This window comes from Rhea pennata, chromosome 16 (genome assembly GCF_028389875.1).
Source record: "Rhea pennata isolate bPtePen1 chromosome 16, bPtePen1.pri, whole genome shotgun sequence".
In the NCBI taxonomy this organism is placed as follows: Eukaryota; Metazoa; Chordata; class Aves; order Rheiformes; family Rheidae; genus Rhea; species Rhea pennata.
Window position 1 is genome coordinate 876,308 of NC_084678.1, and position 108,456 is coordinate 984,763.

General features: G+C 43.3%; 4 protein-coding genes and 1 long non-coding RNA gene across 12 annotated transcripts in view; 4 read left to right on the plus strand and 1 right to left on the minus strand.

Annotated features, from left to right (window-relative positions):
• Positions 1–3,711, minus strand: part of MYL9 (myosin light chain 9) — a 14,230-nt gene extending 10,519 nt beyond the window's left edge. Inside the window, exons 1-2 of one of the 2 annotated variants that reach the window (XM_062589422.1) lie at positions 3,632–3,683; positions 1,419–1,561 (exon numbers count right to left, since the gene is read on the minus strand). In XM_062589422.1, coding sequence (XP_062445406.1) covers positions 1,419–1,458 — 40 coding nt within the window. In that variant the 5' untranslated portion in view covers positions 1,459–1,561; positions 3,632–3,683. Of the gene's footprint in view, positions 1–1,418; positions 1,562–3,631 lie in introns of both variants that reach the window. The other variant, XM_062589423.1, reaches the window with a different exon arrangement.
• A 7,762-nt stretch (positions 3,712–11,473) lies between these two features.
• Positions 11,474–18,554, plus strand: RAB5IF (RAB5 interacting factor). Its single transcript, XM_062589088.1, has 4 exons — positions 11,474–11,654; positions 13,140–13,243; positions 15,927–16,056; positions 16,741–18,554. The coding sequence occupies exons 1-4, from the start codon at positions 11,499–11,501 to the stop codon at positions 16,780–16,782; spliced, it is 432 nt and encodes a 143-aa protein (XP_062445072.1). The 5' UTR covers positions 11,474–11,498; the 3' UTR covers positions 16,783–18,554.
• A 5,720-nt stretch (positions 18,555–24,274) lies between these two features.
• On the plus strand, positions 24,275–49,549 carry GGT7 (gamma-glutamyltransferase 7). Its single transcript, XM_062589379.1, has 15 exons — positions 24,275–24,475; positions 29,274–29,500; positions 30,964–31,115; positions 32,555–32,675; positions 33,396–33,463; positions 34,229–34,302; positions 34,929–35,122; positions 38,533–38,620; positions 39,386–39,513; positions 41,805–41,893; positions 42,613–42,765; positions 43,587–43,704; positions 44,452–44,589; positions 45,890–45,989; positions 47,524–49,549. Exons 1-15 carry the CDS (start codon positions 24,298–24,300, stop codon positions 47,685–47,687), a joined length of 1,992 nt encoding a protein of 663 aa, XP_062445363.1. The 5' UTR covers positions 24,275–24,297; the 3' UTR covers positions 47,688–49,549.
• Positions 24,777–25,655, plus strand: LOC134147857 (uncharacterized). Its single transcript, XR_009960084.1, has 2 exons — positions 24,777–24,919; positions 25,316–25,655. It is a non-coding gene; the product is annotated as an uncharacterized LOC134147857 (long non-coding RNA).
• A 9,017-nt stretch (positions 49,550–58,566) lies between the features above and the next one.
• On the plus strand, positions 58,567–106,417 carry NCOA6 (nuclear receptor coactivator 6). Of its 7 annotated transcripts, XM_062589405.1 has the most exons (17): positions 58,597–58,614; positions 63,438–63,656; positions 66,154–66,256; positions 71,926–72,085; positions 72,178–72,449; positions 74,997–75,152; positions 75,741–75,863; positions 78,065–78,193; positions 79,681–80,496; positions 83,573–83,719; positions 84,642–85,761; positions 91,571–91,692; positions 92,629–95,604; positions 97,603–97,671; positions 99,662–99,698; positions 102,407–102,555; positions 105,827–106,417. In XM_062589405.1, exons 5-17 carry the CDS (start codon positions 72,215–72,217, stop codon positions 105,871–105,873), a joined length of 6,126 nt encoding a protein of 2,041 aa, XP_062445389.1. In that variant the 5' UTR covers positions 58,597–58,614; positions 63,438–63,656; positions 66,154–66,256; positions 71,926–72,085; positions 72,178–72,214; the 3' UTR covers positions 105,874–106,417. The 7 variants fall into 7 exon arrangements, with proteins under 7 accessions (XP_062445390.1, XP_062445391.1, XP_062445389.1 ...); XM_062589406.1 differs by lacking the exon at positions 63,438–63,656 and having other exon boundaries at positions 58,567–58,614; XM_062589408.1 differs by lacking the exon at positions 97,603–97,671.
• Positions 106,418–108,456: the final 2,039 nt, after the last annotated feature.

Consider the following 108,456-nt stretch of genomic DNA (forward strand, 5'->3'; position numbering starts at 1 on the left):
CTCACCTCAGGCTGGGGAGCTCTTGCCTGCTCCATCCAAAGCAAAACTGCAAGGATAGCAAATGGGCAAAGTTGCAGCATGGACACAGCTTTGAGGGCATCTCTGCTACAATTGGGCCAGATGAAGTGATCACAAGCCATGCTCTTGAGTTGCATTCAGTACCTCTGTGGGCAGCAAGGAGCACAGAAGAAAGGAAGTGGCATCAGGATTATCCCTGGTGTGGAGAGGCAGGTGTACTGTCGAACGTATTCTGCAGAACCCTTGGACATGGGCCATGGTATTCATAAGTCATTAATCACCTGGAACATGCCACCAAAGGGAACCCAAAGGACCCAGTTTCTCCAGCATGGCTTCTCCAAGGCTGGGTTTGCAACTACAGTAGTCATTTCTAGAAATGCTGACAGGACTTCAGCTTTGCATTGGGCTCACACATGGTCCCAAGCACATCCCAAGAGCTTGAGAACCCTTCTGCACTGCAGAGAGTGCCTCTCCGCCATGAGACTCCCGAAGCCAAACACATGATGTGTATCTGCTGGATGCTTTTGGCCTAGCTTCATAGGCTGAGGAAAGGGTGATTCACAGTCTGGACTGTCCCAGAGGACATCCCTGCCATCCATGTCAGATAAACTTTGAGAGACTGTGATTAAATCTATGCCCAAAGTCTCTTTCCTAAATTGGCTGCTAGTACCATCAACCCAGAACATAGGTGCATTTCCTGCAGGGTGAACTCTAGGTCTCTGTAACACGGGGCCAGTCACACCCCAGTGCATGATGGCAATGCAAGCAGGGTAGTCCAGTGCAGGCAGCAGTACACAGCCCCTTTCCCAGTGTGGCATGAGGGCCAGCTTGGGTGATGCTTTGAAGTGTCCCGCACTGGCATGGGAAGTCACAGGGTAACGGCACACACAGTGCTTCCCTTCCCCCTGTAAAGCCATGCTGACTGCAAGGCACCTCTCCCAGAACCACGGCTGCCCATGAGGGTCACAGCAGGTATGCTATCCCCAGAGGCAGCAGAAGAGATACATCTTGTTTTCCCAGCAGCTTCTAGCTGTCAAATGTTGGAGGAGTGAGCAGTGAGCAGCCTTTATTCCTTGCCCAATCTGTTCTTAAAATGTCCGTTTTCTCCAGTGTATCTCTGCTCACAAAACCAGCTAACCTTGGCATGTGGCACTGCTCAGCTACATCCTCACTGCAGAGCTGTCTAGGGGAGCCAGTGCCGGGGCTAGCCACGCCACCAGCCAGAGGCACCAAGAGCTGCTGGAGGAACAACCCACACTGCTTGGCACTGCAGGAACAAAGATGGGCTACTGTACCGTCCTGTTCTGGCCTCATTACAGAGTAGAGACAGATGCAAAAAATGGAGATTGGAGACTAAAGAAAAGCAGAACCTGAGCCTTGAGCTGTCTCCATATACGTACCAGGGTCACCAGAACTGAAGTCAGTGAGTGGGTTTCGCATGTGGATAGGAACCGTCAAGCTTTAAGCACAGTGTTTAAGAGCCAGTGACAACATCTCTGCAGTGACTTCACAGGAAGCAGAGGTTTCCTGGGCTGCACCACAGCTGGGGAAGAGCATTGCAGGATATAGCTGGAGCTTGGGAGAGGCTCTCTGCCTCCATATTCATCTCCTCTCCCCTAGCCCAGTAAGCCTAGAAATGGCTCCATTACCTCCTAGGGAGCAGGAGGAACTGCAGAAGGTTTCTGCGGCTCTCCAACAGTGTTAAGGTAATGAAGAGTAATTCTGCTAAGCCAACGTGTCCCAGCTGCCAGAACCACTTGGCAGAACTGAGAACCATACAATGAAGTGGACGATAAACAAACAGTTGGATGAAGGTGCAGGAGTGGTTTGTTACTGATCCAGCCAACCTGCACCTTTGAAGAGCCAGTGAGCAGCTGCAAGATGTCCTAAGCTATTCCACATCCTCAAACATACAGAAACTCATCAGGTTCTGTATAACAGTGCCAGCTTTCCCATCACATCACAGCCAGCCTTACCAGGGCCCTCCAGGTAAGAGAACTCATCCCTTTCCTCCCCTTCTGTCCTCCCACTAGGATACTAGGAGGCCAGTCAGGCCCAGAGCACAGCTGAGTGGGCTCTGATGACAGGCCTGAAGGTTCAAGGAGTCAGCACAGCACATGGATTCTGGGCCAGTTCCTGCCCACTGGGCTTAGAAGAAAAGGATCTTTCCATGCCCACATGGTACACACAAAACATTCTCAAGCAGAACTCCTGGGGCCACCACAAGAAGACAGTACAGCCCAGGAGCAATGCTGCACACAAATACTGTTGGCAAATAAACGACCTGCCACCAACTATCCTTTTGAGGCCCTGAGAAGCATCTCGTGAGAGGATATCAAATAAGCATGTGGAGGAATATCTGCTGGCCTTTGGCCAGCAGCATAATAGAGCCTGGACTGGATTTGTTATTTTCCCGGAAGAATTAAGGGGCTCAGCCCAGAGTGGGAATCTGACCCTAACATGTCTGAGAGGGAGGTAACCATAAACTCCTCCTATCGGCAACACAGAGCCTGCCAGTGGTGAGAGGAAAAAATGTTAGTGATGAAAAAACCAACCATCTTTGGTAAGCAGCAGTGGTTGTTGATATGTAAGGATGTTCCACTCCAAAGAAAGCTGCTCCTGCCTCCTTTTTCTGCTACACATCCATGTTTAAGAGCCTTCCTGACTGTTTTATTGCATTTATAACATTTCATACTAGATGGACGTGCAGCTGAGCACAGGAAGCCAAAGGAACCTCAAGTTTTCATAGCCCAGGCTAAACAAGACACAAAGTTTCTCTGGGTTTAATTCTGAGGGAAAGGAGCTAAATAAAGCATTTCTTCTTTACAGCATTTTTTTTTTTTTTTTGCCTGAAGTTGCTCACTGGTCACTTGGGACATCTCTGGAGCATCACACAGGCATCAGGATCTTGGCTCCGACCATCAGTAGAAAGACATGGAAAAAGCAGATGTTCCAGACAAAAACAGCTCTCACAAAACAAGATGTAGGTGAAGACATGGACGGAAGCACAATCTACTCTTGCAGCATTGCCCTCCTGGTGAAGCCAGGATCCTGGCTTCAGGTCATAGCAGAGAGCCACAGAGAGCTTCACTCAAGATCCATCCCTGCCTCTCCTAGCCAGGAGCTCCCCAACAGGGGCCGCAGGAAAAGGCTCTCCCCATCCTCTCCAAGGGGAGAGCAGAGTTGCGCCTGGCGGCAGAGACCCACCAGGGTTTTCCTTGCCAATGCGCCTCCCTGTCCAAAGGGCTGAGCCCCTGCAGCGGGCCGGAGCCTTGGCTCCACCGCGCCAGCAGGGATGAGGCAGCGCCCGGCTACTCCATCTCGCTCCAGCCGCTTCCCTCCCGCCCCGTCGGGCGCTGCCCGCGGCTCCCGCCCGCCCAGTCCACGGCCCCGTCGGGCGCTGCCCGCGGCTCCCTCCCGCCCGAGCCCGCCGCCCCGTGGGGCGCTGCCCGCGGCTCCCTCCCGCCCGAGCCCGCCGCCCCGTCGGGCGCTGCCCGCGGCTCCCGCCCGCCCGAGCCCGCCGCCCCGTCGGGCGCTGCCCGCGGCTGCCTCCCTGGGCTGCGGGGACCAGGCGGGGCAGGGACCTCGGCGGAGGGCAGAGGCGGCGCCTCACCTGGGCCGGAGCGGGCGAGCGGCGGGGCCGTCGGCGCTGCTGTGGTGCGGCTCGGCCCGCGGCGCGGCCCTAGGCGCGGGCGGGCGGGCGGGGCGGTGCCGGTCCGCCTCGGCCCGCCCCGCCTGGCCCGGCTCGGCCCATACAAGGCAGAAGAATGCGGCGGGGCCGGGGCGGCGGGGCCGGGGCGGTGGACCGCGCTCCCGGCCTTATATAGACGAAACGGCGGCGGGGAGCGCTTGCCCCGGGAGCCCGACGGCCGGCGGTGGAGGCGCGGGGAGCCCCCGCGGGGGCTGCCTGGGGCCCCGGGAGGGCGGGGGGCCAGGGCCGCTGAGCGGCTCGAGGGAAGCACTGGGCAGCTCCTGGAAGTCGGAGACCCGGCTCAGGCCAGCCGCAGCTGGATGCCAGGCTGGGTGTCACACCGGCGTGGGCAAGTAGAAGCGTCCTTGTGCCTCAATCCCTCCCTGAACCCCGGTGACAGAGCGAACACTGTGCTCTGTGAAGGCCTGGTGGAGCCAGGCACACCGGGAGACCTGGCTGGTGCAAGGTGGCTGTGCTGCAGAGTGTGGACAGCCACTGCAGCTGACAAGGGACCCCAAGCGAGCTGTCTGGGTGATGTTTCATCCCACCCAACTTTCAGCCATGGCACTAGCCCTGGCACTGTATGCACCAGTTAGTCCTGCTTGGGCCTAGCTAAGGATCTCTATCACGTGACATACTCGGACTTCAGGAAGGCTTTTGACACCATGTCCCAAAACATCCCATAGGTAAGCTGGATAAGTGTCGGCTAGATGAGCAGACAAGGAGGTGACTGAGAACTGGCTGAATGGCAGAGCTCTGAGGGTTCTGCTCAGTGGCACAAAGTCCAGTTGGAGGCCTGTAGCTAGCAGTATCCCCCAGGGCTGGGTCCCATCCTGTTCAACTTCTTCATCAGTGACATGGATGAAGGGACAGAGTGCCTCCCCGGCAAGTTTGCTGATGATACCAAGCTGGGAGGAGTGGCTGATACACCCGAGGGCTATGCTGCCATTAAGAGAGATCCGGACAGGCTGGTGAGCTGGGCAGAGAAGAACCTCATGAGGTTCAACAAGGGCAAGTGCAGAGTCCAGCACCTAGGGAAAAATAACCCTAGGCACCAGTACAAGCTGGGGGCTGACCTTCTGGAGAGCAGCTCTGGAGAGAAGGACTTGGGAGTGCTGGTGGATGACAAGTTGACCATGAGCCAGCAATGTGCCCTTGTGGCCAAGAAGGCCAATGGTCTCCTGGGGTGCACTAGGAAGAGTGTTGCCAGCAGGTCAAGGGAGGTGATCCTGCCCCTCTACTCAGCCCTGGTGAGGCCTCGTCTCGAGTACTGTGTCCAGTTCTGGGCTCCCCAATACAAGAGAGACATGGAGCTACTGGAGAGAGTCCAGCATATGGCTACAAGGATGACCAGAGGACTGGAGCATCTGCCCTCTGAGGAACAGTCGCGAGAGCTGGGCCTGTTCAGCCTGCAGGAGAGAAGACTGAGGGGGGATCTTATCAATGTGTATAAGTACCTGAAGGGAGGGTGTCAAGGAGATGGGGACAAACTCTTTTCAGTTGTCCCATGTGACAGGCCAAGAGGCAAAGGGCACAAACTGAACCACAGGAAGTTCTGCCTGAACGTGAGGGGGAATTTCTTCACTGAGAGAGTGACAGAGCACTGGAACAGGTTGCCCAGAGAGGTTGTGGAGTCTCCTTCTCTGCAGATACTCAAGGCCCACCTGGATGCAACCCTGTCTAACATGCTCTAGGTGACCCTGCTGAGCAGGGAGGTTGGACTAGACGATCTCCAAAGGTCCCTTCCAACCTTACTGATTCTATGAATCCCTCTCAAGCCTTCTGTGACCATAAAGCAGAGACTTTGATTGTGTGGCAGACCCAGAAACCACACTGGAGCTAAAATGTGCTTAGAAAGCCCAAGTCAGAGTAAACTCATCTAGAACATGTTCTGCCCTTCTCCCTCAATGCAGAAATCTGAACTAAATTCAGAGCTTTTTATTGCACCTGTGGGAAGAGACAATTCACAAGAAGGCCAATGGTATCCTGGGGTGCATTAGAAAGAGTGTTGCTAGGAGGTCAAGGGAGGTGATCCTGCCGCTCTACTCAGCCCTGGTGAGACTGCATCTGGAGTACTGGTTCCAGTTCTGGCTTCCCCAATACAAGAGAGACATAGAGCTAGTGAAGCAAGTGCAGCAAAGGGCCGCTAAGATGATGAAGAGACTGGAGCTTCTTTACTATGAGGAAAGGTTGAGAGAGCTGGACCCGGTTAACCTGGAGAAGACTCAGGGAGGATCTTACCAATGTGTGTAAGTATCCGAAGGGAGGGTGTCAAGAGGAAGGGGACACCTCTTTTCAGTGGTGCCCAGCAACAGGACAAGAGGAAATGGGCACAAACTGAAACACAGAAGTTCCATCTGAACGTGAGGAAAAGCTTCTTTGCTGAGAGGTTGACAGAGCACTGGAACAAATTGCCCAGAGAGGTTGTGATGTCTCCATCCTTGGAGATACTCAAAAGCTGTCTGGACAGAGTCCTGGGCAATATGCTCTAGGTGATCCTAGATCTAGGTGAGTAGGGGGGTTGGACCAGATGATCTCCAGAGGTCCCTTCCAACCTCAACAATTCTGTGATTCTGTGATTTTGTCATTTCAGTCATGTGGGGCACAAACAGGAGCTCCCAGTCCTGCATGCTCTGAAGTTTGGAGGGTGGTGCTCTCCCTGTCATCCTCCAAGAGAGGATTTGCTTTTGACATGTGCTGCTGATGACACTGGGGCTAGAATTCAGCCCAAGGAGGAAGAAGCAAGTGCCTGAAGAACTATCTGGGAGCCTGAGAGGAATTCACATGCCCCCAACTCTAGACCAGGCAACTGGTAGCAGGGCTGTCCACCTGGGCACTGCTGATGGCTTAGTCACTGCCTGTGGACAGGTTGGAGCTCAAGAACAAGGACCATACCTTGTTGTGACCCTGGGCATTTTGCATCACAGCAGGGCTGTGCTGAGGGAACACGGTAGGGCTCATGGCCAGGGAACTACACCAACACAGCTGAAGAGAGGAAATGAACTGAGACGTAAATTAATAGAGAGTTATTATCCTCCTGTGTGTCATTACTTTTATACTGAACAACACACAGTTTAAAAAAGTCCTGTCCTCTCTTTCATGGCTGGAACAAAAGACACAGCCGTGTCCTCTGATTTGACTCTGCCCAGGTCACTGATTGTGTACCCACTGATTCAGAAGGCTAAAGACCTGCTCTACCCACTGCCTACCAAATTCAGGGGACTCTAGAAGGCATCCTAATAACTATGACCATTTGCTATTTTGAAGATAGCTGTCAAGGCTGTTGCATCCTCCAGGGCATGTGAAATCAGTGCTGAGTTTATTCAGCCACAATTGTGGAAGTGCCACTATTGAAAAGCCTTTGTTGGAAGCAAGACAGTATCTGCCCATTCAACAGGTGAACTGGCAATGTCCTCTCCAAAGGATGGGCTGTGGCTGCAGACTGACTGTGCCAAAGAGTGCAAGCTTGGGAGAACATGACGCTCATGCAAGGAGCCTGTAGTATTACTTCTGCCTGCTGCTTCGCTGTGTAGCAACTCTGGGACATGGGAATCAGCATTTATGCCTTGTCCTGCAGAGCTTTTGCTCTGCTTGAGCTCTGTCTAAAGGTTTCCTTCTGAAGTTTCCCAAAGAAAGAAAGAAAGAGTCAGTAGTAAGAGAGCATGACCTGCCACCTCGTGGCTGTTAGCAGGGTTTTATGTACATCTGCTGGAGGAAAGCCCCAAACTCAGCTCTGTCAGTGAATGTTTCCTCAGAGAGGTTTGCAGGAGAAAGGTTCTGTAAGGAATTGTTTGTTGCCTGATCTTTGGGGAGCCGCTGCCCCTTGCTGTGCCTCTGTTTCCCTGCCTTGGAGCAGACATCACACCAAGCCCTGAATGAATGACTCATCAGTCATTCATTCAGATGAAGAGCAGCAAGAGTGTACCTGGGAGATCACAGGAGTTCAGAATCACAGAATGGATAAGGTTGGAAGGGACCTCTGGAGATCATCTGGTCCAACCCCCCTACTCAAGCAGGGTCACCTAGAGCATGTTGCAAACAGTCACATCCAGGTGGGTTTTGAATATCTCCAGAGAAGGAGATTCCACAACCTCTCTGGGTAACCTGTTCAAGTGCTCAGTCACTCTCACACTATGCTCTTCCTCATGTTCAGATAGAAATTCCTGTGTTTCAGTTTGTGCCCATTGCCTCTTATCCTGTTGAGTCTGGCCCCATCCTCTTGACACCCTCCCTTAAGATATCCATATATATTGATGAGATCCCTTCTCAGTCTTCTCTTCTCCAGGCTGAAGAGTCCAAGCTCTCTCAGCCATTCCTCATAGGAGAGATGCTCCAGTCCTCTGATCATCTTTGTAGCCCTACATTGGACTCTCTCCAGTAATTCCATGTGTCTCTGTAGTGGGGAGCCCAGAAATGCATACAATTCTATAAAGTGTTCTTGCACATTTTGCAGCCAGTGCAGCTGCACGTACAGAATGTGCTATTGCTGGGACTTTCTGTGTGATTCCTCAGGTTCTCCGTCCTTCCAGAATTTATACCTGCCCCCCCTCAAGTCCCATTCAGCCCATCCCAGGTTCCCATTTCTCCTCTCTGTATCCAGGGCTCTCTGGATTCTCCTTTTCTTCTACTTCCATGTGCCTGCCAACATGCATCCCTTACTGGGGTCTTCTTTGTAGCTCCATGCCTTCCTTTGTTACCTCTCGTCTGGCTCCTTCTTGTCTTGTTCTTTCAAGCTGTGATTTCACTTGCTTTTCTCTTTGGGCAGTGGATCAGGAAATGGAGATGGGTAAAACAAGGTCACCTTTTAGTATATGAGTTTTTGATCAGTTCTCTGATCCAGTGTGTCTCATAGTCATGCAAACACTTTTGCCCCTGTTAAATGGTGTGGGGCAGGATCACGGACCTGGGAACAGTGAAATTGCTTATGCGCCCTGGATCCTACACAAAGATCTGAAGGAGATTGACCCTGGTAACCCTCTGATATCACGCCCCTGTGTGCTTGGGGAGCTATCAAAAAGTGGAGGGCACAGAGCAGGAAGGGAGTGCTGTGCCTCAAGCATCTGAGGAGCTACAGGGGAATGAGGTCAGAGACAGCTATACATGTGCCTGTGTGAGACCTGGCTCCTCATTGAAGGGAGCTCTGTCATGGTGGGGATGTCAGATGCTAAACTGTCTGTCTGAGATACAGCAATGACTCCCCCTGTTGTTTGTCACCATCCTGCTAATGCACCATGGGTCCATTGACTTGGACCAGCTTCTTGAGCCTGTGGCAAATGCCACAAATACTTAGGAGCGTGGTCCTGATAGCTGGGGTGGCACTGATCTGGGGAAGGCCCACAAGTACCTTGCAAAACCTATATTTAAATGATATTGACAAAGTTGGGCATGATCAAAGGTCTGGGGCAAGGACTCATCTGCCTGTCCCTGTCTATATTAATCACACACAACCCAAGTAGGTTCAGTCTATCCCTGAAGATGCCCAGCTTCTGCTAAAATCAACAGCAAAGTTGCTGTTACTGAAGCACTTAGTGCTGCAAACAGAAAGCAATTAAGGTCCTGAGAGGCTTAGCGAGTTTGTGTATGTGCTTTTGTTAGCTTGTGTCACACAAGGAAATACTGGACAGTGGACCTATTGCTTGTCAATGGGAAATAAAACAGTGAACTTCATCATGCATCAATGTGTGAGCAGGGATGTGCACAGACAAGCAAATAAAGAATGGTTCTGTATAAAATATCTTCGTAAGACTCCGTTTAATTGCAAGGTCAAGGTCTTCCAGCAACATCTTTAGTGACCCTAGCACTACTGAACTGAATTGATCCTCATGCTGACTGCCAGAAGGAGGTATCTAGATTCACATCCATGCATATATAGGATATAGGATGATATGTTGTCACAAACCTTCACTTGGGTGTCCATCTGTGCATGTGTTCCTTTATGCTTCTGAAATAAAATCAACCAGATTAACTAGAACCATTAATTAAAATCAGTGAATGTAACTTCTCCATTATCCCTGGAGCACATTAGGAACTGCCCTTGAACTCTTTGCTGGCTGACAGGAGAGTCACCAAGCCAGGAGGAGAGGCAAGAATATCGGAAACCCATGGTCAAATCTTTAGGACCCCCCACACATCCCAGTTAGTGTTATATTTGCAGATACTTCCAATAGCATACTTTCTGCAGACAAGAGTGTGTTTGGCTGGCCATAATGGCTTACATGTGTCTGGCTGAATAAATATACAGCTATAGCTCTTTGCCCAACTACTTCTTATTTTCAAGGCTATCCCAATTTAGATGCCTCAGGTCTTGCAGTTTGTATCCAAGAAGGAGCTACAGAGAGTGTTGAAAGCATGGATTTTGAGCAGACAACATAGCATGATGGAAATGTGCCATCAAACTGTACAGCATGGGAGGAAAGCTGTCCTCAAGGAATCTGTTTACCTGTTCACGGCTGTCATATCTGCACACCTCTATATAATGAATGCATTTCAGCTTTGCAAGCATCCAAGAGTGACTGGCAAAGGGATATCCCCCCTTTAAAATGAGTGTGCAAGGGCAGACAGAAAGACTGTCTGAGGGCAGCCACTGGCCTCCCTTGCTGTGCAAAAGTAGCACTGCCAGGTGGTCTTCATGGGGTCATCGATTGCCTAAGACAAATGCTGGGCCATGTCTGCGCTGGCAGCAGCATCTGCACACAGCGATGTCCTTCGTGGCTTACCAACGGCATGGGTGTGTTTAACAGCAAGCGGGGCTGCCAGCCAAGGCTCCTGGACTTGCATCTCTCTCTTCGTAAAGCTCCGGAGCAAGAGACTGCCCTGCTATGGAGAACCCTCCGCTGGTGGCCCCAGGCATAGGCTGTCACTGTGCCCAGGCGCTTAGCTCCTGGCAGGCTGGCAGTCGGGGGAATCCTGCCGTGGAGCTGCGCTGCAGGCTGGGCTGGCCTTTGCCCCACTGTGGGCCTTGGAGACCCTCCATGGCCGCTCCGTGCCTCAGCCTCCCCTTGTGCGAGGCAGGAGTGAGGCTGCAGGACAGGGCCATGCACTGCTGGTGCTTGCCCGGGAGAGGGGTAGGACCCCTTCCCCCGTGCAGGGCATTGGTGTAGGGTAAGGCCGTGGGGACCATTGCAGCTGTGCGGGACAATGGTGTGGCGCAGGGCCATGGGGACCATGGGGGGCCATGCAGGACAGCAGCGTGGGGCAGCACCATGGGGACCATGGGGCGCTGTGCAGGATGGTGCTGTGGGGCAGGGCTGTGAGGGGCCATGCAGGCTGACCGTGCGGGGCACGGCCATGGGGGTCATGCAGGATGGTGCTGTGGGGCAGAGCCATGGGGGGCCATGCTGGATGGCAGTGTGGGGCGGAGCGACGGGTGCCGTGAGGGCCGGGCAGGACAGCGGTGTGGGGCAGGGCTGTAGGGGCCATCGGGGGCCACGCAGGATGGCTGAGTGGGGTGGAGCCGTGGGGGTCGTGCAGGACAGCGGTGTGGGGCGGGGTAGCGGGGCCTGTGGGGGCCGTGCAGGACGGCGGCGTGGGGCGGAGCCATAAGGGCCGTGGGGGCCGTGCAGGACGGCGGTGTGGGGCGGGGCCGTGGGGGCCGTGCCCCGAGCCCCAGGGCGCAGCGCGTTTCAGACTGGTCCCTCTCGCGGGCCGTAGCCGGGGGCGGAGGGGCTGTAGTCACGTGAAAGCGAAGCGCCGCCACCACTGGCGGAGCGCGGGCGCCTGCGGATGACGCGCTGGAGCGGGCGCGGCCTGGCCGGTGTCGGCGGCGCGGCGCGGCGCGGCGCGCGGGAGGATGAGCGGCGCGCGGCGCAGGGAGGAGCCGCCGCCGCACGCGCAGCAGCAGCAGCAGCAGCTCCAGCACCAGCACGCGGTGGCCAACGGCGGCGCGGCGCTGCGCGGCTCCGTGTGGAGCAAGGCGCTGCGCAGCGACTCGGCCTGGCAGGACAAGGTGTGCGCGGCGGCGGCGTCTGGGGGCGGGGCGGGAGGGTGGTGTGAGCGGGCGCCGGGGGCCCGGGCTGGTGCGTGCGAGCTGCGGGCGCCCTCCGCCTTCGCGTCCTGCGCTCTTGGCCCGCCTCCTGCGGCGGGCGGCGCTGGGCTGGCCCGCCTCGGGGGCGCCGGGGGAGGCTGCTCGCCCCCTGCTTGGAGCGTGGTTGCTGCTGCTGGGCCGCGACAGGAGGAACTGCAGGCTGCCTGCCCAGTGCCTCGCTTGTCCCGCGGCCCCGTGCCTCTGGCTGGGCTGTCTTCAGGCTACTGGTGAAGTTAAGGTGCGGTTGGGCTGACTCAGAGACTAACCTAAAAGGTGAAGAAAACTGCATTGTAGGAGTAAGGAGCTGCCAGCTGAGCAAAACTGTGGAGGCCCAGGTTAGATCTGGAAGAAAAATGTGGAACAAGAACAGGCTTGTGAGAGTTTGTCTGTTACAATGTCGCGGCTTCTTTACATTCCTGAAACCCCCCAAAACAGGGCAGTTGTTCAGCTGTCTGTGGTGTGCTTTACTGCCTACTTAGCTAGTCCAGCTCGTGTGCAGAAAAAGATTTGATTTCTACAAAAATCTGTATATGTGCTGAACTTGTATGTTTTGACAGTGTTTCTAAACGTTTGCAACAACAGCAAATCTTCTAAGTATGGTCAAGTGTTTGTCTTCCATAGAGTTTCCAGGGGGAATGTGCAAGTCCAAGTATGTATGTGCTAAGATGACTGATTGAACACTTTTCTGCTGCTGTTCACAGAGCTTGCAGGAATACCGCATACTTTAATAATTCATACCTCTTGAACAAAACCTGTCAGGAATTGGATGAAGCATTCAAAGTTATGGTGGGAGAGCCAGGGTAGGGAGCAGCATATGATGGGCTGTGCCATACCTGGGAAATCCTGCCTTTAGGGATGTTTGAGAAAGGATAGGAGCAAAAATGAATTTTACTTAAAGCACGAGTCAGCATGATCCAGCTGCAATACTTGCAGTTGCATCGGCTCCGTGGGAGAACAGGAATGACCACTGTACTGTTGCTATGAAAGAAGATGCAGTTGTAGTAAGCATGAGACAGTTTGCAGTTGGTATGAGCACTGGCTACTGGCAGCACTCACTTTTGCGTAGAAGAGTGCCAAGGGTGGCTATGAAAGTCTTAGAAGTTTAAAGAACGTAGTTTATGTTTTGTTCCACTGAGTTTTTATGGAATTGAGTCTTTATTCATCAAAGGGACTAGATACTTTTTTTTTTCTGCCATTAGCCAGTCAAGGGACAAAGTTGGGTATTTAATTTGAAAGCAGAAATGTCCAAGGTACATGATGTCATAAGCTGCTTTTGTCTACTCTGCATACAATAACTTAAAAAAAATATGTTCAGAGTGTTATTTTTTCATTTATTAATTGTGTGATGCTTTTTAAAAAAGAAAATGCAGTAAACGCCAAAATGTTTTCTGTGCTTTGTCTCCCCAGGATGAGTTTTTAGATGTGATCTACTGGTTCCGGCAGATCATTGCAGTTATTTTGGGAATCATCTGGGGAGTAGTTCCACTGAAGGGATTCGTGGGAATAGCAATGTAAGATTTATTTCCTTTTCTGTTTCATGTGTTTTCCCACATTTATTTTTCTTGTCCATTTTAAAGTCACATTATAAACAGTGGACTGGCCAAATGCAATGTCTTTCTGCTGTGCTTCTCAAATTCAGCATTGCATTCCCAGGCTGTTACTTTTCGTGAACTGTCCTTCATACAAATCAGCCTCTTTCTACCTCATTGAGCTGACTAATGCTTTTATTGTTATTATCTTTATTAAAAGGAAAAGGGATGGAGAAAGGAATAAAAGGTTTGACTGATTGTGAAGTAGGCTGTTCATGACCCCATGAATAGGGTCTATGAGTATGGTGCCTGGGTGGGGCACCCTTCTGGGATGTAGGGACACACACAGGGAAGGGTGACATAGTTCTTATGTTTGGGTCAGGAGCCCTCCTTGGAGAAGGGATTCTGTGAGTAGACAAGAGAGAGCAGCTTGTCTTTGAAAAAGAAAAGCTTTCTTCAAGACACTAAAGAGGGTAAGTAAAAACAGGCAAAGTGGCACTATTGGCAGTGCTTCTGCAGTTCTGCCAGCTTGCTGAAGTTACTGTTCTTTCAAGCCATGATGTTGGGGGGAGGGAAGGCAAGGCCCAGAAGGATGCATATGCATCTACCTCTCAGATCCCCACAGAATCATGGGGTTCACATCACCTCCCACCAAGTGTCTGAAAGCTTCAGTGAGCATTCTGAATGAGGGAATGATAGCTTGTGTGCAGCAGGGGCCAAACCTGTAGGCCTGCAGAGGGACAGCAGAGATGGAGCTCATGGGAAAGCATGGCTCTTCTCTCTGATCTTAGGTGGTGGGAAGATGCTGTGTATGCTCTGGGGAGTCCCAGTTGCAGATGTCTTTGCCTAGTCAAGATCTCCATACTAACAGCTCACAATCTTAGTGTCCTGTGTCATCTGTGCCTTGGTTTGTTTGGATCTCTCAAACTTACAGTCAACATACTGTGCAAATCAAACATTACTTAATGAACTCATTAGATAGGCTAAGCTATAGGAAAGGGACTTCTAATTCATTAATTCACTAACCTGCTAATATATGCAATTATAAGCAAAATAGTTACTTAACCAATGATGAAAGTGTTCATCCTTCCTCCTCTGTCATCATATGAGTGTTCCCTAAGGGTGTTCCTTCCACAGGAAGCATGAGGTTCTCAGCAGACTGGCTGCCAGTGGATCTGGTTGTGTAGGTGAGCTGATATATTTGTACCTTCCAGCTTGGAGGTTTGGTCTATATAGGTCCTATTGCTCATTTCAGTTCCTAGGCCAGAACTTGCTCATTCTAAGACTTTCAGTCTTCTCAGGAACTAGCACAGTTGCTTGCAAAACTGCAAGGTTAGCAGACCCCATTCTTTTCTGTCTTCAAGTATCTAGTGTATGTGTTGCTCTCACTTTAGCCTAGTGGTGCTATTCTCAGCACATGTCAGGCCTTAGCATGAGCTGTGTGGTAGGCTCAGAGCTTGACTAGAAGTTGAGTGAGCAGCCAGACTTAGAGAAAATGAACTTGTCATCTTCTCCCCTCTCCTAAATCCTAACTGTGACAAGAAAGTGGAGGGAGTAGCAATGAATGTCTCTAAGAAAAAAAATTAAGTTTGAGACTTGTGGGAATGGAGATCTAAACACATCACCCTTCACCAGGAACTGAACAGCTATGTGCAAACAGTTAAATCTAAAATGCTCTCAGTAGTAGATGTGGAATAATTGAGAAGCATTGTTCTTACTTAGTCATCCATTAATTCACAAGGCACCTTTGGACACATGAATCAACTCCTATGCTGAATGTTTAATAGGAAATAAAACTGATTTGCTGTGCAGCAGAAAGGCAAAATCTTCTAAAACTGTATGTGGTTTGTTTCTTTGACTGTGCTAAGCATTCAAACTGCTGTTTGTGACTTGCTGCCGATCACTGAGCTTACGTATATGGAAGTCTTTTCCAGCATCGCCCTTCTTGCACAGACTTCTTGCTGGGAAACATACTCTTCATGTTGCAGGCTGTCTTAGTCCTAAGTTGGGGTTGGGAGAAAGGCTAGATCAGCCTGAGAACAGAAAGGAGATCATGTATATCCTTTGTTGGCACAGACTACAGAGCACAGCAACTTGCCTAAGTTGAACCCCGTGCTGTGGCTTTGAGAAGTTCTATGAAGTCTCTGGCTCTCATCTCCGGTCACTGCACTTGTTTATGGGACACTAATACAGGGGGTCTTAACACTGAGCATAATGTCTTCCCTTTTAGCAGCCTCAAAATCAAGTAACATGTGCAAGCAATTTGGATTCTGTGTTGGAGCGGAACAAGTGCTACTGATCTGCAGTAGAATAAAACTTGCAGGGCCCCTTTCCAGGTGATATGAATGATCCTGATACTGCATCAGCCTTGCAATTGTAGATATCTTTCCAGCTTTTGACTACTTGTTGTTAAGCCTTAATAGGAGTAGGCTGTGCCTGAGGAAGGTGAACTTCACCTCAACCTGGTAATGATATGCCAAGCTGACTTGGAGGTGCTCTTTTAAGGAAATTACTGAGGAACCTGGAGAATGTTGCAGAAATACTGTTCCTTTCTGTTTCCACTCTGCTGAGGAGAAAATGTTTCATGGCTATGATGCTGTGTGGGAGATTAGATGCCTGCACTCTCATTGTGGGAGTTACAGTTCCTAATCTCTTTTTTTTCCAGATTCTGCCTGATCAATGCTGGTGTTCTTTACCTCTACTTCAGTAGCTTCCAGCAGATAGATGAGGAGGAGTATGGTGGAACATGGGAGTTGACAAAAGAAGGATTCATGACATCATTTGCACTCTTTTTGGTAATGCCTCTTGTTCTCTTTAAGTTGATTTGTGAATTGGGTTAGTATACTTTCTGCAGTAAAAATTCTGGGAAGAAAAGCAAGTAGTCCAGCACATAGATAAAGAGATATGTTAACATAATCTGATAAATGGGACTGATTAGCAAAGAGAGGCCTTCAGTCTGATGGCTACTGGCTGTGAAGTAATACAGTCTTAATGGCTGGCATCTCCCTGTAGGAAAGGAGGTAGGAACAGGCAGATATACTTTTGCATCCACTGCTTAACATCTGTACCCTCCTGTTCTCTGTCACAGATGCATTGCTCCCCAGCTCTAGTGGAGCTTCATCCAGAGCTGTTTATAACCAAATTGAGTTCATGTTTGAGTGTCCTTACGTTTCCTCCCTTACACACCTTCCCTCCCCCAAGCCTCTGAATACACTCATGACTTGATTTGGTGAGTCCTCTAAAGCAATATAGATACTTTGACAGAATTTTAGTGTAGAGATGTTAGTCACCCTGCAAGCCAAGCAAGTTGAGTGCCACAGGCTGTGGTGCATGGTGATCCTAACATCTCTGTGAGACGGTCTCAAAGCTGGAATTCAGTCTCCAGTCCTCTCTTGAGAGCTAGGTGTGAGGTTTATTTTCAGTGCTTGAAGCCTCTCTAGAGGTACCAGAATAACCTCAGCTTCCTTTCCTCTCCACAGGTTGTTTGGATAATCTTTTATACTGCCATCCACTATGATTGACACAGTCTGCAGCCCTTGCCTGTTAAATCAGTCTTCAGTAAATCAAGAAGGTTTTAATAAATCATAGTCTCTAGTGAACTGTTAGGAAGGTGGGGGGAGTCAAATCAACTCCCTTCTGTACCGATGGTCTGATTAGCCTGGAAGAACCCCTACTGTTCTGCTGGAGAAGCCAGTCCATCTCAGTTTTATATACCTGTTATTCATTGGAACTTTTAAAAAAGCCATTGAAATTTTCAAAAGTGGTTCAAGACTGTTCAGCTTTCAAACTCTTCCTGTGACTGTAGCCAGTAACTGTGTCGAACTTCTGTATGCTGAAGGTTGAATCTGATAATTTAATGTGTGTATGCCTTCTGTTTGAGATCTGTCATTAAATCCTGACTTGTCTTCCATTGTTGTCCTTCAGACAAACAGTTTTTAAAAAAGCAGCTGTAAAGTACTTGGGAGGAAGGCACTGCAGCATTCAGGATATGAGTTCAGTGGCTGTCCTCAATATATTTTTGAAGTGATCAGGTCTGATTTGATTAAACAGACTATGCTGTCACCATTTCTAACAGTTTTTCCTGTTTTACTTGCAAATTGCTTTCTCACCAGAATTTTCAAATGGTCTTTGCTGAAGACGGTTTTTAAGCAACTTTGCTGGAAAGAGTGATTAATTGGTTAATGAACGTTTAACTTGAGAGCAGTATTCAGGAGACTTAAACTTCACTGCGTTCTGCTAGCCTGACTGTTAACTCAGTTGCTGGAGCTTACCCCAGAGTTCAGTAGTCCTAAGGGACAGTCATTCTGGAGATATCCTTCTAAAGATTAAGGATTTAAATTCTAAAGTAATTTTTTGAAGATGTCGAATTCAATGGGATTCAGATGCTCTTTGCTGATAAATGCAGAAGACCAAAATGCAATTGAGGCAGCTAACATCTTAAACACAGAATTAAAAACTTGGAAATCAAGCATACTGAATAAAGTACAAGGCCTCAAACATCAGAGGTTTTCTTTGAGCTGATCACTAAATAGCTTAGTTCTTCCCTAGTGACACTTTGATGTTCCTTTTGGGTATCAGTCAGAAGGCCTCTCCTTTAAAATAGTTTTAAAGACATATCTTTCAGAAATTGTTACTGCGAAACACGCACAATCCCATCTGCTTGTTGTCAGAGGACCTTGTAGTCTAGCTGCCAGGTAGTCCTTGCTTTTCTACAGCTCGTACACTCAAAAGAGTCCCTATCTAAAGTTGCCTTATAGAGAGGATTTGATAGTTTTAATATGCTCTTGCTAAAAGTCTACAATGCTTCCTTGCTGCTGGAAGTCTAACAGTCTCCTTCTTACATGTGAGTGTGCACAGCTGGAGATCTAAATCACTTGAAGTGCTGAGCTGAGGCTTCAGAATCACCCACCTATGCAGGCCTCCATCCTTATCAAGGGAGATTTTCTGTTCTGCATGGAAAAAACACAGCTGGCTATCTTAGGTCCTCAGTTTGCTGATGGAAGAGTGCAATAGCAGACAGCTTCTCCTACATATGAGTTGCCAAATAAATTATCTCAAACTGAAACAATCTATATTTGTTCCTCTGCAGCCCTAAACCTGCTCAACTTTTCAATTTGATCTTTCTCCTCTTCTGTCATCTGAAAGCATTAATTTTCCATGAGAATTACATAGCCTGCTATTTCTAGGTCACCCTTTGCTACTGGCATCAGTTGGCCTCTTTGCTGTTCCCAGTCATCAGTAAAATCATTGTATACTTGAAATACTCTAATAAACATCACCTGGATAACCACTATGCAGTTTCTCTATCTTCTGTTTTTCTGTATCATCTGAAGTTTTGCAAAATGTTGACAGCGTGGGATTCCTTTAAGAGTCGGATTTTTTTTGTAAATGTCTCAGCCAGCAGCTCCTAGGGATTGTCAGGTCTCTTGTCATGCTGCAGGCTTCATTCCTACCCTTTCAGAAGGTGACAGAAGCGTTTTTAGTGGAAATAATAGCTAATGTTTAAATCCGTGGTTTGGTGATTAAGCAAGAATGCCAAGTGTTGTATCTGTGCAAGCTGTTCCTGCTCTTTCGGCACCTGCTCTGCTGAGTGACTGGCAACTGCTGCATTGCAGAGTTCCCAAGCCTGATCCAGAGCAGCACTTCAAGCACCATTGTAAAAGGTGCAAAGGGAAAGAAAGCAGAGCTGGTGAGAGTTGCTTGCCTGCCTTTTTGCTTTGCTCTTGGCTTGTCTGCAGTCCTACCAGTTGAGTTTCTTGTTTTTTGCAGTTCTCTACAGTTCTGAAGACTGGAAGCTAAGGCAGAACCTGTGTGATATCTCTGTTGAGGACTGTGATGTGACAAGGAAGAGACGTTGTCTTCTCTCTAAGGCTCCTAGTAAAAAGTTGGTGACTGCAGCTGCTCAATTACAAGCTTTTAGCCTATTAGGTTTCTGTTTCATGGAGTGTCTCAATGGCTAGAAGCAAGTTCCTCCAGTGCTGTGTCCCCAGGCACCTGCCCCTAAGAAACTGAGACTTACTTTAAGAAGCCCAAGGGTGGTCTTCAGCAGCCTGCAGAGTGGAGCTGAGCATCTTACAGGAATGAACACTTTTTTGCAGAGACTTTAGAGATTGATGGGGGGATTGTCTAGGAGAAAGCATGAAGATGAATTCTAGGAGGAAAGAGAAGAGTAGCAGCTGACGAGTTTAGGGTTTGCAATGAGGGGGAGCGGTCAGTTAGTGCAGGACCTCTATGCTTAGTGATTTTGTTACTGATGTGATGGGCATGCTTGTTCTGCATGTTCTATCTGAATGGCAGGTAACAATCAATGGGTGGTGGGAGTCTGTGCCACTGTGGAGCAGAGACTCAGGGAGAGCAAGGCCTGTCCAGAGCTAGAGAACTGAGCTGTGCAACCAGGTAGTAAAAGTGCTTTGGCTCTTGGCAAAAAGCAGCAGGTCCCTGGCAGGAAGGAGAGTGAGGAAGATATTCCCTACCTAATCTCACTATGAGGAGAGGGAAGGTGTTCTGGCATGGAATTGGCAGAGAAGCTTTATGTGGTCTCCCTTGAACTTCAACCATAAAAGTAAAGGTTTATGCAAGTTATTTTTGTTGTTTAAGGGAAAAATGGAAGTGTAGGTACAAATATGTGCTAAGACTTGGTGAGAGGAAGTTGTATCTTGTGTCTTAGCAATAATAGTTGTCAGACCAGAGCTTTGCCAGCCATGGAGTAGCTCTCCAATTCTGTGGTGGATGAGCATGCAGCATGTTGTAAATTTATCACCTGTATTTTTGGCTCAGCAAGGGAATTCTGCTGGAGTTGCTTATCTTTAGCAGCACTTGGGATGTCCTTAAAGTGGTGCTTGTTGAGGTTGGGAGCACACCACTGAGGCTTTGGAGCCTCTGTCCACTCTGTGGAGGTGTCATCATCCCTGCTTGATTTCCAAGTTTGCAAAGGCTCAATCTCTCAACTTGCTGAGATTCATCTGTAGACAGGTGACAAAGCTAACTGGTTTTGGTACATAAGAAAACACAAGAGCAGTAGAGGCCAGAGATGGATTGGTCTGAGACAAGCAGGATCTAGAAAACTGAAGAAGTGGGAAGTAGAGCCATGCCTTCAAGCCCTGTTAAACCATGTTTGGATCAAACAGCTGGAGATGGTGTTTGCTGAGGTCTTTTGGGATAGCAATGTTCCTGACCGTGCTTTTCGGAGACTTTAATTTCAAGGATGTCTTTTAATGCAATCAAATGAATGGAGTAGGGTGCAGCACGCACAGAGCTCCTGGCTTTGGGGGAGACCCTGTGGTGGGGGAAGGGACCACCTGGAACTTTGGGATGGGTATATTAGAGAGACCTGAAAATAGAGCAGGCTGAAATTGGTTTGCAAAAGCTAAATTATCCTCCCACGAGTATTCAGTTACTGACTGGCAGTGCCCATCATGCCCTCAGGCTGCTGGACTGGATGAACAAAACTTTGCCGCTGCCACAGCAAAGGTAGGTTTACATCTCTATTAAAAAGCACTGAGTTAATTAGCACTGTTTCTCACACAGTTCTAGTTTGGGAAGAGCAGAGAGCATTGACTGGCTCATTGGAGGATGAGAAAATAGGATGTATATGTCTTGTCGCTTCCAAACAGCCCAGCACCCAACATACTCTATTTCCCAAAGCAACAGGTGTCCAGGATACATAAGGCAAAGAATGAATTTTTCAGATCTGGCATCCAAACAAACAAGTGGCATGTGCCAAGCTGAAGGGGAAGTAGTCCTTTTTTGTCACTGGTGGGGAGGGGAAGCAATTTCTTCAAACCCGAAGTATTTTATTCAACCCAGAATGAACCTCTTGCATCTTCCAGTCATTTTACTGGTATTTTTTGGAAGAAGTGTTGGGGAAAAGAATGGAAAATTGAAACATTTTGGCGTTTGTGATTTCAGAAATGTCAGTGCAAAGTAGTTAGCTAGTCCCCCCACAATATGTATTTCAATCAAAAGTCTTCACCAGATGTGAACAGGGAAAGACAATGTTCCAGCTCATTTACTGTGTGTCAAAACCCTGTCTGCCTGCTGTACTACTAGACTGGAAGCAGCAACTTTTGATTTCATTGAAAACCCAACATACAAAGGAGTCAGTGCTACCTAGTGGACAGTGCACTGGTCTCGAGGTTTGTGACTGCCCTTGGACTGTGGATGTTGAGCACGCACACAGGGCCCTGGAGTTGATGAGACTCAAGCTCAGGTTTGACCCAGTCCTCCCTAGTCCTCTGGCCCCAGCCCAGGCTCTGTCTGCACCCACCTGGCTCCATATCGGCCAGCAGCCATGCAGCATGCCAGCCTCAGCCCCTCCTGGCACACATGTTGGCAGTGGTGGAGCCCACAGTGGCTGAGTCTGCTCATGTCAGGGTTGAACCTGGCTCGTGTCACCCTGAAAACACCGCACTGAAACTTGTTCTGCTGCAGGAAGGAGCACTGTTTGGCTATCATCTCCCATGCAGCCCCTAGCAAGAGGTCTGTGTTTGAAGGACAAACCTGCGACAAGAGAGAACACACCAGGCAGTCCTGCAAAAATACCATGGTGCATTTCACACATAGCGTTTTGATTTGTGGGGTGGGTGGGAGAGCAGTTCCCTCACCAGAATAGCTAGGGTCAAGCCAAGGAGCAAGCAGAGAGAGTTGTCTACAAAATATGACCAGCTTTTTTTGCTATGAGGGATGGATCTGTCACTGACACTCTCCTGGCCTCTTCTCCAGTCAGGAGACCACTTCCTTGGGCTGTGTGTGGAGAGACCAGCCCCTCTTGTCCCCAAGCTGTCCCTGAGCACTTAGCTCCACAGGCTGGCTCACTGGGGTGTTCATTCCCCTTACCGCCATGGTCATGGGTCCTTGGTGAAACAACAGTGTGGACCTCACTAATGTGGCAAAAAGTATGTGTGGGTCCCTGGGAAAACTCTTTCAGCCTTTCTGGAGACAGGGCTAAAGAATCTCTGAGCCAGCTGTGCTAGAGGTTTGTGTCCTGGAAAGTAGAAGTGGAAGAGAGCTGGGGCTGAACTCCCTCCACATCCCCCACCTCCCAGCTGATCCCAGCATGTATAGTAGGGGGTGCCCAGGGACTTGGCCTTGCAGAGCTTTACCCTGCTGGAGCCCAAACTAGATTTATTCCTTTTCCCACTCACCCTGCTGTGCCTGATCTCCTTCTCTGTGGACAATTCCCCAATTCTCACCAGCTCCTCTCCCAGGACCCCAGGTGCATAGCTGTCCTCCTCCAACACTCAGGGTATGGGGAAGCCCCCCCAGTCTGCTGTCAGTGCCACCTACCTCCATGAAAGGCTGGGAGGGAGGATAGGAAGCATGTACTCAGGGCAGACCTGTTTGTCCAGAGGAGAATAAGACCGGAATTGCAGGGCTCAGGTGTTCTTGGCATCCCTTTTTGTGTAGGTTCCTCTTGGACCTTTACATCACCGCTTGATGACCAAGGACTACAGTGTAGTGCCCTGCAAGCACAGGCACTGCCCTGAGATAACACCTTTCCTTCTTACAGGTTACAGGATGAAGCAAGTGCCCAAGCAAGCACCTATGTCCTAGAGAGGTTAGCTACTTACCAACAGGAGCTGAGGTTGAGCAGAACCTACTGGCAAGGTGGGAAGGGAAGCAGCTCAGAGCCAGCTATCTGTTGCCTGGATCCTCAGGGCAACTGCCCAGAATAGCACTGGGATGCTGCTGGACTGTCCCAGTAGCCAGGCTCAACTCTTTGCCATAGCACTCCTCTCTGCAGCCCCAGGGCAGTGCCCACGGTGAGGTCCACTAGACTGTTTACCTGCAGAGCTGTCTGGGAGCAGTGCCTTGACCCCTTGGCATGTTCCTGGGGAGCTGATGTGCGAAGAAAGTAGATTAAGCTGTATATTACTCTCTTTCCCCCAACTCTCAAATGCAGAGACTGAATCTCGATTTGGCATTTGCAGCTCTGTGACAAAGGTGCCTTACAGCATGGTGTACCCTTTTTCAAAGTGGGGTCCAGGCCACCCAGGACAGATGTCCCCCTGTATAATTACATTGCTTCAATCTCTCCCCCCTTATACTGGCCAGTAAATCCTCCAGCAGCATGGGGCCATGAGCACTCACAACCAGGCACAGTCCTCTTAGCACTAGTGAGAAAATTGGCTTGCTTTTCTGAGATATGAAGCAGCCTTTTGCCTGCCTGGGAGAGGGTCTAGCCCATGGCTACATCAGTGGCTGGCAAGGCGGGCTGCACTGTCTTCACGGCCATAGCCACAAACCTGCCCTGTCTCTCATCTGAAGGTCATATTCTCCTGGGGTATGTGTGAAAATTACTGCTGAGCCTTCCCTGGGCCTCTAGCATGCCAGCAGCAAGCAATTCTGCCACAGAGTGATTCTGGGTGGTGAGATGTATGAGCCCTTGGGAGGACAGGAGCGGATGGAGCGGAGGAGACTTGGCAGGCCTTGGGTCCGTCCACGTGGCAGCAGGCTCAGGACACAGAGGATCACTGGGCAGAGGGATGCCAAGAGCTTGTGCGCAGCGTGGCACGGCCCATCAGGTGTCATTTGTTTATTTTCCTAGAAAAAAGCCAAATCATTCTTATTTTTTGGGGAGAGCGGCAATGTGTCCACTGCAGCTAAACTTTCCCAGCACCAGAAGGAGATCTGGGGTTGAAACCAGAGAGGTCAGGACAACTGGTGGTTGCTAGCCCGGGCCCTGCCCTGAGAGCTGGGATACACCTTCAAGCTCTTCCATGCAGAAGATCATGCTGCAAAGCAGAAAAGCCCCAGGAGGAGGGTGGCTCTGGGACATCACGTGCAGCCGGAGGAGCAGCTCAGCCCGGATGCTGCTCGGTCCCAGGTCGCAGGCCACTGGGCTGCCCCAGTGGTGCTGTGCCGGCGGGACCCCGTGGCCTGCCCGGGCTCCTTCGGAGGAGCTGGGGTGGCAGGGCTGCCACTGGTGATGGTGCACGGGGTGCCTGGTGCCCGCGGCGGAGGCGGTCCCGGCCATGCCTGGCATGTCGCGCTCGGTCACTTCCGGCTCCTCACATCCGCACGGGGCGCGGAGCAGCATGGCGGTGGCGGAGAAGGAGGCGAGCCAGCAGAGCACCCTGGGCGCTTACTCGCCCGTGGACTACATGAGCATCACCAGCTTCCCCCGGCTGCCCGAGGAGGAGGCGGGCGGCGCGGCCGACACCGGCCTGCGCTCCCGGAAGGAAGAGGATGCATTCCTGGGCGAGCAGGACACGGGTGAGAGGGGGCAGGCGGCCAGCCTCACCCTGCATGCAGCCTGCACCTCTCCCCGGGCCGTTCCTGGGGGCGCCCGGCCCTGGTCCCACTTGCCATCCCAGGCTCCACGTCCTGCTCCATCTCCACCTCCAAGCCCCCTCGCTCCTGCATGCTCCCACTCGCTTGTCCACCAGTCCCTGCCTCCTCCCCTCCCTGGATCCTCCCCCACATCCTCCAGACTCCCTACACCCACCGTGATGCTCCAGAGCCCTCCGGCACTGCCCCTCACATCCCTCTGCCTTCCCCACAGCCACCAAAAGCCCCTGATCCTGGTTTTCCATGAACATCCCAGCGGCAGTTCCTGGCTGGTCTGTCTCCCACTCATACTTCTGCACGGGCTGAAAGGAACCGCTCCGCAACCCATGTCACTCAGGATTTAGGCACTTTGAGGGGGTAACAGATCAGGTAAACCAAGTCCAAACCTACCCCCAAACTCCTTCCCTGCCCTATCACATCACAGTGTCCCCAGGGAATTTGCAGAGAGGGGATAGGTAAGCCACATGCCAGCAGCCATGGCCCATGAGCCAGGAGGTCCAGGCAGGGCTCCTGTGCTTCTCTATGGGAACGCAGCGGCAAGTATGGCCACGCTCAGGCCAGCTGAGCTGGAGGACGAGCCAGCCACCACTGCCTGGGCACTGTGCAGCACCAGGAGTATCCCAGCCCCACTGCCTGCCCAGAGCCTGTGACCACCTGTGACAATGCCACCCCCCCATCCATCTCCACAAAGCATCAGCCTTTCACTTTGTTAAATCTTGGAGGCTCTCATCAAATCACAGCTGTGTCTGTTACTCATTTTTCCAGATCGCTATCACATTGCAGCCTTCATCACTGCACATATGCAACCAGTGCTGCTCATTTGTCTACCTTGGCCACAAGCTCCAGTGGGTCTGAGTGCTCGCGTCCATCGTCTTAGCCTCGGTGCCTTATTCACTAAATGGGAGTTTGCTGGAATCCCACATCCTCATTTTCCCCAGACTCTGCCTCACCCCTCACTTAATTTGCTGGGATGTGGCAAGAATCACAGGCATTAGAGCAGATCTGGAGGTTGGATACTAGCTGCAGATACAAGGAGGTTTTGCAAAAACCTAGTGATCTTTCCTGTCAAATACACAGCTTTAATAAAATCAGGTGTTCCTTTTAATTGCCTGTTTTTAATTAATGCTTCTGTGTAAACAGTTCAGAGTCACATTTTTCTCCTCTCCATTTTGAGTTTCCTCAAGTAATGTAGCCTTTCCCTGTGTTAAAATCCCCCAGGAAGCCATCACGATGGAAAACTGAACCTTGCAATTTTAACAGCCTGTAAGTTATCCCAGTGTAACACCGCTGACTGTAATTCACTGCTACAAGGATTAATTCATCCAAAGGCCTGTTTCTCTTCCCGTGGTGGTGATGGATGCCAGGGACCTGCTTCTGCTACAATCTCTCTGCCGAAGAAGCAGAGTTTGGTTCTGCAGACCAATAGCTTTGCAGTCTGAGACGAGATGCATGCCGCTCACGAAGGCTGTTTTACAGCCCCCAGGCAGATCTTTGGCCAGGTGACCCTCCAAGCCCAAACGCAGTATGTCAACAGGTCCCGCTTGCACCTTGTCCTTCACCTCATCCTATTCTGACTGTTGAGTAAAGTTTCCATCATCCATTTTCATCTTGTTCCATTCCAGCACCCCTTCACGACGAGAGCCAAGAAAGCAAAGGCCCCTCACGATGCATTTTTGCAGGAACAGTTCCTTCAAAAGCATGAGACCTCTCATATCTCATATGCAGCACAAGCAGTTTTATGTTGCTTTGGATGTGCAAGTATCCTGCTGGGGCACGAGGGTTTCCAGGTGTGTGTCCTTGGTCATGTAATTTCCCTGTGTGCTCACGTGTGGGATGGTTTGAAGAGCTTCCTCTCTCCTGTGCTACCACATGTCACCTAGAAATTCACTCTCATACAACATTATGTGTCTATTGCAAAGATATCTATGCTTCTTCATGCCACATGACCTGCCAAACCAAAAGGGATGGGAGTCTAGACCTCTGTTTTCTGCCATTTGGAAGATTTCATTAAAAAGAGGACTCCATTCTAGTGCTCTTGGTTCTGAGGAGAAGCCTTCTGAGGTGCCAAATGGTCCCAGATTGCAGCATCTTCCTGAGCCTACAAGCAGCTCCAATCTCTCTGCTGTCCCTTCACAGCATTTCTAGTGCTGAGGTGACCCTGGTTCCTCAAAGTGCCACTTCCCACACAAAACCAGGTTTCCTTCCTGGCCAAGCATGGAAATCAAATAGCAATTGGTAGCTTTTCTTTCAAGAGAGAAGGGTGAACGGTGATGCCTGGCACAGGCATCCGGATGTTGATGCAGCAGCCTACTCCTTGCCCTTCATGCTCGAGATCATCGGTGCTACTCAGAGAATCACAGCAGTGCTCCTGTTCCCTATGTAGTGTGAGTGGCTGCAAACAGCCTAAGTGACTTGCCCAAGGTCTTGCAGGAAGTCTGCTGCAGAGAACGAATGGCAATGTAAGGCTTCTGTGCTGGCTGGGTGCAGCCATCCAGGGAGCAGTGGCCTATCCTTTCTTCCCCTCTCCCATGGCTACTCTCTGAGTGGTTAAAGATCAGTCCAGGACCTCAAGGACACATTAGATTGCCCCCTGTCACCAGGTGCTATGGGAGCCTGAGGCAGAGCAGACGGATGCCATCCTGGGGAGGTTGGTGAAGGATCCCAGGTCAGTCCTTGCTCTATTTCCCTGCTGCTGGTGGAACTGCAAGGGGAAATGTGCCCACACCAGTGTCAGGGACTGTGCATGACACACTCACCGGAAGCATCCACTGCCAATCTAGTCATGGCCCTCGCTGGAGACACCTCAGCCTACTACCTCCAATGGGCCTGGGACCCCCCCCCCCCCGCCATGGTGCCCATACCCTGCAGGCCCCACTCGCTCAGACCTGGCCATCCTGTGAGAGGCTCCAGGTGTGCTGAGTGCTGCCATGGTCAGAGGTCCAGGCTGTGAGAGTTGAGCCCTTCCCAGTCCCACTCTTGAGTCACTGCAGCATGGATGAGATTGGTTCACCTTAAGGGGATTCCCCAATTGTAGGGGATTTACTTCAACTTGTGGCATCACTGAAATTAAAACTAATTCCCTGCCTGGCCCTAGGAGAACTGCACAAGGTCTGAGTTGGACCCCAAGGTTTTTGATGGCCTGACAAGGACATGGCTGGCAGTCCCCCAGGAGATACTGCCTGCTGCAGGAGATTGAAAGAGGCAAAGGGGATTATTGGGGCTGCAGAGTTTTCCACCTGCTCCTGCTCGCTTGGTGACCACTTACACCAAACCCAGAAAATGCCCCCTGAACAGAGGGACAGGCACTGCAAAGAGCGGGTGTCCCTGCTGCCACAGGCGTGAATGTGAGGCTGTGAGATCTGCAGCTCTTTCCATTATCTCTGCTCAGGGTGTCTTCTGGCTGGAAAGCAAGCTGGCAGTTGGACCTTTTATAGCCAAAGCCCCAGAAGGTCCAGGTTTGGGTCCCAGCCTGACTGCAAGAGAGGTCGATCCCAGGGAGTTCACAGTCCCCTGACCATGCATGCAGGATTAACCTGTAGGCACAAAACTATTCAGCATTTCCTGTCAGTCTCCATGAGGCAGAAGTCCTTTCTGCCTTGTCTTTTCCCTGTAAAGTAATAGCCCCCTACTCAGTGTCCCTCTTCTTCCCACCATGGATGCACAGAGCACTGCAGCCCTTGGGCAATGGGAATGGTCTGTCCTTGAGGAGGGCTAATTGTCTCTCAGGAGCCCAGGAGAAATTAAGTCAGGAGGTCCCAGCCATCCTGAGTCACTCAGTCCTGTTCGGTGCCTGGCAGGGATGGGCTTATCCTCTCCAGCAGCCTTCTGCATCCAGCCTTGGGCCCTACAGCTGGCTCCAGCAGCATCATGTGCTTGACATCACCCGTGTGCAGGCAGTGAATGCTCAGCAGGCACCCTTCCTGCCTTGAAAGTAGCAGCTGAAATGAGCAGAGAGATTTGAGATACATTTCAGAGCAAAACAGAGACTTTTTAGTTACACTGAACTTTGCTTGCTGTCCAGTGGATGTCAAGTATTGGGCGGTCAAGACTTCCTCCCATTGCATTTGCCATCTCAGAGGCTGGGAGTTCAGCAAGCAGCTTGATTTCACATGGACCTTGCCAGCCAGAGGATGTGAGAAATTAAAGCAGAGCCTTTCCTGCTGTAAGATCTGGTGGACCTTCTGAGACCTTCTAGTTTGCAGGTTTGCTCTCTACTCTGCCCCCACTTTGTCATGCTTACATAGAGGTATTTCCTCTGTCTATGTCACGTGTTCTGCTTTGAGTCTGTTTTACTCAGATGCTTCAGCTCAAGCATAGCTCCAAATAAAGCTGCTGGATTTTTTTTTTAATCTTAATCTCCCCTCCTTCACTTCTGCTGTATTTCTGAGACTTGTTAGCAAGTCAATTCTGTGTAAGAAACAATCCAAAGGAGCAGTAATTGTTGCAGGCTGATGAACTGACTGAAATGGAGCAAAATTCAGGTTTCTAAACTCTTCTTCAGGGAAAATTAATCTTGGAATAACTAGCACTAAAGGAAGGGAAGAGTAAAATGACCCAGAGCAGCATCTGAGCCAGAACGTCTATTGAGAGCTCAGATCAATAGGGAAGGTAATAGCTTTGCTGGAAGCAGCACAGTGTAACATTAGTGCTGGGTAAACACTGCAACAAGAACCCAGTGTTGCTCAATAAACTAACACTTGTTTTTTCCCTGCTGCCCACAAAGATCCAGACTCCTTCTTGAAGTCTGCTCGCCTCCAGCGCCTGCCCTCGTCCTCCTCAGAGATGGGCAGCCAGGATGTGTCCCCTCTCCGGGAGACGAGCAAGGACCCTTTCTCCGGAGACTGTAGCTGTCGGCAGGATGGGCTAACCGTCATCATCACCGCCTGCCTAACCTTTGCCACAGGGGTAACAGTGGCCTTGATCATGCAGATCTATTTTGGGGACCCACAGGTAAGACAAAACAGTGGCTTTGCAGTCTGCTCTGTGCTTTAGCTCTGAAAATAGAAGAGCCCTGCTGGGCTCTTTGCTCCTGCATTGTGTCTGGGGCTGCAAGTAGCAGTGCCTGACAGGTTTGGGGGTGCTGCAGGATGGAGCACAGAAACCCCTGCTCTGTATCCAACTGTGATTTGAGCCAGATGTGAAGGTTTTCAGAGAGCAATTCTCATTGAAGCAGGAGACATCTTTTGCACATCTTCACTTGTAGGAAGTTTTATGCATCTGTCTGTCAGAGCCTATCTCCAAAAGTATCTATTTCCATCCAAGATCAGGCAAGGAAAAGTCTGAAAACAGAGCACAACATCCTGCTAATCATCTCCATGGGCCAATGCTAAGTTCCAGAGCAAGGGTAGCGTGGTGGTGAAACCAAATTTTCCATAGAGGAAACATGCTACAGAACGTTTCCTATAAAGTCGTGTAGCCTGAGCATGGCAAGGGGTCATCCAGTAGACACATTTGTCCTTGCTACATGCCACCCAGCAGGGTAGATTTGGCTGCAAGTCCAGACAGAGAAAGAGAGGGTTTTACTGTTTTAATTCCTTTCTTCTCTTACTGAGATGCAAGTAAAGCTGTTGGCAGTGGGGTAGCTTGTCCTTTTGCTTGTCTGTTTGGGGCAGTTGAGAGTACCCAGAGTTATAATGCCAGAGTTATAATGACAAATGGAGGCTGTGCAATGCAGTCCCTTTGATGCAGCTACTGGGAAGGCCAGTCCTGCCCACCAGCCTGCCATGACCCTTCCATCCGAGCTCTTCCCAAGGCTACCCTGGTTCATGCTAAGGGCCAGCAATTTGGGTTTGAGAATTAACTTGGCTGAAAATGAACCTTTTTTAACTTCATGCAACTGCATGAACACTGGTGCTGGCAAAAAGCAAGGACAAGAACAAGCCATGTCCTTGTGGTCGGGAGGTGGGACTGTCGCTTTTAGCAGTTGCACAAGTGTATTCCTGTTTCCAGGGATTGCACTGCCACAGCTGTAAGGAGGGCAAACCACCCCTCTGTCACTCTTGAAGATTATTTCAACTCTGCTCTTGGGTTGTGGAGGATAGGGCAGAGCATGACCAATCAGCTTAGCACGCCTGCTGCTGCCTTTGAAAGCCAGATGTGATGATGATGCCAGTTGTGGCGATGATGAAAGCCAGATGTGCTGTGTGCCAGCTCAAATGCTGGCACACAGAGTTGCCACAGTTGTCCCAGTGTGGATTTGTGCCGAGAGATATGTTGCTTCCTCATTTGGAAGTACCTGAAAACTCAGGCCTGGCACAGCGTTGGCTCTGGTAAGTGGGAGCCAAGCAGCTGGCCTCATAATTACTGCTACATCAACCACAGCACCTGAATCGTCCCACAGAACCAAGCTGAGACTTGAGTGGCACTGGCACTTTCTCCTCAGGCACAACCACTCTTCTCTCCTCTTCTGGCAGCTCTTCCATCGGGGTGCTGTGGTTACCGATGCTGCCCGCTGCACAGCCCTGGGAATAGAGGTGCTCAACAAGCAGGGTTCCTCGGTAGATGCAGCCATCGCTTCGGCCCTCTGTGCAGGAATAGTCAACCCCCACACATCAGGGATTGGCGGGTAAGTATTAGCTGCTTCCCCTGTGCATTCTGCTTGCCTCGCGTTGTCTGCGGATGTCCTCACAGATTTTTTCCACTTAAGTGGAGATTTGCCTTCCTGTTAATCCAAGTCCCATCTTACAGGATGTGTTCACAGCAAGTCTAGCCCCCTCAGAAAGAGGGCAAGGGAGCCTCAGATCAGCAGAAGCCTTCTCCCCTGCTTTGATGTGTCTCCATGGCAGCTGTGGCCAGCCAGATTCACATCTCCAACTGTGTCCATACAGAAGTGTCTCTGTTCAGCTACAGCTTGTGCCTTCATGTCCTCCTTAGCAGCACAAGGAAGCCCCCAGTCACTGATAAGCAGACACCAAACCAGAGCTGACAGCAGGGCAGAGAGATCCATAGCCGATCCCCAGTGAGAGTAATCATGTGCCTGCTTTAGTGAGCAACGAGCTAATCTAAGCTTTAGGCTTGTGAATGTAGAAGAAAGTGACCATAGGCTAACTGAACTCTGGGCAGGTGTGCCAGGGATCTTACAATACTCCAGGCTCAGTCTAAATGTTGTTAGAAATCAGATGGTTCCCTCTATAAAGTCTGCTCTTTGTGCAATGGAAGAGTGAGGTCTGACCTTGGCTCCTGGTGGAACTGGGAAAGGTGAGGGAAGCATGCATGGAAAGGCTTGGATAAGAGCGCTGCTTGGGGCTGGCAAGCTCTCAGTGTGGGCTCCCTGCCTCCTCCCAGTGCTTGTTTCCCAGATTGGGAACCATCTGAGATTTGCATTCTCAGCCCTCCAGGAAGTCTTGGGAGTGTTGCATAAAACATTGTCACCTGATAACAGCTCCAAGATGAACTGGAGATTGTTCTACTGTAAGCAACACTCCCCCCACCCCCAACCTAATCTTGTTCAAAATTGCTAGGATTAGAAAGAAAATCCCACAGAATCCCAGCCTCAAAATGGAACAGATCCAGTGGCCCTGCTGGCCAGGCTGGTGAGAACTGATCCAGCCTCACTTCTTGAGTCATTCCCGTGGACAACCTGCTCCAGATACCAGGCGTCATTTGGTCATCCTGAAGAGCTCCCTTCGCTGCTCTGGAAGCAGCCACAACCCCAAAAAGGGCAGAAACATTCCGCTTACACTGCTGATGTCTTGGCCTAAGTCTGGGCCACTCTTGTGCAGAGAGCATCCAAGAAGGGCTCTGCTCCTGTGGTAACACCTGTGGCTTGCAGTGACGCCAGGCATGTTGAACCCAACAGTCTGTGTTGTGCATGAAGGCAGCCAGGATGGGCATCGTGGCCTTTCTTTCCTAGTGAGCTGTGAGTCCTGGATCTCTGAAGGGAGCTGACCAACTTACTATAATGCCCTCCTTTGCATCAGTGCCAGCAGGGCCTGTGATCTTTTGGGCTTTATAGTAGCATGACTGTTCATGTAGGGGTTGGCTAATCTCACCATCTCTCTGCAGGGGTGGGGTGATGCTGGTCCATGACATCCGGAAGAACAAGAGTGAGGTGATTGATTTCCGTGAAGTGGCTCCCCTGGGCATCCCGGAGGAGGAAGGCTTGCAGAAGGCCTTGGACACCAGGGTGAGGACCAGTGTCTGGATGGTTTTCTTCTCTGCAGCTGTAGTTGGCTGACGTCTCCAGGTTTCCTATCTCTCCATGCGCACATTCCACCCCAACTCCCAGGCTGAGGAGAAGAGAGGCTTGGGGAAAGAAATTAGTTAGGGGAACCCAGAGCCAGAAGTCACCTTTCATAGAGCAGACATCAGCACGAGTCAAACTGTCTTACATTCATCCTCCTCGCAACCAAGCAGGCTAAGCCACATCTCCTCTAATAATATCCTTTCTGCAGGATATTTGTTGTGCACCAGGAGATGAGAGGAAACCTCACCCTCATGTTTCCCCCAGGCAGCAGGTAGCATCTCCTGTGGCAAAAGGTCTCTGGTCCTGAGGACCTGAGGAGCCCCAGGGGAATACTCCTGTGGCACTTCTGAAATGCCTGAAGCCTGCAGGGCTCTGGGAAGTAAACAGCCCCAGTAAGGCAAGTGAAGTGAGTAAAACATCTCCCTCCAGCAGTGAGATGCCAGAAGAACAAGAGTCCTAGCAGGGAGCAAAAGTCCTCTGTTTGTCTGCTAAGTTATTTTTCCTGATTTCACTCAGCCTCTTCCCTTCTCCTAAAGACCATGCAAGCATCTTCCACGTGAGCATGATTTTCATCTCCTTTCTGCTAATTAGTTGACTTGCAATTGGGGAATGTGTACTTATAGGAAGGAAATTGTACTCTTTGTCCTTCCCTTTTTACAGCCAGGTCTCCTCGTGGGGGTGCCAGGCATGATACAAGGAATGCATCAGGCACACCAATTATATGGGAGGTAAGACAACTTGACTGGTGCAGGCGAGCCGGCATCATGCTGCAGTGGTCGGACAATTTGCCCTATGTGGTCCTTGTGGGAGAGCTGGGAGCACATGACCACTTGCCATTGGACCACAGACTCATCTATCAGTCATAACCATTAGTTAAGGGGTGCTTGGAGGTAAAAAAAAAAAAAAAATGTTCATTTTTTGTTGCTTTATTTAAAAGAAAGAATTCAGTTTTGTCACGTTTTGGGGGTTTTCACTAATGAATTGAAAAGTGAAGAATATCTAAAATTGAGAGTTTTCATCTTTATCTCTCATTCTCTTTTTTCCTTCTTGTCTTCAGTAAGAAAAGAAAGTTGATTACAACTGAAAAATGAACCACTACTTAAAAAGTGATAATTTTCAGCTTTGATTTTATCCTAAAAGCAAAAATTGTTGTAAACATTTTCTAACAAGTGAGAGGAAGAGTTCAAATGACTTGCTTAGGCTTGTGGTCTGACTCGAAATTCTACTTCAGAGATGCCCCTCTCCCCCGTCATTTTATTGACATTTCTCTCTGGGGCACATTGTGGATCACTGAGATGATCTTGATGAAGAGAAATAGCTCACCAAAAGCTCAGTGCTCATTTTGATGGTCTGGGCTGCAGCTTGCCCACAGTCTGGTGTTGCAAGAACACACTTACAGCACAGCCAAGCCCTATGCTTGCTCCCCCCCAACCAGTGCTGCCCTGCTGCATGCCCTTCCAAGACAGATTTCTCCTTGTTTTATTCTTTGGCAGACTCCCGTGGCCCGAGCTGTTGGGCCTTGTTGCTAGCGTCGCCCAGGATGGGTTCAATGTCACACATGATTTGGGTGAGTAAATGAAGAGGAGCCAAGGGTCCTTATTCATCTTTATTGCGCTGAAGTGGGAGAAGAGAGCTTGTGACACGTCTGGCAGGAGGTAGATGGTTATTTGCTGGAAATTAGGGTTCTTCTGACCTAGAGACGCATAGTGTCAGGAGCTGAGTGAGGCAACAGGAGACCATGATGACAAGAAAACAGGAGCCCTTTCCAGGGCACAGTAGAGCAAGGTGAGCAGATGGCAAGGGCTAGCCAGGGGATGGCAGTCTACTGTTATGGCCACAGCCTGGACCATGCTCTAGCACTAAGCTGGGACAAGAGGTGAGGGCTACCATGCTGGCTTTACTAAAGGCTCGCTACATGGCATTAGGGTAGACCCTTGTTCTCCCTTTTCTGCACTTTCTGCCCAGTCAGGCTTTACATGCATGCAATACACGAGCTGAACAGGGAGCTGAGCACTTAATTTCCTTCCCAGAGAACACGATCTGGCCACCTTGTGATCTGGGCTCCTAGTTTTGAAATAGGGCAACAGATAGCAGCAATTCCCAGATTTCCTTATCAAGTGCACAATTATTCCAAGTAGTCAGATGTCCTTCCCCCCTTTCCTGAGATACTGCTCTTCTCCTTCTTGCCTGCAGCTAAAGCTGTAAGTGAACTGAAAGACCTGAACTACTCTGACAAATTTCGGGAGACCTTCCTGCCAGATGGCCAGCCCTTACTGCCTGGCATGTTCGTGAGGCGACCGGACCTTGCAGCTGTTCTGGAGCTGGTGGGAGCAGAAGGAGCATCAGCTTTCTACAGTGGAAACTTGACACAGGAGATAATCTCTGAGGTGAGCTACACCTGTCCTTATCCCTGCCTCTGAATATGGCACAGCACAGGCCAGCCTAGAAAGATGTTACCTGCTTTATCATCCGCTTAAAATGGGACAAGCATATAGAGATAAGCCACAGCCAGTTGCCACTTCAATGATAGGGACAAATACATGGAGCCTCCTTTTTCCTTCCTGTCTGTGTCACTGCAGTCACACACAGGTCATTTCTACAATCTACAGAAGTGAAACCTGTGCTTTCCTGTATAATCAGGACAGACTGCCTTTTCTGATGGAGAGAAAAAAAAAATCTCAATTTCAAAACACCCTCTGGGCTGTATCAAAAGTAGTGTTAATGACAGCCCCTGCTTCCCCATAGGACAGACATCCCATTGGTGGGAAGCAATTTTTTTATTGTTGTTAATGGGACTTTGTGAGTTACTGACTCCAAGAAGATGGCTTAAAAATAAAACTGGAGTAAGTACACTGCCTTCTAACTTAAATAAATACTCCCCCTCTATTAAATGGTATAGGCTTTTGAGTCAGTTCAACCCATGGGCTGCATCACTGCTGCCTTTTACAGGACATCTCCATAAGTAGTGATGTTATTTCAGATTTGTGAGTGAACTTACAAGATGGAAACCCCCATAAACAGTCCTGCTTTTGTGACAGAATCATTTTAACATTTGCAGTATCACTGCAGCTCTTTTCTCTCTCCTTTCTGGCCAGCCTGCCTTTTCCACTGGCTGTCAGGACTGTCCCCAGAAGGGACATCAGTGATCCACCCTCCACCACCTATTCAGCTCTCTCCCTGCCAATACGTCTTGCATGCGAGTGATCAGTGTACAGATATCTCAATCACCATATACCTGAGGTGCAAAGGCAGGTTTCATGCCAGAATTTGAAGCAGAGTGAAATTTTATTACCACCTTCTTGCCCTTGAGGCCTCTTTTCAATGAAGAGAAGCATCACAGCCAGGGTTTGGCTGTCAAAACATGCCCAGAGAGTGCTGGCTCTCTGTGTGTGATTCACTCCTCAAAGCGGTGTCAGCACTAGCCTGTGCTCATTGGCACCTGCATCAGGAGCCACCCCTGAGGTGTCAGGAGGCTCCTGCAGTCCAGAGTGACTGATACGGACAGAGATTATTTCCTGGCCAGAAGAGGAATCAAGAGTCCTGGGTCTCAATGCAGCTTCTTTGCATTGCCATAGGCACATCATGCACACTCCAGTCAGCAAAAATTATCTCTCATTTACAGTGCCTGGTTCCACACGTGCCACCATCCTCCACTGACATCAGAAGGCTGAACTGTGAGGAGAGGATCAGACTGACTTGGACACACTGAGCATTGCCCTTATTTAGCTCCTGCTATTAGGAGTGGTCCAGAAAAAATGCTAACAAAGTAACTGTTCCGGTAAAAGAAATATTGGTGGCATAGTGGCAGTGGCATGAATATTTACTAGCATACTAAGTCCCACTGTCATATAAATTATACTGGAAAACTACTTTTATACCTGTGCAGCTGCAGCCACAGTGCTTGGTGGCACAGTTTTTCCTCTACTACCTTGGTTAACCTGATGCGTCTTTTAACATGTCATTAGTAATCTGAATGGCTGAAGTCTTAGATATTTGCAAGCTCTGTGTTTGGAAACTTTTTCCTGCAATTCACCTGCACTACAGCAGAGACTGTGGTGAATGTGGAGAATGAGGAAAAGGAGCAAATGTGGAAAGAGGCTCTGTCCAAACACCACTTTGTTCTTGAGTCATGTGTTCAGACTTCGCTGCTGAATACAGAGCTCTGCCTTAAGACTGGAAACATTATGTCCTTCCCATAATAATATTTATTTTACTAGCACCCCTGAAACACCATCACACATGTGGAAAGCTGCTGTTTGTACAGCAGTAGTTCAAAGCAATCCTGGGGAAAAGTCCCAAGCTCGTGGTGCATCTCCACAGTTAAATCCCTGATTATCACTCAGTCCTCCCCAATCTGATGGCTGCTTGTAGAGGGGAACAAGCTCTCTACGGAGGAGAAAGGCCTGGTATTGCTACACAAAAGGCACTGGCAAGCCCTGGGCTTGAGTGTGCAATTACAGGTTTGGCTGTAGAGTAGAGTTTGCTCTCTGGCTTCCCACATCAGCTTCACAGGGTTTATTGTTCCAGCAAAGGCAGGACAATTAAAGCAGTGAAATGATGTAAATCTCCAAACACCTTCTAGGAAAGTGCTATTCAGGAAGTCTGCAATGTGTGGCTGACAGAGGTTTCTCCCCTTTCTGTACCTTCCGACTCCTCCTGCCCCACTCCCAGCTGCTTCACTCCCAGCTGCTTCAGTCAGGCTTTCCCCTGGCATAGCTCCAGGGAGCCAGCTCCTCTGGCGTGGACACCTGCCTGCTAATATCAGCTGTTGTGCTCAACCAGGTCTTTTCCCCAGGATTGCTTTCAGAAGAGAGAAGGGATCCCAGGCGAGAGCCTTCTGCCGTTTTGGGGTGATCTGGCACACTGAAATAGGCATTGAATAAGTGCTGCAGCATACAGGTGCCATGCCTGACTCAACTCTGCTGATGTGCCCTCCCTTTTAATGCATTAGCTTTCCTGTTCCTGTGTTTCACCAGCTTCTGCCAGAGACAGTGTTTTTGTGCTAAGTTAGTTTGGAAACCAAAACACGTAAAGGTTATTTGTTTTTTCCCATTTTTGGATGGAATTCCAGAGGACTCATGCCAGCAGCAGCTCACCCCACCAGAATATCTTGCAGGCCTCTGTGTGGTTTTTCCTGGGGGAAAGAGCCAGCATGGTAGCACCTGTACACTGATGGGGGAAGTCACATGACATCTATTTCAGGGATTTTTAAGACCAGCAAATCAGAGTTATGATGGCTTCTACTTCATCTCCATCAAGACTCTGCCTCAGAAAACCAATAGTGGAGCGAATTACTCTATAGATGAGAGTTATCAAGCCCACTAAATTACAACTCTAGGAAAGTCTTAGAGAAAGGCCAAGGGTATAGCAGACCCCCTTTCACCTGAAATTCTTAAAAATAGAGTCAGAATCCTGAGCTAAAGATTTCTAGTGGTAGGGAACCTACTATGCCCACAGTCCTTTGCTTATGAATCAATAGTACCTTTTATCCCGTCAATACTCACAGGCTTCATAACTTTTAACATACTCATCCTTGCCATCCACTGGGAGGCAAGGCTGCAAGGCAGTGCTATTTTCCATCCTTACAGGTAGGCAAAACTTTTTCAGGGCACCTGTGGTGCAGAGGAGCTTTCAGAGGGGATCTGCATATCTTGACAGTGGTGGTGAGCCGGGTCTTCAAGGCTTTGTGTCATGAAAGCACAGATTTTTAATAACACAGCATTTGTTCACCCAGGCTGGCAGGAGGAATCCCGTGATCCAGCTTTCTCAGTATGATCTGCTTTGCCCTCCTATCCAGGTCCACAACTATGGAGGGGTCTTAATGGAGGAAGACTTCAGTAATTACAGTGCCATGGTGGAGAATCCAGTCCACACAGTATATCGAGGTAAATAGTGCTATCTGTCCTACTGCCATGCAGCTCCAGATAGAGGTCGTAGCAGCGCCTAACAAGCAAGTGCTGCACTGAGTGGTTCCTAACAAGCCCAAAGCTGCGCTGAGCTCTGTAACAGTGTCTGCTGAAGAGCCCTCCAGTGAGTTTGACATTGATGCATCACAGTCAGTTAGGGAGGTTTTTGTTAGTTAGTTAGGTCCATTTTTGAAATGGGCTTTTTTTCCCCCCTTGAGAGTGACTGATGGTGTTTTGCTATAATGTTACTATCTAAAGATGCAACATAAACATATGCTGATGCAATACCTAGATATAAATCGGACCATACGCTAGTGACTATGTCTGCAGGCAGCTCTCAAAGTTGATCTGCAAAGGAGAAAAACCTGCTTTATGCAGAAAGTCTTCTAAATGTCATTCTTCTATCAAAATCACTGTATTCACACTCCTGATACCTGTAATGTTATAAACCCATTTAACCTCCATTTATCCATACCGCAGTCCAGAAACCTGCAGCCAACCAAAAAGAGCTGAATTTCAGATGCAAAAAAACCCCACATTTGGGCTTTTTTTGTCCATCATAAATAAACAGAATGACATAGTATGAAGGTTTTGGGAAAATCTCTTCAAATCATATTGTTTTTCATCATCTTGCGAAGTCTGGAAAGCTTTCCACATCCTCAAGGACAATAGCTTATGGGAAAATATTATAATTAGACAGCATCCGGCCAAAGTAGCTTCATTCCTCTCTTCTTCCCTTCACAGGTCATCTTGTTTTCTGTCCCCCACCTCCACATGCAGGCCCTGCACTAATCACTGCACTGAATATCCTAGAGGGCTTTAACATCACAAATCAAGTATCCAGGGGGGATACCTTGCACTGGATGACAGAGGTAAGAGTAGGTTAAACATTTGGCTGAATTTGTTGTGCTACTAGAGAATTTATTGATTCATTGGTTGTACAAAACTGTTTGTAGGCAATTCCCAGAGGAGAATGAGCAAATAGACGGCTTAGGTGTAAATCTGAGCTGTGCTGCTGCCTCAGGTATCTGCAGAGGCTGGAATCTCCTCCCTGGCTGATCTCTTTCTTGCTCAAGCAGCACTTTTTCAGGAAGAAACAGCTGTGCCTTTTGTCCTTATCTTCTATGGATCATCACTACGGAATGATCCCACAGCAGCTGAGAATAGTCCTATCTATTTCCTTCACCTCTTATGCCACAGCAGCCAGGGCAGTACTAGAGCATTGTGAGGGCCCTGCAGGAGAGGCAGCAATGTGTGACTGCTGCAGCCAAAAAGCCACAATTTGAGATAACAAGGAAAACTAACCTAAGACTTTATATATTTTTTAAAAACTTTACCTTTTAGCTAACTTCATCATCTCAGGGGTCTAGATCATGATTTATGCAGTATTTATGTCAGTAAACAGCCCTACCAAAATATTGCAAGTTTCTAGGAAGACAAGCAAGTGCTCAGTTTCCTGCTCTGTAAGCACAGTTATGTTGTTAACAGGTCCACATCTGGGCTTTAAGAGTTGTGAATTTTAAGCAAGGATCACATCCCTGTAGCAGCGGGGCCACTGGGTGCTCATAAGTTACTGCCCCTCAGCAAAGGCATAACAACTAGAACTATTGCAACAAGAATTGATCCTAGAGCTGTGCAAAGACTGAGTAAGTTGATTCAGCTAAACTATTTTCATTGAGGCCCCTTTGCGGGTCCTTAAATGAATAAGTTGTGTTCTGTGTTTGCATCGGGCCAAGTTCTTTCCCCAGTTGGTAGCATGTCCCAGCTGAGGAACAGCAACCTTTGAATAAGGAGCAGCCACTTCAGAAGCAGAATTCAAATCATCTTGATTGCTTATGATCACAAGCCTGAACACATGGCTGAGATTCAGTGCTAGAAGGTCAGCACCAAATAGTTCAGCCCTGGGATAGCAATGACCAAGATGTCCTTAACCTGGGCTTGTGAGGTGGACACATGCTCTGCTTGTTTCAATGGAGCTCATCCCTGGCTACCAGGCTTCTCTAAATCCTCCTCAAACTACTAATGGTGGCCAGGAGACTGTTTCACGGAAATAGCCACCTTCTCCAGAAGTTAATCATGTCTTAAGTTGTACATCAGAAAATAAATGATAACACTTAAGGAGAGGTTCTTCATGCATGGCACATATCAAAACAGAATTAATGTCTGGCTATCTACCTGGAGGATTATATGCTGACTTGAACCTTGAACGAAAATGGCATGAACTAAAAACTGAAAGAACCTAATGTGTTTCTACTAGGCACATGGTGGTTTGATTGAAGAGCACATTTCTTCTCATGGCTGTCCTTTGGGTATGTCTCTGTCCTGGCCCAAAGCTGCTAGTCAACTAGAGTCAAAACCCAGCTTCTAGGGGGATGGAACAAAACATACATTTATACAAGGTCTGAGCAGTCATCCTGTACTATGCCCTGTGTGCCATTTGTGAAAATTGGCTGTTCAGTCCAAAACTAGGGCTGGATAAACTGTGTCTCTTGCAGTCACATCTTCTTTCCTGATGTCTAACAGCCTGGCTGAGGCTGACAGGATTCTGTATTTATGAAAAAAAACCAGATCTCATCCTCTTTAAAAGTGTCATTCCCAAAGCATCCTGGAATCAACATTCAAAGCTTTTGGGTGACTTACAGCTAGATAGAAGGATAACATTAGATGGTGAGGAGAACAGTGTCTTTCTGCTCAGCTATGGTAGTATGCCACTGGAGCTGTATTCTGGAGACATGGGCAAATCCATTCCCATTGCGATTCTGTTGGATTTCTGCTGTTTTAGTGAGCACTTGGGAATAGAAAAAAGAAAGCCGCATCCTGGTGACCCTGTTTCCCAGATGGCAGTGTAGCTGAACCACTGAGCTGGGCTCAGTCAGCTGGACAACTACTGTTAGGCATGTTTCACCTTGGACAGCACATGTACAAATCCTGCTCCCCCAGCACAAAATTTGCCATGCAAAACCTGATGGACTTGTGTCACAATATCCATGCCCGGTAACCCTTTTCACTGAGATATTCCCAGAACCAGGCTTTTAGACATTTTGTTTCATAGGCTTTAGCCAACATGCTGGGAGAGCAGATACCTTTTCCTGTGTGAAGAACAGAAAGTGGTATTACCAGGGCCACCTAAACGTTGCTCTTTTTCTCTGTGTGTTTGATTTAGACATTAAAAATAGCCCTGAGTCTAGCTAGCAACTTGGGAGACCCAACTGATGATGTGTCCGTCACTCATGTTGCAGAAGGCATGCTCAGGTAAGACTGAGTCTGACAGCCACATTCATAGTTGCAACAGCCTGTGTTTTGGATATCATTCCTTGATTTGTTCTTTTCCTTGCACATGAAAAACTTATTTTTTTTCTACCATCTCTTTTACTGAGGAAAGACCAGTCCTTGAGGGTCCTCCTAGGGCTCACTCTTCCAAAGCATCACAGCTGACCCCAGAAGGCTCTGGGGATTTCCTAGCACAGAGGTTTCCTGGAACTAGCTCAATCCTGAGGGTTCCTCCCACTTTCTCATTCCTCTAAATATTACTTCTCAGCTGGTCAAACAAATAGCTCTCCATGTGTTCATGGCTGTGACTGCAGTATCTTGCTTTTCTTTGGGATTTCAGCCCAGCCTTTACCTCAGAGCCATTTTTAGCCATGGTTGTTGGCACAAACCTGAATTTAACTTGCCCTCCTCTGCCCTCAGAAAGACCAGCACTCAGCTAGGTTCTAATACCTCTTCTCAGTGAGGGGTGAGTTCAGCACCACAGATAATGCCTGGAAGGTCTATGGCATTCCCTCTCTTGTAATGAGACATCTCATTTCCTTCTATTTGATGATCCAGAGGAGTTCCCTCTTGTCAGTATGAGCCCTTTTAGGGAACAACAGCCAGTAGCTGTGTAGATATACTCCAAACAAGAGACTGAAAAGTGTTCAGCTTTCTAAACTCATTGCTCTCTTTCCTCTTTCCCTCTCTCATCACTGAAGTAAATCAGAAGCTAATTCCCTGCGTCAGCTGATTAATGACTCCCAGTCGTTCTCTTCTGATCTCCGCATGCCTCACTTCTCTGTGGAAAGCGGACCATCTGCTAGCCAGGTCCTTGTCATGGGACCTGATGATTTCATTGTTGCAGCTGTAAGGTAAAGGATTTATTTCTCTCCGTAACAGGTTCAGAGGGAGGGAGGAGGGAGAAGAACATACATTCAGCATGAAAGCATGAGACCAGATCTGGAACTCATTAATATGGGTTGTCAGGTTTCCCTCTCAGAATTAAGTTAGCCTAGGACTGTGGCTTTCAGCCTGTAGTCCATGGTCTGCTTCTCAAGGAGCCTCAAAAAGTAAGAGAAACAATCTTATTATGAGAGGTTGTGTTTTCTAGACAAGATTTGCATTTCCAGAGGAAATTTTGTATTTATCTTTAAAGTAAAAATGGTTTAAAATCACAGGACAACATCAGCTACACTCCCACATTCCTCAGCTGCTCATGGGGCAGGAAGGTAAAGGCAACCAGGCCTGCCCTGTTCAAGTGAGCCCTGGAACAGGAAGAATGGGGAAGATGAGGTGGAGGTGTGTGAGCTGGGAAGGCCTTGTGGTGCTGCTCTGCCTGTGCAATCTTACCAGCTCTGCCCACAGCCCTTGCACAGTGCAAACATCTCTGGAGTAGCCTGAGTCTGCTCCCTAGAGAAGAGGTGATACCTGAGCTCAAGGAGTGACCGGGACATGGATACTGACATAATCCATCACCTACACGGGTATCCTTAAACAAAGGCAAGGACTGAGCCTCTATGGCCCACATGGTTCCTGCTCCTAAATGCGTAGAGACCTTTCTTTATTCACATCTAGCCAGCCCTAAAAACCTGCTGAAGATTCTCTGTCAAGAAAATTAAAGCACTGAAAGCCTTGAGGTGTACAGCAAATCACTGGGAAAACTTTGATGAAATTCCCTTGGGTTTCTTTTCAGTTCCTTGAACCGTCCATTTGGCAGTGGAATAATAACGCCTTCTGGTATCCTTCTGAACAGTCAGATGTTGGACTTCTACTGGCAAAATAGAACAATGAACCACTCCATTCCCAGACCGGTAATGAATAACATGACAAAATTTTATTTGAATTGTCTGTATTATTTTTATTAATGTTATTCTCATCTCCACAACAGTGAGGCTATTTAATGCCTTATTAATAACTTAGAGAGGACTGTTTATAGAAAAGCTCCTGCTTTTCCTTATATAAGCCACCAAAATAGATTAAAGAGAAGGCTTCATGTGTACCAATTATCACCATAATGCAGTGTAATCAAACAGCATAATACAGCTGCACTTCTCAGGTATATATTCTTCCTCTAGTCCAGCAACACTTTAAAGCAACCAACCTTTTCTGTGGAATTGAATTAAGAAGACATTTTTATGATTTGCTGCTCTGTATGCTTAAAAATAATTGACAGGGGAAGAAAAACCTTCAAGTCTTAGAAAGAAATGATTACAGATGGCTACTGGTGTTCTGCAGTGCTGCCTTGTAGTTCCTTCTTGCCATGCACTGAAAAACCATGCCACTTTGCTTTGAAAGCATGGCACTTCAGAAGTGGTGAATGGCTCTCTGTATATTCTCTGTAAAAGGGCTTTGGGAGCAATGGCAAGAAAACTGCCAGATTCTGTTAACATCAGAGCATATTTTCATAGCAGCGTGAATGGTAGCCTTGTAAAAAAGAACACAGTTAGAATCTAGTTGGCTCAAGTGGAAAGAGAAACAAGGCAATATGAGCAACTTGAGCACAAATAAACTTTGGTCAGTGATTGAATTGTTTTGGGGTGTCTTTTCTTCAACTGCAGGAAAACATTATGCAGCCTCAGAAACGGCCCCTGTCTTTTTTGTTGCCCACTATTGTGAGACCGTCAGAGGGGATGTGCGGGACGTACCTTTGTCTGGGAGCCAACAACGGAGACAAAGCCTTGAGCAGCATCGTTCAGGTCAGTGTTGAGCGGTGTCCAGGCATTAGCCCTCCTGGAGTTCCTGTTGAGGGTGCGCCTCTCAGCGCTGAATAGGGTCCCCTCCTGCAACACATGATTTCCATTTTTAATATCCCAGGCATTGGCAGAAACTGATGGCCATAGGATTATCAGTTGTTGCCACCAATTCCACACATCTAGTCATTTAAATCTCTAAGAACTATCACAGAATCACAGAATGGCTGAGGTTAGAAGGGACCTCTGCAGACCATCTAGTCCAATTTCCCTGCTCAAGTAGAGTCACCTAGAGCACGTTTCCAAGGATTGTGTCCAGATGGCTTTTGAATACCTCCAGGAAGGAGACTCCACCACCTCTCTAGATAATCTGTTCCAGTGCTCTGCCACCCTCACAATAAAGAAGTTTTTCCTAATGTTCAGATGGAACTTCTTGTGTTTCAGTTTGTGCCCATTGCCTCTTATCCTATCCTCTCAACACCCTCCCTTCAGCTACTTAACTGCTGGTTTACTTTTTTTGCTAAGACAGAGTTTGCACCTTTCCTGATGGTATGGCTTATAATTGTAGAGGAAAAAGATCTTGATGAATTCCGTAATGATTTTGTGTCATTGCAATACCTGTTCAAAGTTCATCTTAAGGATCATTTGGAGAAAAGGAGCTCTTTGTACTTAGAGAATTGCAGGAGGCTGGCAGCCCTTTAGCCCTTTTCCCTACGAAAAGCTCCTTTTAGCCCATTCCTGACTGAACTCCTCCCTACTCAGAACTCTCTATAAATTGCTCCTCCTAATTTATGATTTGTAATGAAATGAACTACTTGGCAATAGCTTGGCTGTATGCACAACAGCACCGAATTATTAAAAACAAAGGCAAAACGGAAGCTGCCTCTCCTTTACCTCTTGGAAGGCGTCAGCCAGAGCAAAATTAAAGCCAACCATTGCCTCCTAATGCTCTGTTTGGAGAGACCACGTGCTGTTCTTTTGGCTGTAACAAATACCTTTTTAGATATGACGTCAACTTCCAGACATACAACTCTCTTAATTCATCAGGAACTATGTAACAAAAAGCCCACACAATCCTGGAAAAGTACCTTTTTTCCCCAAGAACAATATAAAGGCAGTATTTCAAGGCTCTCTTTGTATGTGTGAAGCCCTGCATTTAATTCATGCAGTTTGGTAAAACATTCAATTCTTCTTTGCCTGCTACCTCTGCAGATGTTGAAGCCACTGATGAGGGGGTGCACAGGAATTTTGTGTCTCGCATTCTCATCACTTTGTTATTCCTGGGGATTTTTTTATTCTCTTGCAGGTTTTACTAAATGTTTTAACATTTAACAAGAATCTGAGCGAAAGTTTGTCACTTGGTCGACTTCATCCACAGCTTCAGTCCAACACTTTGCAGGTTGACAGTGAGTATGGAAACTGCGTATGGGATAGCCTCAAATCTAGCATGTTTAGAAAAGTAGCAGGATTTTCTTAGCACACTGCTGTGAAACTGTGGCACAGCCCAGCACACTGCTCATCATCTTCTAGCAATGACCCAGTGGGTGCAGAGTGTTTTGGAGCAGACGAAAAGCTGCTTCTCTTCAATGACATCTCTGTCCCAGCTCACCTCTTGATAGCAGTTTTGTCCTTAAAACCTTTTGGTGATCTGACAACTATGTCCCTGAAGATATCCAAATAAACAAGATCACACCCACATCTTTACCCAGACAGACCCTGAAAGCAGGCAGATCTTTATATAGAGCATGCAGGCAGTGTAAGCTCCAGGTACTACCACTGCCAAAAATGCTTTTTCTTTCACTTTCCATCCCCTATTTCTAATGCCACCCAGCTAGAGAAGACAAGGCTTATGACATGGCTTTTTGCTTGGCAGTGCTAGAAATCCACATCAATGTTGACACTCTGGAGACTGAACTGGCAGCTCTTGTCCTTGTTTTTGAAAGTCTTGGACTATTTTCACAAAGTCCAATATTTTAGTAGAGCAACTGTAAGTGAAATTTGGTTCTAATTTCAGATAAAATAGCCTAAGTTTCTAGGCCTTGCCATTTCAGAGGAAAGCTTAAAAATGTATGTTGAGTATGACATGCAGGCTTGCAAATTAGAATTAAATTAAAATGAATGAATTTAGTTTAACTAATTAATTAAACTAGTTAAAACAAATTCAAAACTGAAAAAGCATTTGTAGGTCCTAATTTGTGTGTTTGGATATTTGTCATTAACAAAACGTATGTTAAGAGAAATCTGCAATGTACATAGCTTAAATTACTATGAGAATTTTTGTGTGTCTGAATAGTTCATCCAAGTGCATCCCCAGTTTCATATCCTCAGAATTATATTCATATGGAAATTATAAAGCACCAAATAAAATAAACAAAATAAACCAGAAGATCAAGAAACCAAAGGCAGATGGCTGAAAGAACGAGAATGACATGCAAGGGAAGTTGGGAGGCTTATCACACTTTAATTTAGTTTGTCATTTGGCAACTTGTTTTACTATCATCTCTTTTGAGCTGCCTCGCACCTTACTTTGATTTAATGTTTATTAATACTATTGTTTGCAACTAAGCTCTTCAGAACAGAGACTGCCTACTGTTCTGTGAATAGAAAATGAAAATAGATGCCAACAACATTTTCCCTTTTTTCCAAAGAGGAGGCTCTTTCACATCTTCAAGTGATCTTCTGTAACTCCTTATTTTCCCCTGCTGCACAGAGCCTCTGAACACAGTTATGATCACTTTCTTTGCTGCTGAGACCTGAATGTCTTCTCCTTAGGGCTAGTCAGTGCTGATTCGCTTCGGCCATTTGGCTCACCCTATCTGGGAAACATTAGCAGGCAGTTCCCCTTACACTGGAAACCTCAAAGGATTTAGGAGAGAATTTTATCTGTATCACAAATAATGGTGATTTCGGTTACAAACTCCTCTTTTAAAATCCCTACAGGTGAATTTTCTCAAGAAGATATTGAACTTCTTGTAGCCAGGGGCCATCAAGTGGATAAAGTCAAAGTGGTCTCCCTAGTTCATGGGGCCAGGAGAACCAACAGTTTCATCATTGGCCTGAAGGACCCCAGGAGCGAGGATGCTGCAGGAGCCACAATACTATAGCAACTCCCAGATGGTGTGTTCACTGAACAAGGCTTTAGACATATCAACAGAAGTGATGTGCATGTTCTGAAATGGCCCCCAGAGTGGGACCACTGTATACACACTGCTGAGTAAACTCTCTGCATTCCCTACCCTGGACAACACAAGAGTGGTTAAAAAAAGCAACCATATAGCCTGCTCATTTTTGTTTTTCAATAATTGAATTGCAAGCAGCTCAGTCATTGTTACAGAAAGGCAGGGCACACACTTCTCTTTCCGCAATCCTGTTAATAATTTCAGTCACTTCAAAAGCCAAATTTTAGCCAGCATCTTCATTCTAATGAGCAGGAACTTTAGCAAAGGAAACAATGAGAGGAACAAACAGCTGCTGATGCTACTGTCATCTTCATCTCCATTTCTTCCCCAGGTTTATTCTTTGCCTCTTGCATAAGTCAATAATTAATACAGCCAGCCTAATGTAGTGTTTGCAGGTGCCTGTAGATGGAATATCAGGGAGTCCTTTAATGTTCAATACAGACAAACTGATTTTTATAAGCTTGCAGCCCCCTACGTTAGCTCCTTTTCACACATCACTACATCCCTTGAAATTTTGGAGTAAATATTTTGAATCAAGTCCATGCAGACTCACTGGAGGTCTGACTCTGAATTGGTTTGCCTCTTAACAGCAAAGTTGGACCAACAATTCACTGCTCTTGTTCCCAGAACAGCTGCACCACCGTATGTTGTGTAATGCAGAGCAATGGTTTTCAACTTCAAATAATTTGTGGCCTCTCCCAATAGTTTTCTTACAGAGGTTCAGGCTCCTTCACAGTGAATTTAAGCTTACTGGTAATGGGCTTATTTTTCTTGGATACTTATCTTAGAAGTACTCTAGAACTTGCAAGAATCCACAGACTGAAAACCAGATGGAGAGCATTTAGGCAGATTCAGGGCTTTCTTTACACTGCCTTATCTCAGCCTGCTTTGAAAGCAGGAATTGTATAATCCCTGCAGAGAGGCTTGGGATTTTCTGCTTACTAAATTCATGCCTGTACTTCAGCTCAGCACTTCAATGCTGGTGGCTACATTAGAAAAGCTGAAGAAAGTGAGAGGAAAAAATGTACAACAAAGCAAAAACTACTGAGAGATTTTTCTTTCCCTAACATGTAACACAGAATATAAGAACAATTTTGCATTTCTTGCGCCAAATAGAATGAAAAAATATCACAAGCAATTGCTGCACCATCTCATTCAATCCACCTTTGAAAATTTCCTTCTACTTTTACTAGTAAGTTAGGTAGACACCTAGCACTACAAAGTTTTGAAATCTGATCACTTGTTTCCTGCAGTCTCAACTGTAACTATTTCCTTTGAGGTGCAAATGTGTCTATGTGGCCACTGTACATTTTATATATGTATACCTGCTTATGGTTGTCTTGGTCTTCCATGTGGTGTTAGGCAAGTTATCCCAGACCTTCCTTCTGAGGGAATAGGGATCTAGACCCTTGTAAATACTGATTTGTTTGTAACACACCTCCTTATGTTATTTCCAATTTGATAAGGGAAGTGAGCAGGGCCGTTTTGAGATGGGCACTGAACTACCACAGATAATCAGACTAATCATTCCTGACATCTGTCAGCTGAGGATCTCAAGCATCTTATGTTGAGTCTTGCACGCTATGCTGAGGAAGGAAAGAGATACTTCTGTGCTCCACTGAGATGTAGCCACCCATGAAGCAAGTGAGGCAGCTATTTAGCAAACATGAGCATCTCCAATATTTTATGTTACAAATAAGCCAATAGCAGAGCGTGGCCAAGAGACAGCAGAAGTACAACAGCACACTTTATCTTTGAGAATAAAATTGTATTCTGTGTCACCAAAATGTTGTCATGGCAAGGACAGTATTTCTTCACTGTAGAGATGTAGAATCTATTTATTTATTTTTCTGTCATAGCAGCTAGCATTGGTCACTGTCCAAAGCTGGAATATTCATGAAAATGTACATCTCTTGTCACAGATATTTTAAAGTTAACAGGAAAGGAGAATTGATTTCTGTGCTGTGAACCTCACTGATGGAATTTGGGTTTTTTCTAGTGCAATAACAGCACTGATCTGTCCCTCAGACATGGAGCTTTACCAAACAAAATTGCAAAATAAGTTGTCAAGTAATTATTATTACAGTACTTTGCATGGAATATTACAAAACACTTTGAAAGATACGATTTCTACTTATTAATTGAATTCTTTTCACCAATTCACTTCTGATGCTGGGAACTGAGTGTTTGCTTGTGAGTTAGATTCTGCTCTGATTCAAAAGGGCACTTATATACCCAAAAGTGAAATTTCAGGTGATCATTTAGAAACTTAATATTAAGCATGCTCCTAAGTACTTTGCAGGATCACAGCCTCTGTTGCAGAAAAAATAAAAAAATTAAAATAACTGTAATATGGGTCTTATGCCCTTACATCATGGCTAACACAAGCAAAAATATTTTGAATTATTTCCCCTTTGCTCTGTTTAAAAATACCATCAGTGTAGCATAGATGTATTTGATACTGAAAATTTTATCAACTAATGTCAGATTGGCCCAGTGTCTCCAATACTTTAAGTCAATCTTTTGTGATGAGATCTGATGAACTTAATTTGTGGTACTAAAAAACACCTAACGTTTCCTTATGTACAGGTGAGATAAACATTGTGAAATAAAGAGCCATATTCTACAGAAATACATGTGCAGAGGAACTGCATTGATTTCAGCTCAGCTGTTGCAGACTTCTAACTACTCGGAGGCAGAATTTGTCCTAACACTCCGACACCAAAGCCTGTCCTAATGTCAGTGAGGGGCTCTGAATGCAAAATACTGCATAAGGGGGCCAAGAGAGATATTGAATGTTTAACATAGTGCTACAGAAAAATAAAGAAATGCCTTTGCCAGATGTGACTGGATTTGCACATCATAGAATAATTAACTATTACAATCTTAAAAGTGATCAGCCCATTTCTTTCTGCATTTGCATTGCTCTACATCACTGCACACTGTATTTTTTACATCAAGATTAACTGAAGACAGGATTTGGCTGTTAGTGTTAGCTCAATTAATCAGTGATTTCTTATAGGGGCTTGGTGCAGCCCGTGACTACAGCGAACCAGCAGTGCTTCACTAGCTTTAAATACTGTGGTTCACCTGTGCACGCCAAGCACACATTGCTGTGCATTAAAGCCCAAAGGAAGGACTAGGCAAAGGTGAGGATTGGCATCAAGCAGCTCGGGGGCACTTGGGCACCTTCGGTTCCTCTGCTGTGCTCAGAGCCGCTTTCTTTCCCTCACTCCCCCATTCAGGGCCTGGACACCACCTGCCCCAGTCCTGCCAACGTGAACCAGTGCAGACATCAGGACATCTGCAATGCAGACAGCGGTGAGGCTATAGAGGCGGTTACAGCCATGCTGCCGCTGGGGCCGCAGCCGTGCTGCAGCTGGGATGGGGACAGGGCAGCTCCCTGTGCCAGCTGAAGGAGGAAGGGAGTCGGTCTCCCACTGCCCTCTCTTGCCCTCATCACTCATGCAGCACATCTGTGCCATTCTTCTGTAAGTCCAGCCCAGGAGAGGCCTGAGGCTCCCTCTGCATTCCTGCACAGCTGCCAGCACCCCAGCCGCCAGCCAGCAAGCGGTTCTGGCAGTTCGTGCGCTGCTCTGCCATGCTGCTCATCCCCTCCACCACCACCACTGCTGCTCACTCCGGCAGCATGCCGTGCTGGCTGTGGCACCACGCATGAGCCACGAGCTGTGGGCGGCCACCAAAGGCAGCAAGAGGCTGAGGCAGCGCTGTGGCCGCAGCTGGGGCAGAAGATGCAGGTCCCCTTTCTTCAAGCGTGAGTGGGCTCCTGTGATCTGCACTGGTGCCCACATAGCAGTTGCTTCGCTGCAGGTTTGCTAACAACTCTCTGAATGAGGTGACACCTACATCTCTTACCAGTTCAAAACTATACTATGCATCAGAAATGCTGAGGATTTTCTAAGGTTTTAAAATAAATCTGGCAGAGTGGGAAGAGCTGCTGTGGTACATAGATATTTTCCTTACGGTGTTTTGAAAAGATCTTACATACTTCAGCAGTGGACATCTGAATGTAGGCCAGAGAAAGAAGAGCTCTAAGAGGCAGCAGTTCTCAGAAGAGGCATGGTAGCGTATAAAAACGAAACATGTCTGTGTAAAGGTCAGAAGAGATTATACAGTAGGAGAACTCAAATACTGAAACACGACCAACAAAGGGCCCTCCAGTGGTCAGAACATTTTCAGGTGCACATTGCTCTCACAGAGATGAACTTAACCTTGAGGGAGAAAATCCTGTATGAGAATAGCTACTTTGCAGCTGTGATTCTCCATGCTAATTTGAAGCAGTCAGTCTACTAGGACAGCACAGGTTTCCCACTCTGGGGCTCTCAGAACAGAACTCCATCTCCCAGAAGCAGAGAGAGAGAGAGAGAGAGATGATAATTCCTGTGTATCCACCACCATATCTATCAGGTTGCTAGCCAACTGCCCATCTTTCTCTTCCTTGCCACACTCATAGTTTAATAAAATCCCAGAGAGATACTTACAGACTGGCAATGAAAGTAATTAAAATCACAACACAGAATCACAGAATCAGTAAAGTTGGAAAGGATCTCTGGAGATCATCTAGTCCAACCTCCCTACTCAAGCAGGGTCACCTAGAGCATGTTAGACAGGGTTGCATCCAGGCGGGTCTTGAAGATCTGCAGAGAAGGAGACTCCACAACCTCTCTGGGCAGCCTGTTCCAGTGCTCTGTCACTCTCACAAGAAATTCCTCCTCATGTTCAGTCAGAACTTTCCGTGGCACAGTTTGTGCCTCTTGTCCTGTCGCATGCCACTATTGAAATGAGTTTGGCCCCCTCCTCTTGACACCCTCCCTTCAGGTACTTATAGACATTGATACAATCCCCTCTCAGGCTTCTCTTCCCCAGGCTAAAGATGCCCAGCTCTCGCAGCTGTTCCTCAGAGGGCAGATGCTCCAGTCCTCTGATCATCTTTGTAGCCCTACACTGGACTCTCTCTAGTAGCTCCATGTCTTTCTTGTATTGGGGAGCCCAGAACTGGACACAGTACTCGAGAAGAGGCCTCACCAGGGCTGAGTAGAGGGGCAGGATCACCTCCCTCGACCTGCTGGCAACACTCTTCCTAATGCACCTCAGGAGACCATTGGCCTTCCTGGCCACAAGGGCACATTGCTCCTCATGGTCAACTTGTCATCCACCAGCACTCCCAGGTCCTTCTCTCCAGAGCTGCTTTCCATCAGGTCAGCCCCCAGCCTGCACTAGTGCATGGAGTTATTCCTCCCTAACTGCAGGACTCTGCACTTGCCCTTGTTGAACCTCATGAGGTTCCTCTCTGCCCAACTCTCCAGCCTGGTCCGGTCTCTCTGAATGGCAGCACAGCTCTCAGGTGTATCAGCCACTCCTCCCAGCTTGGTATCATCAGCAAACTTGCTGGGGAGGCACTCTGTCCCCTAATCCAGGTCACTGATGAAGACATTGAACAGGATGGGACCCAGTACTGAGCCTTGGGGAACTCCACTGGCCACACACCTCCAACTAGACTCCATGCATCCGAGCACAACCCTCAGCGCTCTGCCTTTCAGCCAGTTCTCAATCCACCTCACTGTCCACTCATCTAACCCACATTTCCTGATCTTACCTTGGAGGATGTTAGGGGAGATAGTGTCAAAAGCCTTGCTGAAGTCAATGTACACAAAATCCACTGCTCTCCCCTCATCCACCCAGCCAGTCATGCCATCATAGAAGGCTATCAGATTGGTTAAGCAGGATTTCCCCTTGGGGAATCCATGCTGACTACTCCTGATCACCTTCTTTTCCTCCATATGTCTGGAGATGATATCCAGGATGAGCTGTTCCATCACTTTTCCAAGGATGGAGGTGAGGCTGACTGGCCTCTAGTTGCCTGGGTCCTCCTTCTTGCCCTTTTTGAAGACAGGAATGACATTGGCTTTCTTCCAGTCCTCAGGCACCTCTCCAGTTCTCCATGATCTTTCAAAGATGATGGAGAGCGGCCTTGCAACAACATCCACCAGCTCCCTCAGTACTTGTGGGTGCATCCCATCCGGGCCCATGGATTTGTGGATGTCAAGTTTGTCCAGAAGATCTCTAATCCTATCCTCCTTGACCAAAGGAAAGTCTGCCTTTCTCCAGACTTTCACTCTCATCTCCAGGCTCTGGGATTCTTGAGGGCTGCCCTCAGCAGTGAGGACTGAAGCAAAGGAGGCATTCAGTAACTCTGCCTTCTCTGTAGCCTTCGTCACCAGGGCCCCCGCCCCGTTCAGTAGCGGGTCCACATTTTCCCCAGTCTTCCTCTTGCTATTGATGTATTTGAAGAATCCCTTCTTGTTGTCCTTGACATCCCTTGCCAGACTTAATTCCAACTGGGCCTTAGGCTTCCTTGTCACATCTCTACATACTCTGACAACATTCTTATAATCCTCCCAAGTAGCCTGTCCCCTATTCCACATTCTGTGTACTTTCTTCTTTTGTCTGAGTTTTGTCAGGAGCTCCTTGCTCACCCATGCAGGTCTCCTGCCCCCTTTGCTGAAACATAACTCTTCTCCCTTCCGTCTTTATGTCAAAATGAGCACTATATTTTTAAAGGAGAAATCACCTCATTCAACTCATTATATAGTATTTAATTTTGGAAAATCTAAAGCTGGCTACCTATGTCTACCTATGAAATTGCCACTTTTTTCTGTACAGTATCTTTTATTTGAAAATCCTACCATTTAAAAATGTATTGTAAGCAATACACTTTTAAGTATAATCTTGATTGCCTTGAAATGAAATACATTCCTCTGTTCTGTTCTGCATTTCTCTGTTCTGTTCTGACCAGACATGTCCTGAAAAATCTTCTTTCCCCATTGTGGTATACAGAGGCCAGGGTGGATCTCAACATATTTAAGTTACGTGATGTGGACCTAAGTATATAATAAACTTAGCTCAGCTGTGATGTTTTTTGGAGATCTGCCTACAGCTCATATCACCGGAGAGATGAGTCCACTTGTTCATACAAAACAGCAGGAAACCAAGGCAGTGCAGTTTGAATTATCCTGTATAGCTCCTCCCACAGACTGTAAAGTTCAATGGGAGAAAGTCCCCTTTCCTTCTGCCACAATCCTCTACATCTCATTACTCCCTTCTCACCAGATGCCTTTTGGTCTCCTGCTCCATGTATCACCAGTCAATGAGATGAGTGTCTTTCACTAGCCATGAGATACTGAATGCTAAAACCCTCTTTTGGTTTCTCCAGCCACCAGTGCTGGGCAGAGATGCCTCAGAATAGTCCTCTGTCATCAGAGTTTTCTCTTTCAGACCTGACTTTCACCTTTATGTTCCTTCAGGTCCAAGTCAGATGAATATATCCTCTACCCTCCCCTTACTTTTTTACACTTCTGGCAAAGCTCTTTGATAGAATGGGAATTAATTATAATCATGCAGAGTTTATGTCTATTTGGCCTTTTACAATAGCAAGCAGAAGCATAAGAAAAATCAATTAGAAAAAGCATATTACAAAGTCCGAAATGGATGTATAAGACACCAAGCAAATGAAGCAAGAGCTTTTTTACAACCTCCATGTGTGATTAGACACAGGAAGGTTATCTCCACAGAGATTCTCAAGCCCATATCGGAAAGTTATAGCATCTACATCAATAGAGCAGATCTTAGTGAGATATATTAGTATTGTGCTTTCAGAAAATACAGTCTGAAAAACAATGCTTTACTTGTTATTGTTTGTTACAGCATACAAGATGTGTCCTGCATCAATGTAGATAATAGATACAAAAACAAACAAATAAAAAAAAAGTTGAAGGACAATCTTGTATTAAGTTTGTAATTAAAACAAAGATAGTAGAGCTTTCTGGGCAACAGATTTTTTTAAGTGATCTAACTCTGTGTGATACTTGGTGAAATGATTTAGCCTTCTCAGGAAGATAAGGGTGTTACAAGGAGGAAGTTAAATGCATCCGGGTTGAGAAGTTCCTCCTTGCATGGAAGAAAGTATGAAGAGAAGTGTGCAAGAAAAGTAATTCTTAGACACTGAAGAGGTCTTTCAGCTTGCAGTTTCATCAGCTTCTTTACATTTCCAAATTGTCTCAAAAGTTATGAGCAGAGTAAGCCAAAACACAGGAAGCACCTACTCTAAAAAGGTTCTTGGCAAACAGAAACTCCTTTATAGAAAACAAGCATACTTAATGATCCTCTTTACCAGACCCTCTAACTGATGCTCCATCACCTCTTCTGCTGACATTTCTGAGGGAATCTCTTGGGGGTGGAGGAAGGGTTCTTCGCTTGTTAGTAACCTCACAGGCTGAAAAATGACTTTTATAAAGCAAGTTGGAGACATTAAAGGCCTAGCCTAGTTAAATAAGCATATTCTAAGGAAAAGCACCAAAGCTGTGGTTTGCTGAAGAACACACTTCCAAAAGGAGTATGACCATAACCAAGAAACATCTACTTGAGAGTTAGGTGCCTGGAAGTAGCTTATTTCTCCAGACCTGTTCAAGGTTCCTTGTTTTGTGCTTGTCCACTGTTTCATCTCTGGGACATTGACTGAAGAGATTTTGAACTGGGAAGTGGGCTTGAGTTCTGGGACATGTTTGTATATTCCCCAGATGATATGCACTGATATCAGAGTTGTATTGTCATTGGTACTAAGGAATATCAACACTATTACAAGCTAATACTATTGTTTTGTGTCTTCTATCACCTTTCCCAGTCCTAGTCTTCAGTACTTTGCCCCACTACATTTCTCTTAAGACATCCTTGGTGCCTCCTGGAAAGGAAGAAAGGCAGGAGAAGTGTACTAAAGTTAAGAGTTCCACATCCTACAAACCAAAAAAGATATCAGTAGAAACAGGAATAAATAGAACAATGATTTAGCAAAGAATTACAGTATGTGTATGCTTCATCATGGAATTTAGGGTAGCAAATGCTAAGTGCAAATAGTCTGTTTGCAGCTTGTCATACAGCTCCAATATTTATTATTTCCAATTATCCAATATTTAGTTATTAATATAACTCATGTACTAACCCTGATGTTCATTATTTTGGGGCCCAGGCTGGCTCCATGTTTGGAAGGGGTTATGTCTTGATCTGCAAGCAGAAGAGGCTCAGCCTTCCCCAAGAACATCTGCATGAAGAAGACTCCCCAGTCTCTGAAGTCATTAGGAGGTAAAGGGTCTCCCAGAAAGGATGTGTGGGTGAAAGCGTCCCACTTGGCGTGGTAATTTGTGAGAGGGTGTTCCTAGGATATCTTTGCTTGGTAAGGCACTCCCCAGTGTCTCAGTGGAGTACGGGTAACCAGTCTTCTCCATGAGAGTCTTTAAAAATGAGAGCTCCTCAGAGAAGGAGACGATGGACTTTTTCCAGAATGGTCTTTCCAAGGGTAGGAATCAAGGTGTCCACATGGGATGTTGGGGAAGGATTCCTGAGGACATTCAGTTGTCTCTTTTTTCAGCAAGGTGTACAGCTCTTCACACTTAGTATGGAGGAAGGTCTCCCTAACTTCTCCATGGGGAATCAGGCTCTCTCTTTGAAAGGGTGTGTATACAATATAGGATGGTGACATAGGAAACCCTGTGTCTACAGAGAGGAAGGGTGCAAACCTACCCCATGATAGAAGCAGCATGCAAACGAGCATGTGTAGGTCACGAGGGTGTCCCCACCTTGCAGCCGGCAAAATGCGTTTCTGTATGTGTGTGCTTGGGGCGCAGCAATGGCAGGCAAGCGAGGCAGGGGAAATGCAATGTGGTGCTACGTAAAGGCTTTCCTCCTGCTCTGTGGGGGACACAGTATGGGGGGCTCCACAGGCTCTCAGCAGGGTCAGAGGATGAGCATTCCCATTGTGAGAGGCCCAGCACGGCCCCACAGGATCTCCGAGGTGCGGGAATGAGCGTCCGCTTGGTGGAGGGCCCAGCAGGGCCCCACTGGCTCTTGGGGATGAGCATCCCCGTCGCAGGGGCCCAACATGGCCCCACTGCCTCTTGGGGACGAGCGTCCCCATCGCGGGGGCCCAGCAGGGCCCCACCACCTCTCGGGGACGAGCGTCCCCGTTGTGGAGGGCCCAACACGGCCCCACCAGCTCTCCAGGACGAGCGTTCCCGTCGCGGGGGCCCAGCAGGGCCCCACCAGCTCTTGGAGACGAGCATCCCCGTCGCAGGGGCCCAACATGGCCCGACCGCCTCTTGGGGACGAGCGTCCCCGCCGCGGGGGCCCAGCAGGGCCCCACTGCCTCTCAGGGACGAGCGTCTCTGTCACATGGGCTCAAGAGGGCCCCACTGCCACAGGGGCTCAACAGGGCCCCAGCGGCTCTCGGGGACGAGTGTCCCCATCACGGAGGGCCCAACATGGCCCCACCGGCTCTCAGGGACGAGCGTCCCCATCGCAGGGGCTCAACAGGGCCCCAGCGGCTCTCGGGGACGAGTGTCCCCGTCACGGAGGGCCCAACATGGCCCCACCGGCTCTCAGGGACGAGCGTCCCCATCGCAGGGGCCCAGCAGGTCCCCAACGGCTCTCGGGCCCGAGCTCCCACCTCACACCGAGCCCCTCCCGCTCCCGGCCCGGTCGCGCGCGCGGCCCGCTCGGGCGCACGCGCGCGCAGGCGGCGCGGGGCGGGGCGGGTCACGTGCTCCCGCCGCGGAGGCGGCGGCGGCGGCGGAGGCGGAGCCGCGGCCGGTCTGCGGGGTGGGTGTCCCGGGCGCTCGGCAGGGCCGACGGCGACCTCCCGCCCCCGCCCCCACCCCCGGCCCACTCCTCGCTCGCTGCCGTCGCGGGGCCGCTCGCCGAGGCGGCCCCCGCCCTCCTGCGCGCGCTTGCGGAGCGGGCACGGCGGCGGCAGTGGCGGCACCGCGGCCGCCACCAGCGGCAGGTGAGGCCGGCGCGGCGCGGCGCGGGGGTGACAGAGGCCGGCGGGGCGGAAGCGGTGCCCCGGCAGTGTCAGAAGGCCGCGGGCGGCGGCGGCCCAGGAGGAGGCCCGGCCCGGCGCGGGGAGGGCGCGGGCCGGCGGCGCAGCTGGGCCTGGCACGGCGCGGCGCCTGGGCCGGGCCCGGCGGCCTTCCCCTCTCTCCCCCCCGGCGGTGGGGGCGCGCGGGGCCTGCGGGCACATCGGCACCGGCGCGGCCGGCAGCCGGGCCCGGAGCCGGTCGCCGGCCTCCTCGGGGGAGCTGCCACATGTCAGGAGATGGCTCTGGGAAGTGGTCTTGCTCGGGCTAGCCGCGCTGCTCCCTGCCCTTGCATCCCGAAGGGCTGCCGTGCTACTGGAACCCGTGTAAACCTAAAATCGGTAGTCTGCCTTCGGTTGCGGCCCGCAGTGATCCCTCCAAGGCAAAGGAGTTGACTGGCTGAACCCCACTACAGTGCCGTGCTGAAGAGGGTCTTTTCTTTCTTGGAGGCGGGGGGAGGAAAGTATTTCTTGCTAATATGAGCAAGCAGGCAGAGCGCTATCAGCCGCGGGAGCGTTGTTTTTCAGCTGGGGACGTGTGCTCTGATTTTGGCTTCTGTGCCCTGAGCGCATGCAGGCGTTGACATCGTTTGGATATGTAGGTGAAGATGTGTTGACGTTTCTTTGCAGATTTCTGTTTGGATTCTTCCATATCTCTTTAAAATAGTAGTAAAAGGGGGCATTTTTTTAACTTACTGCCATGGTTTGACTTCTGCATTTTTTCTGAATTTCATTTGCTTTTAGAACATCCCAGAGAATGGAGGGGTTTGATTTCTTCTGACTTTTTTGGGAAATGGGGGAAATGGGAAGTGGCAGCTATTCTTTTGCTCTCCTTGTTCTAGTTTTGAAAGCTGGCTGTAAATTCTAGTTTTATGAGCTTTGTCTTTAACATTTCATAACTCATCACTTTCTAGATGCATGTGTATTTGGGCTTACTGCCTTTACTGAATTGTGAAAAAGCTACAGAAAATTGCAGTAAACTTTTTCTTCTGAATTTTAGATATAGGAAAGACAGTGCATCGAGTATTGATATTTATTTTCATAATTGCTTTTCATTGTAGCTTTTCTGGCTAGTTCTTTATGCATATAAAACAAAAGCATCTTTCAGTATTTCACACAGGAGAAAGCAGTCACAAAGAAGATGAATTTTTCATTTTTCAGAAAAGGCCACTAAGTATAATAACCACAACTTTTGGTTAGTGGTTCTTTCCCAGGTACAGTAAGTATTCCAAGCTTCTGAATGTATCTTGTGGAGTGAGAAACAAATATCTCAAGTCAGGTATCCAAAGTGGCCGAACACCTGAGCATCTGTAATAAATGTATTACCTATGGTAAGACACTAAGATGTTAGCAAAACTTAAACTAGAAGTTCGATTGCTCTTTTAATACACATAATCACTGGGCCACGTGGCGTGCTTTTAAAGTTAACTGACCTTATCAGGAAATTTTTCATGATAATGCTGAATCCTGATTCTCCTGGTGGAAATCATAAATGAAAGGGGAAAGAGGCTTCCTACACACAGGCCTGCTCTTCTTTTGAGAAATGACATTTTTAAAAATGTTTAAAATTACAAAAGTGTATTCCATTAGGCTTCAGATTTTGGCTGGAAAAATTCCCAGGTAGCTCTCTAACTTTTCTTTCTGGACAGCCTATTCTAGAACTTGTAGGGAGAAGTTGTTTACTGCTAACAGCTTCCAACTGATGCAGTTGTTTTACAGTCTTCTAGCAGAAAAAATCTTGTTTCCTTAAAAAGAAAAAAAAATGAAAAAGATTGTCAGATTTTCCCACGTTCCCCCATTCATAAACTGTTAAGTTTTTTTTATTTTTTCAGTTGCTTAACTGCTTCCTTGAACATACGGAGGTACAGAGCTAAATTCTGATGAACAGTCTTTGATATTGTGCTTTGTTCTGCTTAAGTACGATATAGTTAGATATTGTGTACCTTTGCAGTAGACGTTAAATATTTTAAACTCGTAACTGAATTGCTAAAAGTTTTACAGTTTATTTTATTATGTTTGAATACTGTATTGATTTCTTTTAGAGGATAGTTGCAGTCACAGTTGAGTTGCATTTACATACTGAATTTATAAGACTTGCCATGTCCAAGGATTTGCAATGGAGGATATCAAAGAGTTAAAGTGGCTGTAACAGTTTGATTGCTTTGGAAATAATGAAGTTGTGTAGGGTGTTAGTGTACCTCTAAAGGGCAGAAGGTGTGATGTTGGTGTCTGTTTCAAAATTGTGTGGTCCCTATTGAGAAGTACAAACCATGTGGTGTATGAAGAATATTGATGAATGATACTGGCTTGTTAATATGTAGACCACCAAACACCACCAATTAGCCTTGAAAATGTCTTATTGCACAAACTGTGTTCAAACATAAATTTATTTTTGTTGGACCAGAGAGGACATTGGGGAAGAACAGAGAGAGCTGGGAAAAGTGAAGGGAGGAAATGGGAATAAAAATAATTCTAGACAAACACAAACTTGAAGCAGGGAGGAAGCATCATCAAAACTAGGTGTGATATTTTCCATCTGTTGGCTAGATTACCAACACTTTTTCTTCACGTTTGTTTTACTAAGGCAATGGTCACTTTGTCTTTTGTTTGTTGCTAAACTCGACCAATCTTACCTATTCTTCTGTCACCACCAGAATAGATCATGAATGTTCTTCTGCAGGAATTACCTGTTTCAGATAACTGAGCATTTGAGCCAGATAGTGGGTTCCTTACTTAGCTGAATGATGAGGTTTGGTTCAAGGTGATGTATCAAGCTCCTGAAACTCTCTTGTCTAGTGTCCTGACTGACTAGTAGGAAGGAAAAAGTGTTGATTCCAGTAAAGAAAGAAGGTGCTTAGTGGACTCCAGAACTCTTAATAACTGTCATCTTTTGGGGACTAAGAGGACTTTTACCATCTTTGTCATCTTGAATGAGTAGTCTCAAAGCATAGCCCCCTGTGTAGGTGTTTGGATCAAATTTGTACAAAAGTTGAAAAGTACCATAGAAGAATGCTGCTGTGTCAAAATGCATATGTTTTTAAAGTAAACCAATAGTTTGGGACAGAAAGTTGCCTATATTGATTTGTAGGTGTGGGAGTCTGAATTTTCAGTTTGTAGTCTTGGAAAGCATCTGAAGGGGGATGATCTAGACTGCTTCCACTGACAGATGTGTACTATAAAAGTTCTCTCTTATGAATATAACTTTAAAAGTGCTCTTTTAAAAAATCAAATAAATAAATGACATGCCAAGACTACTGAACTAGTATGAGATTCTATTTCTCATAATGCTGGCTGGTAATACTTAGAGAGATTGGATTAAATGTAAGCCTTTGCATTCCACATAGGCGTGTGCAGACATATTCTCCCAAGCTTCCCTTCTTGCTGAGTGATACAAGGGAAAAAGTGAAGAATTAATTCTGCCTTGGAATTTCCTGATAAATTGAAAATTTGGGGTTGTAGAATACTGCACGTCCCAGCCAGTGAGTGGAAAGAGAGATGAGATGAGATGTAGGACCCAAAATGGTAATTCTGATGGGTCTCTGACTTTTTCAGAGAAAGTGAGGAGTCAGCAATTGCAGTCTCAGAACTATAGCTGTGTTAGGTGTTGCACCTCCTAAGGCAAAAGCACTACTAATTTCCTCAGATGAGGATCATCTAAGAGAAATACTGGACAAAAATAACATCTCATATTCCCACGTGAATAAATTGCTGTCTAGCTCTCTGCAATGTAGGTTTGCCAGAAAGCAGCAGGTTACCTAGTGATTATGTGGTTCTTTATAGCAGTAGTGACAATAAATAAGACTTTCGTAATTTCATTCTGCTGGGAGCCTGGAGCAACAGAAAATATGCTGCAGGTTTCTTACACAGTCAGGAAGAGCTCAGAACAATCTTGATTTTAACTGAAGCAATGCATATGTCTTAGTGTGCATTTAGGAAGGATGGTTTGGGGTTTTTTTCCTTTTCTTTCTTTCTTTCTTTCTTTTTTTTTTTTTTTTTTTTTTTTTTTTTTCTTTTTAGGAGTTTTCTCCTTGACATTAAGTGCACTCATATTGTAGAAATTACTTTAAAGTTACTTCTGGTCACTTAAATCTGTTCTTCATACTTCAAAACATTTTAGAATTTCATAGACCTTAAGAAAGAAAATATTAAATGAAAGAGAGTTTTCAGTCAAACTCTGATTCAGAATTTGTAATCACAAGAATATCTAGTCTTGTTATACTTGCGTTTATGAACCTCAGTGAGACTTTGCTTGTAGAGGAGTACCTACGAGGCACATCAGCCCAGGCTGGTTCCATTGTGGTTAAATTCAACTTTAAGTAAAACGCTTGTCACAACACACAGAATAGGTGCTACTTGCATTAATTTTTTTAATAGCTTTGGAAAACCAGGATAAAACATAGTTTCCTGTAAAGATGCATCTAATTTTAAGAAGCTTCTCATTTTATTTGTTTACTGACTGCACTGATGGATCTGAATGGAGAAATACGTACTGCAAAGCTCTGTTGTGTAGAAATCATCAGCCTAATTATTAATTTCATGTGGAAGGATATAATTCGTTGATCAGATATTTACATTGTATAGACTATAGCTTCCGAAAATAATGCTGATAATGAGTTAACCTGTGACACAGGGAAAAAATTGGGAGCCTTTTTTTATTAATGTCTCAACTCCTGAAAGTGTGACTATTTTTATAGAGCTAACTTCAGTTAAAACTTGTTCTGGAGTTATAATCTTGCATCTTTATTTTTCAGGCAACACTGATCAAGTCAGTTAGCTTTAGTTGAAATAAAATTTAGTGGCTCAGATGGAGTTGTGTCTACCAGTGTTGTTGGAGCAATGCTGTGAGAAAAACCCTGCAAATAGTTAACAAGACTCAAGGACAAGGGAGAGAGAAAAACAGTACTGCAAAGGATAACCAGCTCCGGCTAAGTAACCTTGATGAAACCACAACACTTTGAAGAATGTGAGAGGTAGGCAAGACAAAAACAGCAGAAAAATTCAGAAGGGACCTGAGGTTCATTAAGGCTTATTAAACTACACACCCCTAAATGAATAATGAGATGGAAATGACATGATAATGATGTTACCGCCTCTTCTTCACTTCCTGTGCTACTTAACAGGAACGTGAAAGCACAAGTGCAGAGCGAATACCTGATGTAATGAAATTGTAACCAATAGAAAATTTGTATAAAGTACTTCTTAAGAAGTGTGTATAAATAAAGAATGAGAGGGGTAGAGGTTGTGCTAGCTTTGTGGATTTACCACCTAGTACCCATCTCTGCGCAGAAATGTAGTAAACAAATATCTCGACCCTGTGCGTCTGTTGGGTGGTTGCACACAGGGTAACGGAACCCAGATTTTGGACAACAGCGTGACTTGGCACAAGTGTACAAAGTACAAAAAAGTACACTCAGCAAAGTGTACAAAACTTTAACACGTTAATACTCCATAAACAGTGTGCTAGCAAAATACTTCCAGTTATCGTATGCAAAAGGCCATATGCGTGGTAACAAGCTGTCACTTCCTCCTTTTCGGAAACAATTGGTTTTTAGACATTTTATACTTCATGGCTGTGGGCGATTAGCAGAATAATATGAACAGTAGTGAGTTTTTCTGTATCAGAATGTATGAAGTCTGGTTTCCTATAGAATTATTTTCCTTGGTTAATGGACGTTTAAGAAAGCATAAGATCTGGCTGAAACTTTTTCTATAGATGGGACCCTTTGAAGGGCTGCGTCTGTGGTTTTTGGGGTGTCTGCTACAGTATGTCTTCACCCTGCAGTCTCTGAGCATTTCCAAGGTCTCTATCAGATAGCATTTTTTTAATGAAAGCTGGAGGTAATGAACCATCTTTGATCAGTTAGCTGCCTTAACCAAATTTGATACTGGCTTACGTATTCAAGGGGGAACAAAGACAGCAACAGTTAATTGCTGCTCTTGTAGCCTGGGCAGACCATCTTGTGGGGGAGCCCATCTGTCCCAGATTTTCCTTCTCTGCAGCAGTTTGGTGTCTGTAGACCATCTTCTTTTTCTGAAGCTGAGATGAAAGAGAGTCATCTGTCCCCTCAGAAGGCAGAATGAAGGAACAAGAAGCATCTCAGGTCCTTACACCAAGGAGTTAAGATGATTTTCTTGAAAGGTTTGCCACTCTTGTCAAGTAGCAGCTCTTCTCCCTGCCTTGCTAAGGCAATTAAAGCTTGAATGCATGCTGATTTCTATTGTATTTGAGGTGATCTTAAAATTTGCTTTTACTATATTAATGAAGACTCTCCTTCCACATTAATTCTTAACACAGCTTCTGAGGTAACCAGCTGTTTTGTGACATGACTAAACTTCAGGCAGTCTTAGTCAATAAAATATCATTTTTTAAAAAAAACTTGAAAAATTACAACTGATATTATCTGGTATAGAATGTGGAAATCATTTTTAGTTTTTGTCTAAATTTAATAAAGGATGTTAGAATTTCCTGTTTCAGGTGAAAGCTTTATTTATTTATTGCTTGTCAGCTTGGTGTCTAGTTATCTGGACATCACGTCTAGAAGGGTTTGCATATTTTCCATTATAACTGGAAACTGTGGAGGTATTGTTTACATTTTTGCCACTTGGATCTCACACTTGGTACTACAATTCTTGAATTACAGGGGTGACTTTTTGCATTTCTAAATATGCTGGGTTTTTATCTTGTTGTTTAGATAGACGATAACAAATTTCAGCTTTGCATTTGAGCGTTGTCCCCTCTTCCGCTTCTATAGTTTGTTTTTTGCAGTTACCTCCTTCGTGTTGTAATTGATGAACATGTAGGCAGACAATTTCATTGAAAAACAGCATTGTGATCTTAATATAAAAATTTCTTGATCTGAGGGATGTTGTTTTGTTTCTGGTGAAGCCATCAGCTTTACTGCTGTGTTTTCATTATGCTGAAAGGTTTGCATGCAGCTTACTGAGCCCATGGACAAGAGCAGATTATGGGGATGAATTCTCCACTCCTTGTATTCAGCATCTGCGATGAAGATGTCTGAAGTGGCAACGTAGACTCTCGGAGAGAAATAGGTGTTTCTAGAGCAAATTGCATCCTTTTTGTGCCAGTTTCTCTTTACTAGAGGTGTCGACTATTAGAAAAGATTAATTTCATCTAGAAGTGTTTAAGACTTCAATCTAGATTTTTTTTTTGTTTTTCTTAAACTTGTTTTATCTATAATAATATTGTTTTTTCTAGCAAAAGGGAGTATACAGTTTTTACCTTTTAATGAAAGGTTGATATTTCTAAATACTTGTCTGTATGTTTGTTGTTAATATTGTTGTTAATAGTGAGAAGTGGCTTTTACCTTAATAAGGAGAGAAGTGGGTTTTGCTGCAAAACTGTGTATGGAAAAATCTGTATATTGACTGTGTTATATTCAGTATTTTTGTTATTCTGCATCCTTGTAGACCTAGTTTGTCCGATGAAACATGATTTTTTTTTTTCAGGATTAAACTTTGGGGAATTACTGTTTAACAATGTTTGCCAGTCTGGAGTTAATTGAAGAGCTGTTACGTGACATAAAAGACTGAAGTTGTGGAATTCATTTTGGTAGGTGAAAGACATATATGATGCATTTGAATATCTCTTGTTCTTACATATTCTTGTCTAAACTGTCCAACTTATAGGTTCTTGCCTTTATTTTTTTTTGTTTGTTTGTTTGAAGGGCAGGGCTATGATGTCTTTAGAGTTGACTTTTCAGTCTGCCATACAGAGTTGCTAGTGATCAACATGACGTTTGTAATGTTCCCAGACCTTCCATCCAAAGGAGCAAGCTAGGCTGCCTTCATGGTGTTATCAATCTTTAATGCCAGAGTCTGAAGTTCAGTAAGTTCTAAATTACTGGAACTACCTCTGGCTAAGTCCTCTTTCAGAGGAATTTTTGCTACATGCTTAGGTTGATTTTTAGGTTTTCTCCCACATTTTAACATTGATTCTTAACCCCATATAATCTGTTCATGTAACAATGTGGCACTTGTCTGCAATTTGTTTAAAAGTCTTTTATGATATTTGTGCCCAAAAGAATGATGTAATTTTAATCTTTTTATCATAGATTGGTTGTACATAAATATGAACAATTAATAAATTATATGCAGCAAGCCCACTATGCTAGATATAAAGAGAACTTGAAACAGCAGGTGGAGGAGGATATATTATTAACTAATTTGCAACAGAGAAAGCACTATGGTCTGAATATACTTAGGTTTTATAGTTAGTACACTCAAAAAGTTTGCTTCTGTGCATGTGTATGTTATGTATTAAAATAAAACCGTCTTCAACAGTACTATGACAATGATAAACCTCATCCATTCCCATGCTAAAAAGTTTTACAGATGCCTTTAACTATTTTCTCATTGGCACTTAAAACAAAGGAAGCAAGCACGTTTTCAGTCGTGTTATGCAAAACATGCTTTTTCTGATTTATTCCTGTTAAATTGCTCAAAAAACATTATTCAGGGAAGAAGCAAAGAGTAGTCTACCTCTTTGAAAAAATGTATCACTGTTTGCTGCTATCAAAGACTGTCTCATCACTCTGCGTTCCCCAAGGGGCTTGACTGTAGTCTCATTTCTGAACTGATTTTTCCATCTTGTTTCCTGCTTAAGCAGGTTTAGATAGTTGCCAGTGTGAAGATGAGGATCTCTACTCAGTGCTAGCTTCTAGCATTTGCTAATGAAGGACAGAAATCCATCCTTTCTTTGGTTATTATTAATAATCCATCCTACTATTTCTGAAGAAATTGCACTTTTGTCTTTCCAATCCATTGTGTAATTTGTGAGTGTACTTACTTTAGGTGTGGAGTGTGGTTCTAGTACCTTTATCTATTTTGTCTCCCAGCATATTTGTTCTGAGGAGGTGTTGTGGTATCAGCTGTGAAAATGTTTATTCTGCTTTGACAGAAATATATAAAAAGCTTGTAAATCAATAAACTCTGTCATAGAAAACATCAGAAGAGTGATTGGACTAAGTCTAATTTTAGTTTACTTGCTTTCTGTAGTGTAATAGTGGGAAGAAAGCAATGCAAGGCAGGATCCAAAATGCCATGACCCAAATTGCTGTGATCAGTTTGTTTGGATCAGTTGAGCTGATCTTGGGGTGAGAAGATACTGTCATGTTTTTGTGTCCCGTCCCCCCCACCCCAAGACCACTATTTCATCTTCAGTGCTGGCAGTCCAAAGCCTTCTGGCTTTCCAGGGTTCTAGCTGCTCACCCTTTAGCTACCACTGGCTGTTTCAGATTATATTCTGATCTCATCTCTCGTAGGGGAACAAACTGAATTTACTCAATTTTGTCCAGTCATGAGACATTGGACTTGTCATGAAGACTTATTTTTTCGGGGGGACAAATTTAATGCTGCATTCTGGGGCTCCAGTGGTGTGCAGCAGGACCCAGCTGTCCATCAGCCCAAGTCTGTACTGTGGCTTCTGTGTTATTCCCTTGTGCATTCTACCTTTGGATAGACTCAGTCTTGCATATTTTAACTATTTAACCATTTTATCCGTATGCGAAGCATACACACAAACAGCAATCACTAGTAGCGCAGTGTGGATTCTATTTTTAGGTTTGGACGCTTTAGTCTTCCTGTTCTTTCCCTCTGCCACTTTCTACCCTTACCCTACAATGCTGCACATTTGTAGAACTTTTTTTTTTTTTTTTTAGTCCTTTGATAGATTGCCAACGTTTTGGTTTTCAGTCTGTTATCTAGCCACTTATCTCAAACTCTCTTAAGTTGCACAGTTTTAATAATTAGACTGCACTAAATGAAGCCAACTTTATAATGAATAGGCATAGGGTGTTTTTCAAGTTGCTGTAGCCTGTCCCAAACCGTGTTCCTGTGTAAATGATTGCCATATAAGAATGCTGGATTTACTGTTAATCTCTAGAAACAATTGTGTGATGGGAAATAGTAAATTGGAAGCTCTAAAACAAAGGAGTGCAATGGCACGAAGGAGACTGTATTCATTCTTTGAACAGAGAAGACAGCCTTATGTAGATGAATTTAACTTTGATTTCTACTCATTAAAGATATTGTCTTAGTCCACTGAAACATAATCTAGTTCATAGGAATTATTGAATGGCTGGAGTTTTACATGTGTGTTTATACAAAGAGGTTTCTGTGCTTATGCGGAAGAGTGTTGCATGAAGCCCGTGTTAGTGATAGTTGCATGCTGACTTGTGATTTATGGAAGTCAACCTTATAACCAGGAGATTACAAAATTTGTTAGTTTAGAGAATGCAGCTGGGATTCATTTGGTTCTGAAAGGGAAGACAAGCTGCTTTCTGTCTATAGAGGATGATTTTTGCAAGGCATTCCTTCCTGTTGTCATAGGCAAGATACTAAACTCTGTGTATTTGAGAGGGAGGGAAGAAAGATGGATATAAAAAAAAACATCCTTGAGGAGAGTAATGGCTCTTGGAGAAATGTGGGAGAGAGCTTCAAGCCTAAATATAGTGCCCTTATCCAGAAAGATGGAACTCAATCCGATTTTTTTTCCTTTTAACTGAAGCTTTCCTTGCAGCCATGTGATTTTCTGGATCAAACAGAACAAACCCTGTGATAACTTGGGAATTAGAAAACTCTGTTTTAATAGTATCCATGAGGTGATCTGTCCATGACACTTTAATTTTAACAAACCGTGTCAGACTTAGGCACATTAAAATGAGAATGGTGGATTCCAATCTAAGCTGCAGCATTTTCATGAAGACTTTAAATCTGCAGTTTTAGTAGCTTATGAGTCCTCTGCTCTGTCATGGAGAACATGGCTGTTTCAGACTCTTCTGTTCAATTGAAGGAAAATTTGTGGGTTTAACAGTTATTATGAAGGAATGGTGTTTGTTTTTTCTTTTTTTTTCTTTTCTTTCTTTTTTTTTTTTTTTTTGTTAAGAATCCTGATTAAGAGTCAGTTAAGAGTCCATCACGCTTCCTGCCTGCTTTTCTTTTCAATTACCCCGGAGACGTTCCTGTTTTCTTCATTTATTGAACATGACACGCAGTAAGGAGAGCTTAAGTTTTATTTTTACATGTTTGCTGATTCGAAGAAGGTTTGAAAAGTTTGTGTTTTTGCAATAGAGAGAGGCTTTTTGGTGTATAGTAGGAATTGTCAGAAATGCTCCATAGTTCTTGCTCGAGATGGAACACCCTACTCCCCTCCAAATAATCGTGCCTTTTCTTAAGGTTTTTCAACCCTTAAGAGTCAATATATTGAACAGAGATTTCTTTCCCTGAAAAACTTATTCAAGATTTTTAGATGTATACTTAGAAAAAAAGTTAAAAGTATTTTGTAATATTTTACAGGTTGCTAGCGTTATTCAGTCCACAGGATGGCTGTGCTTTAAAGAGATTAATTGTGTGGGACTCCCAAGTTCACTTCTCTGTGAAGTTAGTGTACGTGTAAAGAATGATGTAGGGATGGCAAAAATAGAATTGTCTCGTGGTTAGGATATCCAGCTTGCCTGTTGTCCAGCAACTTCTGTGTGAAAATCAATTCAATGAACTTTTCACAGAAAATGATTAATTGTCTTTCTCATCTTCTGGGCATCTGGCATGAAATTGTGTGGTTTAACCTAACAGGAATGCTAAACACTGCAAGCTTTAATTTAGAATGAGAACTGTACTACCAAGTCGTTTAGGGGGAGGGGGGAGAGTTTTGGTTCTCTCAGTGTTTACCTGGTAATGTCTATTTATTTATTTGATTGTCTCAGTTACCTATCTTTAAAATTTCTTGAATAATAATAGTTAACTCATGAAAGCACTATGAAAATAAAGTAGTCTTTGGAACATTTGCTTTCTCCTGCATGCCTGTAGAAGCTTGTGGTACAAAGTTAACTTCATGTTTTAAATCTGAGATCTGAATAGTGTTCAAGAAAGAAGATGCAGTACTGCACAATATGAAGAATTAAATAGTTGTATGTTGAATAGTTCCTTATTCATTAATGCCATCTAATCTATCTACTGTGATGTAGGGTTGCAAAAGAGAAAAAAAGATCTGATTTTGTAAAATTACTCTGCAGTAAGCATGTGCATACAGACATGACCTAAAGCTGGGGATATTCCATGACTTCTGAGTGCTTGTTTCTTCACTTGTAACAGTGTCCCTTCAGCAAAGTTAAGTGAGTATGGAAATGACATACAGCTGAATCTAAGCTTTTCTAACGTAGTTATCATTTTTAAAAAGGCTTTTTTTATTGCTACTCTCTGCAATTCACCTTTAATCTGATTTACGATTTTCATTTGTGGTGGAAACTTGAACCTCTACCAGAAGAACAACCTGTATGCCATGCTAGGGTATGTCATCCTAAACTAAAATTTTTAGTGGATCATTTTGAATAGCCTGAGAGCTTTAGAATTATGAGAACCTGATAATCTCAGCTATTAAACCGATTTGGTTTTGAGAGTGGTGGTGAGGAACAGCTCCCTTTTTTGGTTTTGATGTCAGCTTTAACTCTTGGTGTAGATGGTTTTAATTCTTTCACTAATATTTAGAAAGCATTGTATGTGAGAATCTAGATGGAAGGCTGAACTATCTAACATAGTGAAATTTGTCTAGTAGTCTTGTAACAGCTGGTGTTGAAATGAAAAATGTGTATCTTGACCAAACATTGATATTGTTCACAGTAGATATTGGGCTAAGTTTTATCTTAGGTTGTTCTTCTATATAGATAACAGCTTAGATAACTGTAATGATCTCAACTAAAATTATTGCAAGTTCTAGAAACTTCATAAAGTAAAAAACATCCGGTGCATGACTTGATTTACAGAATTCATTCTTATCTAAACACAGTAGGCAAGTATGGGGTAGGTGGTTGTGGGCAGAAGGGGAACAAATTTCAGGTTGTAATGTATTCAAGCAGCTGAAAACTCCTGAATTTTTACAAAAGGAATATGCAAAGAAGGCATAGAAGACAAAAAAGAATACTTAAGATTTCCTTGGATGTGAGTAAACTACTTGGCTAATGCTACGTTTCTCCTAATAAGAATGTGCTGTGGTTTTCCTACAGTTTTTCTGGATAAGAAAGTGCCTATTACATCTGTAATCCCTAAAACTAAATTTTGGGGGGGGGGGGTCCTCTATGTTTCTATAATTAAGGTATTGCTGTGATGTTTACAATTTCTTGGCAGTTGGGCATTGTAGAATTGATAGTGGGTGCTTGCTTGTCCTGTTTTTGATATGGAGGTGAGTGTAATTGTTTTTTCTCTCCCCTTCTCCCCTTTTATAATCAGCTATCTTTTAGGTCAACTGGAAACTTCTTCAAATTGAGTGTAGGAAGATTCTGTCAGGAAACAACTTTTGTTCTTGTGGACCAACAGCTTGGATATTGCAATGGCTACAGTTTTCAACACTGTACTGTCTGTCTCTCAGACCCTGATATTGGGTCATCTGGTAGGTTTTTTGACAATAATGTTGGCTTGCCTTTAAATGTAGTTGTTAATGTACTTGCACGCTGTACTTACCAATTTTTTTTGCTTTCAAAGCATCTTAACGTCTGACTGGCTTGAATTGTTGGAAACGATGGTTTTGGATGATCTGCCTAACTTAAAAGATTCATGTACTTCCCTGTACTCCTCAACTATGGAAGACTTGGAGGTGGATTTTGATTCAGGACTGGAGGAAGATGAACTGAAACAGGAGACTGCTCCTGAAGATTCCACAATCTTTGTAGCTTTTAAAGGAAATATAGGTGATAGAGACTTTGAACAGAAACTAAGTATCATACTGGAGAATGTGCCTGGCCTTCTACACATGGGTAATGTACTTTCTTGTCATTCTTCAACTGCCCTCAAAATATCTAATTATGTAATCAGGATGTTTGTACAGAGAAGCAGGTTGTATTATTCTCAAGTTACTTAGATTGTAATAAATTTGTGTCAGTTATTCTTACTGAAACTGGGAGCTGTCCTTCTAGGAGGCACAAGAGTACAAATTTCGGTAATTATATTATTGCTTTCATGAGCACAACCTTTCTTAGTATACAACCATTGTTTGGTAAAGGTACAATTTTGTGAGTTTGGGTCCATGTGCTTAGATCAGAGATATGCTCCCTCCCCACTGCAGTATCCCTAGCAATGCTGCTCATATGTTTGCTTGGAAAAAAGATTTAGGTTAATGAACTGGAAGGTAACTGCTTAATTTCTTGCTGTTAGTAGAGTTTACTACAGAGACGAGTAAAGCCAGGAGCATTGCCTCAAGTGAGGTGGTAGGAACATATAACCAGAAGGGGAATGAATGGTGGGATCACAGCAGCACTGATCTGATTTGGCTTAATACGTCATGTAATTGCAGTCTAAAAAGCCAAGTAATTGCTGATTCTCTCTTTCTGCTGTTTGTGAACCAAGCTTTTCCTGATAGCTGTAGGTTGCCATTCCAACAATTTGCTTTTCTGTTCTTATTTTCTTTTTTCTGAAATCACACAGCAGGATATGATGTATTTACCTTTCAGACAGGTAGTCTTTGTGTTTAAAGAAACCTAATTTTTTGGATTTAAAAATTAAAATGTTTATTGCATTTTTCTTGTTCAATAATAAAAAGAACCTTTTAATTTCAGAAAAATTATCTATGACTCTCCTATAAGCAAATCAGATTTCTAGACCACTTTATTCTTTTCCATTTTGTCTAAATTTAGTTGTATCTGGCTTTGGTTGTTGAGGTCCTTGCCATTATTTCTCAGGGGAGATTTAAAAAAAAAAAAAAAAAAAAAAAAAAAGCTAGGAGAAGACAAAAACACTCAGAAGAAATCTAGCTGGTTGTAATTGTATGTTATAAATACTTACCAGAAGACATAAAACTAACAGATAGTTACTGATGTGAAAGCATATGCATTGATACCATAATTGAATTCCATGTTACTTGTATGGAAGCAAATTCAATCTGCATCTATATGGAGTTGCCTTTGTTAAATGGAGACATCTACATCCTGTTTGTTAAAAAGTATTAATGGTAGGGTTAACGAACATCATTCAAACCTCAGTTAAGAAAGCAGAGAACAAAGTTTTAAATCAATGCCAGATTAATGTGAAAATGATCAATGTGACAAGTTACTTAGACTGATTCAGAGCAAAATGGGAAATTCAAAATACAGAGTTTGTAATGTACTTTTTTAGACTTACCCAATACAATCTTTGAAAACACGAGAAACTCAGATACTAATATATCTAGAAATAATAAAAATGACAATAATTTTTTTAGATATAAAAAATTGGGCCATTAATAAAATTAAATGTAGGACTGTTGAAAGATGGAAAGATTCAGTTCTTTGAACAGGAAAAAGATTTCAAACTACCTGTCACCTTTCCAACCAACAAAGTGTTTATAGACAGAAAGAGAATAAATTTAACACTGCTGTTACTGTAGCAGCAGAAGGGACTCTTTGCGTTAGATAAGAACAAGAGATTTCTAGATGAGGCTGAGTTATTGGCATTCTTAAATAATACGCTGTCCAGAAGTAAGTAATAAACAAAGCAACTCAGTCTGAAGTTACTGTAGAAGAACTGGATGATTAAAATATGGGCCAAAATTTACTGTTTTCAAAAAGACTTTTTCTTCAGAAAGCTAAAACTGGATGTTTTTAAACCTGTATTAAGAATGATTTCGAATAATATTCCTAAATGCATTTTGTAGCAATATTTTGGTTAGGTACCAGTTCAGATAATTACATCCAACATGACAGGCTTTTTGCTTATTCTCACTTGTTGCCTTGGAAACAACTCTTCTACTGAGAGACACTTATATGTAGCATAAGCTTTCAGAATGCTTTCAACTAAGTATTTTTCATGACTTTAATATGCTTTTTACAGTGGATTGAACATACCTATCAAAAATAATCCAAGTAGTAGATTCTAGTACTGACCTTCTACGAAAAGATGGTTTCACAGGCATTTTGCAGAGATATTTCAAGGAGAATTTCATTCTTGAATTTTTTTTTTCACATAGCTGTCTAGTATACTAACAGATTCACAAAATCTGCTTTATTAGGTTTTCACGTATCTTTTCAAAGTAATTTATCCGCAGAATATTTCAATTTCTGAGTGAACTTACCAAGTGGTTGTGTTGACTGTGGAATGTTGAATATCGTTGGGAAGTTCTTACGTTGCTAATTTTTGAGAAATAACTTCAGTGATTTGACTGCATATCTGTGCTGGAGAACTCTTCTGTCTCTGAGATTAACCATCGATATTTTCAAAGCGAAATCATTGCCTCAGTCTTTTCATTTGTGCTTTTTTACCAGGTTACCTCCTCATACTTGTTTGAAAAATGGTTTTGCAGTGACCCTGACTCTGATTGTCTTCATTTTCAGAATCCAGCAAGTTAAAACTGCAGAAGATAGAGCCTTGGAACAGTGTACGTGTTACATTTAATATACCCCGTGAAGCTGCAGAGCGGCTGCGAATTTTAGCTCAGAATAATAACCAACAGCTTCGTGACCTGGGAATTATCTCAGTTCAGATTGAAGGTATTTCACACCTAATTTGTTTCTAAAGATACTAAGCTCTGGATATGCTAAAATTTAAGTATAGACAATAAGCAATTTTGTGTACTTGATTCATGTTGCAAAACTTCTAACTTAGTAATTTGGAGAATGACTTTAGTGAAGAGGTAAGTCAAAGCAATAGTTTTATTCTTTCAAGACAGTGATAAAAATGAGAGCTGGAAATCCTCTTGTCATGAAGAAACCTCCTGAGTCTTTTTTGCATGTCAGTAGGAGAATGTACCTTAAGTTTTTCTTCCTAATTGTTTGATATGAGATTTTCTTAAAAGCAAATTTTCAGTGGATTTCACAGTTGAAAAATTTTCCAGAGTGGTGTTTTAAGTTGAGGATGAAACTGAGGTCATTTAATGCTTGTTATAATGTCTGTTCTTCTTACCTTCTGGATTACAATTTAAGGGTGATATGATGCATAACTCTTTCTCTTCTAAAGTACATACTATAGATAAAATTTTGCCTCCTTTTCTTGACATCTTTTTAAATATCACTTTGCAAATGTCTCTGTTCTCCTTTCTTGAATATCATTCAATTCTCCAAATTATGTATTACCTTTAGGGGAAGGTGCTATCAACTTGGCCTTAGCTCAGAACAGAAGCCAAGATGTCCGAATCAATGGGCCCCTGGGAGGAAACAATTCCATACGAATGGAAACGGGATTTCCCATGCAAGGGGGTCAAGGTAAGTTCAGTTTTTAAAATCTGCTTAGCTTTACGCACTTTGAAATCCGTAACTAAGCTTATCATACAATCTTAGTGCTTATTGTAACTATTGTTAGCAGAGGTATAATTGCCATTTTAATTCGTGTGTTCTTGTTACTGTACTGTCAAACCATGTCCCATATCATGTAAAGTAAATGGTTGGTTGCATATCTTCCTGCAAACATCTGAATGGTATATATGTATGTACCTGTGTGTGTGTACACATGTGTGTGTATAGTATAATATAATATACATATTCACACACATTATGTAATATATATAATGTATATATTATATAAACACTCTAAAAATCACATGAGTCTACTAAGGTGAATTCACTTTGAGATATGAACAAGTTATCACAACACAGTTTTGTGTTCGGCCATCTTTGTGAAAATGCGCATAAGTCTTTATACAATGTACAATAGTAAGGTATTTTTCACTTATAATTAGAGGAAGAGTGCTGCCATTACTGTTAGTCTCTATTTTTAGTAAGCTTTTGAGATCAGATCAGATATCTAATTACACATTTTTTTTGAACATTGAGAACGCTGCATTTATATCCATGACAAGTATTTTTTTTTAGTTAGAGGTCTTTAGATTTTATAAAGAGCTATAAGAAAACTACTTTATAATTTATTTTCATACCTGAATCATAAGGCAAAGTAAACTATTTGATATCTCAGGATTTGATGCGATTAGAAAACTAGGAGCCTTTTTTGACAGAATAATTTAAGATATATGTCTTGCTGTTAATAGGAATGAATGAAAAGAGCATTTTACCTCTTTAGAAGGGAAACGTGGTTAAACATTAGTTAATCAACCAAGAATGTAAAACATTTGAAGAAAACTTTTCCTAGAAAATGGCTGCTCCACTCTTCTGCATGGTGATCATTTTCTGCCTACCTTCCAGCATGTTAAAACATTTTACAGAATAGCAGCCCATACAAATGAAACCATGAAATTTTTCTCTTACAACACCTCAATTACTTCCTAGTATTGGATTTTGCAAACCCTTAGTACGTGCAACTTTGATACAAACTTGTCACTTGAAGCCTTTAGACACAAGTCTGAGAGGGGATTGAAGCCTCAGAGAATTTATGTGTAGGTAGTGTTTCCTTCTATAGCCTTTTTAAAGGTTCTCTTACTGTAGTGATTCTGTCTTTTTTAAGAACAACAGATGTGATTTCTCACTCCTAATTCCTTCTTGGATGTTGTGGGTTTCAGCAAATGGAACAGTCTCCAATCTCTGACTGTCACTGATGGTTTTGGGGGTGAGAAGGGTGTATCAGCTGCAAAAATGAACATGAAATTTTGCAAACCTCAGATCCCCTGTATTGGCTATGTTTTGCCACTGGCTTGCAATTTGACTTTCAAATCATTATACTTTCTGCCACTAATCAGCATTAGAGCAAAATGTATATGAATACCAAAAAGGAGAATATGTTAATTATTCACTTACTCTACTAGTATGAAAGCATTATCTTTTTTTTCTTCAGTATTGAAGAAGCAGTTGAAATCATACTTTTATTTCTAATCTAGCTTTACCACAAAACTACTTGGTGTAATTACAGAAGTCACAAATAAGAAACTGTATGGTTACAAAATGATGTTTCAGTAAGATAGCTATTTGTGAATTAGTTTTTAAAATTTGTCTGTTTTTCACCTTTGAGAACTCTTACTTTATCTACCTTGTACATATACGTTCAGCACTCTGGTATCACTCTCCAGTGTAAAACTTTCTCATGTTACCGTTAAGTCATGTGATCAGTGGTGTCGTGGGTGCCCATTGCAACTTAGACTTCTTTTTAACCTAGATTCTTCTCATGATTGTGCCGGTTTTTGTCTTCCTGTCCCAACTTCACAAATAACTCTAGTACTTGTTAACCACTTTACTGCTTCATGAAAGGATAGAGGTCTTGAAAGATAAACTACTTTGTGAATTTTATGGGAATAGACAGCTGAGTAGAGGAGAGGGATCCTATTAGTGCCTTTAGGAGAAGCTTCAGTTTGACGCTAGCTTGTTTATTCTCTACTAGAGAATCTAAGCTTTTAGGCAGAGATCTGTATTTTGTAAGAACAGTTCTTAAAGTCTAAAGAGATGTTTTATTAACAAATAGAATTTTAATTTCCTTTCTATGAAAAGTTGCAAGAATTAACATTTTTTTTTCTTTTTCTAAGGTTTAATAAGAATGAGCAATGCTGCAGCTGTCATGATGTCCCAGAGTGGAAATGTACCCTCCTCTATGATAGCAAGTGGTGCTAGTACTGAGCTGCAGCCAAGAACACCTCGACCTTCCTCACAGCCAGGTAGTAAAATTTAGTCATAGAGCTTTACCTGAAAATGTTCCTGTTTTTACTTTTTTTCCTCCCTCTCTCTTTGCTCAGCTGACAGACTTGAGATTATACTCATAAGTGAACTCCAAAACTGGTCTGCAGTGTTTTACTTGCCTTTTCTGATAGTTGCTCTTTATGTGGGGAGGGGAAGAAAGCCAACACATTTGTAATCTGGTAACTTCTTCTTTTGACAAGCTTTGTAATGTCTAAGAAAAGTTGTTTAAGTTTGGTTGTGGTGGGGTGTTTGTTTGTTTTTAATGACCAGCAGCTTAACTGCACACTAGCATACTCTCATCTTGGTCATCTTGCTGGAATAACACCATTATGTCTTGTTGATTCATACTCTCATATCTGAGATTATCCAAAGGATGAATTTTTAGTTGTATGGGTGTGTCTGTTTTGGTCTGGTGTACTACATATCTTTCAGAATAGGGACTTGGTTGGAGTAAGACAAGCCCATGCAAACATCTGCCAGGAAGGGTTTAGGTGTGTTTGATCCTGCTTTTAGGCAGTCACCATTCTTAGGTCCCTTCCAGACCTGTTTTCTGTGATTCTGTATGAGGATGTTGCTGTTATCCGGATAGTTCAGGTGTCTAAAGTCACCAGGTTATTGTGTGTTTTTTGTTTTTTTCAGATGTATTTAGCAGTTGCAGTACCTTCTTGCAATAGAACTGTTGTGATTTGCCAGTATTGTCATCCATACTTCATAATGTAATACGGTCCCTTTGAGGAGCTTACGCTGCTACGATGAACTTGCATGATGAATGACTGAGCTTTGCATTTAGCTAAAGTTAAGATGTTTGGTTGAATGAGTCAGGTGTTTTCAGTAGGAAATAAATGCACCAGATTGAGCTTTTCAAGAGGAGTAAATAAACTAGATATTGAAGGGTTGTAAGGCAAGAGTGTATGTTCAGGTGTTTCCAATTCTACCAGTACAAGTTATTTGCTGAAGAAGTCAGGGGTTATGACTTTTCCCTTGATTAAAAAAAAAAAAAAAAAAAAAAAAAAAAAAAGTGCTAATACTTACAAACTTCTTTAGCTTTCTGCAGTATTTGTTGATGTAAAGCACACTAAGCAATTTCTTCCGAGAATACAAGTTTATGATACTTAGTTCCTCATTATGCCACTTTTTTAGTGAATAGGAGTATTGCCCTAGTGAGTGTGTAGAAGGCTTACAGTTTTCTGTAGAAAAAAGTGTTTTGGAGCTATTGTGTTCTGTTGTGGAGGTTATAAATGCATGTAATCTAGCTTCCTAGGGTTCCCCAAAATTCTGAAAACTTTTTTAGAGCATTACCTGTTTGATATATTGAAGAAATTGGAACCCTGGAGTGTGTATTTTTCTTTGACATCAACAGCAGAGAGAGCAAATGCAAACAAGCGATTTTCCCTTTCTTGCTTTCTGGTGGTTTTTGTCTGCAGTAGGTTACTTATTTTTTTACTCTTTTTTGCTATTTTAATAGATGCAATGGACCCACTCTTATCTGGGCTAAATATCCAGCAGCAAAATCATCCATCTGGATCTTTAGCTCCGCAGCTCCATTCAATGCAGTCAGTTCCTGTAAACAGGCAAATGAACTCAGCCAACTTTCAGCAACTACAGCAACAGCCACAGTTGCAGACACGTCCTCCCCAGCCACATCAGCAGCCACAGCAGGGTATTCGACCTTCATTTTCTTCACCAGCGCAGGTTCCAGTTCCCCCTGGCTGGAACCAGCTTCCCTCTGGAGCACTTCAGCCTCCTCCAACCCAGGGAGCACTGGGTACATTGACAGTAAACCAGGGATGGAAAAAGGCCCCGTTGCCTGGACAAATGCAGCAGCAACTTCAAGCAAGACCATCTTTAGCAACAGTACAAACTCCTACTCACCCTCCACCTCCATATCCTTTTGGAAGCCAGCAAGCTTCCCAGGCTCACTCAAACTTTCCCCAAATGAGCAATTCTGGCCAATTTACTGCTCCTCAAATGAAAACACTTCAGGGAGGGCCCTCACGGGTTTCTACACCACTACAACAACCCCACCTGACCAACAAGTCTCCTGCTTCCTCTCCCTCCTCCTTCCAGCAGGGATCTCCTGCATCATCTCCAACAGTTAACCAAACACAGCAGCAGATGGGACCAAGGCCTCCCCAGAGTAGCACACTCCCCCAGGGATTTCAACAGCCTGTCAGTTCTCCTAGCCGTAATCCTATGGTGCAACAGGGGAATGTACCCCCCAACTTCATGGTGATGCAGCAGCAAAACCAGGGTCCGCAAGGTTTACACCCTGGCTTAGGAGGTAAGAAGTACTGAGATCTTCTGTTATTAAAAAAAAAAAAAAAAAAAAGAAGGCTAGAACTCATTTCACTGTTGTGTTTGAAAAGATCCTTTAAAAACAGAAAAAAATAAGAAGTCTGTTTGTGTATGAAGTAGGTATGGTGAATTAACATCAGCATAGCTTCAGTTCTACTACCTAGATCTATTCTGCCAAGTTGCAGCTATAACCCCTAAGTAAAGTCTTGACCACTGCAGAAATTGCTGTATGCAGTTCCTGACTGAGTCCCAGTCATCCTCTTGACTATTCTTCCATTGCTTTTCAGTTCAAGATGTTCTGGGGTGGACATTTCTTTTCCCCCCCTTCTCCTTTTGGAGAGAGAAAGAGAAGTAAGAGCAAATAAATGTTTTCCTTCTCTCTTCAACTTCCTCTGTCACCGCTTTTATTCGTTACACTTCTACTGAAACGAGACATTATTTTGCATCTTCCCTCCTAAGTTGTGGATGTCTCTCCTCTTGTCATCACTCTCCTCCCATATAAAAGAGGAAAAACGTGCTATTGTACTCTCTGCTCTAATATAAGGAGGTTTAGGGATGTTTTAATTTACCCCTCTAGTTGTTGTCTTTTTAGTTTTCTCCTTTGACCTCTGCATGCGCATCTTTGCCTCACTATTCCCAGAAGGCTTCTCTAATAGTGAAGGAATTTCATTTGTCAATCCTAAGGTCTCTTCTGTGTCCTTGTCTTTTCTTGAGGTTTTTATAGTTGTGTGCCAGATTTGTAGTGCTTCTCTCTAAATATTCAGTTCTTTATTTTTGTGTTCAATGGCTGCTCCAAGTCCCATGTTCAGGCTCTTGCTTAATCCTTTGAAAACTTTATTTTGAAAATCTTTTCCTTATCTACTTGTAAAATATGAGTCATACATTTTGTCCACCTATACACACAGTACTATGTATTCTAATTTCCTGTATTCTCACATTGTAGATCTGGAATCTGTCTTAAAAGCTGCGAGGAATGCCCTTTTCCTGGTCTACTAGTCTAGACAAGTGTCTTGTCTTCACTGTTTGTACCTTGCATCTCATTTCCCTCATTAAGACGAATTCTTTCATTTGCAGTGTTCTCTTCTTCCAGCCTGTTCTTAGGTTCTGCCAGCACCTTATACTTGTTGTATTTTTTTTTGTCTTCATCTCCAAACAGTAATCTCTTATTTGAGTTACCACATTTCCTTACAGTTTTGCCTCACCAACCTCATGACCCTGCTCAGTAATTTTTCTCTAGAAAACGCAACTTTCTTGCTCTGTATCTTCTTACTTTTTGTTTTAAACCTACTACAAACAAAATACTACTGTTTCTTCAAGTTACTTCTAAAGTTACGACTTTTTTTTTTTTAAGTTAACAATAACCCTGCCGATAAACTGCCAAAATACGTCGTTTGGTAGACCTTTCTGGTAAAATCTGTAACCTTGCTGTGAGCTATATCCTCAGATGATTTAAAAAGACAAGGTTCATTTCAGCAAAGCTATGTTGACTTGCTGAGACTTTTGCCAGGCTTTTGTCCAAGCTCACTTCTTGCTGCAATTGATACCTTAATCTGTAATTTGGGATCTTTCCATTTTTTAAGCCATCCTGCATTTCAAAGGTTTGATATAAATAAATACATTCACTTTCCATTTCACCTAGTAATTTAGCAAATGCAAATTTTTATTAAACTTGGAATAGCCCAAATTAATACTACTTTTTTCTTAGTTCAAGTATTTCTATGTGCAGAACTTTTAGGAAAAGTTTAACAGAAGCAAAACTATAGTCCTGTGATGTGATGTTTGAAAAAGTATTTGCAGATGAGTCCTATAAAAATTTACAGATGAGTTCTATAAACTTGATTGTCTCGAAATACTAATTGTAGACTTAAAACCACATTAATTAACAAACAATACAGTTAAGCATGCAAGAAAACTGTAACTCTGGAAGGTCAGATTGTGGCACTGTATAATAGATCAGAAAAATAAAGGAGGTAAAGGTTCCTTCTAGGTCTGTGACACTACCTGTGTAGCTTGATGGTGGGGTCAAAAGAAGCAGATTCTGTTAAAGCAGTTTATGCTGCTTCTCACACTGGTAGGCAGAAGCACTGTGAAATTTTGTCTCCAGTGCAGCAGTGGCATTTTGATATGTCAAAGTGCAGGCTTTGTGCCAGATACAGGCCTGGAAATAGGCTCTTGGAATAGGAATAGCAGGGTTACTTGAACAAGTTTGTGATTAGCAGCACCCATCCTGGACTCTTTGTTGGTAGCAAAGCATCACGTTCTCATAACCTTGGAGATTATGTAGTTGTAATCTAACTCTGAATAATAAACTCACTAATTCTTACAGTTGAAACAATACATATAATAAAGTTGAGTTGGTTGCCTGAAAATAAATTTCCTGGCTGGAGGCCCTAAGTTTGTGTATTGGGTGGTATGTTTTCATGCTCAAAAACGAATGAGAAAAATCATTAAATTCTTTCCATGGATAGAGAAAACCTAACAATTAGCATAATTAAATACACTTCTGCTCATGTCAATGAGTAGAGATGAAGAGTGCTAATGTTGCATTTTACCATGGTTTAAGAAGTTATTTATGTGTGCGTACACAGTAGTAGTGCAAAGAAGCACTAAAAAGGGCGTACGTTATAGTGAGGTCCTTGTTGAGGAGAAAAAAATGCAAGATGTTTGCATCTGAATATGTGGAGTAGGTTAAAGGTCTGATTAGAGTGAGATAAAACAGAAAACAAGAAAACAGCAAACCGTTACTTTAATTTCCAGTTTCTGAAAAATCAATTACAGGCTTCTCCTTTTATGTGAGGTTAATTTTGCTTTCAGACTATAAGCAGAATTATGGTTTGAACTGAGTGATAGTAGCTTGTTAGCCAGATTTATTGCATAAATAGGAATTGTAAATTCTGTTTTCATTGATTTTTGTATATTGGGGAAAAAACACTTTTCTGCTTTGCTAATGTCACAGTTAGAGTCTCAAAGGTTGTCGTCTTCTTGTAATGCTATTATAGATTTGCCTTCATCCACTGCCTTTTTTCTGTACTATTAAAAAAAAAAAAAAATCTTGTGTTAAGGAATGCCCAAGCGCCTCCCACCTGGGTTCCCTGCAGGCCAGGCTAATCAGAACTTCATGCAAAGTCAGGTGCCTTCCACAGCGCCAGGAACACCAGTGAACAGTGGAGCTCCACAACTACAAACCAGCCAAAACGTGCAGCATGCAGGTCTGTCCTGAATGTATTATTCCTTGATTCTTTGTTTGTTGTAGAAGATTGTGCTTTTATTTGTGTAACATAAACAGCAAAACATCACCTTCTTTCCCATAAGAGTAAGTTTTCAGCTACTGGGAGGCAGAAGTGCACCAGAGGTCCATTTGATGTATCATTAAATGAAGAGGAGAAAACCAGGAGATTGATTATGTTTTCCAGAGAACCTAGCTTTTATTGCATAGCACAGTGATACCAGAATCCCAAAGGATCTGCTTAGAAATTGAATAGACATAGCATTGAAATTTGGAGGTTAGGAGTAATATAGGTGCAAAAAAAGAACTTCTTGCCCAGAAAAAGAAATATTATCTCAGGGGTAGAAAAAAAAATATCTTGCTCTCAATTTGAAAAGGTTATTTTAGTTCCTTTAAGTGTTAAAATCTACTTACAAGCTGTCTTTTAAAAATGTAATCTTTAGCTGTCAAATGTTTCCATTTAAAAATTCTGTTATTAGCTCTTCCTCTGGATTATGGATACCCTGATAACGTCATGTCATCATTATTGCGTGTAAATATATTTTGATTTATTTTATAATCCATTATAAAATAACCTCAAAATTTGAAGCTTATTTTACCAGGGAATTCAAGTATTCTGAGTTAGATGATAGTCTGGCATATTTTTAAATTGCTAGATTATGGCCAGGTTCTGTGATGTCTTCTGCAGTGGGGTACACATGTGAGTGCGAGTCAAAATATTTCTTTTCAGAACTTCCATTCTGATATTCTGTTTTGACCACAAACATTTAGCTGTAGCATGAAACATACAGCACACGAGTGTGAGTGTATAGATGTCCCAGTTCATTGAAAAAGGAAAGAAAATAAATTTGGGGTATTTACTCAACATCAAGCTCCTGTTATTTGTACCTTGCAATCTTTTTAAGGTGGCCAGGGGTCTGGACCTTCTCAAAATCAGATGCAGGCACCACACGGCCCACCAAATATGATGCAGACCAATCTAATGGGACTTCATGGAAATATGAACAACCAGCAAGCTGGTGCTAGTGGGGTGCCACAAGTTAACATGGCCAATATGCAGGGACAGCCTCAGCAAGGACCACAGTCTCAACTTATGGGAATGCATCAACAAATTGCATCGTCTCAAGGACAGATGGTGAACATTCAGACTCAGGGATCATTGAACCCTCAAAACCAGATGATACTTTCTCGAACACAACTCATGCCACAAGGTCAAATGATGGTAACGCCACAAAACCAAAATCTTGGTCCTTCACCTCAAAGAATGACCCCACCCAAACAGATTATTCCCCAGCAGGGACAACAGATGATGTCTGCACACAGTCAGATGATGGGACCTCAAGGCCAGGTCTTGTTGCAGCAGAACTCAATGATGGAACAGATGATGACCACTCAGATGCAAGGAAATAAACAGCCTTTTAGCACTCAAAACCAGTCCAATGTTATGACGGGGCCAGCTCAACTGATGAGAGGACCAACTCCAAACATGCAAGGAAACATGGTGCAGTTCTCTGGACAGATGATGGCACAGCAAGGCCCTGTGAATGGTAATCCTTCTCAGGTTATGGGAATCCAAGGGCAAGTTTTAAGACCTACTGGACCTGGCCCCCACATATCTCAGCAGCTTGGAGACACTACTACTACAACAAGTAATGATGTGAACTTGACACAGATGTTACCTGATGTTCCTGTGCAGCAACCAAATATGGTGCCTTCGCATATGCAAGCAATCCAAGGAAACAACAATGCTTCAGGGAGTCATTTTTCTGGACACGGGCTGCCTTTCAATACCCCATTTGGTGGAACACCAAATGGGAATCAGATTTCCTGCGGACAGAATCCTGGTTTTCCTGTTAATAAAGATGTCACGCTCACAAGCCCACTCTTGGTTAACCTTCTACAAAGTGATATATCTGCAGGGCATTTTGGTGTGAACAACAAACAGAGTAATCAGAATGCCAATAAGCCGAAGAAGAAGAAGCCTCCAAGGAAGAAGAAAAATAATCAACAGCTAGAACAAACAAGGTAGGTTTAATACATCATTTTTATAAGGGTGAGGGGAGCCCCACAGGCAACCTATGAATATTTTTTCAGCAAGCATGAGAGGTGGGGAAAAAAGAACCTATAGTATTTTATATTCTAGTAGGATTTTTTTTTTTTTTTTTTTTTTTGGGGGGGGGGTGGGGTGGTGAAGGATAACACAGTGGCAAGTCTGCCATTGGAAAGTATATTTTTATCCTGACATGTTTCTGCCTGGAATTGATTTTTTTTTTTTTTCTTTCAGCTGAAGTTGTAAATAGGAGTTGAAGGGAGGGGGGAATCTGGTATTCCCTGGTTATGGGGATAACAATCTCAAGGCTTGCCTACCTGGCCAAGTAGAGTAAAACTGGGAGAGGTTACAGGGGAAAAAAGAAAAAGATCCCCTTGAGGGAAATGGCAAATGGGTTAGTATTGAGAGGAAAGGAACAGAAGCATCTGTTCAGTGCAAATACAAGATTGCTGAATCTTTTTATTCCTCTTTGATCAACATGCACTTCCTTGGCCAGCTGTCATATACCTCTCTGCTCCGGATAGTCTGCTAATACCAGCACAGGGCGATAGACTACTACTGCTGTACCTTTATCTAGTTAAAATGGTATAAGGCACATATATCTTACCTAATCACTCTAGCTCTGCTAATGAATCATAGGGATGTTGATTGGGATCCACATAATGGAATTGGAGGGGAGGGGGGACAGGTTTCAGTTTGCTTTAGAAAAGAACTGAGAATTTTTGCACAATTATAACACAGGGTTATTCAAATTTCAAAGTTAAATTGAAAAAATGGGGGGTGTAGGGAGAGGGAGGCACATTAAGCTGCTGGTATGGCTCCAGTTCTACCAGTTCCACTCCTTTGAATAATCATTATAAGTCCTTGATTTTAACTGTGTGCCATGATTTCCAGAGACAGAGATGTCTGATTCAGTGCAAAGAGTGGGTGGTGCGCAATTACTAAGCGAGGATTCAATATTTTATTTTTTTACCTTGGTTATTCAGTGCATAACCCCAACCTGCATATTTTGCACAATACAGAGATTCCTGCATGAAGATGGAACGCATTTTCTCATGGACTTCTAAGTTCTGGACTAAAAGAACTTGTGTCATCTATAGCAAGGGATCTTTTAGAGTTTTAACACCAGCCAATTGACTTGACTTTATGCTGCTAGTATAAAATGCAAAAGTTATTTCCATCTTAAAAGTGAAGAAAGGCAGCATAGTGAAAGTAAAGCAAAGCATGCTAGTTTAAGAGGCCTTAAACTAAGTTTTTCAAATACCTGCTAGATAACTGTGCATATAGGTCACGGTATGGCCTGTCAGCTCAACACTGCTGCAAAATTGACTTGTGATTTCTGATTAAATCATCAGAAATTGAGGAGTGCACACTTAATGACCAGCAGTAAAACCTGAGTTAGTAATTCGACTGAAACCATGTAGGAGCTCAGCGGCCAAAATGTGAGTAGACTGCAACTTTGGGATGATTTGGAAACCTTAACAGAGACATGTCTTCTCTTCTCATAGTACCTTACTCATCATCTGTCATCAACTTCTGAAATGCATAGGACAGCACTCCTTTGTACCCAGGTCTCCTAAAGCACGGGGCCATGATTAATCCCTTGAACAGGGCCATGCATGCAAGGAGCAGGGCAGAGATTCTGCTGGGAAGGTAGTACCTGATGATGGGCCTGGCTTTCTAGTCTTTGGATATGTGAAAGGGCCTAGCTACTACCCAACAGCAACATGTGCAGTGCAGGTAGGCACTGCTGCTAACTTGCAGCAAAGTAAAATATGCAGTCCTTATGTCGTTATTAATCATCTGCGTTCTTCATAGAAAGTCTGTTCTTTTTGCCTTAAATGCAATCAAAACGATGCTAAATTTGCAGGAGTAAAACTGAGTAAAAGGCTTTTTAATACAGTTATGGTAGGGAACGATCTTTTTGAGTGCTATGTGTTTAAAAAAAATCAATTCTAAATAGATTCTAATAAAATAATAGCAACTGCTGCTGTAATTAGCTATCTACTCACAGGAATAACAAAATTATTTAGAGGGAGCAGAATTGGCAAGCTTCTGAAAGGAAAATCTGTTAATCATTAAAGAAAAACCTTGTTAGGATTTTGTTTTCTTTGGTCTTACTGATCACCCAGCTGCAGTGTAGGCTAGAAATATAATTTAATGAATATATAAAGCTTTCCTCTGAGCTTACAAAACCTCAGAAGACTATTTGCTTTTTTATAAAGTTTTTGCAATAAAACAAATCTAAATTAGAGCCCTTCTGTTGAACTATGACAGTTAGAAAGAATGCCTAGCCCTTAAATAATGCTTTAAATCTGATTTCCTTTGTATTTAACATGGAAATTCTGCTTTGAACGTACTCTACCACTTAATTTTGTGAACTTTCTCTTACCACCATGATTTGCAGAATGCTGTTTTGTCACGTGATAGGTTAGCATTTTATTTCTTAACTAGCTTTATGGTAAGCTTGCTAGCGTCTTTGTAGAAATATTAAAAATGGTGGCATCCTCCTAACTAGTTTTAGCGGGGAAACTTGAGGTTGTTCTCCAGCAAAAGGAGAGAAACTATAGTGTGGGTAAAGTAAATCTAGTTAGATATCTTCTTCTCCTGTCTCACTTGCCATCTCCTTTCTTCATGGTGTTAGGCAAGCGTTGAATCTTCCCATTCTTGAAATTGCTCTTTCTTTAAATCTCATTTGGATCAATTGCTTTTGCATCAGAAGTAAATGGGAAGCTTTTAATCTCAGCACTTTCCCTGTAATTCTTGATCTGGATTTTTAGAATATGGAACAACAAGCCTTGATGGGAAATGCAATTAATTTGATAAACATTTTTAAAATGTTTCTATTTTTTATTAGAAATTGCTGTTGAATTGTGATGATATAGTGGCAAAAGAACCGTTAGTAATATTGTCTGTAGATTGAAACCATACTGGAATGTAAATTCGGTAAGTGTGCTACTGAAAAAGCATGTTCAGATGAGTCTAAAAATAGTTTTAAGGGTTTACTTTGAGCAACTGAGCATTCAGTTTAAAAACTCAGACATTTGTTGTTGTTTAGTTATTGCATCTATTTTCTGAACTTATGAAGACTGTAGGAAATGGGATGTAAACGGGGAAACGAAGATACTAGATGAAATGTGATTATAGGTGAAATATGCATAAGCTAATTCTACTAAATACACACACAAGCAAGCATTTGTTCAATGTTTCCCTGTGCAGAGACTATGAACGTTGCAAGTACTGGTAGAATAGAAATAATGCTGCACTCTGTAAAGTCACTCCTATTGCTGATGTTCAGATTTGCAGCATCTGGTGTGAAGCATGGTATGTAGAGACGATCTGCAGACAGTAGCCAGCACCACAGAACAAAGAAGCATTAAAGGTTTTTCTTGACAGCTGGATTCAGAAAGCTTTAACCTCTAAGCCTGGAGACTACGGTCCCCCTAGCTCTCACAGCAAATGAAGCTGATTTGCCGTGAGAGAATGAGTGCCTTTCTATAAAGGTTGCCGTAGAGCACTGCACCATTGCAGTAGGACTGGCTATGCTTGCATTTTTACTGTAACTTTACTTTTGTGTGTCTTATTTCTTCATTTAGAAGAAATGGATGGGAATTTTACATCTGGAAGTAGTACTTCAGAATGCAGCTGCTAGACAAAAGAAACTCTGACAGTTCATACTGTAATTCATCTGTGGCTGATTTCTTTTTAAATTCAGAACAATGCGAGAAGACAGCAAATATGGACTGTTTCTCCCTCTCCTACGCAAACTTCTCATTTTGATTGTTAATCGTATTCAGATTTTTTTTGGCTAGTTGATGATTATTAAATATCTTCACTGAATTTCAGCTATATTCAAAATTCAAGATATGTTTAAATATTACAGCAATTGCAGTAGCAGTTGTTCCTATAATAACTGCTACTTTTATTTGTTATAAACCAAAAATATTGGGTCTATTTTGCAAGGTTTTTATACTTTTCCCTTTTAGGCCTATGTAGCAAGAGTACTTGCCTATGTAGCAGGAGTACTTTCATGTATTTTTTTTTTTTTGAATTGGTTTTGCACCAAGATACTGTTTTCTAGGTTAAAACTGCTTGTGCAGTAATGCTCTATATTAGCTTTTATTCCAGTGTTTAACTGTGGTGTTTTTAATTGTTTCCCCCTTATGATTAAAAAAAAATCGTAAGTGGCAAAATTACCAATTTTAGATGGTATTCACAATTTTGAGTTGTTATTCCAGTTCATGTCACTAGCACTGTATGCGCTACATCAAAGGTCATGGCTCCTCTGGGAGTTTTTGTTACCAGAATTTTTTTTTTTTCTTTTATGTGTGGCTGATAATATAATGATCCAAGAGTATGCATATGCTTGGCTGCATTTATTGGTGACATCTGCTCTGTGCTAGGCTGCATCAACAGAGGAGCTGGTGGACCATGTAAGAGTGTCTATCACTGGGCATGCAAGTCATTACAAACTGGCTTGCCAAAGGCTGTGTGTCATCTTAAGGTTTCATGCTTACAGAGTGACCTTACTAAAATAAGAGGCCAGGTTTTGCCAAGATGCATCACATTTGCTCAGGAGGCCTGTAAGCCTATGACAACTGCATCATAAAGCCCAGCAATGTGCTGGGTTAGACAAAAGGTTTAACATCAGATACTTTCCTTGGCTATAGTTGCCACTCAATGCTAATGCTTAGAATCGTTCTCTGCTTACCTTATTTCTTAGCTTTCTTTTCTCTGTCTTATTTGATGTTCTCCACCCTTTTTTTGACTGGCAGAAGTTCAGGTGCTTTCAAGCTTCACACTTTTTGAACAATATTTAGGTAGCTAGCAGTACCCTAGAAGAGGCCCAGGTTTCTCTGTATCAGCTGTAGAGATGCCAGAAACTGACTGTTAAGCTCAAGTACAATGAAATAAGAGTGTACCTATTCTGATACCTTTAATTTTAACTTGGGACTTTTGTTACTTAGATCCCTCTGTAGCTTCAATAGATTCATGTAGCTGCTGAGCAGCCAAGGTTTTTCACTCTTCATCTCTGCTTATCCTGTATCCTCTGATGATATATGTTGACAGCTATAGATATGTTTTTTCAAAGGCCAGAAGAATTGTCCTAATGCAGTGGAAGGGTTGGCCGTTGAATCTGAACGGGCTTAAATTGTCCTACAGAATTTCCTAAAGCATCAGTTACAGAGCTTCAGTAGCCTACTTAGCTCTGTGTTCTGACAGATAACCTTCAACATCTGATATCTTAGCACATTTTTGCTGTGGCATTAATAGAGAACTGATATACTCAGAGTTAGTTACCTCTGGATACTCTGCTGGGAGACATGGGACTACCATTAAAATAAAATTCTATGGATCTACCAACCATATGATCTTCACATATGTCACACTAGTATTAGAGGGATGCCTGTTTAGATTTAAAGATACATGTGTATACAAACACACACTCATACACGTGTGTATATGCTTGGAATAAGCATTATAGGTATAAAACTCAAATTCAAGGTAGAAGTGAAAAAATATATATAAGTTTAGGATGAATAGGTCACCAGACAACTTGTTTCCTTTTGAGTAGTGTTTAAGGCACAGGAGTGACTGTCAGCAGACCTGAGCAAAGTGTTCGTATTTGTCATGTTACACCAGTGATAGTGGTGCATTTTCAGCGAGTGACTTGGAGGTCTATGAAAAGTGTTAAAAACTGGTTACTTCGGAACTGAATTGTGGAAGCAGAATTGAAACCCTGATGTTAGTGTTGTATATTAATTGCAATTATTTTTCTTCCAGTTCTTCAGAACCACATCCAGCTGGCTTGGAGGAGAATGATCAGTCATCCATATCTGGAGAGCAGGGAATGAGTCTAGATAATACAGGCCCTAAACTTTCAGATTTTGCAAGTAGGCCACCAGGTAGTAAGGTTTTTGTGTGGATTACTTGAATGTAATAATGATAGAGATTTACTGATCTTTGACATTGCTGTTTACTTTTTGGGGATGTTCTTATTCAAACCCAAAGCTTCCCCTCCCCCCACCCCGTTCTAATTGGTGCCGTTGTTTAAGTGTTTTCTTTGAATTAACTCAAAATGAGTGTGTGTGGCCACCTCTCTCACATCATCCTACTGGTACAATGTTGACTATGGTAGAGGTATTTACAGATAACGTAACTGATAAAAATTCTTGTGTTTCTAGCTGTAGCATGGGCTGGTGCCTTAAATTATGAGCATTAACCAATAGGTTCTTGTTTAGAATTAAGAAATGGGGGTTACTGTTGGAAAAGACAAATTTTTCTTGATATGTAGGGAGGATTAAATCCAAAGTCCTGAAAGACGTTTCAGGTTTTAAGCCACGTGAGTGGTTCTTACCACCATTCTAATTTTGTTTTTTAGCTAAGTATTTCTACTTTGTACATGAGAAACTGTCAAACCTGTATCAGGTTTGTTACTTTATGTCCCACAGTAGCTGTCAAAATTTTAAGTTTGTTTTAGGGATAACTAATCAGTGAAAGTTCAAACTCTTCACATATGAGTAAAAAAAACTAGCCTGCAGAAATATTTGCAGACCCTTTTTTCAGGTGGCATGAAACCAGCGTAATAGCCAGTAGCTGATATGATAAATTAGAGATCGTCAGTTAAATGTCTTGCAAATCATTCATACATTAAATCAAAATATTATTAAGATTTAAGTAAAGTCATTGTCCTTGTTTGTAAAAACCTGTTTCACTGAAGTGGCTCTTGCATTAGAGAAACAGGTTCATGGCTATACTTTTCTGCAAGGAACTGCATCAGACAATTCTGCTTTCTCTGATCCATTTATTTATTGGATGAATGTATAATCTTGTCTTCTTAGGCTATCCTCAGCCAGTGGAACAAAGACAACTTCAGCAGATGCCAGCTCAACTTATGCCACACACACAGCAGCCCCAGCCGCAGCAGCAGCAGCCACAGCCACCACCACAACAGGCACAGGCACCACCACAGACGCAGCAGCAGCAACAGCAAATGATGATGATGCTTATGATGCAGCAGGATCCCAAATCAGTCAGGCTTCCCGTGCCACAGGGAGTTCATCAACCTAGAGGGCCTCTGAATCCAGATGCTCAACGAATGCCAATGCAGCAGAGTGGTAACATGTCAGTAATGGTTAACTTACAAGGTCCTGGATCGGTGCCCCCATCTCCTGATAAACAGAGGATATCCTTGCCAGGCAATCCTCCTCTGGGAAATAATGCAAGAAAAATGATTTATCAAGATAATGTACAGAATCCTTCCAGCTCACCTCTGGGAGAGGTTTCATCAGTATCTTCCCTTCCAGAAGGTGGAGCTGAAGGCCCACCAACATCAGGAGCTCAGAATAATTTGACATCTCATTTAGTAGTTTCACAAAACCAATTAATGATGACTGGACCCAAACCTGGACCATCCCCACTTTCAGCTGCCCAAGGTGCAAGTCCTCAGCAGCAATCTAATTCTCTGCCTGGCACTCTTACACACCATTTTCCAAATGTTGCTGCCCCATCACAAACTTCGAGGCCTAAAACCCCGAACAGAGCAAGCCCAAGGCCATACTATCCTCAGACTCCTAATAATCGTCCACCTAGCACAGAGCCTTCGGAAATAAGCTTGTCTCCAGAAAGACTCAATGCTTCTATAGCTGGTCTTTTTCCTCCTCAAATTAATATTCCTTTACCTCCCAGGCCTAATCTCAATAGAGGATTTGATCAGCAGGGTCTTAATCCGACTACTCTGAAGGCCATTGGACAAGCCCCATCAAATCTCACAGTTAACAGTCAGTCTAGTTTTGCTGCTCCACAGCCACACAAATTGGAAGGTGTAGTTATTAATTCAGGAAAGCAAACCACCACTGGAGGAACAAAGAGAGCAAGTCCAAGCAATAGTCGAAGGTCCAGTCCTGGATCCAGTAGGAAAACTACACCAAGCCCTGGCAGACAAAATTCAAAAGCAGCAAAGTTAGCATTGACAACGCAGCAGAATCCACCTCTCTTGCAGAACATGGAATTACAAAGAAATATGATGGTTGGCCCCTCTTTGCCAACACCTGTGACTACAAGTTTTCAAAATAATAACATGCTAAATAATCAGAATCCTGCAATTTCTCTACCTGTTATGACTGGCATTCCTGAGGATGGTAAAGAGAGCCTTAATGCTCCTCAAGATAATGAGTGTCAAAATGCACAAGGCGTCCCAGGTAACAAAGATTCGCCCAATATTGAACTGAAAGGCATCCCTACCCCAGAAATAAAAATGTTAGTTCCAGAAGAACAGTTGAAAAAAGATGGACAGTCCTCGGACACTAGTAAGCTTCCTGCTTTGGAAGAAAGCAAACCTATGGTATCTCCAGCTATGAGGGAGGCACCAACTTCTCTAAGTCAGCTTCTTGATAATTCTGGAGCTCCTAATGTAACCATTAAGCCCCCTGGGCTGACTAGTCTTGAAATGGCACCAATAGTCCCTGCTGGGGAGGAACTGAAGAAGATAGCTGTCATTCCTCCACTACAAGATTCATCCTCTGGCAAAGAGACTTCTAACTCACTTAGTTTGCCTCAAAATAATGAGTCCTGTTCAAATCCAGGGCACCAGGAACTGGGAGAAATAAACTCAAACGTTACACAAAACGTTCCTCCAGTAATACAAAGACCTGTTAACTCTTCTTCAATTTCAGCTTCTTTACCGCCCAACCAGATAACAGTTTTTGTAACTTCAAACCCTATTACATCATCTGCTAATACATCAGCACCACTGCCATCTCACTTGCAGCCTACGTTAGTATCTACTGTTGTCACAATGCCTAATGTAGGAAACAAAGTTATGGTTTCTGAGGGACAGTCAGCAGTTCAGTCCAATGCCCGGCCACAGTTCATTACACCTGTTTTTATAAACTCATCATCAATAATTCAGGTTATGAAAGGCTCTCAACCAAGTACAATTCCAGCAGCCCCAATTACTTCTAACTCTAGTCTGATGCCTCAGTCAGTGGCAGTTGTTGGACCTTTGCATATACCACAGAACATAAAGTTCTCGTCTGGACCTGCTCCCCCTAGCACATCATCTAGCAGTCTTGTTCCTAATATTCCAACAAGCAGGCCACTGGTTCTTAATCCAATGGTGCCTCCTATTCAGCTGCCTTCTCCTGCTACAACTTCTTCAAATGTTTCTTCACATCTTCCTGCTCAACAAGTCAAAGACTTTAGCCCTGATGAGGCCTCTTCTCAAAGTGGTGGGTCAACTGACCAGTGTTCTGTTACAGCAACACAGTCTGGACCTGGTGTTTCACCTCTTCTCACAAGTAGTCCAGGATCTGGGAATAGACGAAGTCCTGTTTCATCGAGTAAAGGAAAGGGAAAAGTAGACAAGATTGGCCAACTTTTACTGACTAAAGCATGCAAGAAAGTCACCGGCTCCCTTGAGAAAGGAGAAGAACAATATGCTTTGGATGGAGAAACAGAGGGTCAGGGACTAGAAATGTCAGTCCCAAATAGTTTGGGAACAGAGCAATCACCAGCAGAACTAGAAAATAAAACTGTGACATCTCCAGCACCCAGTCTTATAAAACAGAGCACTTCTGGGCCTGGCAATCTGAGTGTTAGCGCTGCTGCTGCTTCTGCTTCTGTATCTCCAAGCTTATCAACAAACACTCCTGCTACAAACGTACTGTCGGTTGTAACCACTCCAGCAGTCCCAGAACTTGTACCTGCAGCACCAAGTACTAATGGTAGTAACCATGGCAATTTGTCAGCAGAGCAAAGTGGAATTGGTTTGGTGGAGGAAAAAACAGGAGCACATCAGGAACTGCTCCAAAATACAGGTATGTTCACTGCTACCTTGCCTATATGCAAGAAATGAAATTGCTTTCTTAAACTTCTGATGTGCATTTTTCCGTGAACATAGTAGCCTATAGACACTTCAGGCAAGACTAACATCTACTACTTTGTTTCTAATACATGAATGATATAAAGTCTTATATTTCACTAAAATTCATATTTCTTTTTTATGTCTTCATTTACTACTTAAATATGTGATATTTCCTGTGACTATGTAATGCAATAACATACGAGTGACTTCATAGAACTGTTAGATGTAGGGAGGAAAATTGTTGATATATCAGCAATGACAAAAGTAATACTTAAAGCTCCTTCTAAACTGACAGGTAGATTTTTTTTTCCTGCTTCAGTCTTGCCAGTGAATGTGGACTTTTTTTTTCTTTAACTTATTTCAGCATATTGATTGAATTATGATATTGTGAGTTAGTCATACCATTAGTTTCCTCTTCCAATAATGTTAATCCTCTAGGGGAATAGATAAAGTACTGCTAGTATGCAGCATAAGAAAAAACAAAACCCCTTAGGTCTAGGGAAAAATTGAAATGCTCATTTCAGAGAAACAACTGAAAATGCAGCTATGAGTACATTGTATCTGATCACATAAAACAACTTCATACCTGACTACATTTCTCCTTTACTGTTTTGGCTGAAAAATCTGGACAGACTTTATCTATGACATCTCTGCCACTTCTTTATGCTGTTCAGTAATCTCTTGAAAATAGTATGGAAATAAACCATAAGTCTTGAAGTAAACTATCTGAATATGATATCTTGGTATCATAAATTTACACATACAAGCTAAAATCATAGCCTACAGAAGTCAGTGGAATTGAGACTTTCATCTTGAATGTGAATTTCACTATGGTTGTTAGATGTATATCTTAACAGTACGCCACTAGAAGATGGAAATGCTTACCTGAGCTTCAGAGAAGGAATTCTATTTTGTTGCAAGAAAAAGCTGTTGACAGAAGCAATCTGACGCAAGACTTTAACAGCAAGCACTGATATTACTTAGTAAGACTCTTGCTGCTGCTTGACTTAATGTGTAAGAGAAGGTTAGAAAATAGGAATGATGTGCATTACAAAGATTGTTTAATATGCACAAAGTACAGCATTGTCAAGTGAGTTATGTCAACAAGTGTGACTCCTGAGTGTGTTAGTTGAGATTCGGTACCTAGCTTCAGCATCAAGAGTATGGAGTCATTTATTCTCAAGTCTGAAGCAAGCTTCGTTTTCATGCTGGAAAATTCTGACCGCAAACTAACAGTTTGTACTTTCTCTTTGGATTCCGGAGATACAATCAGCTGATGAAGGAATGGAGTAAACATTTGAAATGTTGCCGTACTTTTACAAGTGGATATTCTTTTTCTAAATAAGAACATGTAGCTTCTCATCTTCATCATTCGTGTTCTTCAGAAGTACATTACTACATATAAAGGAAGACTGGAAGGCATATGCCTAACAAGCTGTTTTTCCAACTTATTTTTCACTTGGCAGTCTAAGAAACATTAAGTCATGTTGTCTTATTGCCAAAGGACTTCACGGAAACCTCTGGAGCATATTTTGCACTCTTGCAATTTAATTGAAAGAGTGAGAGTATTGATTAATGAACAAAGATGCTGTTTTCCCTCAAAGCTTCTGTTGAAATGAGCATTAAGCCTAAAGACAGACTAAACTTAGTTTCTAGGTCTTTAATTTCTAGGTCTCATGATAAGCGGTTAACCTTTAAAAATCTGTTTTATGGTATTTAATTTCATCCCTTATTCTGATTGGGAAAACATGCTTGGGGTGGAGATACCAAAGGTTTTTTAAAAACTTGTTTAGGGAGGTTGACAGGGGGAGAGTAAAGGCTGGGTTAAAAATGTAAATGTAAAAATGCTGAAGTTGGAAGATGCACCATTTTGTAAAAGTAGTCTAATCACTCAAAAAAAACTTTTTGACTCCCTCTGAAAATAATACTTTTTCCTCCACTTTTGTTCCAGCATCCTCTCATCATTTAGCCCAGAAAAAAAGTTCAGTTACAACATCAGAAAGTACTGTTCAAAGAACAGGTAAATTTTACTTTGGAGAAGCAGAATATAGGTGAACTAAATTCATTATGTTTGTACCTGACAGTGCATTACTTAGAGATCATTAAATGCTTTTAATGATCATTAAAAAGCTTGGCAGTTTGTGGTTTGGTTGTTTTATCTTTTTGGGGGGAGGTGGTTTTTTACTGTTGTTAGGTACAGCATGTTTTAAGGTTTCCTAAGGCTTGTTGGAGATGCAGTATAGGAACCAGTAATATAAATGAAAAAGTCACCAAAGAAGCTTTTAGATATTCAGCCACAAGCTTGAAGGACTAAGTTCATTTAAAAAAAAAAAAAAAAAAAAAAAAAAAAAAAAAAAAAAACACCTTATTATTATGCTGCATTTGAGTTTTGAGATTTTGTTTGCAGCAAATAAGAGCTTTTCTTTTATATGCAACAATTCTTCTGGGAACATGAGATTTTTAGAATCCAATCCATTTTTTTTGCCTGTTCAGTTTTTAATGAATATTTTATGGTGTTGCAAGAATGGAACTACAGCAGATGACTTTTTGTTACTGACACCTGTTATCACATAGGCAATCAAATGTTTTAAAAAAGTAATTTCTGAGATCAACAAGGAAAGTGGATAGATGTAGAGATGCACATGAGAACTCCCACTCGCATCAGTTTGCCTGTAGTGTGATTAGACATAGCGCTTTAATACCGAAAAATAATTAGATTACCATTGTAAAATGTTTGTTCATGCATCCTTTCGAAGTTACGTACATCTTGTGCTGGTGCTGAGGTGGCTGAATTAGGAGGTCCCAAGGGTGAGGTGAGGGTGGGCTTTTTTTTTTTTTTTTTTCTGGTTGTTCAGATTTTGGGTAGGAAGAAAAAAAACCTTTGCTTTATGTTTCTTAGTCTTTTTTTTGTTCCCGAAAGTGAAACGTTTTTGTTCCTGACAGTGATGCATATACTTGCACTCAAGAGTCTGGTATCCCAAGAATGCAAGTCTAAGGGATCAGCTGCCATAAGGGGACTAGTTTGTAAAGGGACTTCTTACTCTTTTTACAACTTTGTTCATAACACAATTAGAGAAAAACTTTATTAGGGGCAACATTGCTCTTAAAGGCAAAGCCACGTTTTTTGCCTCACTGCCCAAAGATTGTAATATATTTAAGAGTGAGAGGGATTACAGTACAGAAAATTTTATAAGCGAACAGTGAATTTATATTATATATATCACAATAATCCCTAAATCAATGGCAGCTTTTCAGAGGAGATACTGTGTTTAGGTATAGGTGTTCCATCTCGCAAAGGATCTAGTAGATATGGTGAGAATTGAAGGACTGATAGTAAATAAAGATTAGCATTGTTATATGATAGAAAATAAAGTTTTCTTTTTGAATCTCTGCTGTAGTAACCTTATATGTACATACAAAAATGAGAGAAGTGGAAGAGAAGGAGGGAGCGAAAGAGAGAGAAAGAAAGGAGATGGCTCATAAACTTTTCATGTTATCTCCCAGGAAATCTTTCAATTCAGCCAAAGTATAACTGGGCTTCAAACAAGTGCCTTCATCTCCCCACCTTTATTCAGAATTCGTTAGAAGGTATTACTCTGGGAGATCATTGGATTAAACATCTAAGCAAAATTTTACATGAGCAATATGTCCACGTTAGTATTTTTAGGATTTGAAACTAATAGAATTTTGTAAGGAATAAACTGACTAAAACAGGAGTTAAGAAAGGGAGAGGGCAGTCGCCCTTATCAGCAAGTTCCTCTAGAGTTTTCTTCTGCAGGGTTTGTTCTAACTCTTCTCTTTCTCAGCTGGTGCAGGCCATAATCAGAGAGAACATGAGGCTGAATGTGATATGTCCTTTGATAAATTAAGATGATTCGCTTTGCGAATAATAATAGATGAGAAGTTTATTCCTCAGACCTAATGTATAACAAGAATTATGTGAGATAGTCATGCCTTGTCAGCAGGTATGTGCTTTTATAGCAGACTTAAATTATCTTTTTCTCTTGTAGAACTTGAAACAAATGCTCCAGTAGTTGCTGGTCAAAGGTAAGGAGATAGTTTATAAAGATTCAGACTAGCTATAGCTTTCATGGGAGGAAGTTCTTTTCTCTTTATTTCATTTGCACAGCTTGCAAAAGATCCTTTTGCTCCTTCTTTTTGTTTTCCTTCTTTTCTGTCAAGGAATTAGGTTACTTGAATGTTTCAAAATATTGCTGAAATGCAGAATTTAAGGTAACTTTTTCCTTAATCTATCTTCATGCTTTGGGCAGTATTTGCTCATATCAACCTGAGCATTGCACATCCTGGAAGAGTCTTAATAGGTCAAGCATTTGGCATTTTCTGAAATCCAAAACCAAAAATTAAAAGCCCTCAAATCCTGCTGATTAGCTATCTTGTGGATTTTTGCTTTCTGGAAGTAGGTATTTCTAAAAGTTTTTTTCTTCTTACAGTGTTAGCTGCCTTACCTTACTGTTTTCTCTAGACTTCCTCTGTGTGTGTGTGTTTACTCTTTCCTAAGACCTGGTAGGAAGACCTTCTGGAAACTTTTTCTTATCCTGATTAAGACATTCAGTAAGGTAAAGATCAAATATCAAATGGCTGTATTCTGTCCAGAAGAAAATAGTTTCCAAAATCTATTTCTGTTATATCCTAAAACAATTAAGCTCTTAAATCTACTCTAGGCAGCTCTAATACCAGACCTATTCAAGGTTTTTGATAGTTGTGCTAACATAACTGACTCTGGTTTTGATGCTGGCCTAGTCAGAGTAGAATAATTCCATGAGCCAGGGCAAATGATCTAGTTCACTCAGTCAGTTCATCAGGAGATAAGGTAGTATTTTCTTTTTTTAAGGGAACTAATGCAGTTTTCTTTCTCAGATCAGGAATGACTCTAAATTGAATATTTAAGTATATTTAGCTTCAAATGGACAGGGTTCTTCCTGTAGTTGTATCTGTTAGACAAGAGTTTGACATGAATGTTTTTCCTCCATTAACTTTATTAGAGATAAGCTGAACTTTCACATTCCTTTTTTTAAGGTAGATTTTTTCCAAAGAGCCGAAGGTGAGCCACTTGCCAGATAAGATTCTCCAAATTAAGTTACCTTGCATAACTGTGTTCCAAACTCATTCAGCACATCAAATGATCCCAAGTGCATTTAGTTTTGATTTTTTTCAGGATTGATGTCTTTCTGAGCCACACTAGAAAAGGACAGTTTTCAGGCAAATTGTAAATCTAGTGCTGTCTGATATTTAAGAAATTCTCAACAGATGGCTCTGACCTTTGAGTTCAATGTATATACAGTACAGAGTTTAGAGAAACCTTGCAGTGTGCAAACTACTGTTTTTACTTAGGCCAACTTGAATTCCTTCTACAAAAGGAGAGAAGTGTTGTCTGTTCCTATGAAACAATCCAAACTTACAGATTAATCATTTAGACTCTTTAAAGAGTACCTTTTTAACTGAACTTCAGCTGGTAATATTCATTTTCTCACATAGTTCTCCAGGTCTCCTCTGAGATAGGTAGCTGTTGTTTCTGTTTCCCAGGTTATTTACTGGGAAAACAGCTTGTGACCTGTTTGAGGGATTCAATTTACGCACTGCCTGTGATGCTGATTTGCAAGGAAATTGATTTCAGTATTTATTTTGTATCTGAGACAGTACTTCCACGTGCTTATTTTCTCTGCATTTCCTTGTTTGAGAACGTTGGACTGTCTTTCCTTATATTGACACACTGTTTTATTTCAGATATCTTATTTAAAACTATAAGCATTTATAGTAGTTTCTTTCCTCTTAAAGTAGGATTTCTTCTGGAAAAATTGATCCTGTAATAGAACCTCTGTATTGCACAGGTCTGTTTTGAGTTTTCGATCAATTATCCAATAAAGACAGTCTGTCTTGAAATCTTGCACATGTCACACAAAGGACATGAAAATGAGTTTTCTTTCTCCTTTGACATTATCAGCAGAATTATTTATTTGGTTAATTAGCTACCTTTGAACTCGCAGGAGATAAGGTTAGCTTAATCTTTGGAAACTTCAGTCATCAGAAATCATCTGGTGTTAATAAATAAAGGAAACAACCCCTCAGTCTCAGCGTGAGTTTAGAGGACTAAGAGTAATAAAATAAGAGGAATTCGTTATAAATGTAATACCTCATTTATTGGCATGATGACAAGAAGTATGGATTTCTACACTACCTAAAATTATTTTTTATAATAGAGGTATACTTTAAAGACAATTTTAAATCAATCTTAAACTTTTTAATATGGAAAGAAATCACTTAATCAATGAAATGAGCCTTTTCAGTAAAAGCAGAGATGGCATACTCACTTAAGAGTTCATAATTCTTCCTTATGTTCATCTGCAATTTCAACTCTCTATTCCCATATCGTAGCAGTTTCTAATGTAACTTGTTTGCTTTTCCTAGACTTCAGTAATGGTGGCACCTGTGGAAAACAGAGCTGACAATTTATAATGCATCTAATTTCTTGGTCTTCTAATGTTGAAAATACTCTCTTTGAGGACTTCTCAATTCTGTATCCTCTGATAATTTTTAATAGAAATGGACTATACTCTGGCTTACTCAGGTCATTCTTCATCTGATAAAACTTCCAGTATCTCTAGCATTTCATATCTTCAGTGCTAATAGTCCAGAACTGGTACCTGTGTTGGTCCATCCTCCAGCTTGTCTGAGTTGCATAGGAAAACATAATTCTTCTTACACTTCATCAGAAATATTTTGTCCCACTTTATTAGTAATGAGACAAAAGAGAATTGTGAAAAGTCTAAAACTCCAAGTAGAAGAAATTCAAGAACAGAGGATTCTGCTGCTTCACAAGAAACTGTAGAGAATGGACAGCGCAAGAGGTCCTCCAGACCAGCATCTGCATCCAGCACTGCAAAAGGTAAAATGCACGGCCATCATTACTGTGGAGAGGGCAGGAAGTGAAGTACTTCCCAAAATAATAACACTTTCAATAACTGAGTTATAGCTATGGTTTACAGCTTGTAAATATTGTGTGTTTTTTAACTCTAGTTTCAATGATCTAGACACAGGTTGGTGTTGGAAAATTTACATAAATCTGTATTGGCAGTAAATTTTGTTGTATTAATTTTCCATTGTTAAATTTATGGGATTTTTCAGCAGTACTAATCAACGTAGCATTCATAAATCTTGCTTAGCTGAAGAGGAATTCTCTTGGCAGAAATGTGTTGACGTTAAAAGATCTGTACTCAATCAAAGTGTCACTTTTTTTTTTCCCTGAAGTCTGAAACACATGCGACAAATGCTTAAGTCTTCCCTAGTGCATGGTCAGCTTTTGCAAAGCCAATTGCTCTTGTCCTGGCATACCTAGCATGCCATCTGGATGACGGTCTGAGAGTGTAGCAGAGTTCTGTGTGCTGATGCACGGATCCTCAGCTGTTCTTTCCAAGAATATATGAAATCCTAAAGTTAGTTATTAACCCATGGCATTAGCAGTTGCTGACGTGCCTTATTTCTCTATGGGTTGCAGCCTTTAACAAAGGTTAACAAATGCAGCATGTGTGTGATACACACATTCATTACCAGAATGCGTGGTCCACAGAGCCATTTTGCATTTCTGAAGCTAACTATGTCAGCTCCTTATGTTTAACTGTCAGAAAAGTTCTGATGGGTGAAAATTGTGTGAAAGGGTAGAGAGACCGTCAAGAGGAAACATTCGACCAATATTTTCAAGATAACATACAGAATGCAGAGGTATTAATATAAAATTACTCTAAAAAGTTGAATTCAGCAACCATTTTCAATACTCAAGATGCTAAAGTTTGGTGGTAAGGAGTATTTGCATTTTAAGAGTTTCAGAGAAGACTTTCAGTTGCACATGATTGTGTAATGACTGTCAAAGATTACATGAAGGGGCCTATGTGTTCTGCAGTTTAGTGGCTGCTGAATTTAATTAAATTTGCTTCTTGTGGCAGGATTGTGCAAAATAATCTAAGGCTGTATTGTAAAAGTGTTACGATTGTGAAGAAAAGTTTGAAAATGTGAACGAAATGTAAAATTGATTTAGTAATATCTTCTGGAGTCTGAGGCGACCTGAAACATTGGGTCTGAAAAGTGTGACTAGCCCCACATATTGTAATGCGTGAACCTAAAGATGACAACCAGTGGCATGTCAAAACCTGAAAATGTGGGAACATTAAAATTCATTAAATAATACCAGAACTAATTTAGATTTTTTTTTTGTTTTGACTGCATTATTCATTCACCTCTGTAAGTAAAATCGTTGTTTTTAAAACATGTATCTGAAACTGCCACAGTATCCAAGGGTCTTGCTTGAAAACATAGGCCCAGCATACCACATAGTGCCCTGGGCTTTGATTTTCTTATCTCCACGTAAACAACTGTCTACTTCAAAGTCATAGACAACCTGAGCAAAACAAGACTCTTCTGTGCAAGAGCACAGTATTAATGGTTAGTTACATAGCTGATGAAGTGTAAAGAGGTTTGCAACTTCTGCCTACTCTGTTCTCTCCTTTATTAGTTATGATAGCTTAAGAAAGCATATTTGTTTTGTATGCTGCTGACCTTCACCTAGATGTCTATGGTTGCATATACAGGTACATTATCTGTGTTCTTAGAAAATTACTAGTTAATGTTCAAGAGAATGCAGAGTTGGGAGAAAATACCTTCTGAAATATAGGCTGACTAAGGCCATTACAAGAAATGACACTTCTGAAGAACTTAAATATAGCAGGGAGAAGAAGGTAAATTTTGAACCAGTTTGTACATAAACTGCCCTTTCTAAGTATCAAGAAGGACAAAGCAGAAGCATAATTTTAAGGCAGAGGATGAAATGAAAGTCAGCCCTAATTGTACATCGAACACTTCAGTTTGCAGGTTTGGGGTAGAAGCAGATGTGAGAATACTGGTAATGTTCACAAGGTAATGGTGGCCTCAGAATTGAGTGACTGGAACAGCTACTGAATGATGCTGAACATTTGCCCATTTATTCTGTCAGAGACTTTAGCAGCAGCAGGTAATACTACAGCTAATATTACTGGTGACTAAAGTGTTTGAAAGTAGCATTATTGCTTGAAAGGTGGACTTCTCTGACTGTTAAGTCATACCTGTTAAGATGTCTTTTACTTCTTCTGAAAACTGGTATTGTATTGGTATTTTCACCTCTTTGAGTACCTTTCCAGCAAGGGCTGTTCCAGCATTTACTGTAGCTTTGGATCTGTTAAATTTTGAAGCATTTTTAATACAGCATTTAACAGGCATAGAATTGTACCATTGCCTTTCTAGTTTTAAAAGTTTTACTTGCAGAATTGTTCCCTTTGGATTCTAAAACACAGCTCTAATAGCTTTCAGAAAATATTGTAAAGAGCCAAAGATGCATTGCCAGCATTTAAAATCATATTTTTAAAAAAGCTAAAGATGCAAATATGCTTAGTCCTTACTCAATTCTCTTTCTTTTTGTCCTAAAATGGAAACTTAGTGCCTTGGTAAGTGCACTGAAAATGTCATCTGGTTTCACTGTAGCTTTTGTAAGTACTTCTGGTTGTTCTGCTGAAGTGCTATGATATTATGTATCTTCCTGCATAAGCTGTTTTTCTGTGAATCATAACGTACACTGAAGAGACTTGTTTTTCCAAATGACCTGACTTTCCAAGGACTCAAACAAATAGACTCTTCACTTGTGTGGCAGACTCCAAAATATCTCTCTAAGATTTCCTATAACATCATCTCCCAGTACTGTGCTTGGATCCAATTTATGTAGTTTGTTTCCAAAGCTGTACTTAATATTTCATGGAGGCTTATTTTTGTGTTGTTGCTCAGCCAGTTGTGGCATGCAGGGAAGTAAAGATAAAGTATGTTAAAAATACATGACTTCTAAGGCTGCGATACTAGGACTGCATAAATGTTAACCTCATAACACTGAAATTCTGTCCGTGTGTTTGTAAGAGAAGATAGTGGGAATTTTGCATTATTGTATTGCTGCTCGTGGCTGTAATCAGGATGAAGGGTCCATTTATGTTAAGTGTTGTGCAAAGTCAATCCCTGCTCTGTGGAACTTACGGTCTTAAGTTTTCACTCTGAGATTTTTAGAAAAATAAAAGGGCAATCTGTGCACCTGTCATGAATGACTTACCAACTTAGTATCCATGCTTTTTTTCTTCTCTTAATTTCAGAAACGAGTGCCAGTGCAATGCAGTCAAAAAGAAGAAAATCCAAGTAAATTACTGCATGGAAACATGAAACTTGTAAATGAGTGTGAATTTTCCAATAGCAATTTTGAGCTGTGATTTTTCTTTTTTAAATAAAATTGTGTACAGTAAGTCATTTTAATATTATACTGTTCCCAGTAAATGATTTTTTCTAAAAAACAAATAAATAGATACAAAAACTGGGTTCTTGTAAAAACCCTCTGGATTTACGAAGTGAAGTCCAGTGTTAGCACATTAGGTTAATGTGTTTTTAAGAAATGGGAGGGGAGGGGAAGACAATTGTAAATTTATTTGTTTCCACTTTTCATAAGCAGAATACAGGGTTGTCATTTTTAGGTATTAAAATAATGTATTGTGCTGTTGTTTAAGTACTGTATGTGAATAGCAGTAAGAGGGTTAAAACAAACCCAATCTTGTTTGGAAATGTAAATAATTTTATTATATAGTAGATATGATGTATTTGTTGTAGAAATGGACCAGTGAAACAGAAATAAATTTAAGGGTTTGTATAATGTGGAATCCCTAATGCTCTAAATAAATGTTATTGTCCTATAATTTGGGTCGTATTGTTATTATTAGCAGCAACAACAGCATCATTCCAAACAGGAAGATCGAATGGATTATTTAGAGCTCTAGGCCTACAAGCTCCTTATTTGGAGCTTTAGAAAGGAATTTGTTTAACCACAAATGAATTAACTAATGCAGCTGTTCTTGCAAGGCAAAAAAAATATTCAAAGGCCACCCTCCAGCCTGCAGGATATTTGCAATGGATACGTATGGAGGATAACCAGAACACAGCTCTCCCCACAAATAAAGCCAAAAAATGCCTATCTATGCCCCTATAAACTGAGACCCTGCTGTCAGCAGAACATGGCACAGAAAAATGCTGTATGAAATGACTTGAAGGCTTTCTGAGATGTGGTAGCCTAAAGTAGATTTATTTGAATATACTATACTATACTGCCATCAGTGGTGACTTGTTTATATGTACTTCTGCAGAAAGTAGGTCAGCCTTCTAGTTCCAGGAAGCTCTTACGGTAAGAAGTTGAGAAGGAAGTCTTCCCAGATTGCTTGTTGCCTTGTGCACAAGTAAATAAGCTTTTACTTGTTTTTAATGAATATAATATATTTTGCGCACACGCACATGTTTTTATACATATATGTATATATATAAAAGCTGTTTAAATATAAATTATCAGGTGATGCCTCTTATAAGGACAGAAATTGTCTATTTATGGACTAGGTGATAGACACTGAGGGAGGCTAACTTCTCCAGCTCCTCAGTGAGAGTTTGGATGCTGTCTGCTGCCAAAAAGTCACACTTGTGTATGTGAACTGTGCCCTTTTCCTAGGCCCCAGCCCACCAGCGCTGTGTTCTCCAAACCCTCTGTCCTCCCCTCAGTAGTCACAGTTGTCGGCGTAACTGCTCCTCTAGTGTGGAGATACGCAGATATATATGCCTGCATGCATACAGGCACACGTAAGTACAGTTAGTAGGAAGCAATTTGAGTTTCTGAAAGGGGCCTGTTTTACAACTGCCAGCCTCCACAGTGTCTTTCTTAAACTCATACCCCAATCTCTGTTTTCAGCTAGCCAGTTTACAAAATTGTTTTTATTTTATATGTCAGCCTGTGCTAAACTGGACAGGGCAGAGTTGTGGTAAGTGTAGCAGGACTCTAGCTGACTTCAGTGGAGTTGAGAGGCTGTGTTGTGCTGCTGCTCTTTCTTGTCCTATCCACTGAATCTGCCAGAAATTTAAAGAAAGGTTCAAGCTTAACCTGCTTCCACGTTGTTTTTTTGCTTGGCCTCCCTGCTCCTTTTTCCAGTCAAGCTAACTGTGAAGGTTTTATAAATGAGGATCTGGACAAAGTCCACAGACTGAAGGCTCATCTTCAGAGGCGTTCCACGGATGGGGAAATGAATATGTAAAATCTAGTTTTTTGCATTCATGTTGCATAATGAGAAAGTTGTATCCTGCTTTAAAGAAGCTATTTCATACTGTAGTTATATCTGCCCGGTTCTGGCCTTAAGATGAAAAGATTTATTTTAATAACTTTGATATTTTTATCAATGACCTAGAGGCAGAGATGAAATATGCTCTCAGGCAGAATCACCTTAGAGGGGCCTAGACAGGCTAAAGGAATGGGTTGATGGGAACCTCTCCCTAGAAATAAATGGGCATTGGAACTAGAGGTTGTGGAATCTCTTTCTTTAGAGATTCTCAAGACTTGATCTGACAAAGTCCTACACACTCCGAATTCAGTGTTCACCCTGTTTTCAGCAGAAGGTTGGACTAAAGACCACCTGAAGTCTATCTGAACTTGAATTATTCTGTGATGTCTCCCAGTGCCAGTTGTCTGAAGTGTGCTGTCTGGTTTTCCAATGAGAAGTTTTATTCAAGTTCTCTTTTGTCTGATTTTTCATTCTTGACATCTAAGCTAACAGCTCCTTGAAGAGCCTTTCACAAGAGCTGGGGAATGTCAGATGCCAAGTCATCTAGGACATCCCTTTGCTTCATTCTGCTGGAGTAGTTGACACAGAGTCACGGAATCGCTGAGGCTGGATGATGCTGCTGGAGGCATCTCATCCAACCT

Coding starts and splice junctions, on each gene's coding strand:
- RAB5IF (XM_062589088.1), top strand. CDS start 11,499: ATGAGCGGCGCGCGGCGCAGGGAGGAGCCGCCGCCGCACGCGCAGCAG. Junction 11,655..13,139: donor ACTCGGCCTGGCAGGACAAG/GTGTGCGCGGCG, acceptor TTGTCTCCCCAG/GATGAGTTTTTAGATGTGAT. Junction 16,057..16,740: donor CATCATTTGCACTCTTTTTG/GTAATGCCTCTT, acceptor TCCTCTCCACAG/GTTGTTTGGATAATCTTTTA.
- GGT7 (XM_062589379.1), top strand. CDS start 24,298: ATGGCGGTGGCGGAGAAGGAGGCGAGCCAGCAGAGCACCCTGGGCGCT. Junction 29,501..30,963: donor TCTATTTTGGGGACCCACAG/GTAAGACAAAAC, acceptor CTCTTCTGGCAG/CTCTTCCATCGGGGTGCTGT. Junction 45,990..47,523: donor CAACACTTTGCAGGTTGACA/GTGAGTATGGAA, acceptor AAATCCCTACAG/GTGAATTTTCTCAAGAAGAT.
- NCOA6 (XM_062589406.1), top strand. CDS start 72,215: ATGGTTTTGGATGATCTGCCTAACTTAAAAGATTCATGTACTTCCCTG. Junction 72,450..74,996: donor GCCTGGCCTTCTACACATGG/GTAATGTACTTT, acceptor CTTCATTTTCAG/AATCCAGCAAGTTAAAACTG. Junction 80,497..83,572: donor TTTACACCCTGGCTTAGGAG/GTAAGAAGTACT, acceptor TCTTGTGTTAAG/GAATGCCCAAGCGCCTCCCA.